This window comes from Quercus robur, chromosome 11 (genome assembly GCF_932294415.1).
Source record: "Quercus robur chromosome 11, dhQueRobu3.1, whole genome shotgun sequence".
Lineage (NCBI taxonomy): Eukaryota > Viridiplantae > Streptophyta > Magnoliopsida > Fagales > Fagaceae > Quercus > Quercus robur.
This window is the reverse complement of record NC_065544.1, coordinates 4,299,512-4,443,690: the sequence shown is the minus strand read 5'-3', so window position 1 is coordinate 4,443,690 and position 144,179 is coordinate 4,299,512. Positions and strand designations below refer to the sequence as shown.

The 144,179-nt window shown below is 33.9% G+C and overlaps 9 protein-coding genes and 2 pseudogenes across 13 annotated transcripts; 4 read left to right on the top strand and 7 right to left on the bottom strand.

The window, feature by feature from the left end:
- The first annotated feature begins 11,657 nt into the window (after positions 1 to 11,657).
- Positions 11,658 to 16,831, top strand: LOC126707412 (GDSL esterase/lipase At4g30140-like). 2 transcript variants are annotated; one of them, XM_050407026.1, is made up of 4 exons: positions 11,658 to 13,403; positions 15,526 to 15,650; positions 16,122 to 16,204; positions 16,321 to 16,831. In XM_050407026.1, exons 1-4 carry the CDS (start codon positions 13,076 to 13,078, stop codon positions 16,343 to 16,345), a joined length of 561 nt encoding a protein of 186 aa, XP_050262983.1. In that variant the 5' UTR covers positions 11,658 to 13,075; the 3' UTR covers positions 16,346 to 16,831. The 2 variants fall into 2 exon arrangements, with proteins under 2 accessions (XP_050262983.1, XP_050262984.1); XM_050407027.1 differs by lacking the exon at positions 16,122 to 16,204.
- Positions 14,440 to 14,630, bottom strand: LOC126707857 (U4 spliceosomal RNA; annotated as a pseudogene).
- A 17,136-nt stretch (positions 16,832 to 33,967) lies between the features above and the next one.
- On the top strand, positions 33,968 to 34,492 carry LOC126704635 (uncharacterized). Its single transcript, XM_050403672.1, has one exon. The coding sequence runs from the start codon at positions 33,968 to 33,970 to the stop codon at positions 34,490 to 34,492; it is 525 nt and encodes a 174-aa protein (XP_050259629.1).
- Positions 34,493 to 41,738: 7,246 nt separating this feature from the next.
- Positions 41,739 to 70,217, bottom strand: LOC126704634 (probable aquaporin NIP-type). Its single transcript, XM_050403671.1, has 8 exons — positions 70,106 to 70,217; positions 68,385 to 68,524; positions 67,936 to 68,157; positions 67,288 to 67,357; positions 66,507 to 66,643; positions 64,721 to 64,782; positions 63,565 to 63,649; positions 41,739 to 41,985 (listed from the first exon to the last, which is right to left on the bottom strand). Exons 1-8 carry the CDS (start codon positions 70,215 to 70,217, stop codon positions 41,845 to 41,847), a joined length of 969 nt encoding a protein of 322 aa, XP_050259628.1. The 3' UTR covers positions 41,739 to 41,844.
- On the bottom strand, positions 41,956 to 46,354 carry LOC126707415 (protease Do-like 7). 2 transcript variants are annotated; one of them, XM_050407039.1, is made up of 3 exons: positions 45,877 to 46,354; positions 45,686 to 45,756; positions 41,956 to 42,086 (listed from the first exon to the last, which is right to left on the bottom strand). In XM_050407039.1, exons 1-3 carry the CDS (start codon positions 46,148 to 46,150, stop codon positions 42,048 to 42,050), a joined length of 384 nt encoding a protein of 127 aa, XP_050262996.1. In that variant the 5' UTR covers positions 46,151 to 46,354; the 3' UTR covers positions 41,956 to 42,047. The 2 variants fall into 2 exon arrangements, with proteins under 2 accessions (XP_050262996.1, XP_050262997.1); XM_050407040.1 differs by lacking the exon at positions 41,956 to 42,086 and adding an exon at positions 44,670 to 44,891 and having other exon boundaries at positions 45,877 to 46,350.
- A 16,925-nt stretch (positions 70,218 to 87,142) lies between the features above and the next one.
- On the top strand, positions 87,143 to 91,216 carry LOC126707408 (putative disease resistance protein RGA1). Its single transcript, XM_050407023.1, has 2 exons — positions 87,143 to 90,693; positions 90,823 to 91,216. Exon 1 carries the CDS (start codon positions 87,304 to 87,306, stop codon positions 90,622 to 90,624), a length of 3,321 nt encoding a protein of 1,106 aa, XP_050262980.1. The 5' UTR covers positions 87,143 to 87,303; the 3' UTR covers positions 90,625 to 90,693; positions 90,823 to 91,216.
- Positions 91,217 to 93,258: 2,042 nt separating this feature from the next.
- Positions 93,259 to 95,755, bottom strand: LOC126704633 (uncharacterized). Its single transcript, XM_050403670.1, has 5 exons — positions 95,747 to 95,755; positions 95,476 to 95,616; positions 95,086 to 95,142; positions 93,387 to 93,482; positions 93,259 to 93,303 (listed from the first exon to the last, which is right to left on the bottom strand). Exons 1-5 carry the CDS (start codon positions 95,753 to 95,755, stop codon positions 93,259 to 93,261), a joined length of 348 nt encoding a protein of 115 aa, XP_050259627.1.
- Positions 95,756 to 100,388: 4,633 nt separating this feature from the next.
- On the top strand, positions 100,389 to 106,549 carry LOC126707414 (GDSL esterase/lipase At4g30140-like). Of its 3 annotated transcripts, none has more exons than XM_050407037.1 (3): positions 100,389 to 100,725; positions 104,780 to 104,903; positions 105,577 to 106,549. In XM_050407037.1, the coding sequence occupies exons 1-3, from the start codon at positions 100,423 to 100,425 to the stop codon at positions 105,585 to 105,587; spliced, it is 438 nt and encodes a 145-aa protein (XP_050262994.1). In that variant the 5' UTR covers positions 100,389 to 100,422; the 3' UTR covers positions 105,588 to 106,549. The 3 variants fall into 3 exon arrangements, with proteins under 3 accessions (XP_050262994.1, XP_050262995.1, XP_050262993.1); XM_050407036.1 differs by lacking the exon at positions 100,389 to 100,725 and adding an exon at positions 100,737 to 102,669; XM_050407038.1 differs by lacking the exon at positions 104,780 to 104,903.
- On the bottom strand, positions 103,702 to 103,893 carry LOC126707856 (U4 spliceosomal RNA; annotated as a pseudogene).
- A 16,329-nt stretch (positions 106,550 to 122,878) lies between the features above and the next one.
- LOC126704632 (probable aquaporin NIP-type) lies at positions 122,879 to 131,836 on the bottom strand. Its single transcript, XM_050403669.1, has 6 exons — positions 131,723 to 131,836; positions 130,996 to 131,217; positions 128,652 to 128,849; positions 127,899 to 127,960; positions 126,015 to 126,194; positions 122,879 to 122,924 (listed from the first exon to the last, which is right to left on the bottom strand). Exons 1-6 carry the CDS (start codon positions 131,834 to 131,836, stop codon positions 122,879 to 122,881), a joined length of 822 nt encoding a protein of 273 aa, XP_050259626.1.
- An 8,271-nt stretch (positions 131,837 to 140,107) lies between these two features.
- LOC126706001 (U-box domain-containing protein 4) lies at positions 140,108 to 143,485 on the bottom strand. Its single transcript, XM_050405246.1, has 2 exons — positions 142,959 to 143,485; positions 140,108 to 141,204 (listed from the first exon to the last, which is right to left on the bottom strand). The coding sequence occupies exons 1-2, from the start codon at positions 143,282 to 143,284 to the stop codon at positions 140,349 to 140,351; spliced, it is 1,182 nt and encodes a 393-aa protein (XP_050261203.1). The 5' UTR covers positions 143,285 to 143,485; the 3' UTR covers positions 140,108 to 140,348.
- Positions 143,486 to 144,179: the final 694 nt, after the last annotated feature.

Sequence of the window (144,179 nt, the reverse complement as noted above, 5' to 3'; positions counted from 1 at the left end):
ATTCTACAAAGTCCATCGGTAAAATTCTATCAAACAGAACACAAAAATTCTACCCTCAATAGACCTGTTAAAAACAAGTAATTGACAATAGAATACCCAATTCAATGCTCAAGCTCAGGAATTGACGACTTTCGTAGATCTGAGTGGCAAAGAATACTCACAATTCTTTCAAGAAAGGATGTTTCTAGAAGTCTGCGTCAATTCTCCCTGTCAACTGGTTGTGATCCAAGTACCTGAGATTGAATCAAAGAATCCTTTAGAGTATATACCAAGACAATTTCCTGCCCATGGACATCAACAATAATAACATAATCCAACGACGCATGTATCCAAACATTTTTAAATGAAGAAAGAAAATGCATTCCATTAATTGCCAACACAAAGATGCATGCCAGGACAGCAATGCAAGTTCTGCGTAGGTAAAACAAGCCATGGAAAGTCTTCAAAATGCATCTCTATTTTCCACATTTACAAAGGCAAAAGATTAAAATCTTAAGTCATACTCTAAGAACTTCAAGAATTGGGCATGAAAGACAAAGCCATGGATTAATGAATCATCTAAACAATGCATGTAATGCTACTGAAGTGAAGGTTGCATATCCTAATGAAGGCAGCAACCAAGACACAAAGTTAGGAAGATTAGTGTGGATCATTTTGAACAAACTGAAGTGTGGCAGACATTCCCATTAAATTTAATTATTATAATTCTTGTCTGATAATACACTGCCTTGGTTGCCAATAGCAAGCAAACAAAAACAACAACAAACTTAATATTACAAAACGTAAAACAGCATTTATATATATCATAAGAACATTATGTGAAAAGGTTAATTAGATCACTGCCTTACTCCACATATATTGACATGGTTGGAGATAACTAACGCTATTAGATCACTTTCTCGATCTAGGTTGATGACATGGCCATTAGATTTATTACAAATCAATGACTTATAAAAGTTGTAACTCTTTCAAAGTTATACCAGATATAACTTGAACTCACTCATATATATATATATATATATATATATAAGTTAATTAAAATGAAAATAAGATTAATATGTCTATGAAGTCAATTATGCATAAGAAGTACATGACCTTCTCAAATCAAACAAAGTCTGTTGATGAACAGTATCTCCATAAGTGTATTGAGGAATTATTCATAAATTATTTTGGTCCATAGTTTGTTGAGTATAAAGTATTTCTGTCTTTGGGTAAGTTTAGCTATATTTAGTAAAAGTGGGGTTTATCGAGCCTAATGAGAATGCTCTTATGCCAAAAGAACTTATATAGAAATATGTAACATAAGTTTGTGTTTTCCCATATACATATTATCACAATCTATTTCAAGACTGTTTTTGTATTTTAGGTGTATTTTTTTTATTTTATTTTTTTGCCAATTTCAGATTGGTAAGAAAAAGAAAAATGAAATAAGAGAAATACAACAAATTTAGCTAGTTACAAAGGTTAGCAAATTGACTAATATCCCACTTCAATCAATTTAAGATCACCTATCGAAACTAATATATGTAAGGAGAGGATTACTTGTTAAAATAAACTATTTGAGGAAGTGGCCAAGATGAGATGATGATATCTCTAACATGAAAATGACGGCAACAGAAATGAAATAATGAAAATAGTATATACACAATTTGCACTTTATTCTTTTGGCAAAACCAAACTGCCCAATGAGAAAGACATATGGGACTTTTCAAACCCATAATTAATATCGTATATGGAAGCAACATGCTTTTATTGACTTATACATATATATGAATAGTTCACATGCATATCGTATTTGAAACAACATAATAATTTCTTACTACTATGAGTTTAAACTTGAAACCACCGTGTACGGACGGGTACAATAATTAATTTTTATTTACAAAAGACCTAAAACTTATAAATTCTAATAAAAAGCTTAAAAATTATATGTAAGATTTATTATAAAATGGAAAATTTATATTATTAATAAATTATCAATGCTGATTTGGTCTATGAGGAGCTTATTTACTAACTTACACAATCTAATATCAAGTTTACATAAGTTTATTTGTGTATATATATATATATATATATATATACACATATAAACATATAATATTATATACAATTAAATTGAGCCTCATACTCATGTCATCGTTTACGAATGCACTATTATATATTTATACATGAGCTTCGCTCGTTTGTTGAATAAATGAACACAAAAAAGTTTTTTTCTTTTTTCCAATCTAAGTCTAAGTTGTTTATTAACGGTTTGGTTTATTTAAATCCGTGTAATAGAATCTATTTTTTTTTAGGCATGCATGGGTTAAAAAAATTAAGAGTGTATAAAAATTAAGTAATAATAAGGACACAAAATTTTTTACATTTTTTTTCACAACTTATTAATTAAGTTGACAAATTATAATAATTTGAGTAATATTACTTTTATATAAATTCGTCACTGTCTGAAAAAATCACGTTCATCATCAATTGTGAAAAAAATTTATTAACTTTTTGTGTTTCTAGGCTCATTGTTATATATTATTCGTTTTCTATTCCCAACTATCTATAATCTTGCAAATTCGAACTATTATACATTTTTAATTTTTATGTATAATTAATTTATATGGAGTTCACATTAATCATAAACCTATCAATACAAAATATAATTGTGAAGCCTAAATATAATCTTAAGAGAACCAAATCAAATCCAAAGTTGTATTAAACATTATCGAATATTCTCTACTCTTTTTTCCCCTAGCAAAACTCATTTCTCACTAGCAAGAAGAACATAAAAAAACATAGGGACCCAAAGTGTGCCGTATACGGACGGGTACAATAATTTTTATTTACGAAGGACCTAAAACTTATAAATTCTAATAATCTTTTATATATAGAGATGGCCATGGCGCGTGGGACATTCTAGTGTTTAGGGTTTAGACTCTTTACCACTCTATACATCTGGTTGGAAAACAAAGGAAGAGCTTTTAAGGAAGGCAAAAGAAGGTGAGGCGTTCACATCCTAGACAATATAGCAATTATGGCATTTTTGGTGGTTTGGTAATTGGTAGTACAAATTTGAAATTTGGAAACCCTTTAGTGCTTCTGGTGTGGTTAGAAAAATTTTCTGACAGAGATATGAATGTCACTTTTGATTTTTGATACAATTTTTAAGATCGTACACACACAAATGTGATAGTTGAGTCTTTGGTGGAGTAACTACAACATAATCAATTATCTGATCAGATTTGCACGTGGCATGGTTTGATTGGGTATGAAGACTATTCCTATTAAATTTGTCCAACATAAAGAGAGTGATCTTATTATCAATCGAGGCTTGTAATCAAACAGGTACAGCACTTTAAAGTCAGTAGTTACACTAAAATAGTTAGCTTTACCATCTTGCTAATAAGCTCTTCTAGACTCTAGTATAAAGTGCAGAGTTCCAATCTAGTATAAAGAGCAAAACTCTGTTAGAAGCTAGCATTTCTTGAAGAACTCTTCAAGAAATGCTATTGTCTAACAGAGTTTTAAAAAATTAGCCACCCACTGTGTTTAAAAAAAAATTAGTCTTAAAGCAATAAGGCTGACCCAGTGAAGTTGATGTGCACTGCAATACATAACCCACCAAGCAGGTGCAAGAATTAGCAATTATTCAATGGATATATGTTTTCTTTTTATGCACTTCAAAGGGAGGGAAAAAAACGATGACAATATCTTTTCTTTTATATACATCGGTATAAAGTTGAGAGCAGAAAGATTAAAACCTTGAGTGTTTTTGCTGAAAATATCAAAAAGTTTCAATTAGGTATATGATTTCAAGAAATTATTTGGATTATATAAAGATTTCATCATAAAATTCCATCTACACACCACCTTATTATATTTTTTCATGTAAGATTTGTAAAATTCAAGGAATACATAATATCACATGGAATACATCCTTAATATAAATATCAATTTTCCCGAAGAATAATAAGAGAGACCAAGCATTGACCCCATTAATAAAAGAGAGACTAAACATTGAAGGGAAATGGCAAGCAACAAAAGTCCTGATAATAACATGTTCTCACAATTATTGTCATTTTTCATATCCATCTCAACCTTTCACATGGCCTTAGCAACCAAATCTTCTAGCCACATCTATATCGAAAGAGCTTGTAATTCAAGCACATTCCTAAGTGCTTAGAACTTAGAAGTTTTGAAACCACCAATTATTTCCTTTCTCACACTTGAGAATTTAGGGTATGATATCAACTTATCACTGAACCAATGAATCTCAGGCAGAGTAAACATTAACCTGAGTACGTAATTAAAACTGTGTTTTCTAAAGCAACTTCAAGAAGTAATGACTAATGACAGCTATAATGACCCCTAAACCGTTACGATTGTCCTCTTCATTTTAATATTAAAGTCGTAAAGTAACGTTTAGACTTAGAAGGATTGCTATGGAATTTCAAGGATTACATATTATGATTGGGCTTGGAACTTAGAAACCACTTCTTGTTCCAAAATCCAAATAAAGGGGGTCAACTGTTCGTAGCTTTGATGAGTTATAAAATAAGAATGCCGCATTGCCCCCCCCCCCCCTCTTAAAAAAAAGACGTAAAAGGAAATTCATACCTACTAATTGCTTGGTGTGAGTTAAGCTATTGGTAAAATCAGTAGGGTCAAGCTTGATAAGATTGTGAATTTATATTTAAATATTTATGCCGTGGAGCATTTCACTTAATTAGTATTTTTTATATGGCTAGACCACGTTGGTTGACACAATAGTCACAAACACAATAGTCACACTAAATAGTTAGCTTTACATATTATGACACATTAGCATTTCATGTTTTAACTTATGAACCTTTTCATGCAGTCAGCTGATAAGATCACCACTACTCACGCTAAAGAAACTGTCAAGTTTTTTGAGAACTCCTCCGTTTCATGTGTCCTGGCACCCCGACTCGCCCCGGACGTCATTAATGAGTTAAATAATTCTCATTATCCATTGACGAAAATAGAAAGTTTTTCTTCTGGCATCCAATATATGGTAATAAGTTTGATATATATATATATATATATATATATATTTTTTTTTTTTGTTAACAGATACCTTAAGCCTTAAAAGCATTCGTTAAGGAAATACATATATTGATATGCATGTCATTTTTTTAAATTAAATTAATATTTTGTATACAAAATTATCAATTCTGTTACACTGTGACACTCATATGTTAATGTTTTAAATTAAATTAATGTTTTGAAAAAAAAAAAAAACTCAACGTCTTCCCAAATTTTAACGAGCATACAAAGATTTTCTAAATTTATGTTAATTTAGGCACCTTGACAATCTTTAATATAATAAAAGTCAATGGGTCATACACCACGTAAGAAAAGTTGATCAAAGTCTTTGTTATTTAACCATAAGAATATTAAGAAACTCGTAACTCAAATTAATTCATGAAACGATCGCTTCCCACCAGCCTTACAAAAAGAGGCCCATGACAAAAAACTTTTTAACTTGGGCTTTATATCTTCTATAATGGGCTGTAAGGCCCAGTTTATGTCTAAGAAGTTCTTATGTGTAAACCAAAGTGGAAAATAGTTATATTTGTGAGTAATTTTCACTCAATGGCAAAAGGCTTCTTAAGCCACCTATATCTGTGAGTAATTTTCACTCAATGGCATAAGACTTCTTGAGCCAGTGGTGTCTAACAAGTTTATGTTTGATTATTAACTCACTCTTCCTATGGGATGTGCTTGACGACTTCTAGCGAAATAAAAATTAAAACTTTGTAATGAAAAATATAAATTGAGTGCAACAATATTCCAAAATTTGTTTCCGTGTAATAGAACCAATATTTGTTTCATCCACAAGAATTGATTGCAAATTTGCAACAATATTCTTTTTTTTTTTTACAAAATAGAAATTCTACTCTAACCTAATCTAAGTATATATGTATGTGAAACTCACTCTTAGAGACTTTAACCTTGGCCCTTACCCTCCACACCAATTTAATAAAAATATTGACAAAAACTAAAAAACACTTTTCCATATGTATATTTAAAAAGTATACTATGGTTTCCATCAAACCTTGTTCTATTTAATTTTCAAACAGAGCAAATAGGGATCAGTGTCACAATGCACCATATAGTTTGATATGTTTAACGCCATTGAATAAGAAAGCACCAGATACGTTATATGGGTCAGATACAGTTCCAGCCAGTGGCGGAGCCAGGATTTCAAGTCAGGAGGGGCAAGATTTAAAGACAAGATTGAAGGTAAAATTAATCTAAGAAATATTAATCGATACTAATAACAAAATAAATAAACAACTATATGCCAAAGTCATTGTCATACATAATCTAATATAAAATTTTACTTTAATTCATTTTTTTTTCATTTCTAGTTAAATTTACTCAATTGCAAAATCTACTTCGACACAAGCTCGTTTAGAATTTGACCTGGACATAATACTATGAAGTATATATATGTTCCTCAATGCCATAAATGCTTTTAAAATCTTATGTAGACATTTGAGTTTATAGCAAAAACTTTTGTTTTTGTTTTTTTTTTTGTTTTTTGGATCAGCAAAAACCTCAGGTTGAGACTGAAAATGGTTGTTTACAAGAGAAAAAAAATTGTAAATAAGAGGCTGACTGGTGAGGTTCTACAGTTTGGTATCACTATATTTTTTTTCCCAGTCCTATTCAATGAAGTTGTGTGCAAAACCAATGTACTTGTACGCAGGACCTATTATATAATAAAAGTGCTGCTTCAGTGCTTTGTGGATGTAAAATTGTCTTCTTGTTGACTAAAAAGTTGCTTCTGTCAGGAGGGGCAAATAACCTTTTACTATGTTTACTAATAGTATACTACTAATACATAGAAAATTTTTGAGAAGGTCAGGGGGGGCAGCTGCCCCCCCTCGACCCGCCCCTGGTTCCAGCATGTTGACATGGTAGATCAAGAAAAATGAGGGCACATCTATAATTATTTTTATTTTATAATACCTTTATATGTAAATGAATTACTCATATAGTCCAAATTCCAAAAAAAGTATGTAGAACAAACAGAGATAAAGTCATACTTTATATTTAAATCATAAATCAATGACTCACACAAGATTTCTAAGTAACAAAGTTACAAAAGGTCTAAATTGCACATGAATTGGGGTCCATAACTTAAAATCTGATCAAACATATACAAAGTTTAGCCTAATTCAGCAGATATTATTCTTTTAAAAAGAAGTTTTTTGGAGGAGTGCAACTGCTGTGTGTCTGTGTCTGTGTCTGTGTCTGTGGGGTGTTTCTGTCTCTCTGATTCTAAGATGAGCACGGGTCCTCTCACGGCACTTTTAAGATTAGGAAATGTACAAAAGGATGGGCGAGTAACCATCTCCATTATGTTAATTTAGGCACCTTGACAATCTTTAATATAATAAAATTCACCTATTATCAATTTTATAGCAAAGTTTTGCAATTAATAAGAAAAACTCCCATATTTATGATATATATATATATATATATATATATAATCTCCCCTATCTCATCCCCCTTCCCCTATATATGTGTGTGTTTCTCAAAAAAAAAAAAAAAAAAAACTATTATCATCTTATCTCAAAAAAAAAAAAAAAAAACTATTACCATCTGCAGTGTTAAATTTAAATCTCTACTATGCTATCAAAATCACACATTTGTATAGCTGTGAAAGGAAGCAGACAGAAACGGATCATCAAAAAGCTTTGATAATTGTATGTCTTATGAGTGTCTGATCTTTGTTTATGTAACAAACAATTATAAAGCATGTACTGTGATATGGTAACCTTATTTCAAATTTATTACCATATAATATGTTCCACAAAAATAAAAACATACTGCATTAGTGTGCATGCAGGGGTTAGCTTGGGATACACATGGCCTTAGGTAAAGTTAAAGTCAGTTAATTTTGTAGCATTTAGGCCTGACACTAGGTCTGTAAAGTTCATCCTTAGTCTACCTAGTGGGTAAACAGCTTAGTCTACCTAGTGGGTAAACAGCTAGGGTGGTTCAGTACAACCTGATGTTTGCAGACTAAGTAACAGAGACTAATAAGTGAGCTAACAAGGGACACTGAAATTGCAGAAATTCTTGTTTCTACCAAAAAAAAATATGTAAAAAAAGGAATATTCAATTGGAAGAGTTGTAGGTTTATAAAATCTGTCTTAGGAAGCATAATATTTCCATCAGCTGAATTATCCTACACCTTACATGGGTAGATCACTGCACTGTATAAATTTGCACATATTTCAATAATATAGAGAGTATGGGGCTGATCACCCTGTTTCTATCACATTTCTATATTTAGGTGGCTTAGAAAGTAGTCAAGTCTCAAGTCATTACCCTAGACAAAAAGATTTTATCTACATTTTAATCAAATTCTAGTATGGAAGCTTCGTTTTAGTCAAGCACATTTTTATGGTTTTTCTGCTTATGTCTTAGGTTTTATACTAAATAATACGTTCCTAATTGATAGTTTACTTTTCCTTTTCTTAATCAGAAAGTTCCACCTTCATGTGTTCAAAGTTGTTATGTCTTAGGTTCAGCAATTGGTTGATAAGGTGTTGCAAGATTATAAAAATCCATGATAATAAATTTTCTCTATTGGAATTGAAAATTATGTTTATGTAGAATTACTTGATATTCCTTGTCCAAAGAGGGAAACAAAATTCCAGACTACAAAAATTCTATAGAAATGGTCATTTTCTAATCTGACATTTTTCCCTAAATAAATCTTCTCTTGCACTGTATTAAGTTTCTAAAAGAATGTGACAAAAAAATATTCAGTCAAAACCTTGCACGTATCAATCAACCAAAAAAAAATTAAGAAAAATAATAAGACGCACCCCATGCTCCATATAAGGCATCATCAACTTGGACTAGAGCATATTAAGAGTAACATAACAATAACATTCTAATATTTCATAAATTCCAAAATACCTCCAAACTTATACCAAAACGGACAAACATGGTGTAGAGAATGACTTCAACCACAAATTTTTTTATTTGTCATAACTAAAATGGACAAGAATAAACAAACCAATTATAGAAGAAGACAGCAGGAAGTGGGGTTAATGAAACTCACTTAACCCTCAAGTAGCAAGAGGATATCTGTGGCAACGGTGCATCTTGTACCCTGAAACCATTAAGCACAAAATCGAAACTCAATAATTGAGATAGGATAGAATAACTCTTTGATGATGAATTATTTTATTACACCAAAGAAACAAAAGCTCACTGATCATTAGAAGTGACTAAGGAGAACCAAATTGGACTAAATCTTCTGTCATGTTTACTATTTGCTTTAAGCATGGCTTGTTATACTATATATGTGTGTGTTTCTAAAAAAAAAAAAAAAAAAAAAAACTATTACCATCTGTAGTGTTAAATTTAAATCTCTACTATGCTATATATTATTCCTTTAAGCACTATAATAATGAATTTAATGTTATACTATGAAAGCATCATATAACATATGAACCCTTTATACTGTCATGTATAATTTTGTTACTAGTGGAAGTATCATACCCACAAAAATAATGAGGGCATTGTCGAATTTCCCTTTATTAACATATGAACCCTTTAGTTAACATGTTTGCACGTGAACTTTTAGTACATTACAAGAACTCCTTTGATCAACCATTATTTTAGTTATTAAATGGTATCTATAGGATTCTAGAGCCCATAAAGAAATTTAGAATTTACCTCATAACTAGGGCAATGCGGCATCCATCTCCATTATAAATTTAATATAGTAATTAATAAGTTAAACCATCACTAGACTGTAAAAAGTAAGAATGTGTACTATAAACTTTTCAAATGAATGTGTACAATAAGAAAAAAATGAATGTGTACAATAAGAAAAAAATGCTACGTTCACTGGACCTAAGGACTTTTTTTCATATAATATAATTTGGTTGACAAAATTTCAAATGAATTCACAATTTCGGTGCACTTAATTCGTAAAGCTGGGGATAAACTTAGACTGGAAGGTAGAAGCTCGTTTGATCAAATACTTGACTGGTTGAGTATCAAAATAATACAAGAACATATGTAAAGATAGAATCAAAAATGGAACCTGTCAAACAAAAAATGACTGGTAGTTGGTTGGTTGGTTGGTTGGTTGGTTGGTTGACTAACTACCTCATAACTAATGACAAGAATGTTAAAGGTGCAAAGTTAAAAAATGAAAAATATTTTTCTGAAATTCGATAAAATAGACAAGAATAAACAAACCAATTATAGAAGAAGACAGCAGGAAGTGGGGTTAATGAAACTCACTTAACCCTCAAGTAGCAAGAGGATATCTGTGGCAACGGTGCATCTTGTACCCTGAAACCATTAAGCACAAAATCAAAACTCAATAATTGAGATAGGATAGAATAACTCTCTGATGATGAATTATTTTATTACACCAAAGAAACAAATGCTCACTGATCATTAGAAGTGACTAAGGAGAACCAAATTGGACCAAATTGAACATGTTTACTAAATCTTGTGTGTTTCTAAAAAAAAAAAAAAAACTATTACCATCTACAAATCTCACACTAGAGAGAGAGAGAGAGTACATACGCTTTGTCGGCGATGGGCTCGGCGGCGTTGGGTATGGGTCGCCGATGGGTATGAGAGTTCGGCCTTGTCAGCGTTGGGGTCGTCGGCGCTGGGCTGGTCTCTCGGCGTCGGGGTCGGCGGAGTTTTGTTATGGGTTTCTCTCGGCGTCGGGGTCGGCGGAGTTTTGTTATGGGTGAAATTTAGATCGGATGGAGGGTGACGGACAAAGAGGTTGAGATCGGATGAAGGGTGAGGGTTGAGGTCGGAGATGGAGGGTGATGAGGGGTCAGATCGGACGGAGGTGATGAGGGGTCAGATCGGATGGAGCGTATGGAGAGTAGATCGGATGGAGCGTATGAGGGGTCAGATCGGACGGAGGTGATGAGGGGTCAGATCGGACGGATGAGGGGTCAGATCGGACGGATGAGGGGTCAGATCGTAGATCGGATGGAGCGTAGATCGGAGCGCTTGAAATCTTTTTTTTTTTTTTTTTTTGAGAAGGAGAGCTTGAAATCTGATGGGTTGGACAGTACGTAGATGGGTTGGAGAGTTTCTCATTCGTATTTATACTTCCCCTAAAGCCGCATTTTTAACATGCGGCTATAGGGGAAATCTGAAGCCCCGTTTCACAAACGTGGCCCCATCCAGAACTGGAGCCGCGTTTTTAACACGCGGCTTCAGAACAGTCCTTAGGCCGCGTTTCTAGATCAAGAAAACGCGGCCTCAGAACCTGTCTATAGCCCCGCGTAAAAAACGCGACCTTAAGGTTCTGTGAAGCCGCGTTTTTTAAAACGGGGCTTTAGGCTCAACCTTGGGCCGCATTTTAAAAATGTGGCCACAGTAAAAGAAGACCAAAAAAAAAAAAGTTTCAGAAAAAATAAAATGCGGAGGTCCTTAGGCCGCGTTTTTATCTCAAAAAAACGCGGCCTCAGAACCTGGCTATGGCCCCGCGTATAAAACGCGGCCTTAAGGTTCTCCTTGGGCCGCATTTATAAAAACGGGGCTTTAGCCGCACCTTGGGCCGCGTTTTCTATGGCCGCGGGTTAAAAAACGCGGCCCAAGGCCCCCGCGTTTTGTAGTGGAATGAAAGTGAGATTTATGGAAGAGATGAGGAAAAAGAAAAGATCATTGAAGTGTTGCTCACTAATGTGTCTGATCAAGATAATCTTGCCATTTATGCTGTATGGGGTATGGGGGGCTTGGGAAAAACAACACTTGCACAGTTAGTCTACAATAATATAAGGGTGGAGACGCATTTTGAATTGAGAATTTGGGTGTGTATCAGATGATTTTCATATAAGAAGGTTGCTAAAGGCAATCTATTGATCGTGGTGCAAGTAGTATCTCCAAGTTGGATCCACTACAACAACAGTTGCAAGAAAAATTGCGTGGGAGAAAATTCTTACTTGTATAGTTGTATTGGACGATGTCTGGAATGAGAACCAAGAGGAATGGGACCGCTTAAAACAACCAGAGTCTCAAAGTTTTCATCATTTTTTTCTTAACCTATGTACCCAATAGAACCAATCTTTACCATATGGGTTCTGCTTCAGAGCTAACAGTTGCTGCTAGAGGCATGAGACACATTTTACACCATTTACAACAACTATTTACACTCAAACGTAATTAGTTTGACACCATTTACAACAACTATAACAAAATCATGCCTACAATCGGATAAGACACATTTTACACAAAGCTAGAGACATCACTAAAACACCACCACTCGATTTGCCAAAACCCCCCATCAAAACCCCAAGCACATTTAAACTCATTAATGAGAAAATAATCATTACAGCATGTAAAAGACAACAAAATTCTCATTAATGAGAAAAACCACACAGACATAACCATATAGCAAGAAATACTTTAGATCATCATCATTGCAGCATATAAAAGGCAACAAAATTCTCATATTGATTAGTAAATTTACTACTTTTTAAGTTTCAACAAAATAATCAAAATCCCACATAAAACACAACCTAATATTAACCAAGATCAGAAAAGATATCAGAGGAGAGGACCGTACCTGTAATCAACAGTGGCGGGAAGCAACAACGACGGGAACCAATGACGACTGATGGAGACTGGAACCAACGACGACTGATGGAGACTGGATAGGGAGAGTGAGACTGATGGAGAGTGAAAAAGAGTGGGGAAGCCTGATCGCAGAGCGAGCGAAAGAGAGTGTAGAGAGAGAGTGATGGCAGAGAGCGAGGGAAAGAGAGTGTACAGGGAGAGAGAGTAAGTGAATAGGCGTTATGAGACGTTAGGGTCCTATTGATTCAAACCGCTGAAGAAAATTCGATTTTACGCTTCCCGAGTTATGAATGTCTACACAAACATTTTTTTATTGGAAAAAACCCACGTCTGCAGCGCCAACGTGGCACAAAGGACGTCAGACTAACTCAATCATAGAAATATCGAGTTCTTCATAAAAACTCGACTCTCGTATTGTCGAATTACAAAAGAGGGGTATTTCCTTAATTAGTTTGGGAAATGGGGCAAAAGGATGTTTAATTTGCAAGAAAAGGACATTTGCCCATTTTGTCCTATCTCAATCAAAGTCCTTTACTCGTTTTGGTTTTCAATGGCATGTCAAATGAAGAAAAAATTGTTGCTTCTGCTACTTGTATTGCTGGTATCGAACTTGCAACCTTGTGTTAATGGAACGCAACAAGTGCCTTGTTTCTTCATTTTTGGGGACTTATTGTCTGATAATGGGAACAATAACAACCTTGTGACTAAGGCAAAAGCCAATTATCAGCCATATGGGATAGATTTTCCTGGGGGACCCACCGGAAGGTTTACTAATGGTCGCAATCTTGTCGATATCATTGGTCAGTATTTACCTTTTTTTAATTATAAAATTTATACTCGTTACAGTTTTTATAATTTTTTCTTTTTCGCCGTTTTGAAGTATTTGAATTGGGAAAATTTGATTTTGATTCAAGGAAAGTTTTTATATATTTTGGAAGAAAATTGATTTTGATTCCAAGAGCTAGTCTATAGGCTTGCAAAGTTGAATACAAACTTTTTTATATTTTTTTATATTTTTCCTTTTTGCTATCAAGTTGAATAAGAACCTGCCTATATATCTACTCGCACTTTTTCTTTCTTTCTTTCTTTCTCTATTGTTTTTTTAAGAAGATGTTTAAACCTACTTAATTCACTAGAAATTAAAAGAAAAAGTAGTTACAACAAAATGGAAGTAAGAAATTTTATATATAAATATCTCTATTAAAAATACTAAAAAGTATCAGATAAATTATAACTTACAAGGTTCTAGGCATTAATTAATCAAATATTAGCTACAAATTTAAAAATGACACAATCTCAAATTATTTGAAATGAAGAGAATCTATTTCATAGATTTTTTTTTTAATATGATATTTTATAAAATACCACGTCATTTAAAATTTTAAATAAGATGACACTAGTGGCTAAGCAAAATTTAACTTTAAGTGAGGAAATTTATAATTTACTTACATATATCTTTTTACATGCACACATACATAGTTTTTATACACATTTTGGATGAGCACACTGTACAAACATACTACATATAATACTTAAGACCAATCTGTACAATAAAGTATCACACACACACGAATACTAAAGTGGTATTTTAATGGTGGGTTTTAGTTAGTTCAACTGGTAAAATTTCTGATAGTTGTATAAGAGATCTGGAGTTAAATTTCCGTCTACACTAAAAACTAATTGGACGCTATAGGTTGGAACTCTAAAAAAAATAAAATAAAAAATAAAGTGGTATTTTAATGTAAAAAAATCCTTAAAAAGATAACATATACTATATTGTATTTATTTGTAAGGTTTTTTTTTTTAATAATCTAAATAAGTTGTGTTACAATTTTTCCATAGCCAAACTAACTTATAAATCTCGTATAATGGGTTTTAAAGATTAAATTAACATCGTGTACAACTTATATCGATTTTGTTAAAGTGATAAAATAGTTAGACTATATAACAATTTTTTTTTTCAACCAGCAATAGACGCGTCTCGATTAGAACCTCACGGACTGCGTCATTACCCCAAGTGCAAAGATAACTATATAACAATTTTAAACTAATAGTAATTATCATATATTTTGCGCCTATAATTTTAGATTTAACTTGAAACAATATCAATTTATGTATTTTGCTATGTAACTATTTACAGATTTTTATAAAAAAATAATAAGTTACTGCATAAGGAATTTAAACTCATATAACATTTTTGGAAGGCAACAATACGATCTTTTTTTTTTTTTGGTTCAACCCGCTCCTCCCCCTCCCCCCCCCCTCCCCTCCTCCCTTACTTTTGTTTTTTCCTTTTCTTTTATAATTTTTTTTTTTGACAAACAAGAGTATCTAGATCTTTTCAAGTATCTGAATATTTTCTTAGATATTTGTAGTCTCCTTGTCCTACACAAACCGGGTTATTACATGTAGGAATCTCTTAAGGTGGCTCTAAAATGCTGCCAACACAAACTGGGTTATTATAGGAAGGAATCCCTTGAGCTGACTCTAAAATGCTGCCAAGATGTTTCAAACCGAGGATCTTATAGATATCATGAGGTCTTAAAAATCATTAAACCAACTTCTTGAGATTACCTTAACAAACATAGATATAATAAAAATTATATATATATATATATATATATAACTTTTTTCAATGAAACTTATTAAAAGGAGATATTTGAAACAACACATAAAATAAAAGAGAAAAATAAGGAGGGGGGGGGGGGGGGGGGGGTGAGTATATAGGGAGAGTTTTGGTGGGGCTAGGGGGCAAATGCCCTTTCGATCCCTTACTCCCATATACATGTAGATTTGTAATATTTAATCTCATGGATATGTTTATATGTTTCCTAATACAACTGACTCAACCGAGTGCATCTCTTTGTTACAACCTTGCGAACTTGACTACTTAACAAGTTTTTCAACACTTTCTCCTTGCAGCTGAACATCTGGGTTTTAACAATTCCATCCCACCTTTCGCTACAGCTAGTGGTCAAGAAATACTTAAAGGGGTCAATTATGCATCGGGTGGAGCGGGTATTCGCGAGGAAACAGGACAACAACCGGTAATTAGTCAATAAGGAAAATGTTAAATTAGGTTATCCCTTGTGCCTATTATGGACACCAAATATGGAAAGTTAATTGGGTCAGTATTAGCCTTTATAACTTGGCGTAGGAATTTTTAATACAATAAACTAAATGCCATGAAAATTGAACTGTAGCCAAGAGATTTGTTGTTCAACTAACATATCTTAGTGTTTTTATTAGAAATGTCCAGGGTTTAAATATCCTCCCACTTTCATTATTGTAATTCGAGAATGGAAAGGCACCATCAAGTTAATATAATTTGGTGCATCATATTGCTGGGTGATCGGATAAGCTTGGATAGGCAGTTGCTAAATCTCCAAGTTACAGTCTCAAACATCAAGAACCTACTTGGAAATAATGAATCATTGGCCACAGCTTATTTAAACAACTGCATATACTCTGTTGCAATAGGTAATAATGACTACCTAAATAATTACTTCATGCCACAGTTCTATCCTACAAGCCGCATATATAACCAAGAGCAATATGCATGCCACGGTTCTCATTCAACAACTCTCTCAACAATTATTGGGTAGCACGAATTTTCCTTATTTGTATTTCTTTTTTTTTGGTTCAATCAGAACACGGTTGTTCTTTCTCTTAAAATTGATATTGAACATGGTTTTTCCTTTTTTATGTTGATGCTAGATTTTGCATAATCTTGGAGCATTGAAGGTAGTTGGGTCTATTAGGGTATACTCCAGTTGAACTCACTATGTGCGGTACTAATTCTTCATGTGTGAACAACATCTTCAATGCAGTCACACTTTTCAATGATTGGGTTGTCACATTGGTGAATGACTTCAATAATAATTTGACCAATGCTAGATTTATCTACATAAACACTACTGAAATCACTCAGCAGTTCTACGTCTCAAGGCAAGATTTCCTAATCAACTTCTAGCACTCTTTCTATCTCTTTCTCCATTTTTATATTACCAATTACTCCAATATTTTAAGCTGTTACAAAATAGTGAATTCAATCATTTAATTAACACGTGCAATTTTTTTATTTAAGAAAATGTGGTAGAGTGAAGATTGAGTTTAAACCCAGAATTATTTGCTCTGATACTATAAAAAATTACAGACTATTCAAAAATAGTTTAAACTATTAGGAAATGTTGAATTTATCATTTAACCACCACTATAACAATTTCTGTAGTAGGTTCCACAGTTACAAATGTTCCTTGTTGTGAAGTGTTAAAAAATCCGCAGCCACAATTCCAATGCATTTCTTTGGGAACCGCGTGTAGCTAGTAACAGGAGCCTATATTCATTTTGGGATGCAGTTCATCCAACTGAAGTCGGATATTTGTTCTATGAGAGAAGAGCATATAGAGCTATGTCCCCAGCTGATGCTTATCCATATGACATCGAACGCCTCGCTCAGAGCTAATGAACAAGATGATGTGGGAAGAGAATTCTCAAATGAATGCTTACAATATTGTTACTGTAATTTCTTTTGTGATTATCCCGAAGTTGATACTAAGATTTATGTTCAATAATTGTAATAAAAATGACCTAGCTCACAGACAAGGCATCATTATCCAAATGTTATATTGCCATCAATAAAATAATCAATCATACGATTGCGATATGTTCAAACAAAATTGTGCCCTACGACAGGTTTTATTTTAGATGAATTTTTAATCCTATGATCCTTTTCCGGTGTTATTTATATCTAAAAAAAGGTGATGTGTTATAAAGTAAATACCTTTAAAAAATATTGTGGTAGGTTTTATTTTAGATATATATTTTATCCTTATTTCATATGTATGTATGTGCGTGGGGATAAATTTTTCAACATGGATTAAAAATACTTCATTCATTGACATAAATAAGATTTTGGATATGGGTTTGCCGACCTTCTAAATGAATTGACCCTAACAAAGTCAAGTGACAACTTGATGCAACCTTGAGGCCGGCAATCCTGAAAGAAATCCTAGTAACAGTATTCCATCCATTGACATGAGAATAGCATTCATTGGGGAGGGAATAGAAGAAAAAGAAAATTAGATTCTACTTTTTAAGGCTTTTACCATCAACTAGGGTAATTGCTGCATCAATGACTACATGTACAATGTCTTATCATGAAGTGGGACAGGAAAACAATCTTGGTGTCCTTGAAGATTCTTGAACTTGAGTCATAGCCTTATCATGATTCTCACAATTAAAATTCTACGAATAAATTCCCGTGAACATAAATTTCATATTGCAAGAATGCTATCACGTTGACTATAATTTTAGATTCTATTCTCACAACCACCAATCCAAATTTTGAATGAGAAGTCTATGTGGAATGCTAGAAGCTTTTCTGAAATTCTTTAAGTTTGGCTATAAATACCTCAACTGCATTGTATAATTCAAATAACAAATAGTCAGTGCTGCTTATCCAAGCATCATGCACGAAGAGACAGCAAGTGAATTTGAGCCAAGGATAACTTGCTCATATATGCAGCAAGCAATTTGCTTTCTATTGGCTTACGAGCAAGTTCTCTTGGGCTCTACTTCACTCTCTTTTGTCTCAAGCGACAGTCTCGATTGTTAGCCAATCCTAAGCACCCACATGGTGGTTTTTATTCTAATAACCATTATATAGAGTCTTCTGGCCTTATGGAGCTTATAAAGTCTGGTTTTGATAGGATCTAACTTGACTAATGCATTCAATAAAATTCCCTTTGAAATGGTCATGTACCAAGTAAAAATTCCAAAACATCAATAAAAATCAATTCAATCCTAGGATCTAATATTTTAAACCATTAGACCACTCGTAAAATGGGATTCCTAATGTGCTTACCTCAAGAGTCTCAACCTTATTTCCATAAAATCGTTACGCATGGTTTTCTCTTTGGGCTATATGAGTCAGAACTCAGAAGCAACTAATGAGTTTTAGGGATCTACAATAAGTATTAATAGCCACTTAAAAGCCCTCATTGCTTTCCCTTTTTCTTTCATCCGAGTATTATAAATCCACATATGAAACATTTGGGAATGGACCACGAAAACATTGGGATAGGAGAGTCTGTTCGATATCAAGAATTTGGATAATGTGAAATTGATGAAGTAACTCACCCAATCTAAATGTAAAACTAAGCAATGAGTTCACTTCAACACCATTTGATTCTTGAGTTTTCTTCTCATTGAGGAATTTGATATCAACAATATGTTCAAAAAAAAAAAAAAGGAGCTAAAATGCAAATTGCACCCCTTAAGTTTTGCTGAAATTCATATCAGTCCTCTAATTTTACTTTCATTCAGTTAAGTTTTCTAAATTTGAAATTTATTCAATTTAGGCATTTTATCCAATTTTGTTAAAAAATTGCTATTAAAAAAAATTATTTTCACATTAAAGAAATCCATAAAATTAGTAAAAATATATTATAGATTTTTTTATATTTGCGAAAGTTTATTTAAAAAAAAAAAATCATTTTTCATTGCTTAATTGTGTACGTAACGGTAATTTTTTCAACGGAATTGGACAAAATGCCTAAATTGAATAAATTTGAAACTTAGAAAACTAATTAAATGAAAATAAAGTTAGAGAATTGAAATAAATTTCTTTCAAACTTAAAAGGCGCAATTTGCATTTTAGTAAAAAAAGAAAAAAACACAAATCTTTTTTTTTTTTTTTTTTTTTGAGGAAAAAAAACACAAATCTAAGTATTTTTTTTTTCTTGAAAGAAAAGGGAGAGAAGATTCAAACCCAGTTCATCACACGAAAAGAGTCGGTGCAAGCTTGATTCTAGTTGAGAGAGAGAGAAAGAGCTCAACTTATTATCAATACATTAAAATACCTTTTTTTCTTCATTTTATATGTTTTTGCCAATCTCAAGGCTATTATGAGATTTATTTATGTTGTGGGGAGGACCACTATGAAAGCTACTAATGCCATAATTACGATCACAAGAAACTTTGCCACAAATTGCTTTGAGTGTGTCATTTACACAGTCTTTAACTTTCTCAACTAGCATTTGAAGAACTTTTGTTAAAGAAACATGCAATTGGCCTTAAGCTATGCTTACACAGTACTTGCAAAGACATTTATCGGAAGCATATATAAATAGAAGAAAGAAAAAAACTTGATATGGAAGCTTTTGGGCACACCTAATAAATTTACAAATACATACCAAAATCCTTATCAACGTTTATTCCTTAATGTAAGGTTGAATTTTATCAACCATCTTGTTGGTTTTATTCTGTGCCAAATTTGCTTGTATTTTAGCAATTAGTAACCCTGTATTTAGGTAGAAATCATGTAAGGGTAGTATGTGTGAGAGTGTGAAGAAATATTCAAGATTGTGCAAAGAAGCAGGGACTCGTGACTGGATCTCGCGGGTGGCTCGCGGCTTGCAAGCCGCCAAAAAGTTGCACACGTGCCAAGCATGCCAAAAGCTGAAGAGTTGCGCTAGCTGTTGCACTACAGGACAAAAGTCCCAGGCTAGCTAGGCCGTTAGCTCGCGGCTTGAACTCGCGACTTAACCCAGTCGCGAGGTCAAGTCGCCAGAACACCCTGTTTGGGAAAAACTAACTTTTCACATTCCTTCTCACCCTACTATATATATACCCTTATACCCACGTTATTTAGAGAGCTTTCAGAGAGAATTTTGAGAGAGAAACTCCAAAGAAAAACAAGATTGATTCAACCACAATCTTCTTATAGAGACTCTTCAAATTCCTCTACTCTCTTCCTCTCCATTGTCAAATCCTTGGGAAGTACATTACCAAAACCTTTTCTCACCATACCCATATATGTGAGGAGGCCATTTGGTGTTTGGAAAGCAGTTAAGAAGGGACCAATTTCATATTGGTAGATGCTATGGTCAAATAACGGAATTCAGCAAGCTAAAGAAGAAATAGGTTCGGTGTAACCTCGTTCGAGTAGGAGCTTGGAAGGCTTAGGTACATTGGGTAGATTAGACTTGGAAGGTCTTTTGCTGTTCATGTATCCCAACTACATTCTTTAGTGGATTGTTTATCGCTTGGACGGCGGTGGAGAGGTTTTATGCCGAGGGCTTCGGTTTTCTCTTCGATAACACATCGAGTGTTATCCTTATGTTTGCATTTCCTTTTCCTTAATCTTTTCCATTTACTTTCTGCTGTGAATGTGATTTTATTTGGTTTAGATTATTTATCAATTCTGTATTAAGTTTATGTTCATTTTCCGCACATTAATTGTTTGATATTAAAATTGAATGGGTAATTTGTAAATTGGGGGTCTAAACGTTCAAGGTGTTTCATACACTTATTGAACTTTCATTTAAGGATACTAAAAATGTTGTCAATCCAATATTGGGTACATATACATGCGTACATACATACATTTTCCATTAAAACAAAATGAGCGCACATGTCTGATTATTTTAAACAATTAGATCAAAAGTAAAATGAAATTTCTAACGTGCTTACCTCTAGAATCTCCAAGCCCTAATTCCTAAAAGTAATTCCCCAGTTGTATTTATTTGAATTAAGATTTAGAAACAACAAACTAATGAGTTTAAGGGATCTCTCTCTCTCTCTCTCTATATATATATATATATATATAATTTATGTCCAATGTTCATATAAAAATAAACTATTTTATAAATTAAATAATGTCATAAAAATAGATCCTAGGGCACAAATCTAAACATTAGCTATCAAAAATCAACCATTAATTGTCCTAAAAATTTGATACCGTCAACAGTGGGCGGTTGGAATTTTCTCCACTCCAAGTTTGTTGGGAAAATTTAGACACAAATTAATTTTAATCAATTATAAATTGATTAATTGGTCAAATTATGCAATGGTCTAATTGAGTTTATAGTTGGCACAACCATATTGCCAAAAGAAAAAAAAAATTGTAGTAGAAAATAAATTGGACACAAATTATATGGTTACGATGGGAAATCCTAACGAGACCAAAAAAAATAAAAAATAAATAAATAAAGAAAAGAAGAAGAAGAAGAAGAAGAAGAATTAGTGGGTTTGAAGGTCACCACCAACTTGAAGAATTCACTATAGTAGAATGGAATTTTACAATACCAGAATATAAACTAGATCACATAATCTTCACTACAACACCTTGGATCTTAAATAGAGATTGGAGATGTAGCTTGGTACAAAACTCTTGGAGCACAAATAGAGGCCGCTCCACATTGTTTCCAGGGTGGTCATAGGATCACCTTGACTAGGAAAAATAATAATTACTATATATAAATTTCAAAATTTGTATTATTTTTTTTATCCTTAAGAAAAATTTATGACCATCCTAAATTTTTTTAGGCCTAACATGATTGAACTTTGGACAAAATTTGACAACAAAGTTAATTGTAAGTCTTGTAGACTAAGGTTAATTACAACCTTACTCAATATATATATATATATATATATTTATTAGATGTGAATTTTGACAAAATCCACTAATAGATTACATTTTTTTTAAAAAAAAATTATATCTTCAATATTTGCAAAATTTTAGGAAGATCAAAGATCAATAACTAATTTTTAAATTTTAAGTTTTTGTAGTCTAAAATTATATATAAAAAATAAGTTTATGAATCGAATAGTAAATAACATCCGATTAACATGAAATTTGACATGTGTTTGAAAAACATAGAGAACATGCAATTTAATAGTTAGAATTTGAAAATATGTAGTCCTAGGCTACAACAAAGACCTTTCTCCTCTTTCCATGTGTGTTTGTTAAAAATACTTAATATTCTCAAAAGAAAAAACAGTGGATTAACCCCACTTTAGAAAATGAGTGTAAGTTAAAGAGGTTTAAAATCTGTGTTGTGTATCCAAGAGTTGGCTCTTTTGGATATACACCATTGTCAGTTTTTTTAAGACTTTTTCCCTTCTCTTCGTGTGTGTGTGTTAAAAATATTTAGTATTCTAAAATAAATAAATAAAAGTTTGTACCCAAATGTTGTCCTTAAACTTTGGCCCCCTTAACAATATATTAGGTCATTATAAGAATATCATACAACGGTTTTATGAAAATTTGTAGAAGGAAATTGTAAGACTTTATATATTTGCGTGTATAATTTAAGTTTCTTAATGACCACCCTGTAAATAATTCCCACTAAGCACAGACGTCGTAGTAGCTTCTACAACTTGACAACATTCTCTCTATTACTTTGATGACTTTATGAGGCTTTAAGTACGTACTGGAACCCTAGTGCATGGATCCCTAAGTGATTTAGTTAACACAAGCGGCATACTAAAAGGCTTGTAAAAGCGAATCTTGACCTTAGAGTTGAGATTTCAATAAACCAGGTAGACCGAGCTAATATTGAGGTAGCGGTCGAGCAAACTTGACTTCTTGACTTGATCTTGAGCTGATTTTTGTGTTTTCAATGTAGATTTTCAATACACACATTTAGACACTAAAGTTTACATTTCAATTACATGAATAAAGTTTTGGATACGGGTTTGCAAACACTCTAAATGAATTGACCCTAACAAAAGTCAAATGGCAAGTTGATGTAACCTTGAGGTTTGCCAACCCATAAGCAATCCTAGTAACAATATCCCATCCATTGACACGAGACTTGCATTTAATGGGGGAGAATAGAAGAAAAAGAAAAGTAGATTCTACTTTTTAAGGCTTTACAATGCCTTGGAACTATGATAGGAAACCAACGTTGGTGTCCTTGTAGATTCTTGAGGTTGAGTCATAACCATATCATGATGTTCACAATTAAAATGCTAAGAATAAATTCCCATTAATTAAAGTAAATATGGCATGCCAACAATGCAATCACGTTGTAATATAATTTGAGATTCTATTCTCACAACCACCAATCAAAATTTTGAATGAGAAGTCTATGTGGAAGGCTTAAGCTTTCTGAAATTATGAGTTTCCCTATAAATACCTCAACCGCAGTGCATAATGCAAATATCAAATAGTCAATGCTGCTTATCTAAGCGTCATGCATGAAGATTGAAGAGACAGAAAGTGAATTTGAGCCAAGGATGACTTACTCATATATGCAGCAAGCAATTTGCCTTCTCTTGGCTTACGAGTAAGTTGTCCTTGTCTCTACTTCACTCTCTTTTGTCTCAAGCAACGCTCCCAATCGTGTGCCAATCCTAAGTACAACATACAACAGCATGCTTACACACACAGTGGTTGTTATTTTACTGAAAATTATGCAGAGACTTCTAGTCTTATGGAGCTTATAAAGTCTGGTTATGATAAATTCTACCTTGGCTGATGCTTACATAGAAACACTATCGTTTGGCTGTTATGATCAATGTGTTGCAAAGAAAGGTTCTAAAGCACTATCTATAAAGATCAATTAATGTGTCAATAAAGAAAAAAAAGAAGAAGAGATAAAACCAACGAAAATTACATAATAAGAATAACAAGCTCAATTACAAACGAATTTTTATTTCGAATATAAATTATACGCAGAAACAATTAGAAACAAATGCAATTTTATCCAACAACGGGTTTTTAAGCCAATAAACTTTCACTCGTATTAATTAAGTTCCCAAGAGTTCCTTTACATATTTAAAAGTAGATTTTTCAATTTAATGTTTGTCAAATAAATATATAACACAAAAGATATTTTTGAAGGAAAAGGGTCGGAAAAGTTTTTCTTGATTTGTCGACAACATATATAGGATAAACAGGAAACCAAATTGATTTTAGTGTTTCCACTAAAGAACCAAATCTGTCTTTATTTATATTTGTGTATAAATTTCCTTTGAGGTTTTCTCGTTAGTTTTTAAATCCCTCATTTTTCTTAGATCAACATTCTAGTATATATGTTCTAATTTGGTTTTTATGGCTACAAATTACGTTTGTTAAAATAGAAGAACTATACAACAGCGTTTCAGCTATTCATAGACAAGAAGCTAAAATGCTGCCATTGATCTGTTTAAAAACAACTTATTTAGCTTTTTGTTGAAAACTTTTTACTGAAAGTGTGTTAAAGTATACTTGTATCTTGAAAAAAAATTGGAAAAGTGAGGTTTTAAAAAACTGTATATAAAAGTTAAAAGCTAAAGCTAAAGCTAAAAGTTGATGCCAAAGTTACGCTTATATTTACAACTAAAAGGCCTGTGTGTTTCCAGCTCTCTTGCCCAAATGGTGATGTTTAGTTTAAGTGCCAAAGCAAACCTACCAAACGGTGTCATTTTCAAAGAGCTGTTGGTTTTAGAGTTTGTTACAGTCCAAAAGTTTGTTAGTGGAGAAGCAAAAAAAGTGAAGCGAGATGCGGAAGCGTTAAGAAGCAGAATCTGTTTACCCACGAGGGTTCATTGAATTCACAAGGAGAAAGGAGTTTGGAATCCACCAGAAAATAGGGAGACAAAAATTCTGAATTTTATTGGTTGAATAATTGTTCAAAAAAACATTTATAGACTTAGGAACCTATTTAAGGGCTTCGTAAAACTTGATAGACAAGAAAATATATTCTAAAATAACTTCTACTTAAAACCTAACCATAATAGGAACCAAATTTGATTTAAAAAGCATTAAAAGTACCTAAAAAGAAGGAAATAATGTCCTAAACCTAAAATAACAAAAATTACACAAAATTACGAAATATAACAAATTACATAAATTAATTTGAAGATTCTGTCCTACATCAAAAAGTGGTTAGAGTTTAATCCAGATATTTTATTCTGTAAATAGTGAGATTAGAGGGGTCTTTGTGTTCATTATTCAAGCAAGAAATACAGTTTTGATATAATTCTCTTTCTTTGATTTCACTCTCAAACTATTTTTTTTTTGTCATAATTGTTCTTACCATTCTTGCTTGATCCTGTTTGTTGTTTACACATTCAATTTCAGTTCCATTATTGTTAGACTGTATAGCTTCTAGAATTCTACAATGTTAACTATGTTAGTTTAAAGTAATTAGAAGTTACCAAGAGCTCGTAGCTCAACTAGTTAGTATCTTTTGAGATATTCCCTGACATCCCATTATCTAAATTCATATCCTCCATTCCTCATTATAACTATCTCATTATCAAAAATAATTAGAAGATACCATCTTTATGGATGAAACAATCCAACAAACAAATGCTAATTAAAGTAGGGTTGATAATTAAATTTGGTACTTTTTTTTTTCCTATAAATTCTCTTATTTGACTTTTTATTTACTAATAATTATTAATCAAATATATGTATCATATAAAAATTTTGTAAGGAAAGTTTATGGGAATAGTACAGATTAGCAACTAAAGAAAGAAAATTAATTAAAGGGGCTTAAGGTACGTACCAAGCTCATGAAATTAAAGCGCGCTAGATTTAGAGGAAAGTTTTAACATCAAAATGGATTATAGGGCATAAATCTCAACATTAGCTATCGAAACTCCCCCATGAACCTGAAAATTTGATATTGTCGGTAGTGGGCAGGAGTTTTCTCCACTCCAAGTATCTGTTAGGAAAAATTTAGAAACAAATTCATTTTAATCAATTAGTCAAATTATGCAATGTTCTAATTGAGTTCATAGTTGGCACAACCATATCGAAAAGGAAAAAAAAAAAAAAAAGTGCATGCAACAGAAACTAAATTTGACACAAACGATATAATTATGATGGGAAATCCTAACGAGAAAAACAAGAATGAGTGGTTTGAAAGGTCAACACCAACTTGAAAAATTTACTATAGTAGAATGAAAGTTTGCAATACAAGAATATAAAATGTAGTACAACAAACTTGGCCTATGGTAACGAAATCTAGTGAGGAAAACAAATTTGGCCGCCAAATAGCAACATTCAGTGAGGAGGTAAAAAATTCATCACCAAATATTAAAAAATACTTATAAATGACGAGGAAATCATGTTTTCATCAATAAAGATATTACAAACTGTGACGAAAATTCTTTAAAAACTAGAGGCAAAGAGATTTGTAGGTCGGAAGTTTATAGCAACGAAATATTTTGTCGCACAAAGTGGGATCTAGTGAGATGAAAATATTCATTGCAAATATTAACAATAGGTTAAACACTAATTTCGCTGCCCAATATAAAAAAAAGTTACCATCATTGGCGACCGGATGCTTTTTCTCTTCTCCTATACATCCCAAAAACGTAAGGTTAGTGCAATCTGTTTAAGTACATACGGTAAGTACTCTATACTTAAATATTTGTAAAATTATATAGTGAAATTCATGATGTTTGATATTGTGGTGGTTGTTGAGTTGGAGCATGGTGCTATAAGGTAGTTTAAGTTGATATTAAGAGTGTTATTATTTTGTGTATATTTGTTTGATTACTAAAGTATATATAAATTGGAGTATGGAAAGTAGTAATCAATTTCTTAACTTTCGATCCCTTCTGAATTGAATATAAAATATCGTAAGTATAGTGATAGTGTGAAACAGTAACTTCTTAATATCTCCTTGATGAAAATAGAGAAGGAATATGTTTCATTCATGTGACAAAGTCTAGTTTAGACCCGTCTTATGAAATCTCGCTGGATTAATGTAATTTATTCTGACAAGGCTCTTCTTAATTTCTTGTTTGGTCAGTTCATAAATATTTAGAAATCTCGTTGCATTAATGCACATATCTTTGTCGTGGCTCCTTATCGCTTAAATTGTCACCGCTCATGGATTTCAAGTAGAAAATCCTCTTGTTCTCCGGGTACATACTAGGAGGGGGGTATTATAAAATGCCTTATCTACGTCGTGTATGAGATGCTACTGGATTTCCATTTGAGATTGGATGAAGTGGTTAGTGGTATGAGTTGTTTTGTATGACATAGAATATGTATTGAAGAAAAAGAATAGAACAAAAAGAAAAGTAGATTCTACTTTTTAAGGTTTCACGATGCCTCGGAACTGGGATAGGAAACCAATCTTGGTGTCCTTGTAGATTCTTAAAGTTGGTAATAACCTTACCATGATTCTTATAATTAAAATTCTAAGAATAAATTCTCGTTTAACGTACATTTCGCGTGCCAAAAATGCTATCACATTGCACTATAATTTGAGATTCTATTCTCACAACCACCAATCAAATTTTGATTGAGAAGTCTAAGTGGAAGACTAGAATCTTTTCGGTAATTATTCAAGTTTGCCTACAAATTCCTCAACCGCATTGCATAATTCAAATATCAAATAGTCAATGCTGCTTATATGAGCGCCATGCATGAAGATTGAAGAGACAGTGAGTGAATTTGAGCCAAGGATGACTTGCTCATATATGCAGCAAGCAATTTGCCTCTCTTGGCCTCTGAGCAAGTTGTCCTGGGCTCTAATTCACTCTCTGTCTCAAACAACACTCCTAATCGTGAGTCAATCCTAAGTTCACCAAAGAACCATGACTTAAATAAGGCTATAGCAACAGTCCGCTCACACACACAATGGTTTTTATTCTAATAGCAATTATGCAGAGTCTTCTAGTCTTATGGAGCTTATAAAGTCTGGTTATGATAAATTCTACCTTGGATGATGCTTACATAGACACACTATCGTTTGGCTGTTATGATCTATGTGTTATAAAGAAAGGTTCTAAAACACTATTTATAATGAATTTATGTGTCGATTTAAAATAAAAAAATAAAAAAATAAAAAAATAAAAAAAAAAGAAAAAAGAAAAGAAAGAAAGAAAGCCAACGAAAATTACATAATAAGAATAACAAGCTCAATTACAAATGAATTTTATTTCAAATATAAATTATACATAGAAAGAATTAGAAACAAATGAAATTTTCCAACGACTAATTCTTAAGCCAATAAAAATTTCACACGTATTAATTAAGGGACAAAATTGGCAAATGCCCTTTTTGGGCAAAAAAAAAAAAAAAAAAAGTATTTTGCCCCATTTCCCAAACTAATTAGGGAAATACCCTTATTTTGAAACTCGATTTTCTTAAAATAGAGTTATAAAAAAAAAAAAAAAATTTCTAGAGCGCTATAATGGCATTTTAAGTACCCTATTTTTGGAACTTGATCCATGAACTTGAGTTACATGTAATTTTTTTTTCCTTATTTTTACCTATAATTCAAGTTCATGGAGCTTGAGTTTCAAAATGCCACTATAAGTCCTTAAAACGTCACAATAAGCTCCTTAAAAACACCACTATAGGGCTTAACTCGATTTTGAGAAAATAGAATTTCAAAAGAAGGGCATTTCCCTAATTAGTTTTGAAAATGAGGCATAATGCTGTTTTTTTTGCCCGAAAAGGGCATTTGCCAATTTTGTCCATCAATTAAGTTCCCAACTGTTGTTGTACATATATAATTGTAGTTATTTCTATTTAATGTTTGTCAAATGAGTCCAAATTTGGTAAGGATGGGGTGTAAAACTCATGTTTTATGCCATCTAATAAGAGATTGTCACATTAGCATTTTACTTAAAATTCAACACATCCTATCACACCAAATAATATATCAATAAACTTTCAATTTAGTTGGATTTATATATGGGAATTAGAACTAATTGGATTTAATCTCTTGTCAAATATATATATATATATATATATACTATACTATATATAGATAAATTGGTTACAAACCCGTGTGATGTACAAAAATGCTATTGGAAACGAGATCTAGTAAAGATATTTTGGTTTAATTTTCTTATTTAGTTGAATATATAAACCTTTTCTTTTTGGAAGTTTGAGTTGTTGTTAGTTTTTTTTTTTTTTTTTTTTTTTTTGATAGACTGAGATGTTGTAGGTTAGAGAATGTTTTAATCATCATATGATTTTAGTTTTGCAAGAAAACTATGCACAAATGCATAATATTCTTAGAAACAAGAGATGATGTTAATAATATACTAATGGTGTTTAACTTTAGTTTTTGCAATGTTTTCTAACCTAATTTATCGATTTTGTCTTTACTTCTATGTCTCCGTATGTTTAATTCATGTAATCATGACTTCTTTTCTTAATAAAATATAAATTACACCCTTTAATTTAAATGAATTTTATTTATGTCGCTAATTTTTTTGTCAAGTCCATATTTTAAAATTTATTTTTGTTATCAAGTTAGTCATTTTTTTTTTTTTAATGTGTGTTCTAGTAGATATTACTGTTTACTTAAAAAAAAAAAAAAGTAATGATGTTTATCCCATATTGATTACGTGTGTCTAGTGTCTGCTGCTTATAACCTCAAACTACAACTATAAAGATTATATCATTTTGTAGTTGTACTCTAATTATATAATGTATTATAAACCCAGTTTTAAATACTAATATTCCTATTTTCGTGTGTGTTATAATAGGTATTACTATTTACTAAAAAAAAAAAAAAAAAGTTAGTCATTCTTTTCATTGTCATTTGTAAAATTGCTTTTAACCTCTTACAAAATGACATAAATATGGCTTCTACGCAAGCTTTATTGTTTTGATACTATCTAATTTTTTTTAATATTAAAAAAGTACCCAATTTTATTTTAATATATCTCACTCTTCTGGATGTTTCTCACTATTCTTTCTCTCCTCCTCGAATCGTGGCTCGCCAGGGGAGACGATCAAGCTAGGCTTTGTTCTTGTCAAGGAGTTCATTAAATGCATGTGAATTGTTTTACACAAGGTTTTTTTTTTTTTTTTTTTTAATTATTATTATTATTATTTTATTATTATTATTTTTTTTTAATAATAAATGCTGTGTGGCATATCACGTGTCTTCAAAATTATTATTTTAATATCACCATTTTGCCATGTTAGATTTTTGGCTAAAATTACAAATTAGTTCTCTAATTTTGACCACACAATCGTTCAATTATTTTCTCTAAGTTTCATGTTTTTTCAATTAAGACATTTTTAGGTGAGTTCTAGTTAGCTAAATTGATAAAGTTTTTGATTGTTGTATAAGAGGTTTGAGGTTCAATACTCACCTACACCAAAATTGATTGGTGTCTTGGTCTGATAATAAAAAGTTATTATCAGGAACGGACATCATAGGTTGAAACTCTCTAAAAAAAAAAAAAAAATGTATTTTCAACAATTTTCGTTAGATGTTGTTGTTAAGTAAATGTTTTATTATTTTTAATTTTTAAAATAATAAAAATCCATAAAACTAATAAAAATATTTTTTAAAAGATAAAAACTAAAAATATATAAAATTAATTTTATTTTCAAATGGGAAGAACACAAACCCATTACATATAGATTTGAACATAAAATTTCTTCACAGATTCAAACAACTTTGAATCTGTTAGGTTCTAAAGTTTAGGACTTTATGTATTTAGAACTCTAATTTGTATTGTTGGCAAACCATGATCAAAACAATGTGTTTAGAAGTGTTTAAAGCTAGCTCAAAGTTATATGTCAATGTAAAGTTGGAATCGAGTGTAAAGCAGAAAGCAGTGTGGCTTTCGGCCTGGCTCGATCGATTGAAGCTTAGGCTCGACCGATCGAACGTCGGGCAGATTGCTTTTCTGTAGATTCGTCCAACTCAGCCCTATGTGTTTTAAAAACGTTTTTAGGGTTTCTTATTTGTCCTAAGTATAAAAGGCAAACCCTAGCCACGTTTTAGTGTTGCTTATATTGCGGTTTGTGTAAATCTCTTGTGAGATCTAGAGGAGCTTTCCTTTACACAAACTTAGGGTTTTCAAGGAGGAGATATTCTCTAAACCTTGATGATCAAAACAGTTGCTGTCATTAAAGCTTAAAGAATACATAAGCGGGGGTGCTTGTAGCTGGTGGGAATCCAAGAAAGAAGGAGTCCGTGGATTCGGAGCTTGCACATGGTCGTGTCAGTAAGTTCTACTGATTGGTAGCATTAGGAAGTCGAGCGGGGGTGCTTGTAAGTCCTTTTGTATGAACTTCGATTCTTTCTGATAATGGATTCAAGTTTACCTTGAGGATAGCTAGGTTAAATCCTCCCCAGGTTTTTACTGGTTTGGTTTCCTGGGTGATCATATCGTGTGTTATTTATTTTCCGCTGCTTTGCATGATTTGATCTTTATTGTGATAACCTAGACTTGTTTAATTGGACTAAGTAACAACTTGGCTAATTACCTAGGTTTAATCAATTGTTTAAGGGGTCTAAAAACTGTCAGAATCTTACAACCAATACCTTGAAGCTCCACTATCATATACACAAAAGATGTTATCAAATCGAAGAAAAATAAACAATTGATTGCAATATTGAAGTAATGAACCTCACAAAAAACCTAGAAATCGTAAACATAGAAAACCCAATAAAAATTACAAAACTTAACTCAAATTTCGTCAAATTGGTGTGCAAATAAATAGATAACCCAAAATCTGACCCACAACAAGTTAGAGGAAAATTTTGAGATAGATCTTAGAAACCTCAAAAACCAAAGATCTGAATGCTAGTGTTTGCTTTGTAAAGGAAAAACAATTACAAAGAGAGGGAGTACCGTTTCAGATGGGTTTTTTGATAAAATATTTTTTAAGCTCTTCTTTTCCAATCCAACAGAACCATTGGTAATGAGATCCTTGACGATTATGTAGGTTTGTTCTTTGAAGAAAATGTTTCGATGGATTTGGAAGTGCCATAGTCTTGATTTCTTTGCAAAGCATGAGCATTGGGATTTGGCTAGAGATCAAAATGTAGGTTGGATTGGGCGGAGGGGGGGTAGTGTACAGGGATGCCACAAATGACATCGTAGGGTGGTTGAAGGGAGGGAGCAGATTAGGGTTTGGGAGATTTGGGTGAGGAGAGAGGGGAATGAAACAATGAGACAAAGGTTGATATAAATTGGGGAAGTGATTCTAGATTTGAGCTTGAGGTTGCTAAATTTGACAACATAGATTTCATGGAGTTAGGGAATCAGCGGCTCCATTTATGCTTAAATAGGAAGTAGAGTAGAGGAGACAGTCAAACAAGAATTGAATTTAGGATCTCATACTCTGACACCATGTTAAATTATTGATTCTTCCAAAAGTTTATGCTATTGGAAATAATAAATTTAACCATTTAATCACATACTCACACACACACACACACACATATATATATATAGAGAGAGAGAGAGAGAGAGAGAGAAGTATTTTACCACTATTTGCTTTTTAAAAATCCAAAATAGGAAAAAAAAAGTTCATTTTGACACACAAAATTATTATTTTTCTAATAACTCACACATAAAAATATAGTTTCATGTTGCATGCTCGCATACATTAATTATGAATCCCATCACTCATAAAAACATAGACTACTTTGGATACCTTTTATGTGAACAAAGCATATAAAATATTGCATTGTAGCTCAACCAAATCCGGGTTCAAATAACTCCACATTTAATTATTGAAGTTTTTTTTTTTTTTTTTTTTTTTCCAAAATACCAATATATTTTCTTTATAAATTTTCATGTGAAACATTGGAGGAAATTATGAAAAAGTTGGAGGAAATGGGTGCATGTGTAATTTATAAATATTGGAGGAAATTATGAAAAAGTTGAGGGAAATTACGAAAAAGAGTTTCACATGATCTAATTGTGTTAAACTCATACATTTTTTTCATTACATATCTTAAATTAGGAAGACCAAACTGAAAGTAGTATTACAGAAGTTGAAGAAACAGAGGTTGAAGACTCAAAGCATAACGACTAGTTTTGCAACAGCTACTTGTGAAGAGTTAAAACAGAGTGTTTTACTTTAATGAGACACGACGTCGTTTTACATTTATACACGCATGTCACATTAAACCTTTAAACCAAACGGTGCCGTTTTGATCAAAGGCCTTTCCCTCTTCACAGATTCAAGACATCCTCTGTTTCTCCTCTCCTGGGTTCAATTATGAATATAGTAGATATTTATAGATATCTATCTGAGATGTACAGCTGTAATTTTCAGTCAGTTTTGATAGGAGTTTGTTACAGGTGGTTAGATTAGAACCTTCTAGAAGCTTCCAGGGCGGTTACCATTCTTTGTAAGATATAAATAGAGGATGTGTAAGTAGTGTTCATTTAACAAGCTTGAATAGATATCTTTTCTTGATTCATCATTTTTTTCTCTTAATCCGCCATTGTTAAAGCTTCAAGCTTGTTATCTTTCATGGTATCAGAGCCTGAATCCATGGCTTCCACTACTCCTGCAAACCTTACTACTTCTACAAACACTAATCTTCCATCACCACAGATCAGTATTCAAGCACCCTCACCATTTTTGCTATTGTCTAATATGTCAAACTTGATGTCAATCAAGCTTGACTATACGAACTACATTCCTTAGAGGCACCAGTAGATCACAATACTGGAAGCTTACTCTCTAGTTGAACACATTGATGGTTCAACCTCACAACCTAGTCAGTTTCTTCTTGATGCTCAAGGGCACTTGACCACGATTGTGAATCCAGAGTTCCAAACCTAGAAAATCAAAGATAAGGCTCTCCTTGCTTTGATCAATTCAACACTCACTCCACAAGTTTTCTCTCTCATGATTGGAATTACCACTTCAAGAGAAGTGTGGAATACTTTAAAGCAGAGGTTTACCTCAACTTTAAGGGCTAACAAACTCAATCTGAAGTTGGAACTTCAAAGTCTCAAGAAAGGTTCAGATTTAGTGAACAACTTTCTGTTGAAGACTAAGATCGCTCGTGACAAACTTCTTGCAGTTGGAGTAGTGGTGGATAATGAAGAACTCATCTGCATTGTTCTTCGAGGTCTACTCAAGGATTTTGCTCACTTTTATTCAGCAATCCGTACTAGGAGTGAACCAATTACCTATGAACAGCTCTCGATTATGCTGCAGAGTGAAGAACAGGCCATGACAGAGAATCTTGATAGCTTTTCACACTCTCTAGCCATGTTTGCTTCTGGAAATAAGGGCTCCATTAGCTCTCATCTCCAGCCACACAACCATGGTGGTTTCAATGGTGGCTCTAATAGAGGAAGAGGAAGGAGCAATGGTAATAGAGGTAGAGGTGGAGGAAGGTTCAACAACAGTCATGGTGGTGGTTAACACCAGTTTTTCAATTCCCAACCTCAACAGAATTATAACTCACCTCAGAATGCTCACTTTGGAGGTCAATTTGGTGGTCAAACCTTCAAGAATGATAGACCTAGCTGTCAGATTTGTGGCAAGACAAGTCACCAAGCTCTTGACTGTTATCACCGAATGGATTTTGTCTATCAAGGCAAGAATCCACCAACCAAACTAGCAGCAATGGCTTCAGCATCTAATGCAGCCTTAACCAATTGTCAAGATCCTTGGTTAGCTTACTCAGGCACTTTAGACCATCTCATTGCTAACTTGAACAACCTTTTTGTTCAGTCACAGTATAAAGGTTCAGAGCAGATCATAATTGGCAATGGACAAGCCCTTCCTATTAACCATATTGGTAATGCTTCCCTCTCTACTAAATACCATAAATTTTTGCTTAAAGATGTCCTTCATGTCCCTAGGATAGCCATGAACCTTCTATCTGTTCATAAGTTTTGCTTACATAATAATTGCTCCTGTCATTTTGATGCTAATTAACTCACTGTTCAGGATGTTCCTATAGGGAGAATCATTTACAAGGGCTTGAGTGAGAATGGGGTTTACCCAATCTTTCCACAGCTTTTCAACAGACCTTTTCCACACTTTACTTCATCCACACAGTTCAATTCCCCTTCAACACAGAACAACTCATCTTCTACATCTTTTCATGCATGGAAGTCAAACAAGTGGTTGCTTTGGCACCATAGAGTAGGTCATCCTAGTAATAATGTACTTCAAGATGCCCTATCTTCTATTTCCTTTCCTATTGATTGTAATAAACCTGTTTTTGGTTCTGACAATCATTGTAAGCATTGCCTTAGTGGTAAAATGCATCACTTACCATTCAATAAATCTGATTTTATTGCTTCTAAGCCCCTTGAACTTGTTCACAGTGATGTATGGGGACCAGTACCTATTACATCCATCAATGACTTTAGATATTACCTAGTCTTTGTTGATGATTACTCTAAATTCTCTTGGCTATATCTGCTTAAACATAAGTCTGATGTGTTTCCTATGTTTAAGTATTTCAAAGCTTCACAATACTCTCAAAATTTTAAGGACTGATAGAGGGGGTGAGTTCACCATAACTGCCTTTCATCAGTTTTGCTCTAGTCATGGTATAATCCATCAAACATCCTACCTTCATACTCTCTTCACACAGTTCCTCCCATCTCCCTACATCAGACTCTCCATCTGCTTCCACACCTTATCAGTCTACCTCACCTGCTCCAATACCTGACCAGTCCATCTCCACGGACATCATACCTGCTATTTCATCATCCTTACCTGACCCCATCCCTATTCCAGTAACCTTACCCATACAGTCCACCCAACCTGCTACTCAATCCAATTCTAGTTCATCTGTTTTCTTGACTGTACTAGATTCTGTGCCTATTTCAAATGTTCATCCTATGACTACTAGATCCAAAGCGGGTATTTTCAAGCCCAAAGCCTTTGGTACATCAAAAACCAAGGCCGCTTCAATGGATTACAGTATCACTGAGCCTCTATCATTTAAGGTTGCTGCTAACTATAAACAATGGTGTACTGCTATGGATGAAGAATTTGATGCTCTCACTAGGCAAGGCACTTGGGTTTTAGTGCCTCCCACACCAACTCAAAATGTATTGGGTTGTAAATGGGTCTTCAAGTTGAAACACAACAGTGATGGCAGCATCAACAGGTATAAGGCTAGACTTGTGGCTAAGGGATTTCATCAACAGTATGGTATTGATTTTGATGAAACCTTCAGCCCTGTGATCAAGCCTCCTACTGTCAGAATTATTCTCTCTCTTGCTGTCCAATTCAATTGGCCTCTCAGACAGTTGGATGTTCGAAATGCTTTTCTTCATGGTGTCTTGAAGGAGGAGGTATACATGGTTCAGCCACAGGGTTATGTAGATCCTATCTTCCCTAATCATGTTTGTAGACTCCAGAAGTCCCTTTATGGTCTCAAACAAGCACCAAGGGCTTGGTTTGAGAGATTTTAATCTCATCTCCTTCATTTGGGGTTCCTGGCCTCTTTGGCAGATTCCTCTCTTTTCATCTTGAGGCATGGGAAGTTTCTGGTGTATCTGCTGGTCTATGTTGATGACATAGTCCTTACTGGTAATTGCCCTTCCTTTTTGCAGTCAATTTTACTCAACTAAGCACTGAGTTTGAGCTCAAAGATCTTGGCCCCTTACACTACTTCCTTGGGTTGCAAATTACTAGAACTTCTGATGGTCTTTTTTTCGATCAATCCAAGTATGCCCATGATCTTCTTCAAAAACACAACATGCTTAATGCTAAGGTTGCTAAAACACCTTGTGCTCCCAATCTCAAGTTGGTTCCTGCCTCAGGGTCCTTACTGGCTGATCCTCATACTTATAGAAGCATTGTTGGCTTTCTTCACTATTTAACTTTCACCAGACTCGATCTCAGTTTCACAGTTCATCAAGTTTGCCAATTTATGTGTGCTCCATGTGAGGCTCATTTGATTGCAGCCAAATGCATTCTGAGGTATGTGAATGGCACTCTCAATTTGGGGATTTTCTTCCAACATGGTCCTTTATCTCTCTTTGCCTTCTCAGATTCGGACTGGGCTAGGGATCCCTATGATCATCGCTCTACTACGGGGTTCTTGGTCTACCTTGGTTTAAACTCAATCACTTGGAGTGCTAAGAAACAAGACATTGTTTCTCATTCTTCAACAGAATCAGAGTATCGTACTCTTGCCACCACTGCTACTGAGTTGGTTTGGATTCATCAAGTTTTAAAAGATCTTGGTCTCTTTCTTTCTTTTGCTCCAAAGCTCTAGTGTGATAATTTCTCTGCCCTTGCTATTGCCTCGAACCCAGTATTTCATGCTCATACCAAGCATGTGGAGGTTGATTATCATTTTGTGTGTGAAAGAGTACTTCGCCAAGATCTTCAAGTTCGTTATATGGCCATTGGAGACCAACTTGCAGACATCTTTACGAAGAGTCTTCCTTCCTCACTTTTTCTCTGGTTTCGTGACAAAACCATGGTGTCTTTGGACCCCTTGGTTTTGAGAGGGGGGGTGAAAGTAGTATTACAAAAGTTGAAGAAACAGAGGTTGAAGACTCAAAGCATAACAACTAGTTTTGCAACAACTACTTGTGAAGAGTTAAAATAGAGTGTTTTACTTTAATGAGACACAACGTCGTTTTACATTTATACACGCGTGTCACATTAAACCTTTAAACCAGTCGGTGTCGTTTTGATCAAAGGCCTTTCCCTCTTCACAGATTCAAGACGTGCTCTGTTTCTCCTCTCCTAGGTTCAATTATGAATAGAGTAGATATTTGTAGATATTTATCTGAGATGTACAGCTTTAATCTTCAGTCAGTTTTGGTAGGAGTCTGTTACAGGTGGTTAGATTAGAACCTTCTAGAAGCTTCCAGGGCGGTTACCATTCTTTGTAAGATATAAATAGAGGATGTGTAACGAGTGTTCATTTAACAAGCTTGAATAGAAATCTTTTCTTGATTCATCATTTTTCTCTCTCTATTTTTCTCTCAATATGCCATTGTTAAAGCTTCAAGCTTGTTATCTTTCACAAACATCTTGTAGCAATTTCTTGCTAAGGTTTTAGAAAATATCTCATTAATGATCATATATACATAAGTTAAAGGACTAAAGCTAGACTTCTTATTACACAAATCTAATGAATTCTTTCCTGAAGCAAATAGAATTCTTATGGATACAAGTAGGTTACAATCCAATCCAAAGTAACATACAGATAAAATGAAGGGATAATTATTATTATTATTATTATTATTATTATTATTATTATTATTATTATTATTTTGAGAAGAAAATGAAGGGATAACTAATAGGAGAAGATAAATAAAGAGAATTAATATAAATCCAAAGTCTTCCTGCTGAGTTGCAATGTTTGGTGGTTTAGAAAGGTATGAGTATCATATCTCAAAAAAATTTATTTATTTATTTTTAAAAGGATTGTGAGAATCGTAAAGAAAATTTTACCCCATGATTACTAAGTGAGAGGTTTTCTTTTGTTGAGACTTGAGAGAGTGAGAGGCTTGTTGAGATATATGTGTGCATGTATATCTCATCTAGGGGCGGAGAGCCACATGGCTGCTCTCTTCCCCCCCCCCCCCCCCCCCCCTAAAAAAAAATCTCCTATAGCATACATGGCAAAATGATATGGGCACACTCAAAATTATAACTGGCCCCCCATTTGTTCCTCAAAGTTGTTCTAGTCCAACAACTTGTCCTATAATACTCAGTCCCTCCAATTGTCCAAACACTTGTAATTAATCCAATGGTCAATAACTACTCTCTCCAAATAGCATAGATGTCAACCCATTTATGATTTCAAAACATAACTTTACTTTTCCCTCTTTGTTCTCACTATTAAGGAAACTACTGCCTACAGGTGCTTTTGCTTGTTTTTCTTTATGGTGCTACCAACCTATTATTTATTTCTTATCAATTCATCTCATCCCAATATTCTCAACACGGTCAAACAAAAACATCAAAGTTTGTATTGGTGTTTAGATTTTTAAGAATATGCTTTGTTTATTAAAGTTGTGTTCATTTTTTTTTTTCTATAGTTAAATGATGGTATATTACTATATTACATTTCTCTTCCGGTTAGTATACATGGCAAAATGATATGGGCACACTCAAAAATTATAACCGGCCCCCCATTTGTTCCTCAAAGTTGTTCTAGTCCAACAACTTAAAGAAGCTTGTCCTCAAATAAAATAATACTTGGCCCCTTCAATTGTTTTTTTTTTTTTTTTGATAAGCCCCTTCAATTGTCCAAACACTTGTTATTAATCCAATGGTCAATAACTACTCTTTCCAAATAGTATAGATGTCAACTGACTCAACCCATTAATCATTTTAAAACATAACTTTACTTTTCCCTCTTCATTCTCACTATTAAGGAAACTACTACCTATATGTGCTTTTGCTTGTTTTCCTCTATAGTGCTACCAACCCATTGTTTATTTCTTATCAATTCATCTCATCCCAATATTCTCAACACCGTCAAACAAAAACATCAAAGTTTGTATTGGTGTTTAGTTTTTTAAGAATATGCTTTGTTTTTTAAAGTTGTGTTCATTTTTTCTTTTCTATAGTTAAATGATGGTATATTACTATATTATATTTCATCATTTTTTTTAAGTTTATTTTTTGGGATTTGAAATTAGGTGCCAAATAATTCATTAAAAAAAATTAAAATATAAGAAAATTTTAATAATATGAATAATGATGGGTTGATAATGCTTAAAATAATAGTGAAATTTTCAATAGATTTATGAATTATAATTATTGTATCAACACTATGACTCGGCCTCCCAAGCGAACATTCCTGACTAGATCATCAAACCATAGGTAGATCTCCAATTGATAACAACCTTGAACAAAGCATAGGTAGCTCATGAATACTAACCTTGAACAAGCCCATCTAAATACTTATCTCTCTCTCCCTCACATGCAGACCTTCCTCTATTTCTACCAATGTCAAGTGAATTGTGATGAAGCAGTTAACAGTCACTATACTTTCTGTATAGGATAGCAGTTGTTGAAGAAAATTCGGAAAGAACTTAAAATAAATTAAATTTTTTTCTGGATTTTTAAAATAATGAATTTAATTTTTTAGTTGAATTATTTTAATAAAAAAATAACAAAATTGGGACACTTGATGACAACATTTAATAGAAATTGATAGGTAGGCCATAATTGAATAAACCTAAAACTTAGAGGACTCAATACTAGCATGTGCTCAGAAGCTAGTATTCTCTCTTGATACATAAAAAAGAGAAGAGAAGTGCTTTAATTTAAATTACTTTCTTTCCCACTAATAATAGCAAACAACAATCTGTCACAACGTTACCTAAGATTTGTTGTGAAAATGTTGTGGATATAACATTTCTCAAAAGAGAATATATATATATATATATATATTTTTTTTTTTTTTTTTTTTCTGACAGCAAAGGAAACCATTTATTTCCACCCCTTGCTTTGACTAATATGGCATTATAAGAATCACTTAATCAGACATCAAAATTTTAAATGCGCTAGGCAATTCTCATCATTTTTTCAATTCTCATTTTCATTCACAACTTACCAGTATGTTACCTCTTTAAAAAAAATGAAATTATTATATTGATTTCTATTTTTTTATTTAAAGATTATGTTGCCACGTTCATGCCAAATCTTTGACGAAATAATGACTATAAGTACACTCTTTAAGAAAGTAGAGAGAACTTTTCATGTTTCTGGTTTTTATTTTATTTTATTTATTTATTTACAATATAGAAATTCTACTATAACTCAATCTAAGTGTATATGGGTGTGAATCTCACTTTTAAAAACTTGAACCCTGGTCCTTACCCTCACACCCCACAAGCATTTATACCTGTGGAATGATCATTGCGCCAACGGTGCGTGGTGGTTTGTTTCTAGTTTCTTAATTTGAAGATAAGATGAGTATGTTATTCTCTAAAAAAGAAAAAAAGAGAGATATGTTTGGGTATATACTAGAAAATCACTACATAAATAGTTATTATTAAATGATGCTTAGCTAATATATATATATATATATAGCCAAAACTCAAATAAAATCCAATTAAAATTTAATTAGATTCTCAATTTTGCGTCATTTGTTTTATTTAATTTTTAATTTTGTGTCCAGTAAATTATTGAATGTAAAAATTGAAAAGTTCAAATCCAATTAGACTCTAAGTTGGATTTCAATTAAGTCTAATTTTCCGCCATGTGTCCTTCTAAGTTTTTAAATTTTGTGACAAGTGATATATTAGATGTGAAAATTGAACGAGTCTAAAACTAATTAAATTCTAAATCATATATATATATATATATATATATATAATGAAAAACCATTACATAAATTTTAGGGGTGTTTGGATTTTACACCCTAAAGTTTTAGAATTTGAGGGTGTAAAATCCAAACACCCCAAACTTTAAGGATTAAAACCCAAATTCTGAAACGTCATAGTGTAAAATCTAAACACCCCAAAACTTCAGAAAGTAAATTTCAAATTCTGAAATTTCAAGATGTAAAATTCAAACACCCTCAAATTTTAGAAGTGTAATTTGCAATTTACTCCTGAATTTTTGAATACTGAGATATAATAAAATAATTTTACTTTCTTCTTGGACCATAAATTTTGTCATAGTTCAGACATGCATGAAAAAATTGTGAGTGATTGCTAATTACTTTGACATAAATATATGGTCTTTTATTCATCATTCACAATCATGGACATAAGGGTAGTGAAAAAAACTGTGGCACAAGAATTGTCTCTGCGGGTTTTAGCTATTAGCTATACTGCAGCCTGCGGCCCTGCAGTACCTCTGAACAATGATGACCCATTCCGAGCTAACTCCTTAAGAGGCTTGTCTGTGAATCTGATTAGATTATAAGCAAGTGCTCCGGCAATTGTTCCAATAATTGGCCCAACTACGTACACCCATAATCCTGTATAGGGACGCCTTACAATAGCATGCCCAATGCTCCTTACTGGATTCATTGAAGCTCCTGAAATTGGCCTGCAATCATTTTATTCTAAATTGTGTTAGCAGCATGTGTAAAGAAATATATATGATCTAAGTTTAGTTATAAAATTGGTTGTAGTCTTAAGTTATAATTTTATTCAATATGTTTTTCTTGGAAATGAATTTTAACAAATCCACTATTGGATTATATCTTCTTCTTATATCCTTCATACTTGCAAAATTTATAGAAAATAAAATATTAATAGCTATGTCATCAATAAATTATTTAAATTGCAAGTTTTTATAGTTTAAAATTATGTATAAAATATAAGTTTGTGGATCATATAGTAGATAATATTCGATTGACATAAAATTTGACATGTGTATTGAGAGTAAAAAACATGTAATTTAATGGTTAGATTTTTAAAATATGCAATAATATTTATTTTATTGAGTAAAGTTGTTTTCTTAAGTTACAACTAAATTTTGTCCATATATATTTGCTTTTGAAAATTGTAGATTTAAATTGTGTGTTTACTGTTTAGAAGCAATTTTTTACTGATTACTTAATTTTTGAACATTAGTTAAAGTTTACCAAAGTTTTAAAAATTTTATATAAACAAACAAGTTAAAAAGTTAAAAAGAAAAGACTTGTTAGTTGTGACAAACCAACTATGAATGGTAGTTGTCAAATCGGCTTAGTTTCTTACATTTATTGTTGAAAATAGTCAAATGCAAAAATTCTGAAATCGTTGTTTCTTTTATTAAAAAAAATGTTATAAAAATAAATTATTTATAAATTTGTGAGGTCTCAAAAGTTTATGTGACACAATATTATAAGGTTAACCAAAAGTTAAACATATTCAGTTTTATATATTCCTATATTATAAATTAAACTAAAAGTGCAATAATAAATTTAAAAAAAAAAAAAAAAAAAAAAAACCAAAATCCATAAATTTAGGACACACATTAGAGTAAGTAATATGATATATATAATCTAATAATTTTATGATATATCCACGTTGACATAACATTTAACAACTATGTCATGGTGTTAAAAAAATTCAAAAAAAAAAAAATTAAGAATAGTTCTTTATTATTAGACCAAGACACCAATCGATTTTTAGTGTAAGTAGGGATTGAACCCCAGATCTCTTAGCCTTAGAAATAATAAGGATGGTACTTTAGGCAAAGTATGGGAATGAATGGGGGGATGGTGCACTAAAAGTGTTACAGGTCCCAATGGTGTGAATCTTTGGAAATCTATAAGACGGGAATGGTTGACCTTTTCCCATTTTCTTCAGTTTGATGTGTGTGATGGTACTAGAGTGAAATTTTGGCATGACATTTGGTGTGGTGATTGCCCACTTAAGGTGGTTTTCCTAGAGCTATTTAGTGTCAGTTGTGTTAAAGATTTCTTAGTAACTAAGGTTTTACATCTCTCTAATGGGGTGCCCCATTGGGATGTTCGATTATCTAGACCGGTCCAAGATTGGGAGTTGGAGTCACTGCTTACATTTATGGATCTAATCTATTCCAAGGTTGTTAGGGGTGAGGGGATGCATAGGCTTTGTAAGAGACCTACCAAGAGTCGGATTTTTGAGGTGTGAGGTTAATATCACTCTTTATCTTCATCTAATGGCATGTTGTTTCCTTGGAAAGTGGTGTGACAATCTAAGGTCCCAATAGGATTGCCTTCTTTTCTTGGACTCGTGCATTAGGGAAGATATTATCTACTGACAATTTTCGAAAGAGTGGTATTATTGTATTGGATTGGTGCCACATGTGTAAAAGGTGTGGGGAGTCAATGGATCATCATCTTCTTCATTGTCCTATAGCTTGAGTTGTGGACAATGTTGTTGTCTATTTGGACTCCAATGGCTTATGCCTAAGAGGGCTATTGATATATTTGCAGCTTGGCAAGGTACTTTCAGCAAGCATAGAAATATTTCTTTTTGGAAGGCTGTGCCACACTGCATCATTGGGTGTATTTAGCAAGAAATGAATGCTAGAATTTTTTAGGGAAGTGAACTATCTATCCTTGAAATCAAATCCTTTTTCTTTTGTACCTTGTTAGATTGGAGTGCTGATTATTACTTTCCTCTTTGTTTTTCTCTTTTAGATATGATTGAGGATAGTAATTTGAGAGATTGATTTTTTTTCCTTCTCTCTGGGTACACCCCCGATGTACTTGGTTTATTTATTTTTAATAAAAAAGAATTGTTACTTATCAAACAAGGAAAAAGTAATTAAATTTTATTAAAGAAAAGGAACTACCTTATATACACAAACAATAGTCCTAAAAAGACGTAATCAATTTAAGTTACACGTTAAAAAAAGAGAATCAATTAAACCCACAACTGAATGTATCTTACTATGGCCCAAAAAAAGGAGACCACTAAAACAATATTATTAGGAAATATGATTTCAGCTAAAAAACCGAGGCATACCCTCAAGAATGCATCGGTTTCTCTCCCTCTACAAAGTCCATAATAGGCATAATAACGCTAAGTTCCAAACATATGAAGAATGTTTACCGAAACAATTCCTATATCCAGAATGTAATTCAAAAACAATCTTGGAGATTTCAACATTACTCATCAAACCACGTTGAAGAAGAAAAAAGAGAGATATTTTACAGAAAAGGAGAAGATATAAAATCAAGAATCTCAGCGCTTAGACTATTCATTACACTTATATGGGAGAGATGGTTACAATAGGATAAGGAATATTACGATGTTGACAGCTGGCAGGGACACCCAAATGCATAACCAGGTATAAGTCAACAATTCATGGGCAATGTCACAATGCAACAACAAAAGATCTTTGGTCTTACCACTCCTTGTGCACATAGAACATTTAATCAGGACCCTCACTGCTTGGGATATTAGAGTAAAAGATATCAACAAAGAGTCAACCAACAACGATTTCCAATCATTAACATTGCGAACAAACACATAATATTTCATGAGCATGTCGTTTCGTCAATCAAAAATCACCAAGTGAAATCTAACTAAACTAAATCATCCTTATTAATTGTAATGACATACAATTCAAGATGCATTTTTATTAGAGGTCGATTTTTACACCATGCACCATGCCAAAACCTCACCCTATTACTATCCCCTACCACATACTGAACATGCCCTGCAACTCTATCCCAACCGATCCTAATGCTTCTCCATATGCGACAACCATGAATACACCTTACCTCCTCCCTATTCCTCACCATATTTGAAAGCTAAAACCCATTTTCACAAATGAGTAGTTTCTTCTCCATATCTCCATAGCCATTTGCCCAACAAAGCTTGATTGAAAGCGCGCAACTTACACGCTCCCAACTCCCCACTACCCCCCAACTCAGAAATTTGAACTCATATTAGTAAAAAAAAAAAAAAAAAAAAAGGCACTAAGGAGCTTCTTTAAGCACAAACACCAAAACCCAATTTCACACCCAGAAAACAATATTACAAAATGAAAATTATATAAAAAGAAATACACAAGTAGCTTCTTTAGCACAAACACCATGTTCCTCAAGAACCCAAACCCAATTTCACACATAACCAGAAATGAAAACTAAATCTTCATCAAGAAATGCTTGTAATTTTGCAAGATTGTTGATAAAGAACAAGCATTGAAGAAGCAGAAAAAGAAAGAGTGGTGACTCACAGGATCTCTATATATAGGATGCACCGGAACTTCTTCACGGTTAACAAACATAGCCTCTGCAACCACAGGTCCTACAAAACCAAGAAACCAAACACACAAGAAATGAATATAACATAAAGGGAATTCAATTTCCTCACAAGAATCAAAAGAGAGAGAGAGAGAGAGAGAGAGAGAGTTCGACACCGCCGTACCGGGCTTGACGACGTGTCGGTTAGTAAGAACGATGCCGCGGCGCTTGTCGACGACGAAGCCGGTGGCGTAGCTGGCGCCGGCGGACTCGGTGTCGAAAGCGCGATAGGCGTTGGTGCGGAGGACGACGACGGCGGGGACGACCCTGCCGAGCGCCCTCCTCCAGTCCTCGGCCGTGGCGACGTTCTCGCGGAGCGGCGGCGGGTGGTCGATTTCCATGCTCAGGTCGCTGTCGACCTTGATCGACGAATCCGGCTCCGATCCCAACCTCTCCATCGGATCCGGGATCCTCCATTGAAAACGAAAATGAGAGCAAAAGACAGAGAGAGAGAGATGTGAGTGTGTGTGAGTTGAGATTTAGGGTTCAAAAATGAATGAGAGTGATGAGTCCAAAGGAGGAGTTGAGAGAGTTGAGTCTTTCTTCTTCTTCTTCTTCTATTATTTATTTATCGTTTTGTTTGTTTGTTAGCTTTTTTTGGTTTGGTGGTGATGACTTAAAAAGTGAGGGCCGCCTGACTCCGAGGTAGGGGGTGCGTCATGCTCATATAGACATGGAGGGCCAATCACCTTCGCTTTCTTTTTTTTTCATTTTTCAATTTTCATTTTCACTAAACAATGACCTTTCACAAGCATGCTTTTAGCTTGATTTTTTTTATTTCTTGTTTTTTTAATATTATTTTTTTCAGTTTACTTTTTAATCACCTTTTGAATAAATTGATTTATAAAAAGAGTAAGTTAAGATTTTTTTTTCTCTCTTTTAAGTTTTAATAAAGGGTTATCTTAATGGAGATCTTAAGGCAACTGTTAATAAATTATTAAATGAAATTTTTGATATTATTTTTATGGAAAATGTAAAAAGTTGTTGTAAGGACACGATTTGGAAACGACCCAAAACGATATTGGGCTCGCACGTAAAAAGGCCCAAACAATATCATTTGTAGAGCGTGGGTTTGAAAGGCTTGGCCTTGATCACCGGACGGTGGGTTTTTCGTGGCGTTCATACATGGTTAAGCCGTTTTCGTCCTAGGAGTCTTTCTCCTGGAGGCGGGCTGGGAGGCTCTGAATTCTGGCCCTTTTTTCCCAGCCAGCTCTCTTGGCGCCCTAACTTTTACATTATATAGTCATTCTTGGTTGATCTTAGCCCTCCACTTGTTGGTCAGGCAGGTGCGTTACTTTTGTACCCGTCCCATCAGCTGTTCCCCCTTACTTTCTGTTAGTTGCGATAATCGAAGTCACACCATCCAAGCGTCTTTTCTCATTAACATGACCAGGACGCTGGCGGGTACATTTAATGCGGAGGGGACGTATTTTCCTTGATCCAATTTTGCACTGTACCTCCACGTGGGCCCCATTCCACCCACATCCCCTTCAGGGGGCTGTTCAGGGATAGCCTTCATAGAGACGCTATTCTTCCCATTGAAATCCTGGAGTGCCGAGGATAGGGCCATCCTCAGTTGTTCCCTTTGACACCTCGGCTTGTGATCATTCGTCCTCGGCCCACGACCTCCTCGGCGCGGGCCCTGATCCCCCTGGCCCCACAATAGCCCCTCAAAATCCTGCTATCCGACTCCTCAGACGGATAGGAGGGTTTTGATGACATCAGATATCTGCCAATGCCTGTCAATCCTTGTCACCTATCGGTTTTCGAAACTTTTTATCTGCCCTAGACACGTTCCTAGAGCCCTTGGAAGGCGAAACATGGCCTCATTAAATACAGGCGGCTTTATGTTTCCCACATTCTACGGTGTGATGAAGATCGAACGGTGGTGATCCCTTGGTCTTTATGGGCGGGAAAATTTGTGCAGTTACCCTAGAAAGTATAAGAGATTTTTTGGAACGGATCTGTCCCTTCAGTTTTGCACTTAAGAGTTCCAGTGCGTATATTCTGGGTTCATCTGAACTTTCGTCCAAACTCACGCCTATCTCCAGCACAAAAAGCCTATCCGAAGCGCCTTTCCTCTTTTATGTAAGTTCCCTGCCTCCATTAACTCGTGCTTTTTCTTTTCTGGGTTTATTTTTCTCTGGTTCCCTTCCTTCTCCCGTTGCTGGTTGTGTTTGCTGAGTAAATCATAGAAATGGTTAAACCGAGACTGAGACTGAGGAAATTAGTCGACAGTGAGGAGGCGATGAACAAGTTCATCACCGATTACAAAATTCCTCCCAACGTAAGTCTGAGGCATTGTAAGATGGGGGAGTGGCACTATAAGAGGGAAACGGGCGAGGTAGTAATTCCTGTCCTCGCCTTTGTAGAGGGGGGGATGAGAATCCCTATGGGGCCGGTGACGAGGGGTTACCTCAGGCACTTCCGATTAGCCCCCACTCAGTGCGCCGACAACGTGTTTAGGATTCTGGGTTGCGTGGATGCTTTAAATGAAAAGATGGGGCTAAGACTAACCCACCATGACGTGAATTGGTGCTATAATCTCCAAAATTTGAAGGGGAAAACCTACTATATGAAGACGAGAGACGAGAGACGAGAGGGTTCGACTAATCCAGTGCCTCCCTGATTCCAACAAGGGATTAAACAAGGATTTCCTTATCGTCTCTGGTGAATGGCACGATGGCGATCCGTGGCCCGTAGTTGAAGGATAACTAGGTGGGGTATTGGGAATGGAAGGGCGATGACCTTTTACGCCATTCTAAGCTGATGTTGTTCAGTAACTAACCATGCATGCATGTTTTTCTTTTTGTAGATCCACACGCCTATCAGCGGCATTTTTCCTTAGTCAATCCGGCGGACTTGGAGACTGTTCTACAAGCGGCAGTTTTCGTAAATGATGGAGATGGTCAAGTCCGAGCCACTCACAAAATACTAGGGTACCCTCCTGTTTAGAAGTCATTTGCAGACGCAAGGCACGTGATCAGCGCCGGCCGTCCTTGGCTTCCAAAAATTACCGTGGTTGAGAAAGGATTTTTAATATCCCGGAAACCATCTGTCCCTGAGAACATCCCACCGGTGGGCCCCTCCTCGTCTCATCACGTAGCCAAGGACGAGGGTGAGCTAGACCAGCCCGAGGAAGGTTTTGGGATATTTGACCTAGACCACCAACCCGAGGATCCTCCTGGTGACATAGGTGATCCAGCTTTGTCCGAGGTGGAATTGTCGTCGGTAGGCACCTCTTCTCAAGCCGAGATGGGACTCAAGAGAATGCCCCTGACCCCCTTACTCGAACTCCTCGAGAGTCAGCCTGGGAAGGATTCACAGGGAACGCCACAACCCAATGCTCCTTCCCCACCACCTCGGCCCCAGATTGCCCAGACTAGGTCATCTTCCACCAAGTCACAGCCACAATCCCCCCGCCCCAAACTTCCTGCTTCCTCCCAACCATCTCTGCCTCCTCGGCCGGAAGGCACTGATTCAAAGAGAAAGAGGAGCCCCAAGGGCAAGGAAACCATGGACGAGGGAAAATCGCAACCTTCTAAGGAGAAGGAGGAAGCCCCGCGTACAAAACAACTGAAGATTGGGCACCAAAGCAAGGGTAAAGAGACTGAAGTCCAAACCTTTCAAGGCAAGGGAAAGGGGGTCGAGGCCCAGTCCTCTCCAAGCGCCTGGCTTCCTACCCCAATGCTTCATGGGGGTACAACGCTAGAAACTGCGTCCATGAGGGACCTTGGGGATGGTGAGGGCGGCTACGTGGCGGACGCACTAGGGAGAGCCATGCTGCTTCCCACCGACATGGATGGATTGAGGAAAATGAGGATGCAGGAGGTCTTCCTCAGTACTAAGAGGTACTTGGGCATGGTAAGGTTTCTCGAAACCTAAAGCTTTATTAACTCTCGCTTCTGGTTTGTCATTAATTATGCATTTATTTCCCTTGGCAGGCTCTCTAGGCCACCTACAGGATGGAGGAAGAAGTGAATAATAAGAGTAAGGCGACCGAAGATGAACGCACCAAGCACTTAACGGCCGCGAAGACTCTCCAAACTTCTAAGGCGGACCTCATCAAGGCCAAGGCTGACCTAACAGCTGCTATTCGCGAAAGGGATAGTGCCTCGGCGGGCTTAGCTAGCGCCCAAAAACAGGCCGCGGACCAAACAAAACGTCTACTAGAAGCCGAGGATCAGTTGCAAATAGCCAAAGAGCTGATCAAGGATTTGGGTAAAAAGCTGGCCACGGCAGAGTATGACAAAGGCGTGGTGGAGTATACTCGTGACGAAACCATGAGGGCTAAGCAGGAGGCTGAGTTTGCCAGAAACGAGGCTGAGGCTGCCAAGGAAACGGCTGAGGATGATGGTTACAATGCGGGGGTAGCTGAAACCCAAGCCATCCTTAAAGCCCAGATTCCTGGAGTATGCAGACTTTACTGCTCCCAGGTTTGGGAAGAGGCCTTGAAGCGAGCTGGGGTGAATGCTTCATCCGATTTGTGGAAAGCGGAGAACATATTCTACCCTGCAGCCATCCGTGAGGCCACCTCCACCAGCTCCGTGGCTGTGAGCGACCAACCCGAGGAAGGGGTCACTCAGTCGGAAACCGCACAAGTCGGGGCCTCTCCTGGCGAGACGCTCAAAGAGGGAGAACTTCAGGATGTGATAGAAACATCTCAGCGTACGGATCCCGAGGTACCCAAAGAGGTTGCTGAGCCCGTGGTTGGCACTCAGATGCCTAATGCTGAGGAGCCAGCCATACTTGCCCAGCCCCTACAGGCAATTCCTCTTGCTGTGGGCCCCAAGATTACCGACACTGACCCTGTTCAGCCTTCCCCAGAAGGGACTATCCTCCAGGGCGTCGAAGCTGATCCTATTCCGCCTTCCCAGGACGTGGCTGACGCAAAATTAAAGAAGTAGAAACCTTGGCCAGGCTTCGTATCCGTTTTTAGTTTAACGATTAACTTGTTTCTTTTCCATTTTGAAAACTTTGTAATCTACTAGTAGTTTGAATATGTTGAATATGTATATATGAAATCATTTTCTTCCTTTTTCCTTTTGGTTACTTGTTAGTTGCCCTTGTCGATACTCACTATTGTTTATGAATTTTGAACTAATTACTTTAACACGTATGAATAGTTATGCATGTGATAAATTTAGAATCATGTTTCAAAACGTTAGCTTACCTGCACCTGTAGAGCCTTGAACTCATTTATGAGCTTCATTCAATGGAGATATAGGCATCATCCGAGATGTCACGTGTAGTTGCTAGGCCCTGCTTAGTATCCAGGTTTCTTTAAAGTAGTTGGCTTCCCCATAGGTTTGAGTCCGAGGACCATGCAATACCTTGGTTCTGTCCAAAATTTGATTTTTAAGTAGTTGGTTTCCCCATAGGTTTGAGTCCGAGGACCATGCAATACCTTGGTTCTGTCCAAAATTTGATTTTCTCATCCAAGTAGTTGGTTTCCCCATAGGCTTGAGTCCGAGGACCATGCAATGCCTTAGTTCTGTCCAAAACTCAGTTTTCTCATCCAAGTAGTTGGTTTCCCCATAGGCTTGAGTCCGTGGACCATGCAATACCTTGGTTCTGTCCAAAATTTGATTTTCTCATCCAAGTAGTTGGTTTCCTCATAGGCTTGAGTCCGAGGACCATGCAATGCCTTGGTTCTGTCCAAAACTCAGTTTTCTCATCCAAGTAGTTGGTTTCCACATAGGCTTGAGTCCGTGGACCATGCAATGCCTTGGTTCTGTCCAAAACTCAGTTTTCTCATCCAAGTAGTTGGTTTCCCCATAGGCTTGAGTCCGAGGACCATGCAATGCCTTGGTTCTGTCCAAAACTCAGTTTTCTCATCCAAGTAGTTGGTTTCCCCATAGGCTTGAGTCCGAGGACCATGCAATGCCTTGGTTCTGTCCAAAACTCAGTTTTCTCATCCAAGTAGTTGGTTTCCCCATAGGCTTGAGTCCGTGGACCATGCAATGCCTTGGTTCTGTCCAAAACTCAGTTTTCTCATCCAAGTAGTTGGTTTCCCCATAGACTTGAGTCCGAGGACCATGCAATGCCTTGGTTCTGTCCAAAACTCAGTTTTCTCATCCAAGTAGTTGGTTTCCTCATAGGCTTGAGTCCGAGGACCATGCAATGCCTTGGTTCTGTCCAAAACTCAGTTTTCTCATCCAAGTAGTTGGTTTCCCCATAGGCTTGAGTCCGTGGACCATGCAATGCCTTGGTTCTGTCCAAAACTCAGTTTTCTCATCCAAGTAGTTGGTTTCCCCATAGGCTTGAGTCCGAGGACCATGCAATGCCTTGGTTCTGTCCAAAACTCAGTTTTCTCATCCAAGTAGTTGGTTTCCCCATAGGCTTGAGTCCGAGGACCATGCAATGCCTTGGTTCTGTCCAAAACTCAGTTTTCTCATCCAAGTAGTTGGTTTCCCCATAGGCGCTTGAGTCCGAGGACCATGCAATGCCTTGGTTCTGTCCAAAACTCAGTTTTTGGAGTGGGACCTTGGCTCTAGGGGAATTATCTCCTCGGTCAAGCCCCTAGAACCATCCATGCAATTGACGCTACCAAGCGCAGCCCCTAATCAAGAACCATAGCCCCTAGCGGAACTTTACACTAGAACTCTATAACCAACTGTTTAGAAATGACAAGGGAACTCTCTCGATCTACCCCCTATGCCAACACACAAGCCTCCCCACAGACGGCGCCAATTGTAAGGACACGATTTAGAAACGACCCAAAACGATATTGGGCTCGCACGTAAAAAGGCCCAAACAATATCATTTGTAGAGCGTGGGTTTGAAAGGCTTGGCCTTGGTCACCGGACGGTGGGTTTTTCGTGACGTTCATATATGGTTAAGCCGTTTTCGCCCTAGGAGTCTTTCTCCTGGAGGCGGGCTGGGAGGCTCTGGATTCTGGCCCTTTTTTCCCAGCCAGCTCTCTTGGCGCCCTAACTTTTACATTATATAGTCATTCTTGGTTGATCTTAGCCCTCCACTTGTTGGTCAGGCAGGTGCGTTACTTTTGTACCCGTCCCATCAGCTGTTCCCCCTTACTTTCTGTTAGTTGCGATAATCGAAGTCACACCGTCCAAGCGTCTTTTCTCATTAACATGACCAGGACGCTGGCGGGTACATTTAATGCGGAGGGGACGTATTTTCCTTGATCCAATTTTGCACTGTACCTCCACGTGGGCCCCATTCCACCCACATCCCCTTCAGGGGGCTGTTCGGGGATAGCCTTCATCGAGACGCTATTTTTCCCATTGAAATCCTGGAGTGCCGAGGATAGGGCCGTCCTCAGCTGTTCCCCTTGACACTTCGGCCTATGATCATTCGTCCTCGGCCCACGACCTCCTCGGCGCGGGCCCTGATCCCCCTGGCCCCACAGTTGTCAACAATATTTATTATTTTATTATTTTCTCAATAAAATCTTTCTAAAAATTATTAGGGCATTAGTTAACATCTCTCTATAACAAATAAGCTACTAAGCTCATGGATGTTTATGTATGAATATATATGTAATTGGAATAATTCATATATTAAAGATGTAATAGCTCAGGGTCGTTTATGTATGAATGTAAGCCATCAGACCAAATCATGTTAATTCTTTATTCCGCTTTTCTTCTCTCTCATCTTTTTGTCACTTTCAACTTCCAACAATAATTGTAATGCTATGAATAAGTGTAAATTTTAAAGTCCATTTACATTTGAGTAAACGGTGTAATCTATTGAAGCGAACATAAGTGAAAAAATGTGCTTTTTTAGAAAGCACAAACTAAGGATGGCAAAAATCTCTTGCCCTATATTGCCTCAAGTGGAATTTCCTTTTCTTGAAGATAAGGCTATGTGAGAATAGGTTTTACTCACCCTACCTTATCTTTTTTTGCCCCATCTCTAACCTATATATACATATTTGTATTTAGTATATTTAAATTATATATATTAATTTTTTATACATTTTTTTGCATATAAATTACTATCTCCCATTTACTCTCTCTCTAACGATTTCTCTTTCCATTTTTCTTTTTTCTTTTTTCTTTTTTGAGAATCCTTTCCATTTTTCTTTTAAGGATAGCAAAATGGCAAAAATTGGATCAGTGCATACAAGAATTGGATCCAAACCAAGTCCATAGCAAAATACATCCAACTTGCCGCACTCTCGTCCAACAAATTTTTTCCATTTTTTTTTATTTTTTTATTTTTTTATATAGAATGAATACGGTAAGAACAGGACACTCTTAATTCAACCACCTATCCTGTTCTCATCCCTAGCATGTACCACTACCAACCATCCTATAAATGATCGATTTTCTAAGGAACTCGTGCACTTTACAAAATTCAAGGTTCAGTCCAATCAGACATGACCCTTTCTTTTTAACAAAAAGGAATGCAATGTTTGCAAATCTCTTTCCTGGTGAGCCATTGCTTTCAACAAAATGATTGACTTGTCAATACTAGCATCTAGCGTTCTTAAAAAAAAGAGAGTGGTTCTGGTGCCACTATTTTATGAACGACTCGCCACATGGGCGAGTTGTGCACAAAATAGTGGCACTAGAATTTTCCTAAAAAAAATAATAGTGTTTTTTAACAAAAAGGATGCAATGTTTGCATTTTACATCACATCCAAAAGATAAAAAATGAGATAATAATCAAAATCTCTTTCCCAGTGAGCCATTGCTTTTAACAAAATGATTGACTTGTCAATATTAGCATCTAGCGTTCTTTTAAAAAAAAATTTATTTTGATATATTAAAAAGTTACTTTATTTATTTTAATACATTATTTTATAATACACTTTAAATTACATATTTTATTCTTTTACTACTTTATTTAAATATAATTTATTTGCTCTTTTTAATTAAGAAAGATATTTTGTATGGACAGAAAGTTTAAATAACAAACAAAGTATATTTAGTGACAGAACATCACTATAACAAATGCCAAATTTATTTAGCAATTGACACATTTCTTGAAGGTGATATGTTTTGCCTTTGGTGTGCTAAATGCTAAACTTTTAGCATTTAGCACGCCTATACTAGTGCTTTAGTCACTATTTACTAGCTTTATATATAAGATTGTGTTAACGGGTACAGTAAGATGCCCGTTAACAATTGTACCCATTAACAACAATTTTTTGACTTTTTTTTACAATTTTGTCTTCTATTTTTTTTTTTTTTGTAATTTTATGTCATTTTTTTAGTGTAGGCCAATTTTATAGAGAGAAAAAAAATATTAAAATAATCTGTAAGATCAGTTTTATGTCTTTTTCTTTTATCTATACTATTATTTAAGGGACTTTTCCTGTTTGGATTCCTCATTTTTTTATTTCAAAAATGCCCCTACACCTTTATATTTAAGAAGAGATAAAACTAAAGGATAATTTGGTAAAAATACAACTCTAACTTCTACTAAAACATTGCCTAAAAAATAGGGTCATTCTTCCGTTGATTTTCAAATTGATTTATCCACTTATAAATTAAATTTTCAAAATAAAAATTATATATATAAAATAAAAACATGTTTTTTTTTTGCCACAAAATAGGACCACTAAAAAAAAGCCTCACTTATAAATTAAAATTTCAAAATAAAAACACTTTTTTTTTTTGCTACAAAATAAGACCACTAAAAAAAAAAAGCCTCATCGGACGTGCAAAGCGCATGTGATGAAGCTAGTTTATCTAATTTTTTTATTAAATAAGACCCACTTTACTAGCATTTTGACGGTTGTGCACCATCTACAATGCATTGAATGAGTTGTATCATTTAACTGGTTCTAATTTCTAAATTTGATGAACTTCTCCTGAATTTGAGCACACTGTCCCATTTTCTATTTTTAGCATAGTACCTTAATTTTGCATTCAACTCCTGGCTGATTATATTCTCTCATGGTAAATGATAAAAGAGTTTAAATTCAGTCCGGAGCTGGCGTAAAACATTGCTTTTACGCCAGCCAATGAAAATATGCCACGTTGTTATTTGACTTTTTCTTGTGTTTCATCCCCCTCCTCTCACAGACCCACTCATCTTCTTCTTTAGAATCTCTCTCTCCGTTCCCTCCGTTAACTCTTTCTTCTAGCCCATTTTTTTTTTTTTTCTTTTCCATACCATCAAATCCATTGCTTTCCTTCTCTTGTGTACTCATCTTCCCTGCACTGATCCATGCATCAATACAGTGCCAGTGGGCATTAAATCTGAAAGTTTCAGACATAAACAAGTTGAAGGAAAAGAAAAGTAACATCATAACTTATTCCGGCCGAAGCTTGCATTTTGGTCGGTATTCACCGAAACGCACCAAAATAGCCGAAGTTCTGGAATTTGTTCTAATGGGTTTTGTTTGTCAGAATGGGTTTTGTTTGTTTATTGCTATGAATGTGTCAGAGGAGCTACTCTACATTCTAATTTTTTGCTTCTTTGTTTACGCCAGCTCCGGACTGAATTTAAACTCAAATAGCATATTTATTAAGGGACAGGGAGTCGTAAATCGTAGCACAGTAGTTGCCTGAAGAAGTTGGGCCAATATGGAAACAAGTTAGCAGCATGGCGATTTCTTCTGTGTTGCGTTCTTCCTTGGACTTGGGGAATCGGGTTTTGTTAACTTGAGTAAAAATGTCTTCAATCAATGCCCAGAGCTTTTTGCTGCCTCCCCTTCCTTCTCCAGTTGTAGCTCAGGACAAATTCTCAGAGACAACAATCAAATCTGCAAATTTCTCTCAAATCCCTCAATGGGTCTCTCTCAAATGCAGTTTTCCTTCGGTGAAAACCCACCAAATCCAACAAGGCCAAGTTGAAAATGTACACTTGATTTCTTTGCCCAAACAAGGGAAGCTCAAACAAGTTCATGAATTTCTTAAACTCATGGACGAGGCTGGTGTTTCCGTTAGTCCCCACTCGTATAAAAGCATATTTGAAACATGTGCCAAGTTGGGATCTTTGTCTGATGGAAGATTGATTCACGACCGGTTGCGAAGAACAGTGAAGGACCCAATTGGGTTTCTTGAGAATTGTGTTCTTCGAATGTATTGTGATTGTGGGAGTCTCGTGGATGCACAGAATGTGTTTGATGAAATGCTTGATAGAAATTTGGTCACGTGAGATATAATTGTATCTGCTTATGCTGAGCAGGGTGTTCTAGACAAACCCATTCTGACAAACAAAACCCATTAGAACAAATTCCAGAACAAATTTCGGCCCAATTCAGGGTGTTTCGGCTATTTTGGTGCGTTTCGGTGAATACCGACCAAAATGCAAGCTTCGGCCGGACTAAGTTATGGTGTTACTTTTCTTTTCCTTCAACTTGTTTCTGTCTGAAATTTTTAGATTTAATGCCCACTGGCACTGTGTTGATGCATGGATCAGTGCAGGGAAGATGAGTACACAAGAGAAGGAAAGCAATGGATTTGATGGTATGGAAAAGAAAAAAAAAAGGGCTAGAAGAAAGAGTTAACACTAGGGAACGGAGAGTGAGAAAATCTAAAGAAGAAGATAAGTGGGTCTGTGAGAGGAGGGAGATGAAACACAAGAAAAAATCAAATAACGATGTGGCATATTTTCATTGGCTGGCGTAAAAGCAGTGTTTTACGCCAGCTCCGGACTGAATTTAAACTCATAATAAAAAGGAGAATCATAATGGAGTAATTTCTTTTCTGACAATTAAAGAAACAATTTAATTCCACCCCTTGCTTTGACTGATATGGCATTATAAGAATCACTGATCAGACATCAAAATTTTAAATGCACTAAGCAGTAAGGCAGGTCTCATGATTTTTAATCCTCATCTTCATTCACAACTTACCATTATGTTGCTTTTTTTTAATAAATGATTACATTGATTTCTAATTTTTTTAGATTATGATGCCACGTGTATGCCAAATCTTGGATGAATAAATAACTATAAGTACACTCATTATGAAAGTTAAAGACAAAATGCAAGAATCTAGAGAGAACTTTCCATGTTTAGAGCACTCATAGTGGTGGTGCTATATAGATATTATGCTATTTTTTAGCTCCTTTATACCCAAAAACCATTACACAGCAGTGGAGCTAAATCTAAAAGATTTAGCTCCTCAGCTACAGTGCACATCTAAAAATAGATGTGCACTGTAGCTCAAAGCTAAAAAAAAAAAAAAAAAAAATTTATTACATCTCTCTCTCCTCTTTGATTAAAATAGTCTTATCCTTCTCTCTCTCTCTCTCTCTCTCTCTCTCTCTCTCTCCGGCTTCTCTTCATTCTTCTTTCTTCCTCAAAATTTTTTTTCTCTCTCCAGCTCACCGGCCTCCCTCATCCCTCAGCTCGCCGGCCTCCCTCATCCCTCAGCTTGCCAGTCATTTGTTTTCTCTCTAGCTCTCAGCTCGCCGGTAAATTTTCTTTTCCTCTCTAGCTCTCGCCGGCCTCCCTCATCTCCCTCATCCCTCAGCTCGCCGCCCAGCTCCCTCACCACCGACCTGTTCCACCGACCCAGCTCGCCAACCCACGCCAAGCCCCATCGCCGATCTCCCCAAGCCCCATCGCCCAGTCCGCATCCCTCCGCCGACCTCAACGTCACCGACCCAAGCCCCCAGTCGCCGATCCACGCCTCCGCCCAATCCTCCGATCAGACCCACGCCGCCCAATCCTCCCCACTCCGCCGATCAACGCCTCCGCCTAGTCCTTCGATCAGACCCACGCCATTCTCTTTGCTGTGATTGATTTTGTTTGTTTGTTTTTTTTTTTTTTTTTAATGTATTTTCATGTGGGAATGATGTTTGATTTTTGTTTTCTTCTATGGGTTTGATGGCTGTGGTGGTGGCAATGGTGGTTGTTGTGGCTATGGTTTGGTGGTACGGTGTTTGGTTTTTTTTTTTTTTTTTTTTTTTGGTGGGTTTGGTTGTGTCTGCTGGTGGTGGTGACAGTGGAGGTTGCGGGTGTGGCTGATGGTAAAGGTGGTTGTGGACGGTGCTGGGTTGTTTTTTTGGGGCATGGGATATATTATTTTATTGTAGGTGGTATATTATTTTATTGTAGGGATATATTATTTTATTGTGATGTTTATATTATTTTGTTGCGTTGATAGCTAAAATAGATCCACTGCTGTAGTATATGTGTAGGTATAATAGATAAAGTAACTTTTGATGGAGTTAAAAAGCTAAATTTTTAGCTCCACTGCTGTGGATGCTCTAGTTCCTTAATTTGAAGATAAGATGAGATATGATTGGGTATATAGATACTAGAAATTCACTACATAAATAATTATAAAAGATTTTAAATTTAATAAGAATTTGGTGTAAAGCTATATATTTACACCCACCACTAATATCTTGCCGCATCAGATTTGTGATGACTTAAAAGTAAGGGCTGCCGGACTCTGAGGTTGGGGATGCGTCACTCATGCGCTCAGATATGGAGGGCCAATCACCTTTTCTTTCCTTCAATTAAATAGTTAATCTTTTAATTATTTTTTTTTCAATTTTCAATTACATTAGACAATGACCTTTCACAGCATGCTTTTAGCTTGATTTTTTCTTTTTTCTTTTAATATTATTTTTTTAGTTTACTTTTTAATCACCTTTTGAATAAATTGATTAAAAAAAAAAACTAAGACTTTTGTCTCACTTTTTTTTTTTTTTAGTTTACTTTTTAATCACCTTCTGAATAAATTGATTAAATAAAAAAACTAAGACTTTTGTCTCACTTTTTTTTTTTTTTAGTATACTTTTTAATCACCTTCTGAATAAATTGATTTTTTTTTTTAAAAAAAAAAAAAAAAAAAAAAACTAAAACTTTTGTCTCACTTTTTTTTTTTTTTTTTTTTCCAAAGAGAGTTTCAATTTATTGCTGCTCCTGACAATAACTCTTTATCATTAGACCAAGACACCAATCGGTTTTTTATGTAGGCGAGAATTGAACCTTAGATCTCTTATTCAACCATAAAAAAATTTACCAGTTGAGCTAACTGGAACCCATGACAAAGCAGGAAAGTTTCGACACCACTTTTACGGGAGATATAAAAAGTTGTCAACAACATTTATTATTTTATCATTCTCTGAATAAAAATGTTTCTAAAAATAGGTAGAGCATTGGTTAACATTTCCCTTTAACAAATAAGCTACTAACTTCATGGACATTTATGTATGAATATATCTGTGATTGGAATAATTCATATATTAAAGATGTAGTAGCTCAAGGACATTTATGTATGAATGTAAGCCATCAAGCCAAATCATGTTAGTTCTTAATTTTGCTTTTTTCTCTCTCATCCCTTTGTCACTATCAACTTCCAACAATAATTGTAATGCTATGAATAAGTGGAAATTTTAAAGTCCATTTATAGTTAAGTAAATGGTGTAATTTATTAAAGCAAACATAAGTGAAAAAATGTGTGTATTTAAAAAAACACAAACTAAGGATGGCAAAAATCTCTAGCCCTACATTGCCTCAAGTGGATTTTCCTTTTCTTGAAGACAAGACTATGTGAGGACAGGTTTTGCTCAACCTGCCTTAACTTCTTTTGCCCCATCTCTAATGTGTTTATATATATTTGTATTTAGTATATTTAAATTATATATGTTAATTTTTTATATATTTTTTGAATATATTTTATTACTCTCTCCCATTTACTTGCTCTCTCTCTCTCTCCCCATTTTTCTTTTATCCTTAAAACTTCATTTCTATCAAAACCACCTCATTAGGAATAGCAAAATGGCAAAAATTGGGTCTAGACTTCTAGTGCATAAAATAATTGGATCCATACCAAGTCCATAGCAAAATACCTCCAACTTGCCACACTCTCCTTCCACAAATTTTTTTTTCCAATTTAAATAAAAAAAATATGATAATAGGTAATTTATTTTCTGACAATAAAAGAAACAATTTAATTCCACCCCTTGCTTTGACTAATATGGCATTACAAGAATCACTGATCAGACATCAAAATTTTAAATGCAAGGCAAGTCTGATAATTTTTAATCCTCATCTTCATTCACAACTTACGAGTATGTTGCTCTTTTTTTTTTTTTTTAATAAATGATTATATTGATTTCTAATTTTGTTAGATTATGATGCCACGTGCATGCCAAATCTTAGATGAATTAATGGCTATAAGTACACTCTTTATGAAAGCTAAAGACAAAATGCAAGAATCTAGAGAGAACTTTTCATGTTTCTAGTTTCTTAATTTGAAAGATAAGATGAGATGTGTTTGGGTATATACTAGCAATTCACTAGATAAAGTATTATCCACCCCCAAATTCTGTAGATCTCCAAAGTTATCTACCAACAAAGCCAACGTTGCTGTCTTCCGCTCTTATTGCATGGTGTAATTCATAGGTTTTACATCACATCCTTATCAAATTCGATATAATTATAAAATGATGATTTGCGATTGGCCAATGCATATGGAAACTGTGGCCTTTACAGATTACAGTTTCATGTTTTGTGCACTTTGCAATTAGAATCACTCTTGTAATAAGATAATTCAATGTGTGGCAAATAACATAACTAAATAGCATTTAGAAAATTATTTTCAAGAAAATAAGTCAATGATAGAAAATTCTTTAGTGCAAATCTCAAATGAATATTTCCTTTTTAGAAATATTTTTACAAATAAAATTTGCTCGTGTCCGTCCTATCCCAATTAATACAGGATCAAAGGGATTTACATATGAATAATCACTTACACATATTCATTTATTTAGTTCTATATACAATATCTCTTGATCCTCAAAAATAAATAATAATATATATATACACACACACAATATCTTTTGAATTATTACAATTTCACAAAATATTTCATAATAAATAATTATCGAGGTGGTAAGTTGTTAATGTCAAATGATGAATTGATGTCAATAGTTGGCCCAAATGAGGACCAACTTGTCAACTCAGTTGTTGTGAAAGATATTATGAAAATTGTTGTAATTGGAGTGTTACTGTTCTATATATGTACTCCATCTCATTGATTATTTGAATACTGAAATATAATAAAACAATTTTGACATATAAATTTTTTCTCATTTTGGGTGTGGTTTTCGTCTAGTACTCCAATGCATTGTATGAGACATAATGCCAACACATGGCTGTTTTAGAATACATGTCGTGTCCATGTCATTTCTATTGCACAAGAGCACTCGAGGTAAGTTGAACACTCTTTAAAAAAAAAAAAAAAGACCATGAGCAGAAGGTCATTCATATAAAGAAAAATAAGTCTATCAACATTAAAAACACAAAAAATTAAAATCCTTGAGAAAACGAAGTGGAAGAAAATTACCATGGCTGAACTCAAACCGAATGGCCGGGCCTTGGTTTAATTCACAAATCCAAAATCTATTTTAATAATCAGCCCTTTAATTTACATCTAACAAAACCGTGAGTAGCAATGTAATTCTGAGTTATTGAAAGTAGCAATGTAATTCTAAGTTATTTTAACTTGGATCACAATTTTGTCATAACTCGGACGAGGCAAATTGTGAGTAACTGTCTATCACGTTGACATGAATCCATTGTTTTTTTCTTCACCATTCATAGTCACACACATCAAAATTGTCTTCGTTGATTTTCTCTGCACTTATTTAACTGAAGTACCTCTGAGGAATGACCCACTCCGAACTAAGTCCTTAGAGCACTAGCATTGAAAAATGCTAAAGCCATATTTAAGGCATTTTTGACATTTTAGAGGACAAAACCACTTGCATCAAACAATGCTAAACCACACTATTGCAAAAAATTTTGCAATAGTGCTACAGTACAATTCTAAACTTAGAATTGTACTGTAGCAGAATGTTAAAAAAAAAAAAATATATATATATATATATATATTTTATTCAGTCTGATTTTTTCTCACAACCCACAATTCTTTTCTCTCTCTTCCTTCTCTTCTCTTTTCTCCATCTTTACTCTTTCCTCTCTACGGACCCAAATACAACCTCTGCTCTCTCTTCCTTCTCTGTTGGGTCCGGTGTTTGGGTCATGGGTGACGGTGTGGGTGTGGTGGCTGTGGTTTTTGGTTGTGACCGGTGCTTAAAAGGGGTTGTGGGTCGTGGTTGGGTCTGGTGCTTGGGTTGTGGGTCCGGTGTTTGGGTCGTGGGTCACTGTGGTGGTTGTGATTTTTTTTTTTTTTTTTTTTTTTTTTTTTTTTTTTTTTTTTTTTTTTTTTTTTTCTGGCTGTGATCGGTGCTTAAAGGGGTTGTGGGTCGTGGTTGGTTCCGGGGTTTGGGTCGTGGATCAGCGAAGCTTCACACGGCCTCTCTCTCATCTTTCATCTTCGATCGGCGAGCTGGGTTTGGTGGGTGGATCGGTTGGGTTGATCGGTGGGTGGATCAGTTTGAAACGGTAGATTTGTTGATCGGTTGGGTGGATCATTGGTAGCTCCGGTGATGATATTTTTTGAATGGGTTTGCCCCGGTGGGTTTCAAATCGGCGATGTGGTTTCTGATCGGTGGCTTGGGTGGTGGGTGTGGTGGTCGTTGTTGGCTCTGGTTTGATGATTTGTGTGTGTGGCTGTGTGTGGCTCTGTTGATGGGTCTGTGTGTGTGGTTCTGTGAGATGAACTGGTGCTAGAGGTTGAGGGAGGCTGAGGGAAAAAAAAAAAAAAAAAACGGTTGGAAAGCCTAGGAAAGTGGAACTGAAAAAAAAATATTGGTTAAAAAGAAATAATAAAAAAAGATTAAAGAATAATATTTTAATAAGAATAGAGTTTTAGGATGTGAGAAGTATTGTAAAATGGGATGGTATAAGTAATAAAGTGGTTTTTTGAGATGGTATAATAGTATAGCATAGCATTTTTCAATAATTGCTCCAGCAATTATTATAGGCAAATGATCCAGCAATTGCTCCAATAATTGGCCCAACTATATAGACCCATAATCCTTTATAGACATGTTTTACAACAGCAGGCCCAATGCTCCTTGCTGGATTCATTGAAGCTCCTGAAATTGGCCTGCAAACATTTTGTTCTAAATTGTGTTAGCATAGAGCAATCATTGTGTGTTTGCTGTTTAGAACACAGAAGCAGCTTTTTACTGATTACTTTTTTTTTTCTTTTTTTTTGAATGTTAGTTAAAGTCTACCAAGGTTTCAAAATTTTGATATAAACGAAGAAGTAAAAACTTTAAAAGAAAAAAATCTTGTGAGTTGTGACAAACCGACTATGAATGGAATCAAATCAGCTTGGTTACTTTCTTACTTTTATTATTGAAAATAGTTAAATGAAAAAAATTCCGAAATTGTGGTTACGTTATAAGAATAAAATCTTTGTTAAATTTTGAGGTTTCAAAAGTTTATATGGCACAATATTATAAAGTCAATAAAAACTTAAAGTATTCGGTTTTATATGGTACTCCTATATTATAAAATAGGCTAAGGATGCAAAAATAAATTAAAAAAATTCAAAACCTGTAAATTTAGGACACACATCAAAGTAAGTAATATGATATATGTAATCTAGTAATTTTATGATATATCCACGTTGACATAACATTTAACAGCCAAGTCATGGAGTAAAAAAAAATTTTAAAAAAATGTTAAGAATAGTATTTTTGTGTGGTTTTTGGTCGAAGACTTGAAGTTTTCTTTTGTGTATGTTTTCTTTTGTTACACAACATAAGCAATATTTAGGGATTGTTTGTTACCGTTATTTAAACAACAGTTTTCAGTGTTTAAACAACATTACACGAATTTTCACACACTTTTTCATTCATACGTATTTCCAAAAAATACAAACAACATTACTAAAAATCTCTTACTAAACAAGCCTTTATAAACCAGGAAATTCTTTTGAAGAAAATCAAATTTTCAGGGTAAAGTCCTTTCCAATTAAAAATATGGGACTTTACGTTCCAATTAGAAATAAGGGTCTTAGTTTACTTAAGGAACAAACATTTACAACTGAAAACTTTTTCGTGACAATTAATAGTATTATCATTGTTAATTATCACATAATAAAGAATTACCCATCAACGAAGACATTTAATAGTATATAATTACTCATTATCAAAGAATAGAGAATTACCCTGCAACTAAAACATTCAATAGTATAGTCATTCCAGTGACAATCCCTCCTAGTTCACCTGTCTGTCAAACAAAAAAATAAAAAATAAATGGAATTTATTGACTTACTAACGTGTTTGATTTTTTTTTTTTTATAACTTGAAAGTTGATTAAAATGTAGTTGTACGGAGAAAAAATAAAAAATAAAAAAACTGTTTATAAGCAAATAAGTTAAAACGCTAAAGAAAAGCGCATTTACCAAATGCGACACTTAGATAATAAAAAAAAGGAGGGGTAGGGTGGGGGGAATGGTCAATTAAAAGTAGTTTTCATCAACTTGAAGTTTTTTTCTCATCCTCTATTTTGAGGCTTAGAAAATGAGTAATATCACAAATATAATATTCTTCATAACTGTTGAGTTGACATGTTGTCACTATTACGCTAAATACACTTAATAAGTTAATTAGTATTTTATGTGTTTGAGGAAAAAAAAAGTTTAGTATTTTATGTATGAAAAATGAAATTACAGTGTGTAAAGTAACAAATATTAGGAAAAATTACACTTTACCACCCTAAACTATACATCATATTACACTTGCCACCCTAAACTATAGGAATGCACACTTACCCCCCTAAACTATTGCTAATGTAACACTTTGCACCCCACCGTTTAATGAGCTGTTAAGATGGGACTGAAATTACAGTGGAAGCCCTAAATTCCCTAAATGCCCCTCAACAAAAACACAATTTTGAACTCTCTCAAATTTCTCTTAGGTTCAATCTCTCTCCCTCTTTTAATCTTTCTCCGCTCCCAATGGTGCTGCCCAGTCCACGTTGATGACAGTTGATCACGCTGCTGGTTGTGGGTCTTAAGTGGCGCTTCTGAAGAGATGAAAGCCATGAAATGGGTGAGCCCAGATCGAGCTCGTTGAAATCGAGTCACGAAAGCCATCATTGTTGGCCTTGCAATTCAGTGACTCGGTGGTGAGAGAAAGGGTATTAACACTAGTGGAGGGGTCTAAAAGAATGGGTGGGATTAAACTCGGTGTGACGTTTCAGATCTGGCCATTGACGAAGTGGATGACCGAAGCAGAGATTATGGGGTCTGGGTTTGTTGATGACTGAAATAAGGAGCTGCTTCTGGGTTCTGGGTTGTTCATCTCAGTGGGTTTGTTGCTTGATCTCTCTTTATGTTTATTTCTGGGTTGTAAATTTGCAGGTTTGAAGTAATTTTTCTGGGTTTGTTGTTTGATATTAATTTTTGGGTTCGATGTTCATTTCATTTTTTGGATTTCATGTAAATTTCTGGGTTTGATGTTCATCTCAATTTATAAGTTTAAGTTTTTATTTTTTGCTGGTGCCAAAGGACCTTAAGGAAACGGTGAAGATGGTGGGTCCTTGCATATTTTTTGGCTGGACTCTTTAGATTCTATGCATCTCATCAAATGGTTCTGAATTATTTACAGGTTTTGATTGTTTCAAATTTTTGTTTGTATTTTCTTATCTTCTTCCGTTGGTTTTTTTTTTAATCGATGAAACAGAGTGGGAGAGACTAGAGAGCTTCATGTTTGACTGAGAATGACAAGGGTATTTTGGTCCTTGACATAGGGGTATTTTGGTCTTTGACTTGGTTTCTGTCAAACTTAACTGACAAATGGATAGTGGGGTGCAAAGTGTTACATTGTTAATAGTTTAGTGGGGTAAGTGTTCATTCCCATAATTTAGGGTGGTAAGTGTAAAATGGGGTATAGTTTAGGGTGGTAAAGTGTAATTTTCCCCAAATATTAAGGTGTATTTGGAGTACATACTGCTCTGTCGTCTGTGCCAACACCAGAGATGACAAACAACAAGAGGAAGGATATCACAATTTCCAGAACTAGGGATTGACAGTTCGATCCAATTGGTACAGTTCCAAAGTAAGCATTAGGGGTAGGGGTGTCCACGGGTCGGGCCGGGTCGGGTTTGTGCCCAACCCGGACTCGACCCGCTCAGGTCGGGTGGGAGAGAATCAGACCCGCAACCGACCGCCGATCACCATGGGTCGAGTCGGATCGGATTCTAAAAAACGATCGGTCGGTTCAGTTGAAACCGACGAACGGCGGCGACAAGCGGAGAAGAACGAACCGTCGTCGGATTTGGTCGAAGGAGAGCGAAACCTCACCGATCAGAGCTTAAACATCGCCGGATCTAAGCCAAAGTTACCGATCTGAGCTTAAATGCCACCGATCCGAGCTTAACGTCACCGATCTGAGCGATGTTTTGAAAAATATCGCCGGATCTGAGCCAAAAATTGTCGGATCTAAGTAGATCTGAGCAAAATCGTCACCGGTCTAAGTGAAAGATGGCAAATCATCGACGGATCTGAACGGAGGAGGCTTTCATCTGAAGTGGTGGTCGGGCGGGTCGGGTGGCTACGGTTTTAGAGGAGAAAACCCGCCACTCGACCCGCCGGAATCGGGTTTGGAGGATTGAGACCCGCGGCCGACCGCCAGAGTCGTCGGGTCGGGCGGCGAGCGGGTCGGTCCGGGCGGGTTTCTCGGTTTGGTCGGGTGAACGGGTTGCTTGGACACCCCTAATTAGGGGTTACATCAAACACTAGAGCCAAAGTGCCACTAGCAAGAATTGATCCCATTAGTTGAGCTACAATGTATAGAGGAACCTGCAGAATACAATGGCAAATCATGTACTATGTATTTATAGCAAATATTGTGACATTTGTTCCCTATCACATTTAGAGGAAAAATACTATTACTGTCAATTACTTCTAAGCATTTACAATATATTAGAATTTGAATTGGGGGATGAGAAAAAATTGGCATGGTCTATATACTATAACTAGGAAATGTGGGTGAATTCTTGTGGCCTAAATGTTTGATTTATATAGGAAGCAATTTTAATTTGCAAGAAAAATAGTTAATACATTCCTTTTTATAACAATGAGTGAATACAGTTTTAAAGAAATAAAAGTCCCCCGGGTGTGTGAACTCATTGCAAAAATTTTATAGTCCACCAATTGTAGTATGTTAGTCAAGAGTCTTGTGGCTCAATTAACTCTTCCGAATTTACAAAAAAATGCATTATATTTCTATATCTATTTTTTATTTTTTATAACTTTGTTTACTTTATAATGTATGGACTGTGATTAATAGAGCATAAATTCTACTTGGAGTATAATCTAGAACATAGAATTTTTATTCCTCTATAATATTAGGGTGGGCCATTGATAAGAAGACTGACCTGCTTGTAAGGGAATCGGCAAAAGATGGCGAAAGTGATAGTGACTGCCGGATTAAAGTGAGCCCCAGAGATATGCCCAACAGAATAAATCATGACCATGACAATCAAACCCCACGTTACACATATGCCTGGAAATGTGACTGACCCATAGATCTTATTCACAACAATTGATCCACAACCAGCAAATATCACAAAATACATACCAATGACTTCTGCAATCAACTGCAAATAATCTAGCAATATGGAGACACTCAATTTCGTTAGACAATTAGAGAGCCTAAAAGTAAGTTTTTAAAACTCAAACCACTGTTTCATAACAGCAACAACAACTCCTTATACTTTATTTACAAAAGTTTATTTTAAAGCCAAAATATTTTTTTGCAACAGTTTATACAAATGCACATTTAAAAGAGAGAGGAAGAGGAACACTTATTTTTTATTGACTATACCTTTTGTGCGATGGTTACTGTTGAAGGTGATGAGCAAAGGCCAAAGACACAATTGGTTTTGTCTGTGGTCTTTGTAAATTCCTCTTCTACGTGATCAACAGTTATTCTGGTCATTGTTATGAAAAGAAAGTTACAATCTCCTGAGAAAGAAAATTTTGAAGAGCATAGAGTAGTGAAAGTTGTTTGCCCTACTTAGGTAGACTGAAGTGGTTTAATGGGGTTTTGAAGATAAGATAAGGATGTTTTCATTTGGATATACTTCGGAGAAAAAATCGTAAATTTAGTTGTGGCAAAGCAGCCAGGTCTATGGATTAATTAATAAATACACCCTTGATTTTAAATGGTAATTAATAATTAATTAATAGAATTTCATTTTTTTTTTATTTGCAAAAAACGTGTTAAAAGTGGAATTTAGTCAATTTACCCTATAATTGGAATTGGCTTTAATTTTTTGTTTTTTTTTTTTTTTTGGGATACATTGATATTTGAGGGTGAGGAAATTTGAACAATAAATATTTCCATTGAAAATATAAAAAATTACCAACTGAGTTACAACTTACAAGACATTTATCTTTTACTTTTAGTTCTAAAAGGATAAACACAACATTTTTTGCTTGATCAGACCTAGCATGATGCTGTAATAGATCAAGTAAGTAGCTCATGCATTCACGGGGAAGATCAACATTAAATATGATTTTTTTTCTAAACATGGAATTTTTGTTTTTGAGAATCATCTAAATATGGAACTTTTTTTTGATGGAAGGTTTCTGAAGAATTTCAATCCAAACATGAATTTTTTTTTTTTTTTTTTTGGAGAGAATTTCAACCTATGACCCAAATCTTCTATTCAACCATTAGAGATTTTACCAGTCGAGCTAGCTAGAACCCACTAAACATGAAATTTGATTATTACTATTGTGTGTTTAAAACTTTATTTGTATTTATATTTAGTTGACTTCTTAAATGTTGCCACATATACGTTTGAAAGTTCACATTTTTTCCATGTGAGTATTGTAATATATATATTAATTGAATTCAAATTCCCTATATTTACACATTTCATTAAAATAGATAGTTTCCAGTTTCCACACACACATATAAAATTATTAGAATTTACAAGCTTATGTAGCAAAATATTACATGGTCAACTAAAAGTCAAACGTCTTCAATTTTATACATATTATATAGATTATAGATCATAGATATAGACTAGTTAGTAATTTAACAAAAAATATATAAACTATTTAGTAATCCATATAATGAACAAAAAAAAATTTAACAAAATATGATTTTCTTTCTAATATGAATTTTGATAGTTGAGGTAATTATTAATATGCATTTATTATAATGATGTTTATTTTCTATTCTACCATTAAAGAAAATATGCTTTGTCAATACTCTAGAAAAATTTTAAACATAAAATAGAACTTAAGTGATATATATTTATTTTTACATGGAAAACCGAAGATATTTGAATTTTTGTTGACCTTATAATTTTTTTTTCTATACATGCTTGTGAATTCTCATAGATTTACATGTCACTATTCGAATATAGGGTCCTTCTCCAGTACCCCCTATATTTTTAGTGGGTATGGTACCCACACAAATCTCAGCCATTTAAACTATGTTATTTTAATCTTAACCGTTAATTTTAGTTTAGTGGGAACCTATTACCAGTAGACTAAGTAAACATATAAAAGCCAAAAAGAAAAAAGAAAAACTGTGGTTCCTCTTCTCCAGCCTTCTCTCGTCCTCCCTCTCTGGTGTTCTCTTAAAAAATCCAGATTCCTTCTTTTCAAATGGGTTCCTTATGTCCATCAATTTCATTGTCATCTCGTCGGTATCCCCATTTACCAACCGCTGAAGGTTTCTTAAAGGATCAAATCTTTTGATTTTTAAGGTAAGGATCAAATAAAACCCTAATTTCTTTGTTGTGTTTTGAGAATTTTTTTCGATTTCGCTCTTAAATTTCATTGTACCACAATGTAGGCAATACTTTTGTGCTAAAGAGGTACTAATTTGTTATTTCTTTTTAGTTGGCACATAAAGTGCTTGTTGAAATGCTTCATAGGGATTCAGTTTTTCCAAACTTTTTATGTCTATGTTTTTTATGATCAGGGGGTTTGGGTTCTTGTTGTGGGGTGTTGAAATTTGGGTTTTTTTTTTTTTTTTTTTGTTGGGTTAGCGGATGGAAATGCTCTTCCTGATACATTTGGTCCGCTTGATAATTTGACCAAACTCAACCTGGACCAAAATCCTCTTGTAATCCCACTAGTGGAGGTTGTCAAGGAAGGAGTTAAAGCTATCAAAGTTTTCATGGCTAAGAGGTGGCTAGATATACTACTGGATGAAGAAAGGAAAAGCATGCTTGAAATGCAAGAACTAACTTAGACTGGATGGTTGACTCGTAGCACCTCCTGGTTGAAAAATTATGTTACAAATGTTTCAGAATACTTGGGATCTCCTAAAGACCTGTTTCTTGATCAGCAACTATCATGCTCTGATAATTCATGACTCATTTTGAGTGTCACACTTTTCTTTGCTCAAATGCCAAAGCTAAGGAAGATCAAACTGGTGGCTTTGGTCTGCTGCAATTTTTGTACTTGTTTCTTTTTTACTGCATCCTGTTGACACCCTATTTTGCAACCCGTATTTAACCTCACGTGGAGGGTAAAAAGGTAATTTCACATTGGAAATATGCATCTTGATTCTGGTCATTAGATCCTTAATCTCATTTCACCAAAATGATATTGATTTTGTAACGATTGAATCGACTGGTCATGAGCCCTAATCGAACCATTAGATTGAAAGTTATCATCAAAATCAAGTTTTAATGACTGAGATGCACTATCACAAATTGAGTCCGACTATATGTGATTATGAACAATTTATTTCAATTGGTTATAAGTATAATCAATTTGATATCGATGATGTGTCATAATTTGGTTGGTTAGGACTACATTTTATGGTAAGGTTGTACATACCTAATTAACTAGATAGTTAAACATTAATTATTCAATGAGTAATTTGTTCAATTATCTTTTAATTAGAGTAAATTTGGAACCAATTAAGTATGAAATGGGAGTGATTGGAGCCATTTAATGTTAATTGGGAGCTAATTTGGGGACCTATTGGTGTTAATTGTGCTGAAACTATTTTCTAACAAATGACCTCTGCTCACCATTTCATCGATATCTCTCAGAATATTTTGAATCTGTGAATGAGGTTATTTTTCCCAGAAACTAGACATCCAGGGCTTCAATTTGAGCACAATAATGAGACAATTCCGATCAGAATTGAGGCAGATATGATTTTTCAAAATTGGCTCTATAGGCTGTGACAGCAGTTATGGGAAAACCGAATTTTGGCTTGCTCCTCACTCCCACCAATCTTTCCATTTAATGCACCAGATTTTCCCAAAGGCTAAAATGAGGTCTAGGTTCATGATTCCTTGTCAACTCTCATTAAATAGCTTTCCATTCATATTTCCTCCACCACTACTATATAAACCCCCCTCTCCTTCATTCCAAAGCACACAAAAAATCCCCCTCTCTTCTCTTCTCTTGAGCTCTAGTGAAGTTGAGTAGTCTTGTCATATCTTGGTCTTCCTGAGACTCAAGGTATTGAGTGAGATTCACTCTCCCTCTCCTAGTTCTTCTTTTCCTCCACCCTTAGGACCTCCATCAAGAATCTCCTCCTCCATTACATGGATCTTGCATGAAGGTATAATCCCCTTCCCTAACTGTTTGCTTATATTGTCATGATGAGAATTTAAGATTAAAGCATGATAATTCTCTTGAATATGTTTGAATGTTCTTAATTGTTTTTATGTGTTCTTCACATGTTCTTAGTTGTTCATCACATGTTCATGCATATCACTAGATTTAATCTTAAATCCACATCAAAAATATGAAAAACATGTTTGTTTAGTAATTCTTTCAAATCCTTGAATTTAGGTTATCACTATCCACACATATTCACTAGAGTTCATTTTTTAATCCAAACGTCATACTTAATAAATTGAATTAGGGTTTATCACATGCTTACACATTAAATTCAACATACAAATTGATTGACATATTGGATGATGTAATATGAATGTTGACCACCATAGTCTAGAAGACCGGTTTCATCGGGCAAAGTGGGTGCCTAACACCTTCCCATCTTGTAACATAGCCTCCGAGTTTAGATTAAGAGTTAGTAGATCAAATACTTATCCATGTAATTTTTGATTTTTAGATTGTAACTAGGAAATAAAGCCATGTACTTTATCTTAGATTGTATCTAGGACCAAAGCCATGTAATTTTCCTATGATCAATGTAAATTCAATTTCAAATTAATAAAATGAGGAATTTTTCATTCATGGTTTTCTTATTTTTCCAATAATTAAATAAGTGGCGACTCCATTGTAAAACCCTTAATCTAAAGGGAAAAATATAACTAGTCGAACCTCCATTTTGAGAGGCAATAACACGACTCCACCCATTCACGTGGGTTTGGCCCAACACATCATAAAAACGGGCCGGGGGCGCGGTCTCTCACACATCCATTTTAAGCTTGAGGGTGATGAATATCTTGCTAAATTTTGTTCTTTTTTTCCAGTTCAATTGTTGGGAAATATGAGTTTTGTAGGAAAAAATAATAGGTAGCCTGCTGTGCATCCTGATTCTGATGACAACAGTTGAATGCTTATAGTTGTACTTGTACATTCACTAAATCTGGAGTGTCAAATTTTGGCACCAATTTTGCAATTTTCATTACCTTAATCAAAATTGTTTCAACTTCTTTTATAGAACATCATGCATCGAGGAGCTATGTCATCACTCTTATATATTGGCTCATTGATGAAATGATCAGAAATTTATTTATAGCTTTTGTTTCCTAGATAGGTATTTACGGTTGCAACTAAAAAAGATGTCCAACAAATTTGGGCCATTATTTTCTTTGCCTTTTGTTGTTATTGTTGTTGTAGTTTCTTATAAATATTTCAGTTTTACCAAGGCTTTTGCACTACTTTCACGGGGAGTGTAGGTAAAAAAACAAGCACAAGCACCTACTTTCAAATATGACGTAAGTATTGCCTAATGTTGACAATGAACCATCAAATATAAGAAAAAAAAAGGGAAACACTTAATGTGACAAAAATACAATTACATATGATATTGGTACTACATAATTTGTGAATGGAACCGACAAATTTGAGGAAAAACAAAAAGGGAATCACTAAATGTGACAAAAGTACTGTCAAATGTGATATTGGTACTGCCGAATGTAACAATAGAAACATCAAATGTGAAAAAAAAATAAGAAAACCACCAAATGTGATAAAAAAAACAATCACATATGATGTTGGAATTGCACAATGTGAGGATAAAATCGTCAAATGTAAGAAAAAATAAAGGAACCATCAAATGTGACAAAAGAACAGTCAAATATGATGTTAAAATTGCATAATGTGATAATGAAACCATCAAATGTGGAAAAAAACATAAAGGAACCACCGAATGTGATAAAAGTACAATCACATATGATGTTGTACTGCATAATGTAAAGATGAAACTGTTAAATGTGAGGAAAAAAAACCATCAAATATAACAAAAGTATTATTAAATGTGATGTTAGAATTGTACAATGTGAGAATAGAACTCTCAAATGTGAGGAAAAAAAATAAGGGAACCACCAAATGTGACAAAAGAACTGTTACATGTTATGTTGGTACTGCACAATGTGAGGATGAAAGCGTCAAATGTGAGAAAAATAAGGGGAACCACCAAATGTGACAAAAGTACTGTCAAATATGATGTTGAAACTATACAATGTGAGGATGGAACTGGCAAATGTGAGAAAAAGTAAAGGAAGCACCAAATGTGACAAAAGAATTGTCACATGTAATGTTGGAACTGTAAAATGTGAGGATGAAATCGTCAAATTTAAGAAAAAAATAAAGGAACTATCAAATGTGACAAAAGAACTGTCACATATGATGTTGGAACTGCACAATGTGATGATGGAACCATCAAATATGAGAAAAAAATAAGAGAACCGTCAAATGTAACAAAAGAACTGTCACATGTAATGTTGGAACTGCAAAATATAATGATGGAATCATCAAATGTGAGAAAAAGATAACCCGATATAATAGGTTACCTACTAGTGGGTACCATACCCCCTCTTTTTTTTTGGGGGTACGATAGAATTACCCTCAATAGTATATATGTCATGTTATGTGTAATTTACATGATTCACTTAGTTGATTGAATTAAATGACTCATGACAAGAACTAATTAATGTCAGCTCTTGTTGATCATTGAAGCCCAAGACTTCAAACATGGTTAGAGCCGAAATTTGTCCTTAACATAATTAAGTACCAAATATGTATGCCATGGGTTTTGTAACTTAATTGGCTCCTCCTGGTGTTTCTAACGGAAACGTCCATAGTTAAAATTCTACTCCCATGACATAGTCAAATATGTATGTTAAGCTCTTAGCAATTTCTTTTTAATATAAACAACTAAATTATTTTCAATAAAACTTGTCCTTGGAGATCCTTAAGATGTTCTTTGGGAATTGAAGTTTCAAATGTTTTCTAAATGGTCAACATCTCTATTTTAAATAATGTATCAATACTTCTTAATTTGTGTATGCTTACAATATATAAGGATTAATAGTGAAGTATCCAAATTGAAGGAATTATTAGTGGCTTTAAATTTAATTATCCTTAGCAAAGATAATATTATTTGTACTTTATTAATCAATATGACTATATATTATAATTAAATTAAAGAACTTAATATATTGTACCTAAATTTTTCACTCATGAAAAAACTCCAAGCTTAGTCAGGCCCGGGGTATGGCCACTTAGCCCCTTAAGCCATTGATCAGGAAACATAACACACAAAAGTGTGTGTAATTCTACATAAAAATGAAGGTAAAACCATTAGTTCATGAAAAAGATTTAAGAGCACACACTTTGTCACAATTTACACACGTATTAAGTGGTGAATGAATTACTTTTCATTAAGTACCAATAATGTGGAATCCATGTGTAAGTGTTATAATTAAATTACAAGTTGACATATGCATAAGTTGTGGTGAAATTTATGGCTTTAGAACAGTTGTTAGTTTAGGGATCTGTTTCTTCTTTTGTAGGTCTTGCTTAGGGTTTTGTTTAGTAATCGTCACTCTAGATAGTTTCTTGTGGATGGTTTGGAGGAGAAGAATTTGAGAGAGACTAAACTAAAGAGAGAAGCGTAGACTACAGAAAAACTAAGAGAGAGGAGAAGAAAGTCAAAGAATTAGAAAATGAGTACTCCCCAGTGTGAAGAAGGTACCATTCAAGTGGGAAAAAAAATAAATGAATCATAAAATGAGACAAAAGTGCAGTTACATATGATGTTGGTACTCCATAATATAAGAATGGTACCATCAAATGTGAGAAATAAATAAGAGAACTATCGAATGTGACAAAAGTACAGTCACATATAATGTTAGTACTGCGCTTTGTGAGACTGGTACCATAAAAATATAAGGAAAAAAAATAAGAGAACCATCGAATGTGACAAAAGTACAATCACATGTGATGTTGGTACTACGTAATGTGAGGATAGTACCATAAAATTTGGAAAAAAAATGAGGGAACTATTGAATGTGACAAAATTACAGTCACATGTGGAGTTGATATTGCACAATGTGTGCATGGTATCATCAAATGTGAGAAACAGAATGTGACAAAAGTACAGTCATATGTAATGTTGGTACTGTGCAATGTGAGGATGGTATCATCAAATATGAGAAAAAATAAGGGAACCATCAAATGTGACAAAAGTACAGTTACATGTGATGTTGGTACTACGCAACGTAAGGCCAGTACCATAAAATGTGAGAAAAAAAAATAAGGGAACTATCGAATGTGACAAAGTACAGTCACATGTGATGTTGGTACTGCACAATGTGAGGATGGTACAATCAAATGTGAGAAAAAAAATAAAAGAACAACCAAATGTGGCAAAATACAGTCATATGTGATGTTGGTACTGTACAATGTGAGGATGGTACAATCAAATATGAGAAAAAAAAATAAAGGAACCACCAAATGTGGCAAATACAGTCAGGTACTACGCAATGTGAGGATGATACTATTAAATGTGAGAAAAAAATAAATGAACCACCAAATGTGGCAAAATACAGTCACATGTGATATTGGTATTGCATAATGTGAGGATGGTACAATTAAATGTGAGAAAAAAATAAATGAACCACCAAATGTGGCAAAATACAGTCACATGTGATGTTGGTACTGGACAATGTGAGAATGGTACCATCAAATGTGAGAAAAAAAAAAAGGAACCACCAAATATAACAAAAATACAGTCACACGTGATGTTGGTACTACGCAATGTGAGAATGGTACCATCAAATGTGAGAAAAAAATAAAGGAATCACCGAATGTGACAAAAGTACAATCACATGTGATGTTAGTACTACATAATGTGAGAATGGTACCATCAAATGTGAGAAAAAATAAGGAAACCACCGAATGTGACAAAAGTACAATCATATGTGATGTTAATACTACACAATGTGAGGATGGTACCATCAAATGTGAGAAAAAAAATTAAGGAACCACCGAATGTGACAAAAGTACAGTCACATGTGATGTTGGTAGTGCACAATGTGAAGATGGTACTATCAAATGTGAGAAAAAAATAATGGAACCATTGAATGTGACAAAAGTATAATAACATGTGAAGTTAATACTACACAATGTGAGGATAATACAATCAAATGTGAGAAAAAAAATAAATGAACCATCAAATGTGGCAAAATATAGTCACATGTGATATTGGTATTGCATAATGTGAGGATGGTACAATCAAATGTGAAAAAAAAAAATAAAGGAACCACCAAATGTGACAAATACAGTCACATGTGATGTTGGTACTGCACAATGTGAGGATGATACCATTAAATATGAGAAAAAAATAAATGAACCACCAAATGTGGCAAAATACAGTCACATATGATATTGGTATTGCATAATGTGAAGATGGTACAATCAAATGTGAGAAAAAAAATAAATAAACCACAAAACGTGGCAAAATACAGTCACATGTGATATTAGTACTGCACAATGTGAAGATGGTATCATCAAATGTGAGAAAAAAATAAAGGAACCATTAAATGTGACAAAAGTACAATCACATGTGATGTTAGTACTACACAATGTAAAGATAGTAAAATCAAATGTGAGAAAAAAAATAAAGGAACCATCGAATGTGACAAAAGTACAGTCACATGTGATGCTAGTACTACATAATGTGAGAATGGTACCATCAAATGTGAGAAAAAATTAGGGAATCACCGAATGTGACGAAAGTACAATCACATGTGATGTTAATACTACACAATGTGAGGATGATACCATCAAATGTGAGAAGAAAAAATGAAGGAACTACCGAATGTGACAAAAGTACAGTCACATGTGATATTAGTAGTGCACAATGTGAAGATGATACTATCAAATGTGAGAAAAAAATAAGAGAACCATTGATTGTGACAAAAGTACAATAACATGTGATGTTATTACCACACAATGTGAGGATTGTACCATCAAATGTGATGTTTTGGTAACTTGATATAGCAGGTTGCCTACTAATGGGTACCATACCCAAAAAAAAAAGAGGAGGTACTGTAGAATTACCCCTAAAACAAAAAGGCAAATTAAACACTAATGGTAAAAATATAAACAATTCAAATTTTTAGGGCAAAAATTGTACTTTATTTTTATTTTTTTTACTATTTTGAAAATTTTCTTTTCTTAGTTATACTCTTCTTCTTTTTCTAAGCATTTCAATTGTATTTATAAGGGTATCTCAATGGCTTGAAAATTTGAATACTTATAAAAAATGGGTTGCCATTAACAACTTTTTTTACTTTTTTTTGGGGCAATTTTTTTTGTCTTTTTTGCATTTTAATATCATTTTTTTTTTTCAGTTTTATAAGTTGTGGGGTTAGTTTCATAAAGAAAAAATAAATAAAAATAAACGTGGGGCTACTTTTATGTCTTTTTCTTTTATTTATCTAATTTTTTTATTAAGTGAAACCCATATTAGGAAATTCTTTTAGTCCATTTAAAAGGTAAATAGTAAAACAAAAAGGCAAATTAAACGTGAATGGTAAAAATATAATAAACAATTCAAATTTACAGGGCAAAAAATGTACTTTATTTTATTTGTAATTTTAGTTGATTTTTTTTCTTTTTTTCTTTTTTTACAATTACACTCTTCTTCTTCTTTTAAAAATTTCGATTGTATTTATCAAGGTAATGCTCAATAATTTTTTTTTTTAGAGTCTCAATAACTTTATTTAAATTGTTCTAAATTTTAGGTTGATTTTATTTTATATATATTATAACAAAAAGGGGAAGTAAAAAAAAATATTACAATTTTATTATTGGCACAAATTAAATCTCAAAATTTCATACTTGTATATAATGAAAAAATAAAAACCAAAACAAACCCACCCCTTACATATAAAATGCACATCCATGAAATTATTGATTTAATTAAGATGTCTAATATAAAAGTTTGGGGTTTAATGTGTTCTAATAATAAAACTATGGGTACGTTTGGGATCCACTTATTTTACTAAAACTGAAAACTTTTTACTGAAAGTACTGTAAATAAAGGTAAAAGTTAGTTGAAATAGTACAATGAGACCCATGAATAGTAACAAAAGTGCAGTGAGACCCATAAATAGTAACAAAAATAAACTAAATAGTAAAATAAGTTTTACCAAACGGACACTATGAGGTTTAAATTTAGAGGGATCACTTTCATTACATTTTTACATTAAAAAGAAGACAAAAAAGAGTGTTGTTCTTCCAAACAACCAAATTATGTCTAGAAATAAGTAGGTTCAGCCGTTCAGGCAAGATTAACTATATTGTATTATAGGTTTTTTTTTTTTTTTTTTTAAGCCAAGGAATTCAAATTTACTCTGATATGGAGAAGATATTAGATATGTTATATGCGTTATCTCTTGTATGTTTATCAAAAAAATTGATGAAGCAATAGAATGATAAATGAGAAGTTGATAAAAACAAATAAGTGCCCTAAAGTTACGTGCTCGATAAAATTTTCAGACCCTAGTCAACTCAATTATCCATCATTCTCCATTATGTTTGGAAACAAAAGGGTTGTTCAATACACCTGTGTGTTGACCAATATTAGGTTGCTGGGTCTGTCTATGAAGTGGCCATCGGTGTGCCAATGATGGCGGTCGTGAAATGAAGCCTACAAAGCTTGTTTTTAAATATGTTGGGGGAGAAACAAAGGTAGACGGTTACCTTTGTTAAGAGAGATGCACTCAGGGCGGCCAAGTCTTAATCTGGGCCAATTGTCTAGAGCAATGCCAAAAACCATGTTAAGAGCCCAATTTTTTTTTTCATGGACACAATTGTGAGATTGGATTCTATGCCATGCCATTTTGGGGTTAATTTTATGACCAAAGGGGCCAAGATATGAGTTGCATGAAGTTTGGGGAGGCTAGTTGGTTGGTTTAGGAGTGTCTAGGTGATAAGAGTGTTTCCCAATAAGACTTCTAGTGTTAATGAATATGATTAGTGTCACATTAATGACATAATATATAAATAAATAATACCAAGGTAACTACAAAATGTTTACAAACTAATGTAACAATTAGTATGATTAATTTGTTCCACATTACTTTCTCAAAAAAAAAAAAAGAAAAAAAAATTGTTCCACATTAACAACATAGAAAATAAATTTCTTAATTTTTTTTTCTTTTATGTTTAAAAATTGATACATCTGTTTGTAAATCCTATATAGTAAAACTTATAATAGTTGTAGTTGTAGTACACAAAACATCTTTTTGAATTATTTGCAATTTTTTTTTATGAAAAAACCAATATATAGCTAGGTTTCCCATAATTTACCAATCTAATAAAAGTCATATAATCATCTAATTATATTTCACATATTTTTTGAACTTTTTTTTTTTTTTTTTTAGAATCAAAATTTTGCTTTTTATTCAATTGGCTGGTAAATTAGCTAATAACAAGTGTGAAATGTCCAGAGGAACACTCTCCATCCAAACTTCATAATCACTATAAAATCAAGCTCTTCTAGCTAAGGCGTGTGCTACCACATTCTCCTATTGTATATTTTTTGAACCTAAAAGCTAATTAATGTTACGAAGAAAAAGAATATGGAAAAAGTTAACGAATGCCCTAAGGGCATTTGTTAATGAACCACTTTAGGAAAGATTTGATGGGAAAAGAAAAAAAGCAATTAATGTTTTGATAACCTTTTCAACTTCCCATAAAAGTGTTATAAAAAAACATACCTAAAATGGTGTATTAACAATGGGTTTGGCTCATCTTTAATACTTTTTTTAATTGAACATCTCTTTTTGTTTTAAATAACAATTGCAAGTTGTAGTGAGTTTTAATCTTCACTTTTTATTTAGTTAGTGAGTTATAGGACAGTTTCTCATTAAAATAAAAGGAGATTCTAGTTAAAAAAAGTATTAAAGGTAAGTCAAACCCATTAACAATTGCCCCAAAAGTATCCGTTAACATGACCCTAAAATATTTTTCAAGTCGCAAATAGGAAATAACAAAAGTCAAACAAGGTCCACTTGAGAAAGGGAGTTATAAACATGGAAGTTTTTGATGTAGAAAAAAGACAAACTAGCTCACTTGTGAATGAAAGTGAATTGGTTTATGTACAGCCTTAGGTGTCTTCTCAAAAAAAAAAAAAAAAAATGTATAACCTTAGGTCAGTTAGGTGAAAGATCCTTTCTTTAGAAATTAATATAACTACAGTGAATTAATAATTTCATTAATAAATTTTTCATATATGATGGAATAATAGTAAGTTGTGATCAGTGAAATATAAAATGCAATACAATAAATGTTACAAGATATTTGTATTCCAAAATGAACACCTTGACTTGAGAATCTCAACAATTTTAGTTTAACAAAAGTATATTAATATTATATTCACAACATTTTCACAGAAAATCTTAAGTGACAATATATTACTACTTACTAGTACTTTTAAACAAGGCCCACCATTGACAAATTGTTGAGAAATTGCTGTAAAGGTATTGTGGATGTAGTATTTCTCACAAAAATAATCTTAGCTTCCCAAACATAATCTTCATTCCCTTAAACAAAAACATAAAAGTCCAAATAATAACAATAAAAATTAGCACAAATAACAACAATAGCCCAAACAACAACAAAATTAGACCAAACAATAAAAATGAACAAAATATTCAACATAAAGCCCATTTAAAAACAAAAAATAAAACCATAATCATTTAGATTTGTAATTCATTCAATTCTTTCATAAAAATAATCTCTAATTTTACTTTATTTCTTGTATACACCCCATTTTGTAGCTTCCATTTAACTTAACTCACATTGCATCTAGCATACCATTGCATATCACATCACAAGGAATAACTGTAATTTTGACTATATGATTTCTATTGAACTCATAACGATCAAAATGATAGTTCATGAGTCTTAATCGGACTATCGAATTTTTAAAAAATATATTTAAAAAAAAAACATGTTTTAATGGTAAATTAAATTTTCATGAATTATGTTTCAACCATATGTGATTATGAACTCTTACATTTAATTGGTTTATGTTTAGTCTAAATTAAATTTAATGATGTGTCATAATATTATTAGTTGAGGATATAGTTCATGGTAAGGGACATGTTTGAACGTAAGAAAACTAATCAAACCTTAATTTAATAAATCATAATCTAGTTCAATAAAAATGATTTATTTTAAAATTAAATAAAACTACCAATCAATTAAACTAAGCAAAGAGATATTGAAGTAGTAAAAAGATGTAAACAATAAACAAAAAAATTATTAACGTTTTAAATTCACCTTGTTAATTCATATCAGCATGTATTCATAATGATAATCTAGAATTTAATCTTTTTATGTTGTAAAATATTAGCATTTCAAATGAATGTCATCGAACATGTGGGACGTTTGTCACCACACGTAGCCGGGGATCTTAATCCACACCCGCATTGCCGGTCGACGTCCTTTAGCCACACACACCAGACATGTGTTAACCTACACTAAATCACTTGATACTTCCTCTAAGCCAATATCCTAAAGGTTTTCTCGTATGACTTCAATGACTTTTCATTGTACAACTTGTGTTATGTATAATGCACACTAGTAGACTTTACATTCATACACTAACTTCTCATACAATGTTATTCTGCTTAATATTAACCAATTGTGTCCCCAAAGCAGAAGCTGCATATCCATGTTCTCCAAGCGTCCCTATTCCTTCATAACCCACAGGTCCTAGGATCGAAACCTAGCTCTGATACCAATAATGGTCCTTTAATGTGTATGGTAATATCATTAGACTAGGAATCACCAACATAGACAGAGCAAGAATAATAAAAAAGTAATGTCATAATGAATAAGGAGTCCCAGTATTTATAAACTCCTCCATGTCTCCTGGGAAGAGATATGTCTGTTCACCAAGAGTTGTATCTTATATAAGAGATACAACTCTTCAGTAAATAACAAATTCTAACACTTAATTAATACTTTACTGTAAATTTTGTACTAACAGTAAATTGTTACTGGTTCTAATTTGAACTTATCATTGAAATTACCTTCTCTCCCACCAATAGTAGTTGGTAATAATCTTTTACTTAAGATTTATTGTGAAAGTTTTATATTGTGGACATAACATTTCTTAATATTAAAGTTTTTCCTGTTTTGGCTTAACAATAGACAAAATTTGATCAAACCAAACTATTGTAGACAAATCTCTTCACGCTTGCTTTTTATATAGTTGGTAGATTTGAAAGCCACGAGAAATTGAAATTAATTGATGTTGCTTTTAGGATATCAATGAATATGGCCTGCTGTCAATATTTATGAATGCTAAACCCAAACACTAGCTACAGATTTTATCTAATGGTTTTATATTTGTGGGGGGTAATAAATAGCCCACTTGGTATTGGGCCATTAGCTATAGGTCCAATGAAAAATAGAGAAGGCCTAATTGATGAAGAGGGTCCACTCAGGAGCCCATATCATACCAAGGAGCTTCGTTTGGCTCAATGTCACTTGTCGAGGAGAATTTCATCTGAAATCGACTTGCCAAGAAGAACTTGCTCGAGGTATATGGCAAGGAACTACAATGCTTGGGGATGCTCCATAGACAAGCACATTATTCAAGATATGACATTAATTGCGAGGAATAGCTACAATAGCGGCATTAGCAAAAGACAATGGTGGCCTACGCATTAATTTTTGAAGTGGCCAGTATAAATAGTGGGTTAAACATGTACTCCCAGTATGATTCCAAAAGGTGAATCTAATGTCTAATAGAGCAGGGCCCATATCATTACAAGCTCACTACTTACATTAGTATAAATAGGGGAAAACCCCATGGTATAAGGGGTTCAGAGAGAGAGAGAGAGAGCTACCAACAAGTGTGTGCTTAAGGGTCTGTTTGGTTGAAGGAGTAGAAAAGTGAGAGGATAGAAAATGAGGAGGGAATAGAAAAGTGGGAGGATAAAAGAAATATAGGTTAAGCTTGGTAACAGTTTTTGTTTTTTATTTTCAAAAACTTTTTTTTGGGAATATAAGGAAAAAAAAATTTTCTTGTGTTTTTGAAATCAAAAACATATTTGGTTAGTTGAAATTAAAAAGATAGGTTTTTGAAGAAAAAAATAAATAATACTAAAATATGTTATTCCTAGGATTTGAACTCTAATGTTAATTTATTAAATGAGACAGATTCATTAAATCAAATGTGTGTTTTCATTGACTTTTAAAAATTAGAAACTGAAAACAACCTCTTACATCTTTTCAATTTCCTTCACAAATTGAGTTTTGATAACAATTTTTGTTTTCTATCAATTTTGGGTTGCCAAACAAGTTTTTTAGTCTCAAAAATAGAAAATTGTTTTTAAAAACAGAAAATAAGGGGAAAAACTTATTTGTTTAGTTGAAAAGAAAAATGAGAGGATGAAAAATAAAATTGGTATAAATTTACTATTATGTCTCCATTAAATAAAATAAAAAAGTAACAAATTTTTTTATTAAAAAAAATTGTGTATGGACATTTTGGTAGGCCCGAGGAGAAAACACCTGGGTCCACCACCTTTTTTTTTTTCTTTCCTCCTCCTAACCAAACATCCACTAAAACTACTTTCTATCTACTTTTCTCTCCTCAATTTTCCATCCTACCTAAAATCTCTCCAAATAAATATAACCTAAAGGGTAGTCTTATATGTTAGTATTTTTGGGTCTTTGTATCATCTCTACCATCTTGTTTCTGAGTTCGGTCTCCTTGGATTTCTCATTGTGAGCTATCCCTTCATTCCCACAAAAATATTAATTGTGACATTAGTCTACTCCAAGCAAGGTTGACTCAACCCCACAATATTAATTTTAGAAATGCTTTTTTAAACTTTAGTACATGTTTATATTCTCAATATATATATATATATATATATATATAAATTAATGTAATACTGTCATATCATTATTTTATTGTATTGCATCAATGTCTTATATTGCTTTCCTCTAAAAAAAAAAATGTCTTATATTGCAACCATGTCTAGTGTTTGTATCAGTGCTACTTAGCCCCCCTCTCTTTATGTATAAGGATCAAATTCCATCTGTTTGATCTCCACGCATATACATGACAAGACCAGCAGTGCAATTCCACAACTAGATGAATCAAGTTTTTGTTTCTCATATCTAAGAGCCAAGCAATTCAAACAGAATAAAGAGAGAGCTATGACAAATTGTATAGATAACAAACTAAACAAGGTTATCACAAAATAAAAGACTATAGCTAAGCTAAGTGAAGGAATATAATGTAAACCAAAGTAGAAATAAACTTTATGCATTCCAAATCACGGAAGGGCCGGCATCAACAAAGAAAAGCAACAATAATTAGGTTCGTTTGGATTGAGTTTATTTTTGCTGAAACTAAAAATACTATAGCAAAATAATTTTTAAATGTGTGAATAGTATCGTGGAACCTATTTTTAATTTTTTTTCTGAATAAAGTGGTTGTGGGTCTTATAAATAGTACGTGAATAGTATTAAAACAGTGACATTTGTCTTATAAACAGTAAATTTTGTCTCCTCTTTAAAAAGCGTGAAAGCTAAAAAAAAAATTATACAAAAAAAAACAAAACGCAACGGCTGGATTCAGCGTATCCGCTGAATCCAAATGGCATCCGCTGAATTCAAATGGCATCAATATTTCACTAAACAAATAATTGATTAAAGCTTTTTTAGACTGGAATAGTCATTACTTCCACTTGATATTGATGTGGATAACAACTCAAAAGACAAAAGTTACAATATTGCCACGGGTAAAAAGAAAGCGATATGACAGCGTCACTGTCACCGACCTCAAAAGTGATAAACAAATACTAATTGATCATGCTTTTCCAAATTTGACTTTTCCGTGTAAATCAAATGGATGGATCCAATTCCAACATGATAAAATTGGTGGAGCAGTTGATTGATCCTTCAGAGAAATTATTGGGATATAAAGTAACAAAGGACAAATCAAAAGAGCTGGAGTAGATGTGGAATCCACTAATGGATAGTTTAGTCAAAACCGTGTGCTACTTAGCCCTCTCTTTATATATCTAAGGATCAATTTCCATCTGTTTGATGCTCCACACACGTACATGACAAGACCAGCTGTGCAGTTCCATAGCTAGATGAATCAAGTTTCTGTTTCTCATATCTTAGAGCCAAGCAATTCAGATGGAATAAAAAGAGAGCGGTGACAAATTGTATAAATAACAAACTAACAAGGATATCACAAAATAAAAGACTATAGCTAAGCTAAGTGAAGGAATATATAGTAAACAAAACTAGAAAAAGAGGAAATAAACTTTATGCATTCCAAATCTTGGAACGGCCAGCATCAACAAAGAAAAGCAACAATAATATTTCAATTAACAAAAACTAATTGGTTAAAGCTCTTTTAGACCGGAGTAGTCATTACTTCCACTTAATATTCATGTGGATAACTCAAAGACAAAAGTTACAACAGTGTCACACGGTAAAGAGAAAGTAATATGACCGCGTTACTGTCACCACCCCCAAATTCATAAACAAATACTAATTGATCATTCTTTTCCAAACTTGATTCTTCCGCGTAAAATCAAAATGGATGGATCCAATGTGACAGAATTGGTGCAGCAGTTGATTGATCCTTTAGAGAAATTACTGGGTTATAAAGTAACAAAAGAGCAGGTCTATTATCATTTAGTTTTAGTTGCATTAGCAATTAATTGTATGGAAAACTGAAATCTACTTTCTAAGGATAAAGAGAGACTCCATATACATAAATTTGTGCTATAATTTTTGTAACAATTTTGATGCAACTGAAAAAAAAAAATGATACGTTCATATAAAAATCATAGTTACCAACTACAGTCGACACATAAAAAATTATGGCCCCAAGAGTTTTTGAAAGTAATAGTAATATAAAACAAAGTAGAACCCTCGTGGGCCATCACTAATCAACTGGAGTAGATCTGGAATCCACTAATGGATAGTTTAGTCAAAGCCGTGTGCAGCCAGATGTGAAACAGCTTGCTAAAGTGACAAGGAAAGAAGGATGTAAAAATGAATTAAAATCCCACTAGGAATATACCATCCAAAAGAGAATATGCTATGGTCAACTCAAGTCCACGCCCTGTGGAGCCGAAAGTAGAAAGACTTACAGGTAAATTATAGGCCTTGAAGCAAAATAGTAGCTGATTAAAGCATTTCTCTTCTGGCAATTCACTTCTCTTCAACGATCCTGTATTCCTATAGCAATTTATTACTAGAGTGAGTGAAAGAGAGATCATATGGCGGACTTACTTCTTTCTGCCTTGGTGAGCACTGCGGTGGGGAACTTGAATGCTTCTGCACTTAAAGAATTTGGAGTTGCTTGGGGCTTGGGAGCTGAGCTCGACAATCTTAAGAGCACAATGTCTGCCATCCGATCCGCTGTCAAATATGCAGAGGAGAAGCAGTGGAACAATGATGTTATCAGGGATTGGCTGGGAAAGCTCAAAGATGTAGCTTGGGATGCGGATAATGTTCTGGACGAGTTTGCAACTGAAGCTCTAATGCGAAAGGTGGAGAGAGAGAAAGGAGCGACAAGCCAAGTAAGTAGATTCTCTTCTCTTCCAAACAGACTTATATTTCGCATGAAAATGGCAAGTAAATTGAAGAATGTGAGGGATAGACTGGATGCCATTTCTAGGGAGAGATCTTTTCACTTGGGAGAGGGAGATAAAAACATGGAAGCTTTTGATGTAGAAAAAAGACAAACTGGCCCACTTGTGAATGAAAGTAAGATTTATGGAAGAGATGTGGAAAAAGAAAAGATCATTGGAGTGTTGCGCACTAATGTGTCTGATGATCAAGATAATCTGGCCATTTATGCTATATGGGGTATGGGGGGCTTGGGTAAAACAGCACTTGCACAATTAGTCTACAATGATGCAAGGGTGAAGAGCCATTTTGAATTGAGAATTTGGGTGTGTGTATCAGATGATTTCCGGATAAGAAGGTTGCTAAGGGCGATCATAGGGTCTATTATTCGTGGTGAATGTAAAATTTCTGAGTTGGATCCACTACAGCAAGAGTTGCAAGAAAAATTGCGTGGGAGAAAATTCCTGCTTGTCTTGGACGATGTCTGGAACGAGAACCAAGAGGAATGGGACCGCCTAAAACATACGTTGATGTGTGGAGCGAAAGGTAGTATGCTTATAGTGACAACTCGGATTGAAAAAATTGCACTGATGATGGCCACAGTACTTCCTATACACCACATTGGATGCTTGTCAGAGGATGATTCTTGGTCCTTATTTAAAGGACGTGCATTTGGGTTGGAAAGGGTAGAAGAAAGATCAGAATTGGAATCAATTGGCAAGGAAATAGTGAAGAAGTGTGGAGGCGTACCTCTAGCAATAAATGCTCTTGGAAGCCTTGTGTGCTCAAAAAGAACGAAAAGTGAATGGTTAATTGTGAAAGAAAGTCAGATTTGGAATTTACCGAAAAGTGAGAATCCCATCCTTCCTGCCCTCATGTTGAGCTATCACCATCTATCCCCACATCTAAGGCAATGTTTTGCTTATTGCTGTGTATTTCCCAAAGATCACAAGCTTGAGATGGATAAGTTGATACAACTGTGGATGGCTAATGGTTTTATCCCCTCAGAGTTGTATGATTTTGGTGTTGATATCTTCAATGAATTAGTACGGAGGTCTTTCTTTCAAGATGTGAAGGAGGGGTATCCCTGCTATATAACGTGTAAAATGCATGACCTTATGCATGACCTTGCTCAATCTATTATGAGGCATGAATGCGTTGCATTGGAATCCGGTAAAGATGTGAAAGTTGAAGGCAGGATTTTTCATATGTTTTTTGGCATGATCTCATCACAAGACATTTCTTTGAATGAGGACCTACATAAAGTTCGATCTCTACGCTCATGCATTGATGCATTTGATTGTACAGCTTCTCTGCCATTCTTCTTGAAACAAAAGTATCTTCGGGTATTGGATTTTAGATCTGGCGTTCAGGAAGTACCAAGATCAATCAACAATCTAAAACATTTAAGATATCTTAACATGTCTAGGTCTAGGATCAAAGTTTTACCTGAATCAACAACCTGCCTCTTGAACTTGCAAACGTTGAAACTAGATTATTGTTACACTCTTTGTAAGTTACCCAAAGGTATGAAGCACATGAAAAACCTTATGTATCTTGGGATCACTGATTGTTATTCTCTTACTCGTATGCCTGAAGGAATGGGACAATTAACTTGCCTCCAATCATTGAGCTTCTTCATTGTTGGCAAGGAAAAAGGTTATCAAGTAAGTGAGTTGAAAGGGCTAAACCTTCGAAACAAGTTGACAATAAAGGAACTTGATAATGTCAGAAATTCAGTGGAGGCCAAAAATGCAAATTTGATTGGAAAACAGAATCTTCAATCGCTAAGTTTGGTTTGGCGGAGTGACAATAAAAGCCATGTACCAGACCATGTTGAAGATGTTCTTGATGGTCTCCAACCTCATTCATATCTGAAAGAACTGTCCATAAACAACTATCATGGTTCAAAAATTCCAACATGGATTCAAGATTCAGTTCTTCGTGATTTGGTTAAAATTTCACTAGATTGTTGGGAAAGATGTGAACATTTGCCACTTCTTGGCAAACTACCATTCCTCAAGGTTCTTAAAATAACTGGCTGGCATGCTGTGAAATATATTGGCAATGAGTTCCATGGAGACAGTGCAATTTCGTTCCCCTCATTGAAGGAATTTAGGCTCCATAAGATGCGTGATTTGGAGGAATGGAGAACAATGAATGGAAGAGGAAATTTTCCCTGCCTAAGCACATTAGAAATCACTGAGTGCCCAAAGTTATTGGGAATTCCTATTATTCCTTCCATTACAGATTTGACTATGAGAAGCAACAATGGAAACATGGATGGTGAATTGACAGTTCTTCCAGATGGACTGTTGCAAAATCATAAGATGCTTAAAAAGTTGGAGATTTCCCATATGCCCAATCTCAAGTCACTGACTAATCAGTTGGATAATTTTTCTGCGCTGAAAAGATTTAGTCTTGAACGTTGTGACAAGATCGAAAGTCTTCCAGAAGGACTCCAGAACTTACATTCATTACGGGAACTGGACATAGAGGAGTGTAATAATCTTTTGTCCTTACCAATGAATGGTTTGCAGGGCTTATCTTCACTACGGAGTTTATCCATTTCGTTCTGCAACAAATTCTGCTCTCTGTCTGAGGGAATTCAATATTTAATTGCACTTAAGGATTTATTTATCATCGAGTGTCCGAAGTTAATTTCATTGCCAGAGGGTATTCAACATCTAACTGCTCTCCGTTATCTGCGCATCTGGAACTGTGAAGACTTATCTTCTCTGCCTAAGCAGATTGGATGCCTCACATCGCTTTCATATTTGGGAATTGGGTACTGCCCTAATCTAATGTCTATACCAGACGAGCTACAGAACCTTACGGCACTCAAAGAACTTGAAATTAGAGGATGTCCACATCTGGAGAAGCGGTGCAAGAAAGACAGTGGAGAGGATTGGCATAAAATATCTCACATCCCCCACGTTCACAGTGGAGAGAATCGCTACGAAAACTGAAATGTTGCTAAGTTGGTCAACGCTGAGATGGCAATGTTAACACGCTTCAAAAAAAGTTTATTTATAAAGGTGACTTTCTTTTTAATGGGCCTTTTTTTTTTTTTTTTTCTTTTTAATGTTTATTCCTTATCATATGAAATTGTATTTGGATTTTAATATGGATATTAACATATGCATTACTCTAATGTATGCTTGCAGTGAACTAAACTAATGATGCCTGCGGTGGACTATACAATGGTACATTTACCTTCAATCTTTACTTGCTGTCAGTGTTCAGATTTTCTTCTCTCTCTTTTTTTTTCCCAAAAAAAAAAAAAAAATGGTTCAATTCAATTTTGTGACATACTTGTCATTACTATTTGTATATTTATTGTATTTTAAAATTGCTATGGACAATCCGATATTTTTTTTTTGCTTGAGTTCTTAGAGATTTCCTGTTTGTCCAATCTCAATTGCCATTATCTATTATTAATGTGAGTAGGTGTGGCAAGTTTGTATAATGTTTTTATTTTATACAATTGTCATTATCTATTTGTTATTGTTTTTATAAAAATATTTTAGACTAAATGACAAAACTAAACCATTGGCACTCTATTTTTTGTTGATCCACACAGCTACACTCATCCATACATAAATAATGCACGAATTCTTTACTTAACCAATCAAATGCTTAAACAATCGGTCAATCACTAACTTTACTATTCTTTTTCTTGAATCTAACTTTATAACAAAAAGTTATTATAATATAATAACAATAACGATAACAATACATACACATGTAACAAACACTCTGTATTTCTTAATTATTAAATTATATAAAGTTATATTATAGTTATATGTATTTTCTAATTATTAAATTATATAAAATTATATTATATTTATACTATAAACGCACACATTCACACACACCACAATTCACACAAACAACATTATAAAAAAAAAAAAAAAATTGAAAAATAATGCACACTATAGTATCACAATCAGAATTAAACACACACTTACACATACATAATATAAATTTATAATAAAGAAAGAGATACTCACAACTCATAAACACTCACTCTTAACTCTTAAAGCCAGCGATACTAAGATAGTTGAATAGAGAAGAGAGATAAGATTAGATAAGATTCATGATACTGAGATCAAAGAGAAAGAGAGAGAAAGATCTATGACCTATGTTGTTTGGTTTTGGGATGGGCAAATTTGTTTTGTTGCTTGATTTTGGGTTGGGCTAATATGTGATTAGGATGTGCAAGATTTAAATCAAGGTGTGCAAAAGTATTTCCATGATAAAATTAAACTAGTAAAAAAATATTTTATATATAGATAATTTTTTTCTTTTCCCAATACCCCTTGAACGATACGTAAAAACACAATGGTACATTACCCTCAACCTTTGCTTGCAGCTGGAGTTCATATTTTCTTCTCTTTTTCTCCCAAAAAAAAAAAAGTTCAATTCAATTTTGTGACACGCTTTTCATTACTATTTGTATATTTGTTGTATTTTCAAATTGTTATTGACAATCCGACATGTTCCACTATATTTTTTTTCTCAAAAGAAGAAAAGAAAGGAATTTTTTTTTTTTCTAGACGAGCAAGAAAATTTCTCAAAACAAAACACAATTAGAAATAAGTCAAGTAGCTCATAAACTAGCCAAAAAACATGCAAAACAAGCAAAAAAGAGTTGCAACTCTCTTAGCAAAGCAACAAGCCTTTTGACCAGAACCACTAAATCAAACTTGAGAGGCATAATTAGAAGCAGCGTTTCCCATCCCATATATAGAGGAGAAAATGGGCCAAAAAATCATATAAGTCAACCTTGTCATTAGTTCAGTCATACTAATTTATTCTATACTTTTTTTGTTTAGATGATAAATAGTGGGGAGTATGAAAAATAAGATTCAAACTACATGTACAGAGCATAAAAGGATGCCATAACAATTAAGCTATCACTTGAGATAACAGTTTTTTTTTTTTTTTTTTTATTAAATTTCTTATACAACCATTCACTCCCTTCTAAAAAAGCTCCACATTACCAAATAAATAATAACTAATTCACTTTTGATAATTCAATAATTACAATGGGGAGGAGGAATTTGAGCCCTAAATATTTTTATTAAAAATGCTAGAAGGTATCCATTGAGTTATAAGGCTCTTGGCAAATAAAAATCATTGTGGAATCAAGTCACAAGAAAATCTTGAACATTAGCAATGCAAAATCACCCTAAAAAGCTTGAACATTGCACATCTTTAAATTGAAAAAGAAATAGAAAATTTAATGATTTAACCATTATTCTATCACCTCCTTATGTGTGAGCCTAGACTTTCACTTAATAAGTGATTAATACCATAATCAATTACCAATTTATGCCAAAATCTTAAGCTAATAACTAGTAGGAGAAATTAACATAATAATTATTCTAAAAAGTATATTACATCATCCATATAAATACCAAGTCTTTTTTATCATAATATACAAAAATATTTATATCTTCTGCACTAGTGAAAACTAAAAAGAATTTTCCTTAAAATTTGGCAAGAAAGTGAAATATTGTAAACCAAGTTAGGTATAACTAAAGTGTGTTTACATTAATGGGATGGAGGACCACAATCCCTATCTTCAATTGCCAAAGTTAGTTACAACTTGGGTCATCCAACATCTCTACTACCGGAGCAAACTGCAAAGTTGAACAATGAGCAAGGATGAGATCATGAGCGAGAAAGTTCATAGATCAAATTTTTAATATGGTTACGCACTAACCTCGTCATCTTCTTCAAAGTATATTCCATTGACTACAGTGTTTAGCTGAAATTCCCACCCTAGATTGTTCTCAAGCAGCTCTTTAAGTTTCCTCGTCTATAATAATAAAAAGAGAGGACATTACAATTTGTCTTAATAAGTAGAAAGCAACTACTTGCAATGAAGTGAAAGCTTAACAATCCCTTATGGGAGGTTTCACTCAAATGAAGGCTCAAGAAACTCCTTTCCTATAGCCTATGGACCAAATGACTTCAACCAAAGTGTTAAAATGCATTAAAACTAATGTGGCTCAAATCAAGTGTAATGGCCCTTACATAACATTTAGAGTCACAGACAAAATTTTACCAGAACCAGCTGAAACTACCATAGACAGTTGAAAAATATCAAATATTGACAACTTTTGGCCTTTGTACCAGATGGCAAATATTGACCACTATCAGCCTTTATGTCATGCATTTCAGCCATCACTAGCCATTATAGGTATGGCATTGATATCACAAATTCATATCAGGCAATTGGTCACCTAAACCAAGACAAATCAACTATTTTCCAAGGTAACCATCAAAATTTGACTCTAGACTAAAATATGATTTACACCCTTTAAGTTTGGCATTGCTGTCATTTTGTCCCTCGACGTCTTTTCATTCTTGTCACTAAACCACCAAATAATTACCCCCTTTTGAATATAAGGAGACGAAATTAACCAAAACCCAAAACTCAACCCATCCAAGCACCATTGCCCAAACACCTCAGAGCCGCCAAATCACCACTGTGTATGGCCAGCCTAACAACAAACTTAAAGGCTAACCTAGGGTAAATCACTGCAACCACCCTGTAATGATGTCATATTTGAGTGGATTAGTAGTGAAAATGTGACAGACCACGATGGAAGGGGCACATTGACATTGATTTCATACTTGAGGGTCTAAATTACAAATTCTCATTGTTGATGGACCGCAACCCCAAACTTACAAAGTGTAGATGGTAGTTTAGCCTTGATTGTATGTCTCCCACCATAAAGCATAGAGGTTGAGGTCATTGATTCAATCTTATAAAAATACGTGAGTTGCCTCTATCTATTAAAAATAGGAAAGTAAACATCCTTACTCAAGGAAATCAAAAAATGCATAATTCAATTTGCAAGATATCATCATAAAACAAACTTAAATTTTCAATATTCCATAAATGTATTATGATCTAGCTATCCAGTATGAAATGAATGAAATGACACTAGAGATATGAACTTGTAACTGGTAAAAAACAAAAATTAAACATTCAAAATCAAAATCATAAATGATTGAGTTTGAATTAATAAGATTTCTGGTTTTTTTTTTTTTTTCCCAAGAGAGAGAGAATAAAGCAACATAGTAGGAGTTTTCAACAATTTTTGTAATTGATAATGTTTGGTTTTATGAATGAAGCAAATTTCCTTGACATGAATTTTTTTTATAGGCAGATTTATATGTTATATACATGTATCTCTTTAAAACCAGCTAAAATAATAAATACACAACATCTAATTTGCAGAGTAGAAAATCCATAATCTTATGCAGACCAAAACAGAGAATCAATTGCTAACACCTAAAAGGAAAGTGTATGAAGAGAAAATGAAAGCCTGGCAAGTTGGCCCCAGCCCCAACCTCCAAACCAACAGAGAATCAAAATGAAGAACATGAAGAAGCAGGATTAGTGTTCATACCCACGACAGCAGATGTCCATCAACAGATGAGGCATCTAGCATCAATGAAAAGAAGTCCTGCAATTCCATTCAGCAATTGGTCAAAAATCTGTGATGAACTTACCAGTCTTCTTTAACAAGTAAAAATGTTACGATAGAAACATAATTCAATCAATGTGATTAAAACTGACTAAGCAATGATTTTTATTTCTTTTTAAGCAAGTTGCTCAAATTGACCAATAAATGTTGGTGAGTAGGTAAACAATTCACTAGATCAATGAAAGCCTTGAAATCTGACTTGCCAATAAAAGTTTTGACAGCAAGGGAAATTGTAAATTTGCACAAATGCCCGTTAAGCATGGCAGCACAATCATGCATTTAAACAATGACTTAGTAACCTCAAAGAGGTACCTTGCAAAGATGGTATAAAAAGCTATCAGCAGATAACCATGAATCATCCAATAGTGCAAATACTCCTGTTGCTGCACCACTGGTATTTGTATGATCTTTCTCAAGCCCAAATTTCAGTTGATTGTAGATAACCTTATTGAACTGCATAGAATTTTATAATTTGTCAGAGCTTTGTATAAAACTAACATAAAAAATAGGACAATTACATTTATTGAGTGTTAATCAGTATTAAATGAAGAAAGAAAACGCAATTTTAATTTGGCAAATTGACCAAAGCCATGTTGCTAATTAGTTGGCACTTCTTAGTGTTTCCAACCAAGATATCCAAAGTTCAAATCCCCCTACTCCCAAATATGAATGCATCAAGAATTTTAATTTGGCGAATCAAACATACTAGGAAATTCTATGCAAGTTAATTACAGATGTTGCAAAGTCAAAACCTGATAAACCAATGAAGCTTATTTCATGCCCAGTATCATAGTTAAATATTTCAATTTATAAGGGGCTACATAAGAATTAAAAACTTCATCAAGAAGAGGACTTCAAAGAAGTAACTAAAATAAAAACTTTCGATAACACAAACTTAAAACAAAAGGCCAACTGAAACTGATTAGGCTTTTGAAAATTAGGGCAAAATATCAAACAACCTTCCCCTTTCTTATTTAGTGTATTGTTGTTGTCATTAACGAAGGAATAAGGTCCTATAGTCTATCAAGCAAAATGGCCCCACATTGAGCACAATGATGAAACAGAAAACAAAATCATAAAAAGAAAATAGTTGGCAAAGGGCCGAAGCCTTTGCCGGGTTGACTTGCATCTTGGATATGCTTTAATAGTTACATTCCAAGCTCAATGGTGGCTCCAGGGAAATTTTTTCAGGGGTCATTAAAGGTTAAATTAACAACAAAATTTTTTTAAAATAGAACTTGAATATATTGAGTTATTGGCACACAAAAGATAAATAAATAAATAAATAACACACACAAATACATGAAGTTTTACAATTTCCTTCTATGGGTTTTCATATTTTGAAATCCTTACATGATAGTTAATTATCAATTGTCAATGTAAATAGGTGTGACAAGTTTGTATAATGTTTTTATTTGTATGCAGTAGTCATTATTTATTTGTCATTCTTTTTATAAAAATTTTTTAAACTAAATGACAAAACTCAACCCATAGGCACTGTATTAGTTATTGATCCACACAACCACACTCATCCATACATTATACATATAAATAATACACTAAGTGTCTACTTAACCAATTAAATGCTTAAACAATAAGTCAATCACAAACTTTACTATTTTTTTTTTTTTGAATCTAACTTTATAATAAAAAGTTATTATAACATAATAACAATAACAATACATACACGCATGGAACAAACACTCTACATTTCTTAATTATTAAACTATATAAAGTTATATTGTATTTATACTATACACGCACATTCACACACACCACATGCCCAAAACCGCGCTTTGCTAGCCTCCTTGCGTAGATCGACTAGCATTATCCTTGTCAGCTGCCTTATCATCGATCTAGCCGGCTTCATCTTTGGACTCGCTATGCTTCTCATCTTGCCATAAAAAATGCGCAAATGTTGAGCCAAGATTGATCTGAGTCTTCTGGGAGCGAGTTGGAGATGGAGTCATCAGCGATGGCGATGGAATTGGCGTAGATCCAAATATGAAGAAAAGGCAGAAGGTGATGGGTTTTGTGGGCATTCAGACCGGTTTGGATCTGTGGGACATCACAATCTACAAAATCAACCTAGACCCACGAGAGAGAAAGAGGGAGACGGAGAGGTATAGAGAGAGAGAGAGAGAGACGGTTGGAGGGAGAGACGGCAGGAGCTGTGGTGGCTTGTCTGTGTGTGAGATGAGGTTTATGCGTGTGGGTAATAAAAAATTCTTTTTTTCTTTAACATCCAGCTACAATAAGCTACTAGAGATAGAAGCTACTGTACACACTAAAAAATTTTTAACTTCACCTTCCTTGCTGTGAATGTTCTAAAGAAAGTAGAGAAAATAGGAACAGATATAAAATGTTCATATTATTGAATGGAAAATAGAAACTCCTCGTAATGCTTGTATATCCTTACTAAATAAATAGAAGGAACTGTTGCCCTCACTCGCTTGCTAATGGACTATAGCCTGAACAAGGGCATGGATTACATACCAAGTCTTTCTCATACTAGTGCTAGTGCAGATGAAAGCCTTTATGGGAGAGGAAGGGATGATTAAGGGCATCCTCGGTCTTATAGTGTATTTATGCAGCAAGATTAAGATTAAATGGAGGTAGAGGGAATGGGTCTAGTTCAGTTTTAATGGTGAAAGCCTCTTGAAAAAGGCTTAGTCATTTTCGAGCAACATGAGACAGGAGCTATAGTATCTACATGAAAGTATAAAACCGAGTCATACTTGCTTGAATGCAAGACAAGACTGGAACCAAAGCCAAGGGCCTGAACTCTATCATTAGGACCAACAACTCTACTCGCAGGTAGACCTTACCTCCCATTAAGTACAAACAAGATACAAAAGGATGGATCTAATGGCCTATTTGGATTGAGGTGGGAGAGATGAGGAGCAAGGGGGAGTACAGTAGAGTTAGCCGGAAATTAAGCTAATTTCTAGCCAAGTCCCCTCTATTCTTCCTCTCTTCCCCTCAATCCAAACGGATCATAAGAGACTACTATTAGCGAAATTACTTTCTTTGCAATATATTGCCAATGTATTGATGGAACCAATGCTTTCAAATTGTAGGACCTGCTAGAGCAAACCTCAAAAAAGACAATTGAGCATTTTTTCTATGAAGCAAACTAATGTGTTGATGCAACTTGTTATTTTTTGCATATTAACCGTGGTGGTAAATTTGCTAGCTTTGATAAGGTTGAGCTTTTTCTTTATAACAGAACAATATATGTTAATGCATTTTCCTCTTATTATCGAAACAAAAGCAAAAAAGTACCATCATCTAGTGAGTGTGCTCTCATAATCAGCATATTAAAAGATGGAAATACAATGGAACATGTTACAGACTGTTTTCATAATTAAATTACAAATATTCAATCCCATTCATTGCTACATTTTAAACCAAAGAGAAAACATTGCAGCTATCCTGTACCTAAGGACTATAAACTTTACACTCCAGTCTTTTAACTTTTTCAGACAAAAATTGAAAAGAGAAAATTGAAAGATATTTACCTCGTGCTATTGATTTACTTGAAAAGTTAATTTATAAATTATATGATTATTATCCATAAAAGAGGTGGCCCCATCAAATTTGAGAAGACACCATCCTTTTCAAACAACAATAAATCTTTTGACACTTGTTAATGTACACTCTACTTGACAATTAATCCACAATTTCAAGAGCAATATCCACATTTTTTTGAGAGTACCCACATTTAAAACATTGAACTGATTCCTAAAAAAAAAAACCATTGAAATGATTATGTGGTGGACCCCAGTGAAATGCCTAGTGAGATGCTGTGTAAATTTTTTCATTAAAAAATCTGGTAGCTGTAGCAGAACTCTTCAGGATAACATACATAACTCATGCCCAATGTATGGTCAGTCAAAGTTGAATGTTCAAGATTAGGAAAGATTGCAAGTTCATGATATGTTTATGTGCATCTGATCCTAAAAATCGAAGTAAATTATAATACAAGTATATTATAGCTGTATATTGGCCGTAAGTTTGAAAATTCACAATTTCACATTATATAGAAATTAATAATAAAGATTAGAAAATAGTCTGCATAATACAACTAACCTGTACACCAAAAAAATCAACCTTCATCTTCATTTTTTGTTTATACTTATGAAACCAATTACAAACTCGCATTACAATCGCTGCATAACCATGCCCTTAAACTCACCCCATTTGGTCTCTCATACAGCATGTACCAAAATGCAGTGAAGCAAGTGTAAAGCAGAATGGCAGCGTGGTTAATTAATGCTGGCTCTAGAGGGCAACCAAAAAAATAAAAAAAGCATTTCTCTCTGTCTCTCTCTCCCCACAAACAAAATGAAAGATTATTTGTAATATGAATTCTTTAATTTACAAAAGAACCCTCAATTGTCTTTCTAATCAAGGCAAAATTGTTTCTTTTTTCCTTTTTTTTTTTAAAATTTTACACGTCAGCGATCAGTTTTTTAATCAGCAGCAATCTTTTTTTGTTTATGGAGGGATGGAGAGAGAGACAGAGAGAGGATGAAATCACATTTTCTTTTTATAAATAATGCTAAATTGTATCAGATAAGCATGATTATTAAATAAGGCCCCCGGCATATCACCCATTTAGTTGAATTTTTCAGCTTTGAATGCAACTTGTGGATTGCGAATGTTATCCTGGCTTTGAATCAAACGAATCTCCAAACTACTTGATTGTTTCTCAGTCATTCAGTGTCCTCTGCAGAAGTGCCTGCAAGGATGAGAAACACTCCAACAATCAATTTAGAGAACCCAATTGCAGATGGTAACTGCAGGCCATAGTTTAATAATCTAAAAAGTAATGGTTCCTCTACTAATGTCTTCCTTTCTTCTTTTACTTTGTAGGCACACACATGGAAACAGATGTAGAATCACTAATTCTTTTTTTGCTGTAATGTATAAAATCACTAATCAAAGCTTGCGAAAGTGACAAAGAAAGAAAGACATTAAAATAAAACCCCAATCAGGTCATGACTAAAGCATATTAGCATCTCATAGAGGAATATGCTAAGTCAAGTCCACGCCATGTGAAGCAAATGATAGAAAGACGTGCAGAGTTGTAGGTAAACTAGTCTTTAAAAATATAATAATAATTAAAAAAAAAAAATCATTTGATCACGAAGCATAATAGCAGATCAAGCATTTCTGTTTTCGCAATTCACTTCTCTTTACCCGTTCTGAATTCCTATAGCAATTTGTTACCAGAGTGAGTGAAAAAGAGAGGATATGGCAGACGTACTTCTTTCTTCCTTGGTGAGTTCGATCATGAGGAGCATGAATACTTTAGCTCTAAAAGAATTTGGAATTGCTTGGGGATTGGGAACTGAGCTTAACAAACTTGAGAGCACGCTGTCCACCATCCAAGCCGTTCTCCAAGATGCACAGGAGAAGCAGTGGAACAGTGAGGCTGTCAGGAATTGGCTCAGAAAGCTCAAAGATGTAGCTTATGATGCGGATGAGGTTGTTGACGAGTTTGCAACTGAAGCTCTAATGCGAAAGGTGGAGAGAGAGAAAGGTGCGACAAGCCAAGTAAGTAGCTTCTTTTCTCTTCGAAACAGGCTTATATTTCGCATGAAAAGGGCACATAAATTGAAGAATGTGAGGGATAGACTGGATGCCAATTCCAGGGAGAGATCTGAATTCCACTTGAGAGAGGGAGTTATAAACATGGAAGTTTTTGATGTAGAAAAAAGACAAACTAGCTCACTTGTGAATGAAAGTGAGATTTATGGAAGAGATGAGGAAAAAGAAAAGATCATTGAAGTGTTGCTCACTAATGTGTCTGATCAAGATAATCTTGCCATTTATGCTGTATGGGGGTATGGGGGGCTTGGGAAAAACAACACTTGCACAGTTAGTCTACAATAATATAAGGGTGGAGACGCATTTTGAATTGAGAATTTGGGTGTGTGTATCAGATGATTTTCATATAAGAAGGTTGCTAAAGGCAATCTATTGATCGTGGTGCAAGTAGTATCTCCAAGTTGGATCCACTACAACAACAGTTGCAAGAAAAATTGCGTGGGAGAAAATTCTTACTTGTATAGTTGTATTGGACGATGTTTGGAATGAGAACCAAGAGGAATGGGACCGCCTAAAACAACCAGAGTCTCAAAGTTTTCATCATTTTTTTCTTAACCTATGTACCCAATAGAACCAATCTTTACCAAATGGGTTCTGCTTCAGAGCTAACAGTTGCTGCTAGAGGCATGAGACACATTTTACACCATTTACAACAACTATTTACACTCAAACTTAATTAGTTTGACACCATTTACAACAACTATAACAAAATCATGCCTACAATCGGATAAGACACATTTTACACAAACCCAGAGACATCACTGAAACACCACCACTCGATTTGCCAAAACCCCCAATCAAAACCCCAAGCACATTTAAACTCATTAATGAGAAAATAATCATTGCAGCATGTAAAAGACAACAAAATTCTCATTAATGAGAAAAACCACACAGACATAACCATATAGCAAGAAATACTTTAGATCATCATCATTGCAGCATATAAAAGACAACAAAATTCTCATCTTGATTAGTAAATTTACTAGTTTTTAAGTTTCAACAAAATAATCAAAATCCCACATAAAACACAACCTAATATTAACCAAGATCAGAAAAGATATCAGAGGAGAGGACCGTACCTATAATCAACGACGGCGGGAAGCAGCGATGACGGGAACCAATGACAACTGATGGAGACTGGAACCAACGACGACTGATGGAGACTGGATAGGGAGAGTGAGACTGATGGAGAGTGAGGAAGAGTGGGGAAGCTTGATTGCAGAGCGAGCAAGAGAGAGTGTAGAGAGAGAGTGATGGCAGAGAGCGAGGGAAAGAGAGTGTATAGGGAGAGAGAGTGAGTGAATAGGCGTTGTGAGACGTTAGGGTCCTATTGATTCAAACCGCTGAAGAAAACTCGATTTTACGCTTCCCAAGTTATGAACGTCTACACAAACATTTTTTTATTGGGAAAAACCCACGTCTGCAGCGCCAACATGGCACAAAGGACGTCTGACTAACTCGATCATAGAAATATCGAGTTCTTCATAAAAACTCGACTCTCATATTGTCGAGTTACAAAAGAGAAGCATTCCTTCAATTAATTTGGGAAATGGGGCAAAAGGATGTTTAATTTGCGAGAAAAAGGCATTTGCCCATTTTGTCCTATCTCAATCAAAGTCCTTTACTCGTTTTGGTTTTCAATGGCATGTCAAATGAAGAAAAAATTGTTGCTTCTGCTACCTGTATTGCTGGTATCGAACTTGCAACCTTGTGTTAATGGAACACAACAAGTGCCTTGTTTCTTCATTTTTGGGGACTTATTGTCTGATAATGGGAACAATAACAACCTTGTGACTAAGGCAAAAGCCAATTATCAGCCATATGGGATAGATTTTCCTGGGGGACCCACCGGAAGGTTTACTAATGGTCGCAATCTTGTCGATATCATTGGTCAGTATTTACCTTTTTTTAATTATAAAATTTATACTCGTTACAATTTTTATAATTTTTCCTTTTGCGCTGTTTTGAAGTATTTGAATTGGGAAAATTTGATTTTGATTCAAGGAGAGTTTTTATATTTTGGAAGAAAATTGATTTTGATTCCAAGAGCTAGTCTATAGGCTTGCAAAGTTGAATACAAACTTTTTTTATATTTTTTTCTTTTTGCTATCAAGTTGAATACGAACCCGCCTATATATCTACTCGCACTTTTTCTTTCTTTCTTTCTCTATTGTTTTTTTAAGAAGATGTTTAAACCTACTTAATTCACTAGAAATTAAAAGAAAAAGTAGTTACAACAAAATGGAAGTAAGAAATTTTATATATAAATATCTCCATTAAATTACTAAAAAATATCAGATAAATTATAACTTACAAGGTTCTAGGCATTAATTAATCAAATATTAGCTACACATTTAAAAATGACACAATCTCAAATTATTTGAAATGGAGAGAATCTATTTCATAGATTTTTTTTTTAATATGATATTGTATAAAATACCACGTCATTTAAAATTTTAAATGAGATGACACTAGTGGCTAAGCAAAATTTAACTTTAAGTGAGGGAATTTATAATTTACTTACATATATCTTTTTACATGCACACATACATAGTTTTTATACACATTTTGGATGAGCACACTGTACAAACATACTACATATAATACTTAAGACCAATCTGTACAATAAAGTATCACACACACACACACACGTGAATACTAAGGTGGTATTTTAATGATGGGTTCTAGTTAGCTCAACTGGTAAAATTTCTGATAGTCGTATAAGAGATTTGGGGTTAAATTTCTACCTACACTAAAAACTGATTGGACGCTATAGGTTGGAACTCTAAAAAAATAAAATAAAAAATAAAGTGGTATTTTAATGTAAAAAAAAATCCTTAAAAAGATAACATATACTATATTGTATTTATTTGTAAGGTTTTTTTTTTTTTAATAATCTAAATAAGTTGTGTTACAATTTTTCCATAGTCAAATTAACTTATAAATCTCGTATAATGGGTTTTAAAGATTAAACTAACATCGAGTACAACTTATATCGATTTTGTTATAGTGATAAAATAGTTAGACTATATAACAAATTTTTTTTTTCAACCAGCAATAGACGCGTCTCGATTAGAACCTCACGGACTGCGTCATTGCCCCAAGTGCAAAGATAACTATATAACAATTTTAAGCTGATAGTAATCATATATTTTGCGCCTATAATTTTAGATTTAACTTGAAACAATATCAATTTATGTATTTTGCTATGTAACTATTTACAGATTTTTATAAAAAAATAATAAGTTACTGCATAAGGAATTTAAACTCATATAACTTTTTTGGAAGGCAACAATACGATCTTTTTTTTCTTGGTTCAACCTGCCCCTCCCCCCCTCCCCCCTACTTTTGTTTTTTTCCTTTTCTTTTATAATTTTTTTTTTGACAAACAAGAGTATTTAGATCTCTTCAAGTATTTGACTATTTTCTTAGGTATTTGTAGTCTCCTTGTCCTACAGAAACCGGGTTATTACATGGAGGAATCTCTTAAGGTGGCTCTAAAATGCTGCCAACACAAACTGGGTTATTATAGGAAGGAATCCCTTGAGCTGACTCTAAAATGCTGCCAAGATGTTTCAAACCGAGGATCTTATAGATATCATGAGGTCTTAAAAACCATTAAACCAACTTCTTGAGATTACCTTAACAAACATAGATATAATAAAAATTATATATATAAATATATATATATATATATATAACTTTTTTCAATGAAACTTATTAAAAGGAGATATTTGAAACAACACATAAAATAAAAGAGAAAAATAAGGAGGGGGGGGGGGGGGGGGGGGGGGGAACTATATAGGGAGAGTTTTGGTGGGGCTAGGTGGCAAATGCCCTTTCGATCCCTTACTCACATATACATGTAGATTTGTAATATTTAATCTCATGGATATGTTTATATGTTTCCTAATACAACTGACTCAACCGAGTGCATCTCTTTGTTACAACCTTGTGAACTTGACTACTTAACAAGTTTTTCAACACTTTCTCCTTGCAGCTGAACATCTGGGTTTTAACAATTCCATCCCACCTTTCGCTACAGCTAGTGGTCAAGAAATACTTAAGGGGTCAATTATGCATCGGGTGCAGCGGGTATTCGCGAGGAAACAGGACAACAACCGGTAATTAGTCAATAAGGAAAATGTTAAATTAGGTTATCTCTTGTGCCTATTATGGACGACAAATATGGAAAGTTAATTGGGTCAGTATTAGCCTTTATAACTTGGCGTAGGAATTTTTAATACAAAAAACTAAATGCCATGAAAATTGAACTGTAGCCAAGAGATTTGTTGTTCAACTAACATATCTTAGTGTTTTTATTAGAAATGTCCAGGGTTTAAATATCCTCCCACTTTCATTATTGTAATTCGAGAATGGAAAGGCACCATCAAGTTAATATAATTTGGTGCATCATATTGCTGGGTGATCGGATAAGCTTGGATAGGCAGTTGCTAAATCTCCAAGTTACAGTCTCAAACATCAAGAACCTACTTGGAAATAATGAATCATTGGCCACAGCTTATTTAAACAACTGCATATACTCTGTTGCAATAGGTAATAATGACTACCTAAATAATTACTTCATGCCACAGTTCTATCCTACAAGCCGCATATATAACCAAGAGCAATATGCATGCTACGGTTCTCATTCAACAACTCTCTCAACAATTATTGGGTAGCACGAATTTTCCTTATTTGTATTTCTTTTTTTTTTTTGGTTCAATCAGAACACGGTTGTTCTTTCTCTTAAAATTGATATTGAACATGGTTTTTCCTTTTTTATGTTGATGCTAGATTTTGCATAATCTTGGAGCATTGAAGGTAGTTGGGTCTATTAGGGTATACTCCAGTTGAACTCACTATGTGCGGTACTAATTCTTCATGTGTGAACAACATCTTCAATGCAGTCACACTTTTCAATGATTGGGTTGTCACATTGGTGAATGACTTCAATAATAATTTGACCAATGCTAGATTTATCTACATAAACACTACTGAAATCACTCAGCAGTTCTACGTCTCAAGGCAAGATTTCCTAATCAACTTCTAGCACTCTTTCTATCTCTTTCTCCATTTTTATATTACCAATTACTCCAATATTTTAAGCTGTTACAAAATAGTGAATTCAATCATTTAATTAACACGTGCAATTTTTTTATTTAAGAAAATGTGGTAGAGTGAAGATTGAGTTTAAACCTAGAATTATTTGCTCTGATACTATAAAAAATTACAGACTATTCAAAAATAGTTTAAACTATTAGGAAATGTTGAATTTATCATTTAACCACCTCTATAACAATTTCTGTAGCAGGTTCCACAATTTACAAATGTTCCTTGTTGTGAAGTGATAAAAAATCGGCAGCCACAATTCCAATGCATTTCTTTGGGAACCGCGTGTAGCTAGTAATAGGAGCCTATATTCATTTTGGGATGCAGTTCATCCAACTGAAGTCGGATATTTGTTCTATGAGGGAAGAGCATATAGAGCTATGTCCCCAGTTGATGCTTATCCATATGACATCGAACACCTCGCTCAGAGCTAATGAACAAGATGATGTGGGAAGAGAATTCTCAAATGAATGCTTACAATATTGTTACTGTAATTTCTTTTGTGATTATCCCGAAGTTGATACTAAGATTTATGTTCAATAATTGTAATATAAATGACCTTGCTCACAGACAAGGCATCATTATCCAAATGTTATATTACCATCAATAAAATAATCAATCATACGATTGCGATATGTTCAAACAAAATTGTGCCCTACGACAGGTTTTATTTTAGATGAATTTTTAATCCTATGATCCTCTTCCGGTGTTATTTATATCTAAAAAAAGGTGATGTGTTATGAAGTAAATACCTTTAAAAAATATTGTGGTAGGTTTTATTTTAGATATATATTTTATCCTTATTTCATATGTGTGTATATGCGTGGGGATAAATTTTTCAACATGGATTAAAAATACTTCATTCATTGACATAAATAAGATTTTGGATATGGGTTTGCCGACCTTCTAAATGAATTGACCCTAACAAAGTCAAGTGACAACTTGATGCAACCTTGAGGCCGGCAATCCTGAAAGAAATCCTAGTAACAGTATTCCATCCATTGACATGAGAATAGCATTCACTGGGGAGGGAATAGAAGAAAAAGAAAAATTAGATTCTACTTTTTAAGGCTTTTACTATCAACTAGGGTAATTGGTGCATCAATGACTACATGTACAATGCCTTATCATGAAGTGGGACAAGAAAACAATCTTGGTGTCCTTGAAGATTCTTGAACTTGAGTCATAGCCTTATCATGATCCTCACAATTAAAATTCTACGAATAAATTCCCGTGAACATAAATTTCGTATCACAAGAATGCTATCACGTTGACTATAATTTTAGATTCTATTCTCACAACCACCAATCCAAATTTTGAATGAGAAGTCTATGTGGAATGCTAGAAGCTTTTCTGAAATTCTTTAAGTTTGGCTATAAATACCTCAACTGCATTGTATAATTCAAATAACAAATAGTCAGTGTTGCTTATCCAAGCATCATGCACAAAGAGACAGTGAGTGAATTTGAGCCAAGGATAACTTGCTCATATATGCAGCAAGCAATTTGCTTTCTATTGGCTTACGAGCAAGTTCTCTTGGGCTCTACTTCACTCTCTTTTGTCTCAAGCGACAATCTCGATTGTTAGCCAATCCTAGGCACCCACATGGTGGTTTTTATTCTAATAACCATTATATAGAGTCTTCTGGCCTTATGGAGCTTATAAAGTCTGGTTTTGATAGGATCTAACTTGGCTAATGCATTCAATAAATTTCCCTTTGAAATGGTCATCTACCAAGTAAAAATTCCAAAACATCAACAAAAATCAATTCAATCCTAGGATCTAATATTTTAACCCATTAGATCACTCGTAAAATGGGATTCCTAATGTGCTTACCTCAAGAGTCTCAGCCTTATTTACATAAAATCGTTACGCACGGTTTTCTTTTTGGGCTATATGAGTCAGAACTCAGAAGCAACTAATGAGTTTTAGGGATCTACAATAAGTATTAACAGCCACTTAAAAGCCCTCATTGCTTTCCCTTTTTCTTTCATCCGACTATTATAAATCCACATATGAAACATTTGGGAATGGACCACGAAAACATTGGGATAGGAGAGTCTGTTCGATATCAAGAATTTGGATAATGTGAAATTGATGAAGTAACTCACCCAATCTAAATGTAAAACTAAGCAATGAGTTCACTTCAACACCATTTGATTCTTGAGTTTTCTTCTCATTGAGGAATTTGATATCAACAATATGTACAAAAAAAAAAAAAAAAAAAAAAAAAAAAGAAGCTAAAATGCAAATTGCACCCCTTAAGTTTTGCTGAAATTTATATCAGTCCTCTAATTTTACTTTCATTCAATTAAGTTTTCTAAATTTGAAATTTATTCAATTTAGGCATTTTATCCAATTTTGTTAAAAAATGGCTATTAAAAAAAATTATTTTCACATTAAAGAAATCCATAAAATTAGTAAAAATATATTATAGATTTTTTTATATTTGCGAAAGTTTATTTAAAAAAAAAAATCATTTTTCATTGCTTAATTGTGTACATAACGGCAATTTTTTCAACGGAATTGGACAAAATGCCTAAATTGAATAAATTTGAAACTTAGAAAACTAATTAAATGAAAATAAAGTTAGAGAATTGAAATAAATTTCTTTCAAACTTAAAAGGTGCAATTTGCATTTTAGTAAAAAAAAGAAAAAAACACAAATCTTTTTTTATTTTTTTTGAGGAAAAAAAAACACAAATCTAAGTTTTTTTTTTTTTTTTTTTCTTGAAAGAAAAGGGAGAGAAGATTCAAACCCAGTTCATCACATGGAAAGAGTCGATGCAAGCTTGATTCTAGTTGAGAGAGAGAGAAAGAGCTCAACTTATTATCAATAAATTAAAATACTTTTTTTTCTTCATTTTATATGTTTTTGCCAATCTCAAGGCTATTATGAGATTTATTTATGTTGTGGAGAGGACCACTATGAAAGCTACTAATGCCATAATTACGATCACAAGAAACTTTGCCACAAATTGCTTTGAGTGTGTCATTTACACATAGTCTTTAACTTTCTCAACTAGCATTTGAAGAACTTTTGTTAAAGAAACATGCAATTGGCCTTAAGCTATGCTTACACAGTACTTGCAAAGACATTTATCGGAAGCATATATAAATTGATGAAAGAAAAAATCTTGATATGGAAGCTTTTGGGCACACCAAATAAATTTACAAATACATACCAAAATCCTTATCAACGTTTATTCCTTAATGTAAGGTTGAATTTTATCAACCATCTTGTTGGCTTTATTCCGTGCCAAATTTGCTTGTATTTTAGGAATTAGTAACCCTGTATTTAGGTGGGAATCATGTAAGGGTAGTGTGTGAAGAAAAGTTCAAGATTGTGCAAAGAAGCAGGGACTCGTGATTGGATCTCATGGGTGGCTCGCGGCTAGCAAGCTGCCAGAAAGTTGCACACGTGCCAAGCATGCCAAAATTTGTATTATTATTATTTTTTTATCCTTAAGAAAAATTTGTGAACATCCTAAATTTTTTTAGGCCTAACATGATTGAACTTTGGACAAAATTTGACAACAAAGTTAATTGTAAGTCTTGTAGACTAAGGTTACAACCTTACTCTATATATATATATATATATATATATATATTTATTTATTTATTTATTTATTAGATGTGAATTTTGACAAAATCCATTAATAGATTACATTTAAAAAAAAAAAAATTATATCTTCAATACTTGCAAAATTTTAGGAAGATTAAAGATCAATAGCTAATTTTTAAATTTTAAGTTTTTGTAGTCTAAAATTATATATAAAAAATAAGTTTATGAATCGAATAGTAAATAAAATCCGATTAACATAAAATTTGACATGTGTTTGAAGAACATTGAGAACATGCAATTTAATAGTTAGAATTTGAAAATATGTAGTCCTAGGCTACAACTAAGACCTTTCCCCTCTTCCCGTGTGTGTGTGTTAAAAATACTTTAATAGTTTTTAAACCCCTTAAAACACAATTGGATTAACCTAGTTAATTAGCCAAGTTGTTACTTAGTCCAAATTCCAAGTCTAGGTTATCACAATCAAACAATCATATCATGCATAGCAGCGGAAAATAAATAAGACAATGATATGATCACCCAGGAAAACCAAACCGGTAAAAAACCTGGGGAGGATTTAACCTAGCTATCCTCAAGGTAAAAAGCAAATCTACTAGAAAGAATCGAAGTTCGTACAATAAGACTTACAAGCCCCCACGCTCGACTTCTTATTGCTACCCACCAGTAGAACTTACTGACACGACCACGTGCAAGCTCTGAATCTACGGACTCCTTCTTTCTTTGGCCTTTGCAAAACACAAACACCCCGTTCGTGACTTTGAGATCCCACTCAAAGGTTTTGCAACACAAACACTCCTGTTTGTGACTCCAAGACCACCCTTGAAGGTTTAGATCATCAACACCTTTAATGACAAGAGAAGGTAGCAACTTCTACAATACCAGATCTTGAGATTCTTCAAGGAATAACGCCGGTAGAAGACATAAGAGAGCTTTTTAGGAACAAAACCCTAAATACAAAAGAGGCACACTCTTTTCTCTCTGAAAAGCCGCACAAAAACGTGCTTAGGGTTTCCTTTATATACTGGGAGAAGTAGATTAGAAACTCTAATCCTTAACGGGCTTGAACTGTTGTTTGGGCTTAATTAAAATTCTGTAGATACGACTTTCGATCGATCGAGCCTGTTTTTCAATCGATTGAACCAGACAGATTATGAAATCTTCTTCCTGCAGCTTGTATGTTCTTAAATCTTGACTTGAATCACATTGAGCATTGTCTAATAAAACCTATAAACTCTAAAATCTATATTTACACAAGTTTGTATTCACGATTTGCCAATTGTTCCAAACATTTAGAACCTAACATACTTAATATTCTCAAAAGAAAAAACAGTAGATTAATCCCACTTTAGAAAATGAGTGTGAGTCAAAGAGGTTTAAAATCTGTGTTGTGTATCCAAAGAGTTGGCCCTTTTGGATATACACCATTGTCAGTTTTTTTAAGACTTTTTCCCCTCTCTTCGTGTGTGTGTGTTAAAAATATTTAGTATTCTAAAATAAATAAATAAAAGTTTGTACCCAAACTTTGTCCTTAAACTTTGGCCCCCTTAACAATATATTAGGTCATTATAAGAATATCATACAACGGTTTTATGAAAATTTGTAGAAGGAAATTGTAAGACTTTATATATTTGCGTGTATAATTTAAGTTTCTTAATGACCACCCTGTAAATAATTCCCACTAAGCACAGACGTCGTAGTAGCTTCTACAACTTGACAACGTTCTCTCTATTACTTTGATGACTTTATGAGGCTTTAAGTACGTACTGGAACCCTAGTGCATGGATCCCTAAGTGATTTAGTTAACATAAGCGGCATACTAAAAGGCTTGTAAAAGCGAATCTTGACCCTAGAGTTGAGGTTTCAATAAACCAGGTAGACCGAGCTAATATTGAGGCAGCAGTCGAGTTAACTTGACTTCTTGACTTGATCTTGAGCTGATTTTTGTGTTTTCAATGTAGATTTTCAATACACACATTTAGACACTAAAGTTTACATTTCAAATACACGAATAAAGTTTTGGATACAGGTTTGCCGACACTCTAAATGAATTGACCCTAACAAAGTCAAATGGCAAGTTGATGTAACCTTGATGTTTGCCAGCCCATAAGCAATCCTAGTAACAATATCCCATCCATTGACACGAGACTTGCATTTAATGGGGGAGAATAGAAGAAAAAGAAAAGTAGATTCTACTTTTTAAGGCTTTACAATGCCTTGGAACTAGGACAGGAAACCAACGTTGGTGTCCTTGTAGATTCTTGAGGTTGAGTCATAACCATATCATGATGGTCACAATTAAAATGCTAAGAATAAATTCCCATTAATTAAAGTAAATTTGGCATGCCAAGAATGCAATCACGTTGTAATATAATTTGAGATTCTATTCTCACAACCACCAATCAAAATTTTGAATGAGAAGTCTATGTGGAAGGCTTGAAGCTTTCTGAAATTATGAGTTTCCCTATAAATACCTCAACCGCAGTGCATAATGCAAATATCAAATAGTCAATGTTGCTTATCTAAGCGTCATGCATGAAGATTGAAGAGACAGAAAGTGAATTTGAGCCAAGGATGACTTACTCATATATGCAGCAAGCAATTTGCCTTCTCTTGGCTTACGAGTAAGTTGTCCTTGTCTCTACTTCACTCTCTTTTGTCTCAAGCAACGCTCCCAATCGTGTGCCAATCCTAACTACACCATACAACAGCGCACTCACACACACAGTGGTTGTTATTTTACTAAAAATTATGCAGAGTCTTCTAGTCTTATGGAGCTTATAAAGTCTGGTTATGATAAATTCTACCTTGGCTGATGCTTACATAGAAACACTATCGTTTGGCTGTTATGATCAATGTGTTGCAAAGAAAGGTTCTAAAGCACTATCTATAAAGATCAATTAATGTGTCAATAAAGAAAAAAAAGAAGAAGAGATAAAACCAACGAAAATTACATAATAAGAATAACAAGCTCAATTACAAACGAATTTTTATTTCAAATATAAATTATACGCAGAAACAATTAGAAACAAATGCAATTTTATCCAACAACGGGTTTTTAAGCCAATAAACTTTCACTTGTATTAATTAAGTTCCCAAGAGTTCCTTTACATATTTAATAGTAGATTTTTCAATTTAATGTTTGTCAAATAAATATATAACACAAAAGATATTTTTGAAGGAAAAGGGTCGGAAAAGTTTTTCTTGATTTGTCGATGACATATATAGGATAAACAGGAAACCAAATTGATTTTAGTGTTTCCACTAAAGAAGCAAATCTGTCTTTATTTATATTTGTGTATAAATTTCCTTTGAGGTTTTCTCGTAAGTTTTTAAATCCCACATTTTTCTTAAATCAACGTTCTAGTATATATGTTCTAATTTGGTTTTTATGGCTACAAATTACGTTTGTTAAAATAGAAGAACTATACAACGGCGTTTCAGCTATTCATAGACAAGAAACTAAAATGCTGCCATTGATCTGTTTAAAAACAACTTATTTAGTTTTTTGTTGAAAACTTTTTACTGAAAATGTGTTAAAATATACCTGTATCTTGAAAAAAAATTGGAAAAGTGAGGTTTTAAAAAACTGTATATAAAAGTTAAAAGCTAAAGCTAAAAGTTGATGAGGAAAACATTCAGTGAGGAAAACAAATTTGGCCGCCAAATAGCAACATTCAGTGAGGAGGTAAAAAATTCATCACCAAATATTAAAAAATACTTATAAATGATGAGGAAATCATGTTTTCATCAATAAAGATATTACAAATTGTGACGAAAATTCTTTAAAAACTAGAGCCAAAGAGATTTGTAGGTCGGATGTCTAGCAACGAAATATTTTGTCGCACAAAGTGGGATCTAGTGAGATGAAAATATTCGTTGCAAATATTAACAATAGGTTAAACACTAATTTCATCGCCCAATATAAAAAAAAAAAAAAAAAAAAAAAGTTACTATCATTGGCGACCGAATGCTTTTTTCTCTTCTCCTATAAATCCCAAAAAGGTAAGGTTAGTGCAATTTGTTTAAGTACATACGGTAAGTACTCTATACTTAAATATTTGTAAAATTATATAGTGAAATTCATGATGTTTGATATTGTGGTGGTTGTTGAGTTGGAGCATGGCGCTATAAGGTAGTTTAATTTGATATTAAGAGTGTTATTATTTTGTGTATATTTGTTTGATTATTAAAGTATATATAAATTGGAGTATGGAAAGTAGTAATCAATTTCTTAACTTTCGATCCCTTCTGAATTGAATATAAAATATCGTAAGTATAGTGATAGTGTGAAACAGTAACTTCTTAATATCTCCTTGATGAAAATAGAGAAGGAATATGTTTCATTCATGTGACAAAGTCTAGTTTAGACCCGTCTTATGAAATCTCGCTGGATTAGTGTAATTTATTCTGACAAGGCTCCTCTTAATTTCTTGTTTGGTCAGTTCATAAATATTTAGAAATCTCGTTGCATTAATGCACATATCTTTGTCGTGACTCCTTATCACTTAAATTGTCACCGCTCACGGATTTCAAGTAGAAAATCCTCTTGTTCTCCGGGTACATACTAGAAGGGGGGTATTATAAAATGCCTCATCTACGTCGTGTATGAGATGCTACTAGATTTCCATTTGAGATTGGATGAAGTGGTTAGTGGTATGAGTTGTTTTGTATGACATAGAATATGTATTGAAGAAAAAGAATAGAAGAAAAAGAAAAGTAGATTCTACTTTTTAAGGCTTCACGACGCCTCGGAACTGGGATAGGAAACCAATCTTGGTGTCCTTGTAGATTCTTAAAGTTGGTAATAACCTTACCATGATTCTTATAATTAAAATTCTAAGAATAAATTCCCGTTTAACGTACATTTCGCGTGCCAAGAATGCTATCACATTGCACTATAATTTGAGATTCTATTCTCACAACCACCAATCAAATTTTGATTGAGAAGTCTAAGTGGAAGACTAGAATCTTTTCGGTAATTATTTAAGTTTGCCTACAAATTCCTCAACCGCATTGCATAATTCAAATATCAAATAGTCAATGCTGCTTATATGAGCACCATGCATGAAGATTGAAGAGACAGTGAGTGAATTTGAGCCAAGGATGACTTGCTCATATATGCAGCAAGCAATTTGCCTCTCTTGGCCTCTGAGCAAGTTGTCCTGGGCTCTAATTCACTCTCTGTCTCAAACAACACTCCAAATCGTGAGCCAATCTTAAGTTCACCAAAGAACCATGACTTAAATAAGGCTATAGCAACAGTCCGCTCACACACAATGGTTTTTATTCTAATAGCAATTATGCAGAGTCTTCTAGTCTTATGGAGCTTATAAAGTCTGCTTATGATAAATTCTACCTTGGATGATGCTTCATAGACACACTATCGTTTGGCTGTTATGATCTATGTGTTGCAATGAAAGGTTCTAAAACACTATCTATAATGAATTTATGTGTCGATTTAAAATATAAAAAAATAAAAAATAAAAAATAAAAAAATAAAAAAAATAAAAAATAAAAGAAAAGAAAGAAAGAAAGCCAACGAAAATTATATAATAAGAATAACAAGCTCAATTACAAATGATTTTTATTTCAAGTATAAATTATACATAGAAAGAATTAGAAACAAATGAAATTTTCCAACGACTAATTCTTAAGCCAATAAAAATTTCACACGTATTAATTAAGGGACAAAATTGGCAAATGCCCTTTTTGGGCAAAAAAAATAGCATTTTGCCCTATTTCCCAAACTAATTAGGGAAATACCCTTATTTTGAAACTCAATTTTCTCAAAATCGAGTTATAAAAAAAAAAAAAAAAAAAAAAAAAATTTCTAGAGCCCTATAGTGGCATTTTAAGTAGCCTATTTTTGGAACTTGAGCTCCATGAACTTGAGTTACATGCAATTTTTTTTTCTTATTTTTACCTATAATTCGAGTTCATGGAGCTTGAGTTTCAAAATGCCGCTATAAATCCTTAAAACGTCACAATAAGCTCCTTAAAAACGTCACTATAGGGCTTAACTCGATTTTGAGAAAATAGAGTTTCAAAAGAGGGGCATTTCCCTAATTAGTTTTGGAAATGAGACATAATGCTATTTTTTTTGCCCGAAAAGGGCATTTGCCAATTTTGTCCATCAATTAACTTCCCAACTGTTGTTGTATATATATAATTGTAGTTATTTCTATTTAATGTTTGTCAAATGAGTCCAAATTTGGTAAGGATGAGGTGTAAAACTCATGTTTTATGCCATCTAATAAGAGATTGTCACATTAGCATTTTACTTAAAATTCAATACATCTTATCACATCAAATAATATCTCAATAAACTTCCAAATTAGTTGGATTTATATATGAGAATTAGAACTAATTGGATTTAATCTCTTGTCAAATATATATATATATATACTCTATATAGATTAATTGGTTACAAACCCGTGTGATGTACAAAAATGCTATTGGAAATGAGATCTAGTAAAGATATTTTGGTTTAATTTTCTTATTTAGTTGAATATATAAACCTTTTCTTTTTGGAAGTTTGAGTTGTTGTTAGTTTTTTTTTTTTTTTTTTTTTTTGATAGACTGAGATGTTGTAGGTTAGAGAATGTTTTAATCATCATATGATTTTAGTTTTGCAAGAAAACTATGCACAGATGCATAATATTCTTAGAAACAAGAGATGATGTTAATAATATACTAATGGTGTTTAACTTTAGTTTTTGCAATGTTTTCTAACCTAATTTATCGATTTTGTCTTTACTTCTATGTCTGCATATGTTTAATTCATGTAATCATGACTTCTTTTCTTAATAAAATATAAATTACACCCTTTAATTTAAATGAATTTTATTTATGTCGCTAATTTTTTTGTCAAGTCCATATTTTAAAATTTATTTTTGTTATCAAGTTTGTCATTTTTTTTTTAATGTGTGTTCTAGTAGGTATTACTGTTTACTTAAAAAAAAAAAGTAGAGATGTTTATCCCATATTGATTACGTGTATCTAGTGTCTGTTGCTTATAATCTCAAACTACAACTATAAAGATTAGACTATTTTGTAGTTGTACTCTGATTATATAATGTATTATAAACCCGGTTTAAAATACTAATATTATTATTTTCATGTGTGTTATAGTAGGTATTACTATTTACTAAAAAAAAAAAAAAAAGTTAGTCATTCTTTTCATTTTCATTTGTAAAATTGCTTTTAACCTCTTACAAAATGACATAAATATGGCTTCTACGCAAGCTTTATTGTTTTGATACTCTCTAATTTTTTTAATATTAAAAAAGTACCCAATTTTATTTTAATATATCTCACTCTTCTGGATGTTTCTCACTATTCTTTCTCTCCTCCTCGAATCGTGGCTCGCCAGGGGAGGATCAAGCTGGGCTTTGTTCTTGTCAAGGAGTTCATTAAATGCATGTGAATTGTTTTACACAAGGTTTTTTTTTTTTTTTTTTTTTTTTTTTTTTATTATTATTATTATTTTATTTATTTATTTATTTATAATAATAAATGCTGTGTGGCATATCACGTGTCTTCAAAATTATTATTTTAATATCACCATTTTGCCATGTTAGATTTTTGGCTAAAATTACAAATTAGTCCTCTAATTTTGACCACACAATTGTTCAATTATTTTCTCTAAGTTTCATGTTTATTCAATTAAGACATTTTTAGGTGAGTTTCAGTTAGCTAAATTGATAAAGTCTTTGATAGTTGTATAAGAGATTTGAGGTTCAATACTCGCCTACACCAAAATTGATTGGTGTCTTGATCTGATAATAAAGAGTTATTATCAAGAACGGACATCATAGGTTAAAACTCTCTAAAAAAAATTAAGGTATTTTTAACAATTTTCGTTAGGTGTTGTTGTTAAGTAAATGTTTTATTATTTTTAATTTTTAAAATAATAAAAATCCATAAAACTAATAAAAATATTTTTTAAAAGATGAAAACTAAAAATATATAAAATTAATTTTATTTTCAAATGGGAAGAACACAGACCCATTACATATAGATTTGAACATAAAATTTCTTCACAGATTCAAACAACTTTGAATCTTACAACCACTATCTTGAAGCTCCACTATCATATACACAAAAGATGTTATCAAATCGAAGAAAAATAAACAATTGATTGCAATATTGAAGTATTGCAATATTGATTGCAATATTGAAGGATGCCACAAATGACGTCGTAGGGTGGTTGAAGGGAGGGAGCAAATTAGGGTTTGGGAGATTTGGGTAAGGAGAGAGGGGAATGAAACAATGAGACAAAGGTTGATATAAATTGGGGAAGTGATTCTAGATTTGAGCTTGAAGTTGCTAAATTTGACAACATAGATTTCATGGAGTTAGGGAATCAACGGCTCCATTTATGCTTAAATAGGAAGTAGAGTAGAGGAGACAGTCAAACATGAATTGAATTTAGGATCTCATACATTGACACTATGTTAAATTATTGATTCTTCCAAAAGTTTATGCTATTGGAAATAATAAATTTAACCATTTAATCACATACTCTCTCTCTCACACACACACACACACACACACATATATATATATATATAGAGAGAGAGAGAGAGAGAAGTATTTTACCACTATTTGCTTTTTAAAAATCCAAAATAGGAAAAAAAAAGTTCATTTTGACACACAAAATTATTATTTTTCTAATAACTCACACATAAAAATATAGTTTCATGTTGCATGCTCACATACATTAATTATGAATCCCATCACTCATAAAAACACAAACTACTTTGGATACCTTTTATGTGAACAAAGCATATAAAATATTGCATTGTAGCTCAACCAAATCCGGGTTCAAATAACTCCACATTTAATTATTGAAGTTTTTTTAAAATTTTTTTTTTCCAAAATACCAATATATTTTCTTTATAAATTTTCATGTGAAATATTGGAGGAAATTATGAAAAAGTTGAGGAAATTATGAAAAAGAGTTTCACATGATCTAATTGTGTTAAACTCATACATTTTTTCATTACATATCTTAAATTAGGAAGACCAAACTGAAAGTAGTATTACAGAAGTTGAAGAAAGAGAGGTTGAAGACTCAAAGCCTAACGGCTAGTTTTGCAACTGCTACTTGTGAAGAGTTAAAACGGAGTGTTTTACTTTAATGAGACACGACGTCATTTTACATTTATACACGCGTGTCACATTAAACCTTTAAACCAAACGTTGCCGTTTTGATCAAAGGCCTTTCCTTCTTCACAGATTCAAGACATACTCTATTTTCTCCTCTCTTGGGTTCAATTATGAATATAGTAGATATTTGTAGATATTTATCTGAGATGTACAGCTGTAATTTTCAGTCAGTTTTCGTAGGAGTTTATTACAGGTGGTTAGATTAGAACCTTCTAGAAGCTTCCAGAGCGGTTACCATTCTTTGTAAGATATAAATAGAGGATGTGTAAGTAGTGTTCATTTAACAAGCTTGAATAGAAATCTTTTCTTGATTCATCATTTTTTTCTCTCTGTTTTTCTCTTAATCTGCCATTGTTAAAGCTTCAAGCTTGTTATCTTTCATGGTTTCAGAGCCTGAATCCATGGCTTCCACTACTCTTGCAAACATTACTACTTCTACAAACACTAATCTTCCATCACCGCAGATCACTACTCAAGCACCCTCACCATTTTGCTACTGTCTAATATGTCAAACTTGATGTCAATCAAGCTTGACTATATGAACTACATTCCTTGGAGGCACCAGTTGATCACAATACTGGAAGCTTACTCTCTAGTTGAACACATTGATGGTTCAACCTCACAACCTGGTCAGTTTCTTCTTAATGCTCAAGGGCACTTGACCACGAATGTGAATCCAGAGTTCTAGACCTGGAAAATCAAAGATAAGGCTCTCCTTTCTTTGATCAATTCAACACTAACTCCACAAGTTTTCTCTCTCATGGTTGGAATTGCCACTTCAAGAGAAGTGTGGAATACTTTAAAGCAAAGGTTTACCTCAACTTCAAGGGCTAACATACTCAATCTGAAGTTGGAACTTCAAAGTCTCAAGAAAGGTTCAGATTCAGTGAACAACTTTCTGTTGAAGATTAAGATCGCTCGTGACAAACTTCTTGCAGTTGGAGTAGTGGTGGATAATGAAGAACTCATTTGCATTGTTCTTCGAGGTCTACCCAAGGATTTTGCTCACTTTTGTTCAGCAATCCGTACTAGGAGTGAACCAATTACCTATGAACAGCTCTCAATTATGCTGCAGAGTGAAGAACAGGCCATGGCAGAGAATCTTGATAGCTTTTCACACTCTCTAGCCATGTTTGCTTCAGCAAATAAAGGCTCCATTAGCTCTCATCTCCAGCCACACAACCATGGTGGTTTCAATGGTGGCTCTAATAGAGGAGGAGGAAGGAACAATGGTAATAGAGGTAGAGGTGGAGGAAGGTTCAACAACAGTCATGGTGGAGGTCAACACCAGTTTTTCAATTCCCAACCTCAACAGAATTATAACTCACCTCAGAATGCTCACTTTGGAGGTTAATTTGGTGGTCAATCTGGTGGTCAGACCTTCAAGAATGATAGATCTAGCTGTCAGATTTGTGGCAAGACAAGTCACCAAGCTCTTGACTGTTATCACCGAATGGATTTTGTCTATCAAGGCAAGAATCCACCAACCAAACTAGCAGCAATGGCTTTAGCATCTAATGCAGCCTTAACCAATTGTCAAGATCCTTGGTTAGCTGACTCAGGCACTTCAAACCATCTCATTGCTAACTTGAACAACCTTTTTGTTCAGTCACAGTATAAATGTTCAGAACATATCACAATTGGCAATGGAAAAGCCCTTCCTATTAACCATATTGGTAATGCTTCCCTCTCTACTAAATACCATGAATTTTTGCTTAAAGATGTCCTTTATGTCCCTAGGATAGCCATGAACCTTCTATCTGTTCACAAGTTTTGCTTACATAATAACTGCTCTTGTCATTTTGATGCTAATTAACTCACTGTTCAGGATGTTCCTACGAGGAGAATCATTTACAAGGGCTTGAGTGAGAATGGGGTTTACCCAATCTATCCACAGCTTTTCAACAGACCTTTTCCACACTCTACTTCATCCACACAATTCAGTTCCCTTTCAACACAGAACAACTCATCTTCTACATCTTTTCATGCACGAAAGTCAAACAAGTGGTTGCTTTGGCACCATAGAGAAGGTCATCCTAGTAATAATGTACTTCAAGGTGACCTATCTTCTATTTCCTTTCCTATTGATTGTAATAAACCTGTTTTGGTTTTGACAATCATTGTAAGCATTGCCTTAATGGTAAAATGCATCACTTACCATTCAATAAATCTGATTTTGTTGCTTCTAAGCCCCTTGAACTTGTTCACAGTGATGTATGGGGACCAGCACCTATTACATCCATCAATGACTTTAGATATTACCTAGTCTTTGTTGATGATTACTCTAAATTCTCTTGGCTATATCTGCTTAAACATAAGTCTGATGTGTTTCCTATGTTTAAGTATTTTAAAGCTTCACAGTACTCTCAAAATTTTAAAAAGGGGTGAGTTCACCATAACTGCCTTTCATCAGTTTTGCTCCAGTCATGGTATAATCCATCAAACATCCTACCCTCATACTCTCTTTACATAGTTCCTCCCATCTCCCTACATCAGACTTTCCATCTGCTTCCACACTTTATCAGTCTACCTCACCTGCTCCAATACCTGGCCAGTCCATCTCCATGGACATCATACCTGCTGTTTCATCATCCTTGCCTAACCCTATCCCTATTCCAGTAACCTTAGCTATACAGTCCACCCAATCTGCTACTCAATCCAATTTTAGTTCATCTATTGTCTTGACTGTACCAGATTCTGTGCCTGTTTCAAATGTTCATCCTATGACTACTAGATCCAAAGTAGGTATTTTCAAGCCCAAAGCCTTTGGTACATCAAAAACCAAGGCTGCTTCAATGGATTACACTATCACTGAGCCTCTATCATTTAAGGTTGCTACTAAGAATAAACAATGGTGTATTGCTATGGATGAAGAATTTGATGCTCTCACTAGGCAAGGCACTTGGGTTTTAGTGCCTCCCACACCAACTCAAAATATAGTGGGTTGTAAATGGGTCTTCAAGTTGAAACACAACAGTGATGGCTGCATCAACAAGTACAAGGCTAGACTTGTGGCTAAGGGATTTCATCAACAGTATGGTATTGATTTTGATGAAACCTTCAGCCCTGTGATCAAGCCTCCTACTCTCAGAATTATTCTCTCTCTTACTGTCCAATTCAATTGGCCTCTCAGACAGTTGGATGTTCGAAATGCTTTTCTTCATGGTGTCTTGAAGGAAGAGGTATACATGGTTCAGCCACAGGGTTATGTAGATCCTATCTTCCCTAATCATGTTTGTAGACTCCAGAAGTCCCTTTATGGTCTTAAACAAGCACCAAGGGCTTGATTTGAGAGATTTTCATCTCATCTCCTTCATTTGGGGTTCTTGGCCTCTTTGGCAAATTCCTCTCTTTTCATCTTAAGGCATGGGAAGTTTCTGGTGTATCTGCTAGTCTATGTTGATGACATAGTCCTTACTGGCAATTGCCCTTCCTTTTTGCAGTCAATTTTACTCAACTAAGCACTGAGTTTGAGCTCAAAGATCTTGGCCCCTTACACTACTTCCTTGGGTTGCAAATTACTAGAACTTATGATGGTCTTTTTCTTGATCAATCCAAGTATGCCCATGATCTTCTTCAGAAACACAACATGCTTAATGCTAAGGTTGCTAAAACACCTTGTGCTCCCAATCTCAGGTTGCTTCCTGCCTCGAGGTCCTTACTGGCTGATCCTCATACTTATAGAAGCATTGTTGGCTCTCTTCACTATTTAACCTTCACCAGACTCGATCTCAACTTCGCAGTTCATCAAGTTTGCCAATTTATGTCTGCTCCATGTGAGGCTCATTTGATTGCAGCCAAACACATTCTGAGGTATGTGAGTGGCACTTTCAATTTGGGGATTTTCTTCCAACATGGTCCTTTATCCCTCTTTGCCTTCTCAGATTCAGACTGGGCTGGGGATCCCTATGATTGTCGCTCTACTACAGGGTTCTTGGTCTACCTTGGTTTAAACCCAATCACTTGGAGTGCTAAGAAACAAGACATTGTTTCTCGTTCTTCAACAGAATTAGAGTATCGTGCTCTTGCCACCACTGCTGCTGAGTTGGTTTGGATTCATCAAGTTTTAAAAGATCTTGGTCTCTTTCTTTCTTTTGCTCCAAAGCTCTGGTGTGATAATGTCTTTGCCCTTGCTATTGCCTCGAACACAGTATTTCATGCTCACACCAAGCATGTGGAGGTTGATTATCATTTTGTGCATGAAAGAGTACTTCGTCGAGATCTTCAAGTTCATTATATGGCCACTAGTGACCAGCTTGCTGACATCTTTACGAAGAGTCTTCCTTCCTCACGTTTTCTCTGGTTTCGTGACAAAACCATGGTGTCTTTGCACCCCTTGGTTTTGAGGGGGGATGAAAGTAGTATTACAGAAGTTGAAGAAACAGAGGTTGAAGAGTCAAAGCATAACGGCTAGTTTTGCGACAACTACTTATGAAGAGTTAAAATGGAGTGTTTTACTTTAATGAGACACAACGTCGTTTTACATTTATACACGCATGTCACATTAAACCTTTAAACCAGACAGTGTCATTTTGATCAATGGCCTTTCCCTCTTCACAAATTCAAGACGTGCTCTGTTTCTCCTCTCCTGGGTTCAATTATGAATAGAGTAGATATTTGTAGATATTTATCTGAGATGTACAGCTATAATCTTCAGTCAGTTTTGGTAGGAGGCTGTTACAGGTGGTTAGATTAGAACCTTCTAGAAGCTTCCAAGGCAGAAGGATGTGTATGTAGTGTTCATTTAACAAGCTTGAATAGAAATCTTTTCTTGATTCATCATTTTTCTCTCTCTATTTTTCTCTCAATATGCCATTGTTAAAGCTTCAAGCTTGTTATCTTTCACAAACATCTTGTAGCAATTTCTTGCTAAGGTTTTAGAAAATATCTCATTAATGATCATATATACGCAAGTTAAAGGACTAAAGCTAGACTTCTTATTACACAAATCTAATGAATTCTTTCCTGAAGCAAATAGAATTCTTACGGATACAAAAGTAGGTTACAATCCAATCCAAAGTAACATACAGATAAAATGAAGGGATAATAATAATAATTATTATTTTTTTGAGAAGAAAATGAAGGGATAACTAATAGGAGAAGATAAATAAAGAGAATTAATATAAATCCATAGTCTTCCTGCTGAGTTGCAATGTTTGGTGGTTTAGAAAGCTATGAGTATCATATCTCAAAAAAATTTATTTATTTATTTTTAAAAAGATTGTAAGAATCGTAAAGAAAATTTTACCCCATGATTACTAAGTGAGAGGTTTTCTGTTGTTGAGAGAGTGAGAGGTTTGTTGAGATATATGTGTGCATGTATATCTCATCTAGGGGTGGAGAGCCACATAGCTGCTCTCTCTCTCCTCCCCCCCGCGCCCCCCCCCCCCCCCAAATTTTTTTTTCTCCTATAGCATACATGGCAAAATGATATGGGCACACTCAAAAATTATAACTGGCCCCCCCATTTGCTCCTCAAAGTTGTTCTAGTCCAACAACTTGTCCTCAAATAAAATAATACTCGGTCCCTCCAATTGTCCAGACACTTGTAATTAATCCAATGGTCAATAACTACTCTCTCCAAATAGTATAGATGTCAACCCATTAATCATTTCAAAACATAACTTTACTTTTCCCTCTTTATTCTCACTATTAAGGAAACTACTGCCTATAGGTGCTTTTGCTTGTTTTCCTTTATGGTGCTGCCAACCTATTGTTTATTTCTTATCAATTCATCTCATCCCAATATTCTCAACACGGTCAAACAAAAACATCAAAGTTTGTATTGGTGTTTAGATTTTTAAGAATATGCTTTGTTTATTAAAGTTGTGTTCATTTTTTTTTTTCTATAGCTAAATGATGGTATATTACTATATTACATTTCTCTTCCAGTTAGTATACATGGCAAAATGATATGGGCACACTCAAAAATTATAACCGGCCCCCCATTTGTTTCTCAAAGTTGTTCTAGTCCAACAACTTAAAGAAGCTTGTCCTCAAATAAAATAATACTTGGCCCCTTCAAAAAAATTTTTTTTTTTTATCAGCCCCTTCAATTGTCCAAACACTTGTTATTAATCCAATGGTCAATAACTACTCTTTCCAAATAGTATAGATGTCAACCCATTAATCATTTTAAAACATAACTTTACTTTTCCCTCTTCATTCTCACTTTTAAGGAAACTACTGCCTATATGTGCTTTTGCTTGTTTTCCTCTATAGTGCTGCCAACCCATTGTTTACTTCTTATCAATTCATCTCATCCCAATATTCTCAACACGGTCAAACAAAAACATCAAAGTTTGCAAAAGGCAACAGGTGGGGGGAGTAACTTTCGATGTGGGATTGCAAAAGTTTCCCAGGGAGTACAAACAAAATAGTTTCCCTGGGACGACAAAAAAGTAGCCCATAATACTCCCTGGGAAACTTTTGCAATTCCACATCGAAAGTTACTCCCCCCACTTGCTTTCTTATAAGCCTGAAACTGAAAGAATAGTGTACCATCAGTTGGATATATACTAGAAAATCACTACATAAATAGTTATTATTAAATGATGCTTGGCTAATATATATATATATATATATATATAGCCAAAACTCAAATAAAATCCAATTAAAATTTAATTAGATTCTCAATTTTGCGCCATGTATCTTATTTAATTTTTAATTTTGTGTCAAGTGAATTATTGAGTGCAAAAATCGAAAAGTCTAAATCCAATTAGAGTCTAAGTTGGATTTCAATTAGAGTCTAATTTTCCGCCATGTGTCCATCTAAGTTTTTAATTTTTGTGACAAGTGATATATTAGATGTGAAAATTGAATGAGTCTAAAACTAATTAAATTCTAAATCATATATATATATATATAAAATGAAAAACCATTACATAAATTTTAGGGGTGTTTGGATTTTACACCCTAAAGTTTTAGAATTTGAGGGTGTAAAATCCAAACACCCCAAACTTTAAGGATTAAAACCCAAATTCTGAAACGTTATGGTGTAAAATCTAAACACCCCAAAACTTAAGAAAGTAAATTTTAAATTCTGAAATTTCAGGATGTAAAATCTAAACACCCCCAAATTTTAGAAGTGTAATTTGCAATTTACTCTTGAATTTTTGAATACTGAGATATAATAAAATAATTTTACTTTCTTCTTGGACCATAAATTTTGTCATAGTTCAGACATGCATGAAAAATTGTGAGTGATTACTAATTACTTTGACATAAATATATGGTCTTTTGTTCATCATTCACAATCATTGACATAAGGGTTGTGAAAAAAACTGTGGCACAAGAATTGTCTCTGCGGGTTTTAGCTATTAGCTATACTGCAGCCTGCGGCCCTGCAGTACCTCTGAACAATGATGACCCATTCCGAGCTAACTCCTTAAGAGGCTTGTCTGTGAATCTGATTAGATTATAAGCAAGTGCTCCGGCAATTGTTCCAATAATTGGCCCAACAACGTACACCCATAATCCTGTATAGGTACGCCTTACAATAGCAGGCCCAATGCTCCTAGCTGGGTTCATTGAAGCTCCTGAAATTGGCCTGCAATCATTTTATTCTAAATTGAGTTAGCAGCATGTGTAAAGAAATATATATGATCTAAGTTTAGTTATAAAATTGGTTGTAGTCTTAAATTATAATTTTATTCAATATCTTTTTATTGGAAATGAATTTTAACAAATCCACTATTGGATTATATCTTCTTCTTATATCCTTCATACTTGCAAAATTTATAGAAAATAAAATATTAATAGTTATGTCATCAATAAATTTTTTAAATTGCAAGTTTTTATAGTTTAAAATTATGCATAAAATATAAGCTTGTAGATCATATAGTAGATAATATTCGATTGACATAAAATTTGACATGTGTATTGAAAACGTAAAGAACATGTAATTTAATGGTTAGATTTTCAAAATATGCAATAATATTTATTTTATTGAGCAAAGTTGTTTTCTTAAGTTACAACTAATTTTGTAACTAAACTTTGTCCATATATATTTGCTTTTGGAAATTGTAGATTTAAATTGTGTGTTTACTATTTAGAAGCAATTTTTTACTGATTACTTAATTTTTGAACATTAGTTAAAGTTTACCAAAGTTTTAAAAATTTGATATAAACAAACAAGTTAAAAGGTTAAAAAGAAACGACTTGTTAGTAGTTCAAAAAAAGAAAAAAAAAAAAAAAGAAAAGACTTGTTAGTTGCGACAAACCATTTATAAATGGTAGTTGTCAAATCGGCTTAGTTTCTTACATTTATTGTTGAAAATAGTTAAATTCAAAAATTCTGAAATCGTTGTTTCTTTTATTAAAAAAAATGTTATAAAAATAAATTATTTATAAATTTTTGAGGTCTCAAAAGTTTATGTGACACAATATTATAAGGTTAACCAAAAGTTAAACATATTCAGTTTTATATATTCCTATATTATAAATTAAACTAAAAGTGCAATAATAATAAATAAATAAATAAATAAAACCAATATCCGTAAATTTAGGACACACATTAGAGTAAGTAATGTGATATATATAATCTAATAATTTATGATATATCCACGTTGACATAACATTTAACAACTATGTTATGGTGTTAAAAAAATTCGAAAAAAATAAATAAACAAGAATAGTTTTTTATTATTAGATCAAGACACCAATCGATTTTTAGTGTAAGTGGGGATTGAACTCCAGATCTCTTAACCTTAGGTTACAACTTTACTCAATATTTTTTTATTGGAAGTGAATTTTGACAAATTCACTATTAAATTACATCTTCTTCTTATAATTTTCATACTTGCAAAATTTCTAGAAAATTAAAAATCAATAGTTATGTCATAAATAAATTGTTTAAATTGCAAGTTTTTGTAGTTTAAAATTATGCATAAAATATAAGTTTGGAGATAATATAGTAAATAATATCCGATTAACACAAAATTTGACATAAGTATTAAAAGTGTAAAGAACATGCAATTCAATGGTTAGATTTTCAAAATATATAGTAATGTTTATTTTATTGAGTAAGATTATAACGTTAGACTACAATCAATTTTGTAGAGCGTAAAAAACATGCAATTCAACGATTAGATTTTTAAAATATATAGTAATATTTATTTTATTGAGTAAGGTTGTAACCTTAGGTTACAACCAATTTTGTAATTAAAGTTGGTCCATAATGCATAATGAATTACCCATGAACGAAGACATTTAATAGTACATCACTACTCATTATCACAAAATAGTGAATTACCCCGCAACGAAGACATTCAATAATATGGTCATTCCAATGGCAAACCCTCCTACTCCAGGTGTCTGTCGAACAAAACAAAAACAAAAGACATGAAATAAATGGAATTTATTGACTTGCAAATGTGTTTAATTGTAGTTTTGATCAAAATATAGTTTTATGGAGAAAAAAAAAATTAAAAACTGTTTATTAAGCAAATAATTTAAAATGCTAAACAAAAGAGCCTTTACCAAACGCGACTCTTTAGATAATAAAAAATAAGGGGGAAATTGTAAGAGTAGGTGTCGTCAACTTGAAACTTTTTCTCATCCTCTGTTTTGAGTCTAAAAAATGAGCAATATAATAAATACGATATTTTTCACAACTGCTAAATTGACACGTTATCGTGATAACAATCAACAAACTTAGTAAGTAGTGTTTTATGTGTTTGGGAAAGGAGAAATTTTTTTTTTTTTTTGATTTCCCACAGTGTATTCTCAAAGTTTTCAACCAGAGACTAATCACTGTTTGTGACAGGTGGACCCTTGTGAGGTAAATCACTAGCCCAGAGAGTTTTTTCAAAGTGCAGGTACCCGGACTCGAACTAGAGAGCACACTCAGTTGAATTTGGGACAAACACTTTGAGACCGAGTACCCAACCACTCGGATAAGCACTTTGAAAAAAGAGAAAGTTTAGTATTTTATGTATGAAAATGAAAAATGAAATTACAGTGTGTAAAGTAACAAAAAATATTAAGGTGAATTTGGAGTACATACTGCTCTGTTGTCTGTGCCAACACCGGAGACAACAAACATCAAGAGGAAGGATATCACAATTTCCAGAAATAAGGATTGGCCGTTCGATCCAACCGGTACAGTTCCAAAGTAAGTTTTAGGGGTTATATGAAACGCTATAGTCAAAGCAGCACTAGCAAGAATTGATCCCATTAGTTGAGCTACTATGTATAGAGGAACCTGCAGTATACATTGGCAAATCATATATTATGTATTTATAGATATTGTGCCACAACTATTGTGGCATTTGTTCCTTGTCACATTTAGAGGAAAAATATTATTACTGTCAATTACTCTTAAGCATTTACAATAAATTAGAATCTAAATTGGGGATGAGAAAGTATATGCATGGTCTATATACTAAAATTAGAGAATGTGGGTGAATTCTTGTGGCCTAAATGTTTGATTTATATGGGAAGCAATTTTAATTTGCATGAAAAATAGTTAATACATTCCTTTTTATAATAACTAGTCGAAGGTCTACGCGATGTGCGAGAATATATAAATATTATGTAATAGGATGCAATATATAAAAAGTAACAATTACTTCAAATATTGCATTTTTTAAAGATTTCTGTTAATATTTTTTTTTTTCATTTTTACAAATATATTATTCTATTATTTTTGTGTGTTTGATTACTATTTTTTTAAGGTGAACCATATTCTTCTAACTTCTGTTATAGTGTGTTATATTTGCCTAATATACAACTAAACTTTATAAGTTTCAAATTTCTATTCTCTTAAGGAATGACATCACCAAATTGCAATGTTATTTTAACCAAAATTAAAATGAAACTGAAGGAATAAGATATAGCCATGTAGGTTGTGTTTTAATATAAAACCAAATTCCTATTTCCAAAAAAAAAAAAACTAAGTATTAACCCAAACCAAAATTCAACCAAAGCTATAAAGGGAGAGAGAAGACTTTGTGATGAGAAATTAAAAAACACATATTCAAAAAAAAAAAAAAATCATCAACCTTAATTATAGTTATAAGAAAGAACAAAAATATACCAAAAGAACGTAAAGAAAGAGAGAGAGTACTCACAATTTTTATGTGGGAAAATTATGGATTGAATAGGAGAAATAATATCAAATTTATACAAAATAAAATGAAGAGAAGAAAAGTCAAAATATAAGAAAGAGAAAATTACGAGGGAAGTATAACGGTAAAGTAAAGAGTAGTGGGGAGATAAAGAGGCAAAGAGAGGGGAAAGGTTGGAAGAACTGTAAGTTGTAATAGTAGGTGTGGACTAATAGGGAGACTAAGAGTTTTATTTTTATTGTTATTTTTATTTTTATTTTTATTTTTATTTTTATTTTTATTTTTAGTTTTATTTTTATTTTTTTATAAATTTAAGAATAGGGAGAAGAAAAGTTTAATAATAAATAAAAAAAGTTCGAAAATAAGTGGTCGTTGATGTGGCTCAACAGAAGCATAACAACAATAAATACTACGCTTCAGTTTTTAGATATATTAGTCACTAACCTGTACAATACATGAGAATAATTATTGGATGAGTTTCAAGAAAAAAAAAAAACCATTATTTTTGAGTTGGAGTAGTAAAAAAAATGCATGAAATTTTAAAAAACAATGATATTGAATAGTAGGTGTAGCACAAAATTTTATTAATTATGTAGAAGAAAGCAATGCTATTTTATTTATTAGTTTTTTGTGGGAATGAATAAGAGACAAAATATTGCGTCTCTAGTTTAATCTGTGTTGCACATATATGTATATGTAAGGTAGGTTGTAATATATATACCAAAATGTGACAATTGAAATGTCATAACCCTTTAAATTAGATATACTAAAAGATGCATATTCATGAATGAAAATGTACCTATTGACCGAAAAGGTGCTTATTGAATAAAAAAGTGTCTATCGACCAAAAATGTGTCCATTGAAAAAATATGAAAAGGCACAACTATTCAAGTTTTTTAAAATGTATACGTGACATAAATTTATATAACCATGTAGCATCATAAAGAGTGGTCAACAAAAGGTCAAACTTTTCGCTTTTATATTATATATAGATATAGACGAGGGAATACACTTTTAAAGGAATAAAAGTCCTTTGCGTGTGGATTTATGTTTCACCAATTGTAGAATGTTATAGTCAATGGCCTTGTAACTCAATTAGCTCATCCTAATTGAAAAATGCATTATATGTATATATCTATTTTTAAAAACCTTGTTTTTATTTAAAAATGTAAGTGATTGATTGAGTATAAATTGTAATTGATGGAGTATAATCCAAAACAATTAGGGTGAGATAGCGAATTTCAAGATAATATTCAGGTGGACCCTTGAGAAGAAAATTACTTGTTTACAAGGGAATCGGCGAAAGATGGCGAAAGTAATAGTGACTGCCGGATTAAAGTGAGCTCCAGAGATATGACCAACAGTATAAATCATGACCATGACAATCAAACCCCATGTCACACATATGCCTGGAAATGTGACCGACCCATAAATCTTGTTCACAACAACTGATCCACAGCCAGCAAATATCACAAAAAACGTACCAATGACTTCTGCAATGAACTGCAAATAAATATTAAAGAATAAGTACAACCATACACAATCAATTCTAATTCCCATTCAAAAATTCAACCAAATTGAAAATTTATTGAGATGTTATTAGATGTGATATGATGTATTGAACTTTAAGTAAAAAGCTAATGTGACAATCTTTTAATGAATGGTGTAAAATATGGATTTTACACCCCATTCTTACTAAATTCGAACTCTTCTTGGAAATCATACCCTATAATCTCTATGTAAAAATGAGGAACATTCTTCTTGGTGTAACACTTAGTATCCGTTTAGTTAGACAATTGAAAGCCCAAAAGTACGTTTTTAAAACCCAAAATGCTGTTTTGCAATAACAACAACTCCTCGTAGCTTTCTTGGCTTTTTTACAAAGGTTCATTTTAAACCCAAAATTTTATTTTGTAGCGACTTTTACAAACACACCTTTAAAAGATATCTTTACATTTGAGAAAAAGAGAGATAGAGGAAGAGGAACACTAATTGTTTATTGACCAACCTTTTGTGCGATAGTTACTGTTGAAGGGGATGAGAAAAAACTAACGTCATAATTGGTTTTGCCTGTGGTCTTTGGACATTCCTCATCTATGTGATCAACAGATATGCTGGCCATTGTTGTGAACAAAAATTTATGACATTCTGAGAAAGAAACATTTGAAGATCTTATACTCTATTTGGTTAAGGAGATTTGGGGGAAAATAGAAAAAATGGGAGAAATAATAGGAGAGAAAATCATTTTTTTGGTTGTTTGGTTGGGAGAGAAAAGGGGATCGAAAACTGGTGGGGCTCAAGTATTTTCTCTACCCACCAAAAATACAATCTCCCCAAATTGGGGAGAATGTGAAAGAGAAAATGGAAACACAAAAGTGACTAGACTTTTGGACAAAACTATCCCTATGCAAACAACGTTCTTTTTTATTCTTTCACCATTTGTCTTTTTTTTTTTTAATATCCATTTTTTGAAGATGACAGATTGATGTTTAGAAGAGTTGTAATGGTGTAGTGTGTGTTGGAAGAGTTGTGGCTTGGTCCTCTTTCTATAGAGCTAAGTATTCATACTATCAACAAGAGAATTCTCCTCCTCAATCTAGACTCTTTTAAAGTCAAAAATACCTTTATCCAGTATCCAATAATTTCTCTTACGAATGTTTTAGGAATAGGGCCAATAACGTCACACCAATAAACAATGACTTCATTTAGAAATAAGGATACCAATGTCAAACACCCAATTTAAAATACACGTAAAAAAAAAAAGTATTAAAATTTAGTACTTTTTTTTTTCTGTTCACAATCTTTTTTTTTTCCTAAAATTTCTTTGACATTCATTTTTCCCCCTAAATTTCAGCCATTTTTTTATATTCATTTTTCCCTTTACGTTGACCTTTTTATTTTCCCTAATATTTAGCTTTTTTTTTTTTCATCCAAACACAACACCCCCGGTAAAATTTAAAAAAAAAAATCACCTTTTACCGTCACACCAATAAACAATGACTTCATTTAGAAAAAAAGGATACCAATGTCAAACACCCAATTTAAAATACACGTAAACAAAAAAAAAAAAAAAAAAAAAAGGAAGTATTAAAATTTAGTACTTTTTGAATTCAAAAAAAATTTAGTACTTTTTTTTTTTCTGTTCACAATCATTTTTTTTTCCTAAAATTTCTTTGACATTCATTTTTTCCCCTAAATTTTAGCTATTTTTTTATATTCATTTTTCCCTTTACGTTGACCTTTTTATTTTCCCTAATATTTAGCTTTTTTTTTTTTTTTTTTCATCCAAACAAAACACCCCCGGTAAAATTTTAAAAAAAAATCACCTTTTACCGACCTTTTTTATGTGTTTTTTTATATATTAAAACAAACATTTTCTATATTTTTAGGGGAATAAACATGTTCTATTTTTTATTTTTGAGAAAAAACATATTCTATTTGAATTCAAATTACTAATACTTTAAAAAAGAAATACTTATCATTATCCTATTCTTTTCTCTATATCACTTTTATTATTGATGAGATCGACTATGCCGCTTTCAAATACATGTCCAAGTAAGTTCCAGTTAGTTCAATTGATAAAGTCTCTGATTTTTGAATAAGAGATCTGATATTTAATCCTCGTCTACACCAAAACCTGATTGGTGTTTTGGTTCGATGATAAAAATTTATCACTATGTAAGAGGTAAAAAGTTAACTAATTGTAATTATTAGGGGGCAAATAAGTCATATTACCAATTTTCGAAATCCTTGAGTTTAGATAAACTTCTACTCTCCCACTACACAAATTCAAATGTCATTAAGTTTATCACAACTAAAATTTTGGGGATATCTACTTCAAAAATTAAAACCGTTTGGAACTTCTCATCTATTTAAGTTTTAATTCAATTTCCCCTTCAAAAAAAAAGTTTTAATTCAATTTTTCATCTATTTAACTGTAGGGACACAATTTGTAACGACCCACACATGATTGTGGGCTCGTACGTAAAGGGCCCAAACAATACAATTTGTAAAGCGTGGGGTTGAAAGGCTAGGCCTTGGTTACCGGACAGCGGTTTAGTCGTGGCTTTCATGGAAACTTATATGAGGGTGGACTTGGCTTGACTGGCTAAGCCTTCCGTCGGTGCGGCTTGTAGGGTTTAAGTCCTCGGTCCACGTCCGAGGAGCGTAGTATCCTTCCCCTTCTCCCTTTTGTAGGATTTCTTTTTTTCTAGGGGATCCCCTTCCCCCTTGGCTCTTTTTCCCCTTTATACTAGTGTTTACTTCCCTTTCAATGTCCACGTGTAAGTTTTACCTTTTGGGATGGAGACTTGTCCTATCAGCTCATACCTAAAGTGGTTAGGAGTAAACGTAAAAGTTGAATAGCATGGTGAAGAGCATGGGTCTGTCAGACGCAGAGTTCTTTATTATAATATTGGCAGCTTTTTCACTTGTCCTGTCCCTGCATTAAACTCGTCCTTTTTCTTTAGGTGTCTTGGGGGATGCTGAGTGTGAGATCGTCCTCGGCCACATCCTTGTGCCTTTTTGGGGCTTTCATTATGCGTCCTCGGCAATAGGTCTCCTCGGCCTTAATGTAAAGTGGGCCGGGACCACAAATTCCCCGGCCCCACAATAGCCCCTCAAAATCCTACTGCCCGACCTCATGGTTGGGGGAGGAGGGTTTTGGTGATGTTAGGCCGAAACCATGGCTTGCCCAACTCTGCACTTCATTAATGTCAGGGTTTATCCATTTGCATGGGAGGCGCGCCGGATTATGAGACATCCCTCTAGATTTACTCACGCGGCATCCTCGACGTTTCAGTGCTCGTGGCGCGCCATTAATATGTCCCCTTCACGAGGCTATCTAAACTTTATGGTTGCAGACGGCGTTGGGAGTTGAGCAAAAACCGTCTCGTCCATAGCATTTCTTGGGAACCTGCGTAGATTAAATGTCTCCAACTTGCCTTCTGTATAAGAAGCAGGATAGGAGGTTACTCCCTTCACGTACAAAATCCTTTGTCCCCTTCAAATTCTCAACCCTTCAGCTGTGCTCCTAGTCTTTGTCTCCAGTGCAATCAAGCCTTAGAGTAATATGTTCGAGGCACGAGTGGGGGTGAAGGAACCACACCCGCTCTAGAGGCACTGGGTCTCTCCGAGTCTCAGGATGGCTCGGTCAGGGCAGGGGAGACAGAGACTCAAGACTGTTCTCCGTTTTCACAAGGTGGGAGCGATTCCTCCGCCTCTTTCAGTCAAAATCCGAAGCAGGTACTGGTCGCATCAGATTTTTGGTGCGACAGCAGTGAGATTTCCCGTCATCAGCATTAGCCGCTCCATCGCGAGCGCTGCTAATATGGAGGCTCATCAACTTCCTGGGTGGCCACCTACAAATACCCCGCTCCCTGCACCTTTTCTTCAAAGGTGTTAATCCCATGTCAAGTTCTTTTGCTGCCTGAGTTATGGGCATGTAAAAGTATTGAGAAATTGTTTCCTTAGACAACATCTTGGAACTGCTGCATCTCTCTTCTCTGCACCTCTTCTTCAGCTTCTTCCTCTCTCCTTTGTACCTTTTCTTTTTGTTTATGTGGTTAGCCTTTAGTATAGGCTTACTTGAGCTCCTTCATTGTACGTTGTACCATTTCTTTGTCTTAATAAAAGATAATTCTGTTTCCTTCTAAATATTTTTCTTTTCTGCAGTAATTATTTCGTGGATGGATGTATTTCATGTATATTTTTCTTTAATAATGCTTAGGGCAGGAAACCTTGTAACAAAAAGCTATTAATCTGAACTTATTGAGACTATCAAATATAATAATACCGACCAATAGGGGACTAAACTTATGAGACTAACCGAGACAACAGCTGAGTGTTTTGTAATGCGCGTGAGGTAGTCATCCAAGAATGAGAAACCCAAAATAAACCATCCGAGAGGGTTGCCGAGTAGTGGGGAACTTTGGCCGTATTTTGATAACACCCTTTTCTTTCAAGTAGTTGGTTTCCCCATAGGCTTGAGTTTGAGGTCCATACAAGGCCTTGGTTCTGTCCAAAACTTGTGCTTTTTCTTTTAAGTAGTTGGTTTCCCCATAGGCTTGAGTCCGAGGACCATACAAGGCCTTGGTTCTGTCCAAAACTTGTGCTTTTTCTTTTAAGTAGTTGGTTTCCCCATAGGCTTGAGTCCGAGGACCATACAAGGCCTTGGTTCTGTCCAAAACTTGTAGTTTTTCTTTTAAGTAGTTGGTTTCCCCATAGGCTTGAGTCCAAGCATACAAGGCCTTAGTTTTGTCCAAAACTTATATTTTTTTCTTTTAAGTAGTTGGTTTCCCCATAGGCTTGAGTCCGAGGACCATACAAAGCCTTGGTTCTGTCCAAAACTTGTGCTTTTTCTTTTAAGTAGTTGGTTTCCCCATAGGCTTGAGTCCGAGGACCATACAAAACCTTGGTTCTGTCCAAAACTTGTAGTTTTTCTTTTAAGTAGTTGGTTTCCCCATAGGCTTGAGTCCGAGGACCATACAAGGCCTTAGTTCTGTCCAAAACTTGTAGTTTTTCTTTTAAGTAATTGGTTTCCCCATAGGCTTGAGTCCGAGGACCATACAAGGCCTTGGTTCTGTCCAAAACTTGTAGTTTTTCTTTTAAGTAGTTGGTTTCCCCATAGACTTGAGTCCGAGGACCATACAAGGCCTTGGTTCTGTCTAAAACTTGTGCTTTTTCTTTTAAGTAGTTGGTTTCCCTATAGGCTTGAGTCCGAAGACCATACAAGGCCTTGGTTCTGTCCAAAACTTGTATTTTTTCTTTTAAGTAATTGGTTTCCCCATAGGCTTGAGTCCGAGGACCATACAAGGCCTTGGTTCTGTCCAAAACTTGTACTTTTTCTTTTATATCGCCTTTTTTTTATTTTCAAAGATTAACCCCTCATCCAAGGTAGGGGGGCGTTAGCTTGATGTTGGAAACCCCTGGAGCTGCCCGCACCATTGGCACTGCGAGGCGTAGCCCCTAGCGGAAATTTATGTCGGGACAACAACAGCATGTTGCTAGAAATGGAGGAGCTTTCGTAGACCCTCGTTTGATAGAGGCTTGACTCCGCCACCACCTGTGCCAACGCGCAAGCCTTCCCACAGACGACGCCAATTGTAGGGACACAATTTGTAATGACCCACACATGATTGTGGGCTCGCACGTAAAGGGCCCAAACAATACAATTTGTAGAGCGTGGGGTTGAAAGGCTAGGCCTTGGTTACCGGACAGCGGTTTAGTCGTGGCTTTCATGGAAGCTTATATGAGGGTGGACTTGGCTTGACTGGCTAAGCCTTCCGTCAGTGCGGCTTGTAGGGTTTAAGTCCTCGGTCCACGTCCAAGGAGCGTAGTATCCTTCCCCTTCTCCCTTTTGTAGGATTTCTTTTTTTATGGGGGATCCCCTTCCCCCTTGGCTCTCTTTCCCCTTTATACTAGTGTTTACTTCCCTTTCAGTGTCCACGTGTAAGTTTTACCTTCTGGGATGGAGACTTGTCCTATCAGCCCATACCTAAAGTGGTTGGAGTAGACGTAAAAGTTGAATAGCATGGTGAAGAGCATGGGCCTGTTAGACGCAGAGTTCTTTATTATAATATTGGCAGCTTTTTCACTTGTCCTGTCCCTGCATTAAACTCGTCCTTTTTCTTTAGGTGTCTTGGGGGATGCTAAGTGTGAGATCGTCCTCGGCCACATCCTTGTGCCTTTTTGGGGCTTTCATTATGCGTCCTCGGCAATAAGTCTCCTCGACCTGGGTCTTGGGCCCTAATGTAAAAGGGGCCGGGACCACAAATTCCCCGGCCCCACATTAACAATTATAACTAATCTCCATTCCTCCACCCTCTTTTTTTTCTTGCCAAATTCAAATGTTAAAATCACGTTTAAAACATTTCTTAAAAAAAAAAAAAAATCCACATTCTTTGAAAAACTTTTACTTTTTTTTTTCCATAAAAAAAAAAAAAAAAAAAAAAAAAAAAAAAAAACTTCATATTTAAAACTATAATCATCACAATTAGATAAGATATGATCATTTTTAAAACTAGAAAACTACCAAACCCAGCACACATTTTTTTCCCTCTTCATTGCACTATATCTCCAATTCCTTCATTTTGTGCCTATGATCTTGAAGCTAGGTGGGTTTTTCTATATTTTTCATTTTGATTGATAATGGTTTCTTACTTGATTAGATGTCTCCTATCAGTCCAAATTTTCATTCATATTTACTTTTTGAAAGTGCTTAAGTATTTGATTTTTTATTTTAAAAAAATAATGAGCACATTTTACCTTTTTTTTTTTTTTTTTGGGTTGTGTGCTTAGCTTTTCTAATTTTGGAATTGTATACGATGGGATTTTTTTTTTTTTTTTTTTTTTTTTTTGATAGGATGTATACGATGGGATTAGTTCTACCTTCACGTTCAATGGATTAAGGTATGATTTTTTTTTTGGGGTCATTCTATCATTAAATTTTGAATATTATTCGTCTCCTTCCTTTACCATTTTTTCATAGTCTCGGGTTCTAGAATAAAATTTTATTTTATATTGGATCTTTCATTTGCAGTAGGAAAAAAAATCCCAAGCAAAATTTGATTCAAACACTTGCTTGATAAAGGTATGGTCATTTTGCCCCCACTTTGTTTCATTTTTTATCCTATCATTTCACTTTTGTTCAATTGCTCACCTCATTGCTTTACCATTTTTTTTTCTTCATAATTTCATATTCACTTTTGTTCATTCACTTTTATTTTTTATTTTCAGATTTTATGCTATTCCATTTCCTGGTTCTTGAGAATCATGAAAAATATATGGAAAATTTGAAATAGTTTTGGGGGTTTTGAAGACTAAAGTGGTTTAATGGGGTTTTGAAGATAAGACCAGGTTGTTTTCATTTGGGGGATTCTACAGTACCCTACCTCCTCTCTTTTTTGGGGTATGATTTCATAAGTAGGTATAATAAGCAATTTGTGATCAAGCACTTTCTGTATAGGATAGTGGTAGTTTGGAAAAGGTGAAGAAAAAAGAAGAGCTTAAAAAAAATCTATGTATTTTTAAAATGTTTTTCCTCAATTTTTTAAAACAGCAACATTTAACAAAAGTTAACAAAAATGCCTTAATTGAATAAACTCGAAACTTAGATAATCAATTAAACAAATTTAAAGTTATAGGAATAATTTGAATTTTGGTCAAAGTTAAAAGGTAGAATTTGTAATTTAGAATAGTTTTTTTTTTTTTTCATCCACTATTTAATAACAAGGACTATTTTAACGTATTATCAAAATGTTAGGCACTTTTAAAACATTAGAAACCATTTTAAAACATGAGGCAAAATTAGGGACCAAAATCGTAATTAAACTTTTTTTAAAAAATTTATTCCTTTCCTGTTCTTTGATTTTCTCCCTCAGTGTAAGGATAAATTCAATGCTTCTAAGGCATTTCTCAATATGAGATAGAATGTCAATGTTGTGACATTACAGCAAAAGGCTTTTCACGAGCTACACATGGCCAAGCCTATATATGCAATTAACATAAGGTACAAAATCAACATGGAATGCAATTAAAACGAAACAGTGTCAATCAATAAAAGTGAAAACTGGAACCACAAAAAGTCTAGACTAACATTCTCCATAAATAAAAATCTGTGAAACAACAAAGTAGTTGAGTGACGTGGGTCAAGTCCTACCTTAGGATTTGTACACAAGAAAAAGTAACAAACCGTTAAACTGCCATGACAAGTGAATGCAACCTTTAAGAATTGAATTTCCTACCTCTGACAAGTCTAGTTTGGTCAGGCTACCTAACTTTTATTTTTATCAGTTCAGTAATCAATCATACTTCAAAGATTCCAGAAAATTCGATTACAGTGAAAACAAAAATTGAGGATTCAAGCCAACGATGAGTGTTAAATTTTGACACTGATCAAAGCAAAGATTAATTCAACAAACAACAAACAGATGCTGACCCGAGGCCTATCAATCTTGAACCAGAAGCAGCCTCAGGAATTACTGTATCTGTATCATTTATCACGTGAGAGTCGAATGATTTACAAATAACTATCAGATGGTGTCATAGCTGAATATTAATTTCCAAAGACTTAAAAACTGATTTCGTCTGGTGAATTAGAATGTGTGTTATTTCATCTGGGCTTTTTTCCTGAGTCCAGTTAATGACACAAATTAATCTTCCATTTTAAGAAACTTTTTATAAAAAATTGAAAAAGTTATCAACTTTTTTAATGGCCTTTTCAATTTCCTATAAGAAATTTGGGATAAAACATACGTTAATAAAACTCCTCTTTTTGGACAGCATTTCAATTCAAAATATCAATGGATTCTAGAAACTTCAGCTATGATTTCTGTACTCTGCATAGGTCACCCTTATCATACAAGGAAAAATTATGGTACATAAACAAATGGAAAAAGAAGAACTGTACCATTTGTATAACACTATTAATACAGTTAAGTCCCTTTACAAACCAACTACAAAATTATGCTTTTAACTTCAAACAACCTTTTAAGTTTATTGACATTTACCAGTCACCCGATACCACCATAGACGGCCTGGACTGGCATTCCTTACTATTTTTTTTTTTTTTATGCTATGGAAAATTACATTTTACAAACCCCATGTGGAAAAGACAAAGGTGTAAACCAAATCGATCATTTTGAAGAAACTTCAGAAGTACAACTAGCAATAGGCAGCTTCTCAGTTGGTGTGCATACCAAAGCCCTTTGTTGTAAATGTCTCAAGCTCTGTTCCATGCTAACTTGCACCATCTCTGCTAGCATCTTCTTTGCTTTTCCGGATTGTTCCTCTCCATCAATTTGAGATATAATGTTACACACTATGTTCTCCAGTGTGTCAGGTTGAAGCTCGGATCTTGGATATGGAGACTCTCTCAGCAGCTGCAAGAGCATTTGTGCTTTAGATTGAGACTTGGGTGTTCCTTGAACAGTGAGCTCAAGAAGTCCAGGTATTACCCCTTCTCTAAGAATCGGTTCCCTATATTTACATCGATCACTCTGACACATTGTCAGCAATGCTCCCACTGCATGCTCTCGACTTTGGAGAGAGCCATTTTCAAGCACCTCAACCACTGCAAGCACTCCACCTTCTTCTGATGTCAAAGCAATTCTGCCTTCCTCGAAACCCACTGAAGACTCTATGAGAGCACTGCATTTTTCAGCAGTTTTTGAAGATTTTTTACAGTTTTTAAGCAAATTAACTATTGACGGGATTGGTTCGGTTTCAAGAATGACATGAAGATTATTTGGGTGTGTTGAGAGATTGGAAAGGGCCATTACTGCATCAGCCCTGGCTTGTGGGCTTCCATGTTTAAGGACTTGCACAAGGAGAGGAATGGCACCAGAAGCAGTTATAATTGGCTTGTTGACGGTTGAAGCAGATAGAGTAAGCAGAGAAGCAGTGGCATACTCCTGTAGGTTTAAATCTTGTGACTTGAGGAAACTAATTATGGGTTCTAAGGCACCAGCTTCCACAATGCTGATCTTATTCCTGCAATGTAAAAAACAAGTATTAGACTTCCTTTGTACACTGTCTAAATTAGTTTTGTCTACAAAATCTGCTAGAAGAGTGAAAGGTATTATATCATTTATATCATCCAAGCAATCAAGTTAACAAGGAAACATTTGATTGTTGCCCATTATGCAATTCTTGATGTCCAATATGAGATTGAATGTAATCCACCTCAAAGCAAGAGAGAGCAGATCGAAACGAAAAAGGAAAACATTTAATGCAAAAACTGGAATTCAACTAGAATCTATACAGATGGACAACAACCACATGTTTCCTTATAAAGTAGCCGAAATTTAAGATGGAAAAAAAAATCCAATGACAATCTGTAATTGATGGGGCATAAAGTAGAATAGAGGATTTTCATTCTTAAATATACTTCCTCAGATAAGTATGCACAAGCCTGACGACATAACAAATACTTGAACATAACTTAAAATTGTCAACTAACTATAACGAAAATGCATACGTTATAATTTCAAATATTAGGATGCTTTGATTCTATCATCTTATCTCATATGAACTGCATAATAGTTCTCCTTAATTACTTAGCATGTATTACACACTTTTTTTTGTTGGTATAAAATCATATTAAGAACACAATATTTTTCATAATTGTTAACAGGACCGGTTGTAATTTGACCGATATTACTTTTATTTAGATCAATCGGATAAAAATTTATCTCGGAAATGATAATTAGGGAGGAAGGATAAACCAAAAGAAGGACAAAAAAGAAAAAGAAAAAGAAAAAAAAAGTAAACACTACGACTTTGAAAAAAAAAAAAAAAAGAAGTAAAACGCACAAACACGCAAAAGGGTAAAATTAAAAGTGAAAAAAAAGGAAAGAAGGGTAGAACCCTTCAAACTCACATAAGGTATATGATTTGTTTCTACTTTCTATATCAGCAAACAGAAGCGAACCCACAACACATTATAATACAGCAACAATAACTTGAAAGACAAGATATAAAATAAAAAAAAATAAAAAAATAAAAAAAGCAAAAGGAAGAGTAACATGTGAACCAAAGAACTACCACCCCTCATGGAATCCGATCACACTTTCCAGTTTCAACCACATAATTATTATTTTTATTATTATTTAATTATATTATTAAGCATCCAATTCCTTCCAAAAAAAAAAAAAAAAAAATAGCAGATTGAAATTAACATAGATAGAATAATTTTATGCTACAATAAATATAACAACTTAAAAAAAAAAAAATCACGTGTCTAATAACAAATTTATAAGAAGAAAAAAAGGTTAATCATTATTTATTTTTATTTCACAGTCAAATATTTAATATTGAAGTTTATTTTTTTTATAAATAATATTGAAGAATAAATGAAAAATAAATAAAAATAAAAATAATATGTAGCATATTTGTTTTTCCTTCATTGTTGCTGTTGGTATATCTTTTCGTGCCCATATTCTCACCAACCAATAAGATTAAAGAGAAAAATATTTAAAACTTTAAGAGATAGAAAGAATAAACATCAGAATCTTGGAACACCGTACCAAACCACGACAACTTTTTCAACCAAATTGATGAATCCGAGGAAAAAGTATATATGGCTATGGTTGGATATTTTTATTTTTATTTTCTTCTTATTATTATTATTATATTTTTCCAAATAAATAACTAAATATTAATTAAAAAACACAAAAAGGTATAACAAAGTTTTACGCAATATCCTAGAATGAAATCTGAAGCAAAGAACAATAATTTGAACTTACTTTTCGTCTTTGACGGCGAGGTTAAGGAGGGCGAGGAGGGCGGCTTCGTGTTGGGGCTGTGACTCGGGCGAGTCGACTCGGACTCGGAGCATGGAGACGAGTGGCTTCACGGCTTCGGAGAGCTGGCGGCGACAGCGCTGGGAGGTTTTGGTGAGCCGTCGGATCTCTCGGGCCGCTTGGAGCTTGGAATCGGAGTCGTCCGATTGGATCAGGAGAAGGGCTCGCTGGACAGCGGAGGAGGAAGAAGAGGAGGATATGGGTCGGGTCATGTTGTTGTCGGCCTCGGAATTGGAGTCGGTGCTATGATTATCTGCAGCGGACTCCATCACTATAAACTAACTCTGTATGTATTATGCAGAATTGAAAGAAGAGCAGAATTGAAGGAAGGAAGAAAGAGAGAGAAGAGATATAAAGAGAGAGAGAGAGAGAGAGAGAAAGGAGAGGTGTGGGATTGGGGGGTAGGAACTAGGAATAGGAGTAGGAGTAGGACGGTAGAGGTAGGGGGAAGAAAGGAAGTGTGGTCTCTTTTTATTTTTTGTTTTATTTATTTTATTTGTTGTTGTTGTCGTTTGTTGGTTTGCTTCTTATTATTCATTTGCTTTTTTTTTCTTTTTTTTTTTTTTCCAACTTTCAACGGCTTTTCTTTCTTGTTTGGCAGTTGTTGGTTTGGGTTGTTCGGTAAAAAGCAAGGTTGATGAATTATATATTATTATTTATTATTTAAATAATAAAATTCATACATATCTTATGAGTAAGTTTAGTGTCATAAATTTTTCCACAACTTTACTGTGTAATGATTCGTGGATGGTGAAATCGTGAAACTATATGGACCTATTATTTTATTTCTACTATTTACGAGTTAGCATGTAGCAAAGTTCTAGTAAAGTTGTGGAAAAGTTTGTGACACTTAACTTAATCCTATCTTATATCTATCATAGAGCTTGTGATTGGTGGGGGGGAAACTTCTTTGTCTTTTGGCCATTGATCAATGCCTTCCTTGGTATGGCATCTGTCTCCACCTTTAACTTTGGAAATTCTTAGCAGCTCTATAAAGTCAATTTTCTTACAAACTAGTAAGGGGAAAGTAGAAAAGAAGAATGCTAGATCTATTAACTATTTTATGAATTTTTTAATATATAAATTGCTAACTTAATAAGCAGTTATTGGCAAATAAAAAAAAAATGATAATGATAGGTTCACAACTTTAATGTGATAAACTGT

Excerpts from the sequence above, each read along its gene's own strand:
- LOC126707415 (XM_050407039.1), bottom strand. The coding sequence starts at position 46,150 with ATGGAGAGGTTGGGATCGGAGCCGGATTCGTCGATCAAGGTCGACAGC. Across the intron at positions 45,757-45,876 it reads CCGACACGTCGTCAAGCCCG|GACCTGTGGTTGCAGAGGCT; the intron begins GTACGGCGGTGT and ends TTGGTTTTGTAG. Across the intron at positions 42,087-45,685 it reads ATCCTATATATAGAGATCCT|AATAAAATGATTGCAGGCCA; the intron begins GTGAGTCACCAC and ends AACACAATTTAG.
- LOC126707408 (XM_050407023.1), top strand. The coding sequence starts at position 87,304 with ATGGCGGACTTACTTCTTTCTGCCTTGGTGAGCACTGCGGTGGGGAAC.
- LOC126707412 (XM_050407026.1), top strand. The coding sequence starts at position 13,076 with ATGTTTAATTTGCAAGAAAAGGACATTTGCCCATTTTGTCCTATCTCA. Across the intron at positions 13,404-15,525 it reads CAATCTTGTCGATATCATTG|CTGAACATCTGGGTTTTAAC; the intron begins GTCAGTATTTAC and ends TTCTCCTTGCAG. Across the intron at positions 15,651-16,121 it reads AGGAAACAGGACAACAACCG|TTCTATCCTACAAGCCGCAT; the intron begins GTAATTAGTCAA and ends TTCATGCCACAG.
- LOC126707414 (XM_050407036.1), top strand. The coding sequence starts at position 102,342 with ATGTTTAATTTGCGAGAAAAAGGCATTTGCCCATTTTGTCCTATCTCA. Across the intron at positions 102,670-104,779 it reads CAATCTTGTCGATATCATTG|CTGAACATCTGGGTTTTAAC; the intron begins GTCAGTATTTAC and ends TTCTCCTTGCAG. Across the intron at positions 104,904-105,576 it reads AGGAAACAGGACAACAACCG|ATTTTGCATAATCTTGGAGC; the intron begins GTAATTAGTCAA and ends TGTTGATGCTAG.
- LOC126704634 (XM_050403671.1), bottom strand. The coding sequence starts at position 70,217 with ATGACAATGAAATTGATGGACATAAGGAACCCATTTGAAAAGAAGGAA. Across the intron at positions 68,158-68,384 it reads CAGTAACCATCGCACAAAAG|TTGATTGCAGAAGTCATTGG; the intron begins GTATAGTCAATA and ends GATTATTTGCAG. Across the intron at positions 67,358-67,935 it reads GCCGATTCCCTTACAAGCAG|GTTCCTCTATACATTGTAGC; the intron begins GTCAGTCTTCTT and ends TGTATTCTGCAG.
- LOC126704635 (XM_050403672.1), top strand. The coding sequence starts at position 33,968 with ATGATTGGAATTACCACTTCAAGAGAAGTGTGGAATACTTTAAAGCAG.
- LOC126704632 (XM_050403669.1), bottom strand. The coding sequence starts at position 131,836 with ATGGCCAGCATATCTGTTGATCACATAGATGAGGAATGTCCAAAGACC. Across the intron at positions 131,218-131,722 it reads CAGTAACTATCGCACAAAAG|TTCATTGCAGAAGTCATTGG; the intron begins GTTGGTCAATAA and ends ATTTATTTGCAG. Across the intron at positions 122,925-126,014 it reads AAGGAGTTAGCTCGGAATGG|ACTCTTCGTAAAGATGTCAG; the intron begins GTCATCATTGTT and ends TGAGGAAGGAAG.
- LOC126704633 (XM_050403670.1), bottom strand. Across the intron at positions 93,483-95,085 it reads ATGGACATCTGCTGTCGTGG|ACGAGGAAACTTAAAGAGCT; the intron begins GTATGAACACTA and ends TTATTATTATAG. Across the intron at positions 93,304-93,386 it reads ACTTTGAAGAAGATGACGAG|TTTGCTCCGGTAGTAGAGAT; the intron begins GTTAGTGCGTAA and ends TCAACTTTGCAG.
- LOC126706001 (XM_050405246.1), bottom strand. The coding sequence starts at position 143,284 with ATGGAGTCCGCTGCAGATAATCATAGCACCGACTCCAATTCCGAGGCC. Across the intron at positions 141,205-142,958 it reads CTCGCCGTCAAAGACGAAAA|GAATAAGATCAGCATTGTGG; the intron begins GTAAGTTCAAAT and ends TTTACATTGCAG.